At 47.8% G+C, this 144,179-nt stretch overlaps 2 protein-coding genes across 3 annotated transcripts in view; one reads left to right on the forward strand and one right to left on the reverse strand.

The window, feature by feature from the left end:
• Positions 1-52,892: 52,892 nt before the first annotated feature.
• PCYOX1 (prenylcysteine oxidase 1) lies at positions 52,893-109,307 on the reverse strand. 2 transcript variants are annotated; one of them, XM_063932087.1, is made up of 6 exons: positions 109,123-109,307; positions 70,974-71,180; positions 67,927-68,101; positions 65,908-66,119; positions 57,479-57,631; positions 52,893-56,747 (listed from the first exon to the last, which is right to left on the reverse strand). In XM_063932087.1, the coding sequence occupies exons 1-6, from the start codon at positions 109,304-109,306 to the stop codon at positions 56,086-56,088; spliced, it is 1,593 nt and encodes a 530-aa protein (XP_063788157.1). In that variant the 5' UTR covers position 109,307; the 3' UTR covers positions 52,893-56,085. The 2 variants fall into 2 exon arrangements, with proteins under 2 accessions (XP_063788157.1, XP_063788156.1); XM_063932086.1 differs by lacking the exon at positions 109,123-109,307 and adding an exon at positions 96,071-96,373.
• An 8,248-nt stretch (positions 109,308-117,555) lies between these two features.
• TIA1 (TIA1 cytotoxic granule associated RNA binding protein) overlaps positions 117,556-144,179 on the forward strand; it is a 250,165-nt gene continuing 223,541 nt past the window's right edge. The window contains exon 1 of the mRNA XM_063932088.1: positions 117,556-117,776. Within this exon, the coding sequence (XP_063788158.1) occupies positions 117,657-117,776 (120 nt within the window). The 5' untranslated portion in view covers positions 117,556-117,656. The remainder of the gene's footprint in view (positions 117,777-144,179) is intronic.

The raw sequence follows: 144,179 nt of genomic DNA on the forward strand, positions 1-144,179 counted from the left end.
GAAAGACACTGAAGAATTTGTGAGCAATGTTTAAAGACACTATTAAATGAAGAACTTGTGAGCGATGTTTAAAGACACTGTTGAATGAAGAACTTGTGAGCGATGATGAAAGACACTGAAGAATTTGTGAGCGATGTTTAAAGACACTGTTGAATGAAGAACTTGTGAGCGGTGGTGAAAGACACTGAAGAATTTGTGAGCGATGTTTAAAGACACTATTAAATGAAGAACTTGTGTGCGATGTTTAAAGACACTGTTGAATGAAGAACTTGTGAGCGATGGTGAAAGACACTGAAGAATTTGTGAGCAATGTTTAAAGACACTGTTGAATGAAGAACTTGTGAGCGATGGAGAAAGACACTGAAGAATTTGTGAGCGATGTTTGAAGACACTGTTGAATGAAGAACTTGTGAGCGGTGGTGAAAGACACTGAAGAATTTGTGAGCGATGTTTTAAGACACTGTTGAATGAAGAACTGGTGAGCGATGTTTAAAGACACTGTTGTATGAGGAACTGGTGAGCGATGGTAAAGGTCACTGAAGAATTTGAGAGCTGTGTTTAAAGACACGGTTAACTACACTGCAAAGAACCACGCCAGTTGCTGGGTACTCTGGAAACTCGGCTGCCGAAAGACACCCTGAAACGCTGGAAGCACTGGAGTACAGCCGCTGGGAGATACACGGTGAACAAGAGCACTGGCATCCACCTTAGAGGAAAGACGATACTCAGGTACCGAGGCTCTGCCCGGCGTCTGGTTTTGAATTCCCCGCCTTTTCGCGATTGGTGGAGTGGGTAGGTGACGTCAGCCGCTTTCCACCCCCGTGACGTCGGACGTCACAACGGCGTCCACGCTCCAGGGAACCGCCGGGAGCCGCGCCAGCCAGACGCCGGGACCCGGGGACCGCCGGAGCGACCAGCAGACACGTAAGGGTAAGCGCGGCGGCCGCTGCCCCTGGCGTGTGACAGTGGAGATATGTGAAAGAGAAAATTTAAACAAGGGGGAAATGTGTAGAATTGTTACATATATTCTTTAATCAGAGTGTCCTTATCCCAAAAATTCAATATGGAGGATAGAAGTAGGGGAAGAGCTAGATGGATCAGAGAGCAGCGTACCCCAACTCACAATAAAAGATCAATAATTGTGCCCAAAAAGGTTTCTTTACTCTTCACCCCTTGTGTGTCCTCCATCAGAAGGGTAGGTAAAAGGCATATCTGACTCACTTCAATTATATAAAAGTGAGACACATAAAGCTATCTTTCATACAACAATTAGTAAGCGTACCACACTCACGAGTTCAATATTGAACAGACTTCTATCTGGGTATCTTTTCAATCCACAGTGTCCCCAAGATGTTATTATTCAAAAGTTCTGATAAGTATGTGATCACTTTGTTTTCCTATTCTTCCACTCTTTCAATCGAATAATTCTGTCCGGCCTTTACCGCTTCGGATTTGAATGTTCTTTGGATGTGGTTAGGACTCTCTGTATCTATGTGGAGAGGACTGCCTCTATCAGGTCAGATACCCTTTTTGTCCTGTTTGGTTTCCACAAACGTGGCTGGCCTGCGAATAAGCAAACCCTGGACAGATGGATTAGAATGGTGATTGCACAATCTTATGCGCAGGCTGGACTCCCAGCTCCTACTGCTTTTAAAGCCCATTCTACTCGGTCTGTTGAACCTTCTTGGGCAGCCCGCAGTGTCGCGTCTGCAGAACATTGTGCAAGGCGGCTATGTGGTCCTCAGTGAACATGTTTCTTACGTTCTATGCCTTTGATACCTTCGGAGTGAACATGTTTCTTACGTTCTATGCCTTTGATACCTTCGCCTCCCAGGATGCTTCCTTTGGACACCGGATCTTGTATCCGCTATGGCGCGTCCCCTCCCTTGAGGAACTGCTTTAGGACATCCCCGATGTTTCCCTGTGGAAACCAATGTATCCTGCTGCAGAAAAGGAGTGTTATGGTAGACTTACCATGGTTAACGCTCTTTCTGCGAGGTACACTGGGTTCCACAGGGCGCCCACCCTGACGCACCTAGCTTCTATGGGTTTGTATGGCATTAGCCGCTGGTACCTTCTCCTGTCGTGAGAATATGGTTCTATGTGACTAACATCTGCCTTCTCTCTTGCCTGCTCCTGCATTGGACTGGTTAACGCAGGTATGTCCAAACTGCGGCCCTCCAGCTGTTGAGAACCTACATATCCCAGCATTCCCTGACACAGTTTTGCTGTCAGAGAATGCTAAAGCTGTGTCAGGGTATGCTGGGATGTGTAGTTTCTCAACAGCTGGAAGGCCGCAGTTTGGACATGCCCGGGTTAACGAAACTGAGCTCTCAGTGCCTTGAGGTGGGGTTATAGAGGATGCCCCAATGTATCCTGGGACAGCCTAAAGCTTTAGCCTGCCTCTGGATCAAGATCCACTCTACACCCTCAATGTTTCCCTGTGGAACCCAATGTACATTGTAGAAAGAGTGTTAACCATGGTAAGTCTACAATAACACTCCTTTTAATTGTACAAATTGTGCATTATTAAGCATCACTTGGTGAACCTATCATTTTCCACATTTTCTAGAAGAGGTCGGCAACCTCTTCACCAGGTGGCTGAAGATTTGCATATTGATCTGACACGCACCCACACAGTGCCAACAAACCCTACTTTTTTTTCTCTCTGTAGTGAGAGATGCACATGGGGGTTCCTGCACAAGTGCTGGGAAGGGATGGGGGGGGGGGGGGGGGTGAGGTGAGGTGCTGGGAGGCACCAGGCAGGCTGAGCACAGACAATCCTGTGACAGTTCCTGAGGTACACCCTCCATGTTACAGGATTTGCATGCTACCAAGGTAGAAGCCCCTGTTTGCTTGGTCTTAGATTTGTTAGACATGGCTTGGGATGGGGGGGGGGGGGGGGGCATTTTATCTGGCACTGGTGGGAGCATTATTTGTGTATCTGGCACTGCTGGGGGCATTATTTGTGTATCTGGCACTGCTGACGGGCATTGTTTGTGTATCTGGCACTACGTGGGGGGGAAGCATTACTTGTAGTTGTGAGGCCACACCCACTTTTGTGAGGCCACACCCACCTTTGTAGGAACGCACGTGCATTGGGAGGAGGGGGTAGCTCCTTCAGAGGTTTTATTTTTCGAAAGTAGCTCACACCCCAATTAAGGTTGGAGACCACTGATATAGGAGATGACATTGGTTATATTCCTACGCAAACAAGTGTCCACCAGACCATGTGACCTCCTACATGAATAGGGAATACAGACTGAAGTCACCACCTGCCCAGGAAGTTATACTTCATCTAGACGTTTCCCATTGTGGTCCCCAACCACATTATAGGTAAGGCAGATTTTCATGCGACTGGCTTGTACCAGCCAGAGACCCATGGATGGGGGCCCCAAAAATGGATGTACTGTGCCCCATGATTTCTATTGCTGGCCCTGGGAACTAATCACTTTAGGCACCTCAGTGGCATGTTAATAAATATTAGTGTTGTCAACATAATGGCTGCCTCCTCTTTAAATGTAATAGTTTAAGAAAATGTTTTTTTATTCAAGGACATTGTTACACTCCTATCTTTTTTTTTTATTATTATATTTCCCTTTAGCAGCAGGCGTGTGGACAATGCAGTAATTGCAAATTGTTCTATAAAAAGGGAGATCAGTTATACCAGGGCTGGCCAAACCGGTCCTCGAGATCTACCAACAGTTCATGTTTTCCAGGCCTCCTGGAGATCTGTAGAATTGTCAGTTAGGAATGAATGCAGCACATCTTAATTAGTAATGACTACACCTGTGCACCAGCTAGGTGGTCTGGAAAATGTGAACTGTTGGTAGATCTCGAGGACTGGTTTGGCCAACCCTGAGTTATACTATTGGCTTTAAACATTCTCTAGATAGGGTCAGTCCATGTAATTTCTAGAGATGAGCGGGTTCGGTTTCTCTGAATCCGAACCCGCCAGAACTTCATGTTTTTTTTCACGGGTCCGAGCGACTCGGATCTTCCCGCCTTGCTCGGTTAACCCGAGCGCGCCCGAACGTCATCATGACGCTGTCGGATTCTCGCGAGGCTCGGATTCTATCGCGAGACTCGGATTCTATATAAGGAGCCGCGCGTCGCCGCCATTTTCACACGTGCATTGAGATTGATAGGGAGAGGACGTGGCTGGCGTCCTCTCCATTTAGATTATAAGAGACTGAGAGAGATTTACTGGAGCTGACTAGGAGGAGTACTGTTACTGTAGAAGTGTAGAGACTGAGTGGAGAGAGTTTACTAGTGAGGACAGTGCAGTTTACTTTATATTATAATCCGTTCTCTGCCTGAAAAAAGCGATACACAGCACACAGTGACTCAGTCACATACCATATCTGTGTGCACTGCTCAGGCTCAGGCCAGTGTGCTGCATCATCTATTATCTATATATAATATTATATATATCTGTCTGACTGCTCAGCTCACACAGCTTATAATTGTGGGGGAGACTGGGGAGCACTACTGCAGTGCCAGTTATAGGTTATAGCAGGAGCCAGGAGTACATAATATATTATATAGTGAGTGACCACCAGACACACAGTGCAGTTTATTTAATATATCCGTTCTCTGCCTGAAAAAAGCGATACACACAGTGACTCAGTCAGTCACATACCATATCTGTGTGCACTGCTCAGGCTCAGGCCAGTGTGCTGCATCATCTATTATCTATATATAATATTATATTAGAGATGAGCGCCTGAAATTTTTCGGGTTTTGTGTTTTGGTTTTGGGTTCGGTTCCGCGGCCGTGTTTTGGGTTCGAACGCGTTTTGGCAAAACCTCACCGAATTTTTTTTGTCGGATTCGGGTGTGTTTTGGATTCGGGTGTTTTTTTCAAAAAACACTAAAAAACAGCTTAAATCATAGAATTTGGGGGTCATTTTGATCCCAAAGTATTATTAACCTCAAAAACCATAATTTACACTCATTTTCAGTCTATTCTGAATACCTCACACCTCACAATATTATTTTTAGTCCTAAAATTTGCACCGAGGTCGCTGTGTGAGTAAGATAAGCGACCCTAGTGGCCGACACAAACACCGGGCCCATCTAGGAGTGGCACTGCAGTGTCACGCAGGATGTCCCTTCCAAAAAACCCTCCCCAAACAGCACATGACGCAAAGAAAAAAAGAGGCGCAATGAGGTAGCTGTGTGAGTAAGATTAGCGACCCTAGTGGCCGACACAAACACCGGGCCCATCTAGGAGTGGCACTGCAGTGTCACGCAGGATGTCCCTTCCAAAAAACCCTCCCCAAACAGCACATGACGCAAAGAAAAAAAGAGGCGCAATGAGGTAGCTGTGTGAGTAAGATTAGCGACCCTAGTGGCCGACACAAACACCGGGCCCATCTAGGAGTGGCACTGCAGTGTCACGCAGGATGTCCCTTCCAAAAAACCCTCCCCAAACAGCACATGACGCAAAGAAAAAAAGAGGCGTAATGAGGTAGCTGACTGTGTGAGTAAGATTAGCGACCCTAGTGGCCGACACAAACACCGGGCCCATCTAGGAGTGGCACTGCAGTGTCACGCAGGATGTCCCTTCCAAAAAACCCTCCCCAATCAGCACATGATGCAAAGAAAAAGAAAAGAAAAAAGAGGTGCAAGATGGAATTGTCCTTGGGCCCTCCCACCCACCCTTATGTTGTATAAACAAAACAGGACATGCACACTTTAACCAACCCATCATTTCAGTGACAGGGTCTGCCACACGACTGTGACTGATATGACGGGTTGGTTTGGACCCCCCCCAAAAAAGAAGCAATTAATCTCTCCTTGCACAAACTGGCTCTACAGAGGCAAGATGTCCACCTCATCTTCACCCTCCGATATATCACCGTGTACATCCCCCTCCTCACAGATTATCAATTCGTCCCCACTGGAATCCACCATCTCAGCTCCCTGTGTACTTTGTGGAGGCAATTGCTGCTGGTCAATGTCTCCGCGGAGGAATTGATTATAATTCATTTTAATGAACATCATCTTCTCCACATTTTCTGGATGTAACCTCGTACGCCGATTGCTGACAAGGTGAGCGGCGGCACTAAACACTCTTTCGGAGTACACACTTGTGGGAGGGCAACTTAGGTAGAATAAAGCCAGTTTGTGCAAGGGCCTCCAAATTGCCTCTTTTTCCTGCCAGTATAAGTACGGACTGTGTGACGTGCCTACTTGGATGCGGTCACTCATATAATCCTCCACCATTCTATCAATGTTGAGAGAATCATATGCAGTGACAGTAGACGACATGTCCGTAATCGTTGTCAGGTCCTTCAGTCCGGACCAGATGTCAGCATCAGCAGTCGCTCCAGACTGCCCTGCATCACCGCCAGCGGGTGGGCTCGGAATTCTGAGCCTTTTCCTCGCACCCCCAGTTGCGGGAGAATGTGAAGGAGGAGATGTTGACAGGTCGCGTTCCGCTTGACTTGACAATTTTGTCACCAGCAGGTCTTTCAACCCCAGCAGACCTGTGTCTGCCGGAAAGAGAGATCCAAGGTAGGCTTTAAATCTAGGATCGAGCACGGTGGCCAAAATGTAGTGCTCTGATTTCAACAGATTGACCACCCGTGAATCCTTGTTAAGCGAATTAAGGGCTGCATCCACAAGTCCCACATGCCTAGCGGAATCGCTCCCTTTTAGCTCCTTCTTCAATGCCCCCAGCTTCTTCTGCAAAAGCCTGATGAGGGGAATGACCTGACTCAGGCTGGCAGTGTCTGAACTGACTTCACGTGTGGCAAGTTCAAAGGGCATCAGAACCTTGCACAACGTTGAAATCATTCTCCACTGCACTTGAGACAGGTGCATTCCACCTACTATATCGTGCTCAATTGTATAGGCTTGAATGGCCTTTTGCTGCTCCTCCAACCTCTGAAGCATATAGAGGGTTGAATTCCACCTCGTTACCACTTCTTGCTTCAGATGATGGCAGGGCAGGTTCAGTAGTTTTTGGTGGTGCTCCAGTCTTCTGTACGTGGTGCCTGTACGCCGAAAGTGTCCCGCAATTTTTCTGGCCACCGACAGCATCTCTTGCACGCCCCTGTCGTTTTTTAAAAAATTCTGCACCACCAAATTCAAGGTATGTGCAAAACATGGGACGTGCTGGAATTTGCCCATATTTAATGCACACACAATATTGCTGGCGTTGTCCGATGCCACAAATCCACAGGAGAGTCCAATTGGGGTAAGCCATTCCGCGATGATCTTCCTCAGTTGCCGTAAGAGGTTTTCAGCTGTGTGCGTATTCTGGAAAGCGGTGATACAAAGCGTAGCCTGCCTAGGAAAGAGTTGGCGTTTGCGAGATGCTGCTACTGGTGCCGCCGCTGCTGTTCTTGCGGCGGGAGTCCATACATCTACCCAGTGGGCTGTCACAGTCATATAGTCCTGACCCTGCCCTGCTCCACTTGTCCACATGTCCGTGGTTAAGTGGACATTGGGTACAACTGCATTTTTTAGGACACTGGTGAGTCTTTTTCTGACGTCCGTGTACATTCTCGGTATCGCCTGCCTACAGAAGTGGAACCTAGATGGTATTTGGTAACGGGGGCACACTGCCTCAATAAATTGTCTAGTTCCCTGTGAACTAACGGCGGATACCGGACGCACGTCTAACACCAACATAGTTGTCAAGGACTCAGTTATCCGCTTTGCAGTAGGATGACTGCTGTGATATTTCATCTTCCTCGCAAAGGACTGTTGAACAGTCAATTGCTTACTGGAAGTAGTACAAGTGGGCTTACGACTTCCCCTCTGGGATGACCATCGACTCCCAGCGGCAACAACAGCAGCGCCAGCAGCAGTAGGCGTTACACGCAAGGATGCATCGGAGGAATCCCAGGCAGGAGAGGACTCGTCAGAATTGCCAGTGACATGGCCTGCAGGACTATTGGCATTCCTGGGGAAGGAGGAAATTAACACTGAGGGAGTTGGTGGGGTGGTTTGCGTGAGCTTGGTTACAAGAGGAAGGGATTTACTGGTCAGTGGACTGCTTCCGCTGTCACCCAAAGTTTTTGAACTTGTCACTGACTTATTATGAATGCGCTGCAGGTGACGTATAAGGGAGGATGTTCCGAGGTGGTTAACGTCCTTACCCCTACTTATTACAGCTTGACAAAGGGAACACACGGCTTGACACCTGTTGTCCGCATTTCTGGTGAAATACCTCCACACCGAAGAGCTGATTTTTTTGGTATTTTCACCTGGCATGTCAACGGCCATATTCCTCCCACGGACAACAGGTGTCTCCCCGGGTGCCTGACTTAAACAAACCACCTCACCATCAGAATCCTCCTGGTCAATTTCCTCCCCAGCGCCAGCAACACCCATATCCTCCTCATCCTGGTGTACTTCAACACTGACATCTTCAATCTGACTATCAGGAACTGGACTGCGGGTGCTCCTTCCAGCACTTGCAGGGGGCGTGCAAATGGTGGAAGGCGCATGCTCTTCACGTCCAGTGTTGGGAAGGTCAGGCATCGCAACCGACACAATTGGACTCTCCTTGTGGATTTGGGATTTCAAAGAACGCACAGTTCTTTGCGGTGCTTTTGCCAGCTTGAGTCTTTTCAGTTTTCTAGCGAGAGGCTGAGTGCTTCCATCCTCATGTGAAGCTGAACCACTAGCCATGAACATAGGCCAGGGCCTCAGCCGTTCCTTGCCACTCCGTGTGGTAAATGGCATATTGGCAAGTTTACGCTTCTCCTCCGACAATTTTATTTTAGGTTTTGGAGTCCTTTTTTTACTGATATTTGGTGTTTTGGTTTTGACATGCTCTGTACTATGCCATTGGGCATCGGCCTTGGCAGACGACGTTGCTGGCATTTCATCGTCTCGGCCATGACTAGTGGCAGCAGCTTCAGCACGAGGTGGAAGTGGATCTTGATCTTTCCCTAATTTTGGAACCTCAACATTTTTGTTCTCCATATTTTAATAGGCACAACTAAAAGGCACCTCAGGTAAACAATGGAGATGGATGGATTGGATACTAGTATACAATTATGGACGGGCTGCCGAGTGCCGACACAGAGGTAGCCACAGCCGTGAACTACCGCACTGTACTGTGTCTGCTGCTAATATATAGACTGGTTGATAAAGAGATAGTATACTCGTAACTAGTATGTATGTATAAAGAAAGAAAAAAAAACCACGGTTAGGTGGTATATACAATTATGGACGGGCTGCCGAGTGCCGACACAGAGGTAGCCACAGCCGTGAACTACCGCACTGTACTGTGTCTGCTGCTAATATATAGACTGGTTGATAAAGAGATAGTATACTCGTAACTAGTATGTATGTATAAAGAAAGAAAAAAAAACCACGGTTAGGTGGTATATACAATTATGGACGGGCTGCCGAGTGCCGACACAGAGGTAGCCACAGCCGTGAACTACCGCACTGTACTGTGTCTGCTGCTAATATATAGACTGGTTGATAAAGAGATAGTATACTCGTAACTAGTATGTATGTATAAAGAAAGAAAAAAAAACCACGGTTAGGTGGTATATACAATTATGGACGGGCTGCCGAGTGCCGACACAGAGGTAGCCACAGCCGTGAACTACCGCACTGTACTGTGTCTGCTGCTAATATATAGACTGGTTGATAAAGAGATAGTATACTCGTAACTAGTATGTATGTATAAAGAAAGAAAAAAAAACCACGGTTAGGTGGTATATACAATTATGGACGGGCTGCCGAGTGCCGACACAGAGGTAGCCACAGCCGTGAACTACCGCACTGTACTGTGTCTGCTGCTAATATATAGACTGGTTGATAAAGAGATAGTATACTCGTAACTAGTATGTATGTATAAAGAAAGAAAAAAAAACCACGGTTAGGTGGTATATACAATTATGGACGGGCTGCCGAGTGCCGACACAGAGGTAGCCACAGCCGTGAACTACCGCACTGTACTGTGTCTGCTGCTAATATAGACTGGTTGATAAAGAGATAGTATACTCGTAACTAGTATGTATGTATAAAGAAAGAAAAAAAAACCACGGTTAGGTGGTATATACAATTATGGACGGGCTGCCGAGTGCCGACACAGAGGTAGCCACAGCCGTGAACTACCGCACTGTACTGTGTCTGCTGCTAATATAGACTGGTTGATAAAGAGATAGTATACTACTAATATTATATATACTGGTGGTCAGGTCACTGGTCACTAGTCACACTGGCAGTGGCACTCCTGCAGCAAAAGTGTGCACTGTTTTAATATAATATTATGTACTCCTGGCTCCTGCTATAACCTATAACTGGCACTGCAGTAGTGCTCCCCAGTCTCCCCCACAATTATAAGCTGTGTGAGCTGAGCAGTCAGACAGATATATAATATATATAGATGATGCAGCACACTGGCCTGAGCCTGAGCAGTGCACACAGATATGGTATGTGACTGACTGAGTCACTGTGTGTATCGCTTTTTTCAGGCAGAGAACGGATATATTAAATAAACTGCACTGTGTGTCTGGTGGTCACTCACTATATAATATATTATGTACTCCTGGCTCCTGCTATAACCTATAACTGGCACTGCAGTAGTGCTCCCCAGTCTCCCCCACAATTATAAGCTGTGTGAGCTGAGCAGTCAGACAGATAATCAGATATATATAATATTATATATAGATAATAGATGATGCAGCACACTGGCCTGAGCCTGAGCAGTGCACACAGATATGGTATGTGACTGAGTCACTGTGTGCTGTGTATCGCTTTTTTCAGGCAGAGAACGGATTATAAATAAAACTGGTGGTCAGTGTCACTATCAGCAAAACTCTGCACTGTACTGAGTACTCCTAATGCTCCTCAAAATTAGTAAATCAAGTGTCTCTCTAATCTATTCTAAACGGAGAGGACGCCAGCCACGTCCTCTCCCTATCAATCTCAATGCACGTGTGAAAATGGCGGCGACGCGCGGCTCCTTATATAGAATCCGAGTCTCGCGATAGAATCCGAGCCTCGCGAGAATCCGACAGCGTCATGATGACGTTCGGGCGCGCTCGGGTTAACCGAGCAAGGCGGGAAGATCCGAGTCGCTCGGACCCGTGAAAAAAAACATGAAGTTCGTGCGGGTTCGGATTCAGAGAAACCGAACCCGCTCATCTCTATATTATATATATCTGTCTGACTGCTCAGCTCACACAGCTTATAATTGTGGGGGAGACTGGGGAGCACTACTGCAGTGCCAGTTATAGGTTATAGCAGGAGCCAGGAGTACATAATATATTATATAGTGAGTGACCACCAGACACACAGTGCAGTTTATTTAATATATCCGTTCTCTGCCTGAAAAAAGCGATACACACAGTGACTCAGTCAGTCACATACCATATCTGTGTGCACTGCTCAGGCTCAGGCCAGTGTGCTGCATCATCTATTATCTATATATAATATTATATATATCTGTCTGACTGCTCAGCTCACACAGCTTATAATTGTGGGGGAGACTGGGGAGCACTACTGCAGTGCCAGTTATAGGTTATAGCAGGAGCCAGGAGTACATAATATATTATATAGTGAGTGACCACCAGACACACAGTGCAGTTTATTTAATATATCCGTTCTCTGCCTGAAAAAAGCGATACACACAGTGACTCAGTCAGTCACATACCATATCTGTGTGCACTGCTCAGGCTCAGGCCAGTGTGCTGCATCATCTATATATATTATATATCTGTCTGACTGCTCAGCTCACACAGCTTATAATTGTGGGGGAGACTGGGGAGCACTACTGCAGTGCCAGTTATAGGTTATAGCAGGAGCCAGGAGTACATATTATATTAAAATTAAACAGTGCACACTTTTGCTGCAGGAGTGCCACTGCCAGTGTGACTGACCAGTGACCTGACCACACTGACCACCAGTATAGTTAGTAGTATACTTATATTGTGATTGCCTGAAAAAGTTAAACACTCGTCGTGTGACTTCACTTGTGTGTTTTTTTTTTTTTATTCTATAAAAATAAAACTCATTCTGCTGACAGACAGTGTCCAGCAGGTCCGTCATTATATAATATATAATATATACCTGTCCGGCTGCAGTAGTGATATATATATATTTTTTATATCATTTATCATCCAGTCGCAGCAGACACAGTACGGTAGTTCACGGCTGTGGCTACCTCTGTGTCTCTGCACTCGGCAGGCAGTCCGTCCATAATTGTAATACCACCTAACCGTGGATTTTTTTCATTCTTCTTTATACATACATAGTTACATAGACATCTTCTCTTTATCAACCAGTCTATATTAGCTGCAGACACAGTACAGTACGGTAGTTCACGGCTGTGGCTACCTCTGTGTCTGCACTCGGCAGGCAGTCCGTCCATAATTGTATACCACCTAACCGTGGTTTTTTTTCATTCTTCTTTATACATACATAGTTACATAGACATCTTCTCTTTATCAACCAGTCTATATTAGCTGCAGACACAGTACAGTACGGTAGTTCACGGCTGTGGCTACCTCTGTGTCTGCACTCGGCAGGCAGTCCGTCCATAATTGTATACCACCTAACCGTGGATTTTTTTCAGTCTTCTTTATACATACATAGTTACATAGACATCTTCTCTTTATCAACCAGTCTATATTAGCTGCAGACACAGTACAGTACGGTAGTTCACGGCTGTGGCTACCTCTGTGTCTGCAGTCGGCAGGCAGTCCATAATTGTATACTAGTATCCATCTCCATTGTTTACCTGAGGTGCCTTTTAGTTGTGCCTATTAAAATATGGAGAACAAAAATGTTGAGGTTCCAAAATTAGGGAAAGATCAAGATCCACTTCCACCTCGTGCTGAAGCTGCTGCCACTAGTCATGGCCGAGACGATGAAATGCCAGCAACGTCGTCTGCCAAGGCCGATGCCCAATGTCATAGTACAGAGCATGTCAAATCCAAAACACCAAATATCAGGAAAAAAAGGACTCCAAAACCTAAAATAAAATTGTCGGAGGAGAAGCGTAAACTTGCCAATATGCCATTTACCACACGGAGTGGCAAGGAACGGCTGAGGCCCTGGCATATGTTCATGGCTAGTGGTTCAGCTTCACATGAGGATGGAAGCACTCAGCCTCTCGCTAGAAAAATGAAAAGACTCAAGCTGGCAAAAGCAGCACAGCAAAGAACTGTGCATTCTTCGAAATCCCAAATCCACAAGGAGAGTCCAATTGTGTCGGTTGCGATGCCTGACCTTCCCAACACTGGACGTGAAGAGTAGAGATGAGCGGGTTCGGTTTCTCTGAATCCGAACCCGCCAGAACTTCATGTTTTTTTCACGGGTCCGAGCGACTCGGATCTTCCCGCCTTGCTCGGTTAACCCGAGCGCGCCCGAACGTCATCATGACGCTGTCGGATTCTCGCGAGGCTCGGATTCTATCGCGAGACTCGGATTCTATATAAGGAGCCGCGCGTCGCCGCCATTTTCACACGTGCATTGAGATTGATAGGGAGAGGACGTGGCTGGCGTCCTCTCCATTTAGATTATAAGAGACTGAGAGAGATTTACTGGAGCTGACTAGGAGGAGTACTGTTACTGTAGAAGTGTAGAGACTGAGTGGAGAGAGTTTACTAGTGAGGACAGTGCAGTTTACTTTATAATCCGTTCTCTGCCTGAAAAAAGCGATACACAGCACACAGTGACTCAGTCACATACCATATCTGTGTGCACTGCTCAGGCTCAGGCCAGTGTGCTGCATCATCTATTATCTATATATAATATTATATATATCTGTCTGACTGCTCAGCTCACACAGCTTATAATTGTGGGGGAGACTGGGGAGCACTACTGCAGTGCCAGTTATAGGTTATAGCAGGAGCCAGGAGTACATAATATATTATATAGTGAGTGACCACCAGACACACAGTGCAGTTTATTTAATATATCCGTTCTCTGCCTGAAAAAAGCGATACACACAGTGACTCAGTCAGTCACATACCATATCTGTGTGCACTGCTCAGGCTCAGGCCAGTGTGCTGCATCATCTATTATCTATATATATTATATATATCTGTCTGACTGCTCAGCTCACACAGCTTATAATTGTGGGGGAGACTGGGGAGCACTACTGCAGTGCCAGTTATAGGTTATAGCAGGAGCCAGGAGTACATAATATATTATATAGTGAGTGACCACCAGACACACAGTGCAGTTTATTTAATATATCCGTTCTCTGCCTGAAAAAAGCGATACACACAGTGACTCAGTCAGTCACATACCATATCTGTGTGCACTGCTCAGGCTCAGGCCAGTGTGCTGCATCATCTATTATCTATATATAATATTATATATATCTGTCTGACTGCTCAGCTCACACAGCTTATAATTGTGGGGGAGACTGGGGAGCACTACTGCAGTGCCAGTTATAGGTTATAGCAGGAGCCAGGAGTACATAATATATTATATAGTGAGTGACCACCAGACACACAGTGCAGTTTATTTAATATATCCGTTCTCTGCCTGAAAAAAGCGATACACACACAGTGACTCAGTCAGTCACATACCATATCTGTGTGCACTGCTCAGGCTCAGGCCAGTGTGCTGCATCATCTATTATCTATATATAATATTATATATATCTGTCTGACTGCTCAGCTCACACAGCTTATAATTGTGGGGGAGACTGGGGAGCACTACTGCAGTGCCAGTTATAGGTTATAGCAGGAGCCAGGAGTACATATTATATTAAAATTAAACAGTGCACACTTTTGCTGCAGGAGTGCCACTGCCAGTGTGACTGACCAGTGACCTGACCACACTGACCACCAGTATAGTTAGTAGTATACTTATATTGTGATTGCCTGAAAAAGTTAAACACTCGTCGTGTGACTTCACTTGTGTGTTTTTTTTTTTTTATTCTATAAAAATAAAACTCATTCTGCTGACAGACAGTGTCCAGCAGGTCCGTCATTATATAATATATAATATATACCTGTCCGGCTGCAGTAGTGATATATATATATTTTTTATATCATTTATCATCCAGTCGCAGCAGACACAGTACGGTAGTTCACGGCTGTGGCTACCTCTGTGTCTCTGCACTCGGCAGGCAGTCCGTCCATAATTGTAATACCACCTAACCGTGGATTTTTTTCATTCTTCTTTATACATACATAGTTACATAGACATCTTCTCTTTATCAACCAGTCTATATTAGCTGCAGACACAGTACAGTACGGTAGTTCACGGCTGTGGCTACCTCTGTGTCTGCAGTCGGCAGGCAGTCCATAATTGTATACTAGTATCCATCTCCATTGTTTACCTGAGGTGCCTTTTAGTTGTGCCTATTAAAATATGGAGAACAAAAATGTTGAGGTTCCAAAATTAGGGAAAGATCAAGATCCACTTCCACCTCGTGCTGAAGCTGCTGCCACTAGTCATGGCCGAGACGATGAAATGCCAGCAACGTCGTCTGCCAAGGCCGATGCCCAATGTCATAGTACAGAGCATGTCAAATCCAAAACACCAAATATCAGAAAAAAAAGGACTCCAAAACCTAAAATAAAATTGTCGGAGGAGAAGCGTAAACTTGCCAATATGCCATTTACCACACGGAGTGGCAAGGAACGGCTGAGGCCCTGGCCTATGTTCATGGCTAGTGGTTCAGCTTCACATGAGGATGGAAGCACTCAGCCTCTCGCTAGAAAAATGAAAAGACTCAAGCTGGCAAAAGCAGCACAGCAAAGAACTGTGCATTCTTCGAAATCCCAAATCCACAAGGAGAGTCCAATTGTGTCGGTTGCGATGCCTGACCTTCCCAACACTGGACGTGAAGAGCATGCGCCTTCCACCATTTGCACGCCCCCTGCAAGTGCTGGAAGGAGCACCCGCAGTCCAGTTCCTGATAGTCAGATTGAAGATGTCAGTGTTGAAGTACACCAGGATGAGGAGGATATGGGTGTTGCTGGCGCTGGGGAGGAAATTGACCAGGAGGATTCTGATGGTGAGGTGGTTTGTTTAAGTCAGGCACCCGGGGAGACACCTGTTGTCCGTGGGAGGAATATGGCCGTTGACATGCCAGGTGAAAATACCAAAAAAATCAGCTCTTCGGTGTGGAGGTATTTCACCAGAAATGCGGACAACAGGTGTCAAGCCGTGTGTTCCCTTTGTCAAGCTGTAATAAGTAGGGGTAAGGACGTTAACCACCTCGGAACATCCTCCCTTATACGTCACCTGCAGCGCATTCATAATAAGTCAGTGACAAGTTCAAAAACTTTGGGTGACAGCGGAAGCAGTCCACTGACCAGTAAATCCCTTCCTCTTGTAACCAAGCTCACGCAAACCACCCCACCAACTCCCTCAGTGTCAATTTCCTCCTTCCCCAGGAATGCCAATAGTCCTGCAGGCCATGTCACTGGCAATTCTGACGAGTCCTCTCCTGCCTGGGATTCCTCCGATGCATCCTTGCGTGTAACGCCTACTGCTGCTGGCGCTGCTGTTGTTGCCGCTGGGAGTCGATGGTCATCCCAGAGGGGAAGTCGTAAGCCCACTTGTACTACTTCCAGTAAGCAATTGACTGTTCAACAGTCCTTTGCGAGGAAGATGAAATATCACAGCAGTCATCCTACTGCAAAGCGGATAACTGAGGCCTTGGCATCCTGGGTGGTGAGAAACGTGGTTCCGGTATCCATCATTACTGCAGAGCCAACTAGAGACTTGTTGGAGGTACTGTGTCCCCGGTACCAAATACCATCTAGGTTCCATTTCTCTAGGCAGGCGATACCGAAAATGTACACAGACCTCAGAAAAAGAGTCACCAGTGTCCTAAAAAATGCAGCTGTACCCAATGTCCACTTAACCACGGACATGTGGACAAGTGGAGCAGGGCAGGGTCAGGACTATATGACTGTGACAGCCCACTGGGTAGATGTATGGACTCCCGCCGCAAGAACAGCAGCGGCGGCACCAGTAGCAGCATCTCGCAAACGCCAACTCTTTCCTAGGCAGGCTACGCTTTGTATCACCGGTTTCCAGAATACGCACACAGCTGAAAACCTCTTACGGCAACTGAGGAAGATCATCGCGGAATGGCTTACCCCAATTGGACTCTCCTGTGGATTTGTGGCATCGGACAACGCCAGCAATATTGTGTGTGCATTAAATATGGGCAAATTCCAGCACGTCCCATGTTTTGCACATACCTTGAATTTGGTGGTGCAGAATTTTTTAAAAAACGACAGGGGCGTGCAAGAGATGCTGTCGGTGGCCAGAAAAATTGTGGGACACTTTCGGCGTACAGGCACCACGTACAGAAGACTGGAGCACCACCAAAAACTACTGAACCTGCCCTGCCATCATCTGAAGCAAGAAGTGGTAACGAGGTGGAATTCAACCCTCTATATGCTTCAGAGGTTGGAGGAGCAGCAAAAGGCCATTCAAGCCTATACAATTGAGCACGATATAGGAGGTGGAATGCACCTGTCTCAAGTGCAGTGGAGAATGATTTCAACGTTGTGCAAGGTTCTGATGCCCTTTGAACTTGCCACACGTGAAGTCAGTTCAGACACTGCCAGCCTGAGTCAGGTCATTCCCCTCATCAGGCTTTTGCAGAAGAAGCTGGAGGCATTGAAGAAGGAGCTAAAAGGGAGCGATTCCGCTAGGCATGTGGGACTTGTGGATGCAGCCCTTAATTCGCTTAACAAGGATTCACGGGTGGTCAATCTGTTGAAATCAGAGCACTACATTTTGGCCACCGTGCTCGATCCTAGATTTAAAGCCTACCTTGGATCTCTCTTTCCGGCAGACACAAGTCTGCTGGGGTGCAAAGACCTGCTGGTGACAAAATTGTCAAGTCAAGCGGAACGCGACCTGTCAACATCTCCTCCTTCACATTCTCCCGCAACTGGGGGTGCGAGGAAAAGGCTCAGAATTCCGAGCCCACCCGCTGGCGGTGATGCAGGGCAGTCTGGAGCGACTGCTGATGCTGGCATCTGGTCCGGACTGAAGGACCTGACAACGATTACGGACATGTCGTCTACTGTCACTGCATATGATTCTCTCAACATTGATAGAATGGTGGAGGATTATATGAGTGACCGCATCCAAGTAGGCACGTCACACAGTCCGTACTTATACTGGCAGGAAAAAGAGGCAATTTGGAGGCCCTTGCACAAACTGGCTTTATTCTACCTAAGTTGCCCTCCCACAAGTGTGTACTCCGAAAGAGTGTTTAGTGCCGCCGCTCACCTTGTCAGCAATCGGCGTACGAGGTTACATCCAGAAAATGTGGAGAAGATGATGTTCATTAAAATGAATTATAATCAATTCCTCCGCGGAGACATTGACCAGCAGCAATTGCCTCCACAAAGTACACAGGGAGCTGAGATGGTGGATTCCAGTGGGGACGAATTGATAATCTGTGAGGAGGGGGATGTACACGGTGATATATCGGAGGGTGAAGATGAGGTGGACATCTTGCCTCTGTAGAGCCAGTTTGTGCAAGGAGAGATTAATTGCTTCTTTTTTGGGGGGGGGTCCAAACCAACCCGTCATATCAGTCACAGTCGTGTGGCAGACCCTGTCACTGAAATGATGGGTTGGTTAAAGTGTGCATGTCCTGTTTTGTTTATACAACATAAGGGTGGGTGGGAGGGCCCAAGGACAATTCCATCTTGCACCTCTTTTTTCTTTTCTTTTTCTTTGCATCATGTGCTGATTGGGGAGGGTTTTTTGGAAGGGACATCCTGCGTGACACTGCAGTGCCACTCCTGTTTGTGTCGGCCACTAGGGTCGCTAATCTTACTCACACAGTCAGCTACCTCATTGCGCCTCTTTTTTTCTTTGCGTCATGTGCTGTTTGGGGAGGGTTTTTTGGAAGGGACATCCTGCGTGACACTGCAGTGCCACTCCTAGATGGGCCCGGTGTTTGTGTCGGCCACTAGGGTCGCTAATCTTACTCACACAGCTACCTCATTGCGCCTCTTTTTTTCTTTGCGTCATGTGCTGTTTGGGGAGGGTTTTTTGGAAGGGCCATCCTGCGTGACACTGCAGTGCCACTCCTAGATGGGCCCGGTGTTTGTGTCGGCCACTAGGGTCGCTAATCTTACTCACACAGCTACCTCATTGCGCCTCTTTTTTTCTTTGCGTCATGTGCTGTTTGGGGAGGGTTTTTTGGAAGGGACATCCTGCGTGACACTGCAGTGCCACTCCTAGATGGGCCCGGTGTTTGTGTCGGCCACTAGGGTCGCTTATCTTACTCACACAGCGACCTCGGTGCAAATTTTAGGACTAAAAATAATATTGTGAGGTGTGAGGTATTCAGAATAGACTGAAAATGAGTGTAAATTATGGTTTTTGAGGTTAATAATACTTTGGGATCAAAATGACCCCCAAATTCTATGATTTAAGCTGTTTTTTAGTGTTTTTTGAAAAAAACACCCGAATCCAAAACACACCCGAATCCGACAAAAAAAATTCGGTGAGGTTTTGCCAAAACGCGTTCGAACCCAAAACACGGCCGCGGAACCGAACCCAAAACCAAAACACAAAACCCGAAAAATTTCAGGCGCTCATCTCTAGTGAAGAGCATGCGCCTTCCACCATTTGCACGCCCCCTGCAAGTGCTGGAAGGAGCACCCGCAGTCCAGTTCCTGATAGTCAGATTGAAGATGTCAGTGTTGAAGTACACCAGGATGAGGAGGATATGGGTGTTGCTGGCGCTGGGGAGGAAATTGACCAGGAGGATTCTGATGGTGAGGTGGTTTGTTTAAGTCAGGCACCCGGGGAGACACCTGTTGTCCGTGGGAGGAATATGGCCGTTGACATGCCAGGTGAAAATACCAAAAAAATCAGCTCTTCGGTGTGGAGGTATTTCACCAGAAATGCGGACAACAGGTGTCAAGCCGTGTGTTCCCTTTGTCAAGCTGTAATAAGTAGGGGTAAGGACGTTAACCACCTCGGAACATCCTCCCTTATACGTCACCTGCAGCGCATTCATAATAAGTCAGTGACAAGTTCAAAAACTTTGGGTGACAGCGGAAGCAGTCCACTGACCAGTAAATCCCTTCCTCTTGTAACCAAGCTCACGCAAACCACCCCACCAACTCCCTCAGTGTCAATTTCCTCCTTCCCCAGGAATGCCAATAGTCCTGCAGGCCATGTCACTGGCAATTCTGACGAGTCCTCTCCTGCCTGGGATTCCTCCGATGCATCCTTGCGTGTAACGCCTACTGCTGCTGGCGCTGCTGTTGTTGCCGCTGGGAGTCGATGGTCATCCCAGAGGGGAAGTCGTAAGCCCACTTGTACTACTTCCAGTAAGCAATTGACTGTTCAACAGTCCTTTGCGAGGAAGATGAAATATCACAGCAGTCATCCTACTGCAAAGCGGATAACTGAGGCCTTGACAACTATGTTGGTGTTAGACGTGCGTCCGGTATCCGCCGTTAGTTCACAGGGAACTAGACAATTTATTGAGGCAGTGTGCCCCCGTTACCAAATACCATCTAGGTTCCACTTCTCTAGGCAGGCGATACCGAGAATGTACACGGACGTCAGAAAAAGACTCACCAGTGTCCTAAAAAATGCAGTTGTACCCAATGTCCACTTAACCACGGACATGTGGACAAGTGGAGCAGGGCAGGGTCAGGACTATATGACTGTGACAGCCCACTGGGTAGATGTATGGACTCCCGCCGCAAGAACAGCAGCGGCGGCACCAGTAGCAGCATCTCGCAAACGCCAACTCTTTCCTAGGCAGGCTACGCTTTGTATCACCGCTTTCCAGAATACGCACACAGCTGAAAACCTCTTACGGCAACTGAGGAAGATCATCGCGGAATGGCTTACCCCAATTGGACTCTCCTGTGGATTTGTGGCATCGGACAACGCCAGCAATATTGTGTGTGCATTAAATATGGGCAAATTCCAGCACGTCCCATGTTTTGCACATACCTTGAATTTGGTGGTGCAGAATTTTTTAAAAAACGACAGGGGCGTGCAAGAGATGCTGTCGGTGGCCAGAAGAATTGCGGGACACTTTCGGCGTACAGGCACCACGTACAGAAGACTGGAGCACCACCAAAAACTACTGAACCTGCCCTGCCATCATCTGAAGCAAGAAGTGGTAACGAGGTGGAATTCAACCCTCTATATGCTTCAGAGGTTGGAGGAGCAGCAAAAGGCCATTCAAGCCTATACAATTGAGCACGATATAGGAGGTGGAATGCACCTGTCTCAAGTGCAGTGGAGAATGATTTCAACGTTGTGCAAGGTTCTGATGCCCTTTGAACTTGCCACACGTGAAGTCAGTTCAGACACTGCCAGCCTGAGTCAGGTCATTCCCCTCATCAGGCTTTTGCAGAAGAAGCTGGAGGCATTGAAGAAGGAGCTAAAAGGGAGCGATTCCGCTAGGCATGTGGGACTTGTGGATGCAGCCCTTAATTCGCTTAACAAGGATTCACGGGTGGTCAATCTGTTGAAATCAGAGCACTACATTTTGGCCACCGTGCTTGATCCTAGATTTAAAGCCTACCTTGGATCTCTCTTTCCGGCAGACACAAGTCTGCTGGGGTTGAAAGACCTGCTGGTGACAAAATTGTCAAGTCAAGCGGAACGCGACCTGTCAACATCTCCTCCTTCACATTCTCCCGCAACTGGGGGTGCGAGGAAAAGGCTCAGAATTCCGAGCCCACCCGCTGGCGGTGATGCAGGGCAGTCTGGAGCGACTGCTGATGCTGACATCTGGTCCGGACTGAAGGACCTGACAACGATTACGGACATGTCGTCTACTGTCACTGCATATGATTCTCTCAACATTGATAGAATGGTGGAGGATTATATGAGTGACCGCATCCAAGTAGGCACGTCACACAGTCCGTACTTATACTGGCAGGAAAAAGAGGCAATTTGGAGGCCCTTGCACAAACTGGCTTTATTCTACCTAAGTTGCCCTCCCACAAGTGTGTACTCCGAAAGAGTGTTTAGTGCCGCCGCTCACCTTGTCAGCAATCGGCGTACGAGGTTACATCCAGAAAATGTGGAGAAGATGATGTTCATTAAAATGAATTATAATCAATTCCTCCGCGGAGACATTGACCAGCAGCAATTGCCTCCACAAAGTACACAGGGAGCTGAGATGGTGGATTCCAGTGGGGACGAATTGATAATCTGTGAGGAGGGGGATGTACACGGTGATATATCGGAGGGTGAAGATGAGGTGGACATCTTGCCTCTGTAGAGCCAGTTTGTGCAAGGAGAGATTAATTGCTTCTTTTTTGGGGGGGGTCCAAACCAACCCGTCATATCAGTCACAGTCGTGTGGCAGACCCTGTCACTGAAATGATGGGTTGGTTAAAGTGTGCATGTCCTGTTTTGTTTATACAACATAAGGGTGGGTGGGAGGGCCCAAGGACAATTCCATCTTGCACCTCTTTTTTCTTTTCTTTTTCTTTGCATCATGTGCTGATTGGGGAGGGTTTTTTGGAAGGGACATCCTGCGTGACACTGCAGTGCCACTCCTAGATGGGCCCGGTGTTTGTGTCGGCCACTAGGGTCGCTAATCTTACTCACACAGTCAGCTACCTCATTGCGCCTCTTTTTTTCTTTGCGTCATGTGCTGTTTGGGGAGGGTTTTTTGGAAGGGACATCCTGCGTGACACTGCAGTGCCACTCCTAGATGGGCCCGGTGTTTGTGTCGGCCACTAGGGTCGCTAATCTTACTCACACAGCTACCTCATTGCGCCTCTTTTTTTCTTTGCGTCATGTGCTGTTTGGGGAGGGTTTTTTGGAAGGGACATCCTGCGTGACACTGCAGTGCCACTCCTAGATGGGCCCGGTGTTTGTGTCGGCCACTAGGGTCGCTAATCTTACTCACACAGCTACCTCATTGCGCCTCTTTTTTTCTTTGCGTCATGTGCTGTTTGGGGAGGGTTTTTTGGAAGGGCCATCCTGCGTGACACTGCAGTGCCACTCCTAGATGGGCCCGGTGTTTGTGTCGGCCACTAGGGTCGCTAATCTTACTCACACAGCTACCTCATTGCGCCTCTTTTTTTCTTTGCGTCATGTGCTGTTTGGGGAGGGTTTTTTGGAAGGGACATCCTGCGTGACACTGCAGTGCCACTCCTAGATGGGCCCGGTGTTTGTGTCGGCCACTAGGGTCGCTTATCTTACTCACACAGCGACCTCGGTGCAAATTTTAGGACTAAAAATAATATTGTGAGGTGTGAGGTATTCAGAATAGACTGAAAATGAGTGTAAATTATGGTTTTTGAGGTTAATAATACTTTGGGATCAAAATGACCCCCAAATTCTATGATTTAAGCTGTTTTTTAGTGTTTTTTGAAAAAAACACCCGAATCCAAAACACACCCGAATCCGACAAAAAAAATTCGGTGAGGTTTTGCCAAAACGCGTTCGAACCCAAAACACGGCCGCGGAACCGAACCCAAAACCAAAACACAAAACCCGAAAAATTTCAGGCGCTCATCTCTAGTAATTTCATGTTTTATTGATGTATGTTAATCTAGTGCCAGCATGCTCTGCAGCACTTTATAGTCTACAATATTTCTAGGCCATTCATAATTTCAGATCATCATATTTATTACTTAAAGCAAAAGTTTTATCATGTAACTTTTTCAAAGGGCCATTCATGCACTACATGAGAGTCAAATCCAGTATTCGTGTGCACTAACAGCTCATGCTCCAGGATTTCTGGAACACTTCCTACTCCCCTCCCCACCAGCCCAGTTTATAGTCGAAGTTCCACAGGTGGAACTGCCTGGAGAATTATCAGTTAGAAGAATGGGTAGGCAAGGGCCTCTCTATAGCACTGGGTCTCAAGAGTATGGTCTCGTGAAGGAGGGACATAGGTTTAAGCCAGGTACACACTGGGTAATTTCAGCCTAAAAAATAAACGATAACGCCATAAATATCGTTATCATTTATTTTTTAGGCTTATATCATCCAGTGTGTATGGGGTAATACTGGTGAACAATGAATGATGCGCGCGTCGTTCCCCGATCACCAATATTGAGCTGACACACAGCTCAACCCGTCAATGTCACGCTGAGCTGCATATCTGCCGGCAGTGACGTCACTGATCGTTATCGTTGAACAATAACGTTCAGTGTATACGCGCTATATCATACCTCCCAACATGACCCTCTCCAGGAGGGACAGAATGCTCTGCTTCTGGACTTCCCTCTTAACTTATGATTGCCATCACCTGTGGTGAAACACCTTTCTTATCCATTAACCTGTTCAACACAGGTGCCGGCAATTATAAATGAAGAGAAAAGTCCAGAAGCAGAGCACTGTGTCCCTCCTGGAGAGGGTCATGTTGGGAGGTATGCTATATCATGAACGCTATATCGTACAACTATATAGTTGTTCAACACTGGCATTTCATTAACGTCCAGTGTGTACTGTACCCAGCTTTAAAGATAACCATTAGATAAGGGAAGTTAATGTTGCCAACCGCCTGTGGGGCGTATGCAATTAGTTCTGATTACATTTCGGAGCTAATGAACTCGCCCCACTCGTATTCATTTAGGGCCGTTTTCGGCAGTTTTGACGGCATTTTCGCCAATGCCTTTTCACCTTCTTTTATTGGTGAAAAATGCCTCAAAATCGGCAAAAATGGCCCGCATTTTCGATGGAAAACAAGTGGATTCGCTGATCCATGTGTTTTCCGCCCTTGTCACATTTTTCGCCTAGGCGAAAATATTGCATAGGGCGAATCTCCATTTGCCCTAAAAATAGCGAAAAAGCTCAGTTTTTTCACCTAGGCGAAAAAACGGTGCTAATTGCATACGCCCCTATCACTGCAAAACTCTAGGGCCTACACCACCGGGCTGTGATTGTCTCGTGGTTCATTCACTGAAATAACAGGGATGACCAATGATGGTCTCCCATAACATAGTTGGTGATCATCAATGGCCACTCAGTTTCGCCATCGATGGCGAATACACCGATGCCCATCCGTAGTCACTGTACATGCTGCAGCCTGTGCCTGTTGCACCAAACGGACCGCATGCTGCCTCGCCTAACACCCTGTCCCCACATCCTGCTGCCAATAATGGCTATCTGCGCTTCTTCCCACCGCCCTGTCCTGCTACTTAACTGCACCCCTATACTGATACCCGTTATCTCTCCCGCTTCAACTGCCAGTGCTGCCCAGCAGTGGTTATATATCTCATACCCAATGGAGGTAGTAACACCAGGGGGAAATGCTTTTGAAATTACTGGCAATTTAATGCTGTCAAAATGGTCATATTAAGCAAGGACTGACAGGGTATTTTTAGCTTGGGGGATAACAACACGGCACGGGTGGTCTTCAGTTTGCCGGCGGTCGGGTTCCCGACGACCATCATACCGGCGCCGGAATCCCGACCGCGGGCATACCGACAGCTTTTCTCCCTCTTGGGGGTCCATGACCCCCCTGGAGGAAGAATAGATAGTGTGGCGCGCTACCGTGCCCGCAGTGTGGTGAGCGCAGCGAGCCCGCAAGGGGCTCATTTGTGCTCGCCCAGCCGCCGGTATGCCGTGGTCGTGATTACGGCGCCAGTATGCTGGCCGCCGGGAGCCCGAGCGCCGGCATAACATACTACACCCCACAGCACTAGCCCTTGAGCCGGCAGTTTATCCTTATAAGGTTGCACTGAGGAAGCAGGTACTGTGACCTCATGTGGTGATGAGCTGGGGGATGATTAGAGAAAAGGTACAGTATACGCAATGTTTCGTAAAACAGTAGGTTAACTTAGGACCTTACACATACTTGCCTACTCATCCGGATGCTGCGGGATGATCCTGAATTTTGGGGTAGCCCCCCGCCCCTCCCCCAGAAGAGCAGGCAGATCTCCCGCATCCTGCCTGCACTCTAATGAAGCAGGATGGAGAGATACTCCTGTATTTGCCAGTCCGTGGGGTGGTGGAGGAGCTAAAATGATGTGAATTGTATCATTTTAGCCCTGTCCCCTCTCACGGACCTGCATATCGCTGCACTTTACCGGGGAGGGGGTGGGGGTGGGGCTTGATTATGTCACAGCCTACCCCCCCCCCCCCCCCTTCCAAGTTAACTGCCATTTAAAGTTGGTAAGTATGACCTTACATTGGTAGGTTTAACATAATTCATTGGATGGGTTCCAACTATGCCCCCAAAACTGCTGCCTGCCTACCTACCTACCTATGGTTCCCCACTCGGGACCACACTAATAACAATGGGTGCACCTGATGCTAATGACAAGTAGCACAACCAACCACGATTTGGTTAAAGCCAGAACAGTCTGGACCAGTGACGGTCCAAAATCATACCTCCCAACCGTGGGCTGCAGTGTCCGTGGTTGGAGGGGGGAAGGAGGAGGTAGTGGATAGATGAGGAGGGATGGAAGGCATACCAACAGCGTTCCCACAATGCCATTCCCCTTTTGCCAAGACAGCATCCCGTTTCAGGCATATGCATGAGTCCCAAATACAACCTAGAGAATGGTGGGAGGTACGCAAAGTTCAATAGCGGAGCCACACCTACTGCAAGTGGCTCAGTTTGGAATGGCAGTTGGTGTGTCTCTCCTATTTGAATTTTGAACTGCACTGCAGCTCCACCCCTGGTCTGGACTCCGAATTGCCGGACTTGACGGGCTCCCTGCAGCAACCTGTACTGATATGGAGCTCTCTGTGCGTGTCTCTGTGTGCGACACACTGAAAATGGTGCAGGGAGATGTAGCTCCAACCACACATTGCAGGGGGGAGCCGGTCAATACATATAAACATACATGTGATGTTGTATATATGTGCTGACTTACCTTACCCAGGGATCAGCAGCCTCTGTGTGTATCACTGACCTGCCGCCTCTGGAAGGGAGACTTCACTTCTCTCTGCATTTTCCCAAGGGTGATCCAATCGTATCCCTGCCAGCAATAGTTCATATGATGTTACCACACAGTAAATCCGTAAGCAAAATATAATGATTGTGGTCAATATTAAATGTCTCTGACATATCAGAATAGATGTTGCATGATCCACTAGCCAGAGTCGGCCATAGGCATAGGCAAACTAGGCAATTGCCTAGGGCATTTGATATGCCATGGGGCATCGTCAGCTTCTGCTGATTAAAATGATATGCGGCATGCCTATATTCTGTGTGTAGCATTTCATATGCAGATACAGCCACAGTCTCACACAGTATATAGGCATGCTGCATATCATTTTAATCAGCAGAAGCTGTTTGTCATCCTAGCCACATAGCAATGAAAATAAGATGCATTTTCATTAAAAAAAAGGTGCCCGACGTTAGCATTGATGCAAGATTTATGAGGACACATCTGTATCCAAGCAGAGGCAGAGGTCACAGTGTTAGTGGCAGTGTGAGTGCTGTGTGCATGTGAGTGGGTTGGTTGTGCAGTAGTGTTCGGAATATGTGTAAGGAGCATTATGTGTGTCATGTAAAAATACATTAATAATGTGCAACATATGTGTAAAGGGCCCCTATGTGTGTGTCATTATGTGTATAAGGGCATTAATAATGTGCGGCATATGTGTAACAGGGTACTACTGTATGTGTGTCATTATGTGTATAGGTGCACTAATAATGTGCAGCAAATGTGTAGGGGGTACTATGTGTGTCATTATGTGTATAAGGGCATTAATAATGTGCGGCATATGTGTAAGGGACATTATGTGTAAAAGGGCATTAATAAAGGTTGTCATAATGTGTAAGGCGCATTATGTTTATAAGGACATTAATGTGTCTTATGTGTAAGGGGCATTACTGTGTGGAATTGTGTATAAATGCATTACTAATGTGTGGCATTATGTGTATAAGGTGCTCTACTATGTGGCGTTGCATATAGAAAGAGCACTACTGTGTCGTCTAATGCGAATAAAGAGCAATAAGGTGTGGTGTAATGTGAATAAGGAGCAATTCAGTGTGATGTAATGTGAATAAGGGGCTCTACTGTGAGGAGTAACGTTTATAAGGTAAAGTGATACTACTGTGGGATGTAATATGAATTATGGACATTATCGCAAGATAAAATGTGAATAAAGTTGCACCACTGTGTGGCGTAATTGGAATTGGGGTTACTATTGTGTGGCCATGCCCCTTCCCAGCAAGAAGATGCCCCTTTTTGGGCTGTGCGTCGAATGTGCAAACTGTTCCTATTTAAAATATAGGGGGTACAAGGACTGCTATGGGTCAGGGGTGATGGTGCTGGGAAAGAGGTGCAAGGTCAGAGGCAGAACCAGCGGTGGTGCTAGGGGGCACCAGCCAAAATCTTGCCTAGGGCATCATATTGGTTAGGGCCAGCTCTGCCACTAGCGAGTAACAACCCAGGGTAGCCAACCTAGTCCTCCAGAGCTACTAACAGTTCACGTTTTCCAGACCATGTAGCTGGTGCACGGGTGTAGTCATTACTAAAGCTGGGCATGCACTATACAATTATCTGGCAGATCATCTGCCAGATATGGCTGGTTGGAATGAAAATCTGGTAATGGATGAGAGCAAATTGTTCGTTTGCTCCCAAACTCTGGAAAATGGACAAAACCTGTTCAAATTGGTTAAATCACAGATTTTAGACACCTGGGGTCAGCACATGCGCACCAGTCGCTCTGCCTACCACCATGCTTGCTCCAATGCCTTGCTCTGCAGAAAGCAGAGTGAAGGACTCAGAACAGCTCAATCAATATACCATCATTGGCAGCTAATCATTCTACCAGCTTGAATAGAGATAGAGCAGGCCTGGCCAACCTGTGGCTCTCCAGCTGTTGTGAAACTACAAGTCCCATCATGTCCTGCCACACTGTTGCTATTAGGGAATGCTAAAACTGTGGCAGGGCATGCTGGGATGCATAGCCAGATTAAGGGGGGATGCAGGGCATACTGTACCCTGGGCCCCCACCCCTCCCCTGTCAAGGGGCCCCCTAGCCAGAGCATACTGACATTACTAGCTTTCCCTCTTGTGCAGCAGCAGAACCAGGCTGCCAGAATGTGAGCAGGACAGTATGCTTTGCAGTCATAGACACAGTAGTATCAGGTTTCAAGAGATACCGATGGAGCTTCCTGACCAGAGGAGAGATAGCAGAGGGGAGAGAAGTGACCTAGGGATTCCAGCTTCTCCTCCCACCTGTAAGTGACCTAGGGATTCCAGCTTCTCCTCCCACCTGGGTGTCAGGGTCCTGTGTAACCTGTTATCTAATGAGAGCATTTAAGACTAGAGAGAGACACACACAGAGCATCCTCCTGAGTCTTGTCCCAGTGTGTTAGTAGTACAGAGGCTACTGCTATTGCATTATTGCAAGATAAATTATAGATTTTTTTTTCTATGTGTATTTTAAGCTTAAGTTGTCTTTGTTGCACTGCAGTAAAACATTATAAAATAGTAGTCTCCCTATTAGGTGGTGATATAGGGGGTCATTCCGACCCGATCGCACGATGCATTTGTTCGCAGCGGTGCGATTGGGTCAGAACTGCGCAAGCGTTGCCTAGCGATCGCCTCTGCCTGATTGACAGGCAGAGGCGGTCACTGAGCGGGAGGGGGATGGACGGCGGTGTTAAGCCACCATTTAAAGGGCGTGGTCCGGCCAACGCAGGTGTGGCCGGACCGTTGGGGGGGGGACGGGCCGTGGCGGCTGCGTGACGTCACATGCAGCCGCCGCTACCACGGGCACAAGGAGGTTCTTCCGGCCAGCCGCAGGAGCTCCGCTAGCCGGGAGGTGCTCCTGAAATGCAAAAGCATTGCCACTATGCGATGCTTTTGCACTTCTGCGGGAGGGGGGGGGGGGGGCAGCACTGACATGCTGGGCGTCCCCCCGCATGTCTGGCCTTATTAAACTATTAGTTCAAATCTAATGGGCCCTACACACTGGCCGATATTTTGAAAGATATGAACGATCTCGTTCATAAATGAACGAGATCTCGTTCATATCTTTCAGTGTGGAGACTTAAGCGATGAACGATGCGCGTCCCCGCGCTCGTTCATCGCTGGTCTCCTGTCGGCTGTGCATGCAGGCCAATATGGACGATCTCGTCCATATTTGCCTGCACGTCTATGGAGCCGGGTGACGGGGGGAGTGAAGAAGCTTCACTCCCCCCGTCACTGCCCCCCCCGCCGCCGGGTCGCTCGTCGGCCGTATCGGCCGTCGGGCACCTCGGCCAGTGAGTAGGGCCCATAATATATACCAGTGGTTTATATTTAATATACACAATCCGTACATCCCAACATGACTCATTGCAAGAGTGACAAAATGTTCTCTTCCTGAACTACCCTCTTAACTTTTAATTGTAATCATTTTTGTTGAAATACCTTTTTTTTATCAATGAAATAGTTCAACACATGTGATGCCAATCATATATTAAAAGGGAAGTCCAGGTAGAGAGCATTTTATCCATGTTGAGAGGTATGCGCAACCTAATATACTCCCCCTTCCCCCTTCCACCTGGGCCCCCCTGTCATTAGTGCCCCAGACCCCCTCAAGGCTTAATCCGGCCCTGCTGGGATGTGTAGTTTCACAACAGCTGGAGAGCCACAGGTTGGCCTGGCCTGAGATAGAGGATAATGCAGTAGGGGAGAGTAGCATAATTTTCTTCATGATAAGCATCAAAAGCTTGCAGATATCTGTCGTAAGTTTACTCACCCACCCAGCGACCTCCCTACCAGTTGTGCATCAAACACTATAGGACTACTCAGCAGCTTCGTATTATTATTATTATTTTTAATAAATTTCTTTATTAGACAGCCGTAGAGTCACAACATAGGTTATCAGGGTTCAATTCACACAGGTATTCAGCAGTGACAAATAATCAAATTCAATAACGAATAAAATGCAGAAAATTAAAGGCTGTCTGGCTTTTTTGTTTTTTGTAGTAAGAGAGAAAAGAAGAAGAAAAAATCTTACACATAGAGTAACATCAACACAGCTGTCTATCAGCAATAGTAGTGGGTCCGGTACACCAAGGTGCACCACTATCCCCAGCATCAAGCAACGTACATAATATATAAACTAACTATCACAGCTGTTAACGAGAAAGAGAGACAGGAAAGGAAAGAGTAGAGATAGGAAGTAAAGAGAGGAAAGGAGAAAGGAAGAAAAAATAATACAGAGATACTATATATAGACGGTGTATATATTGCCGGGGGGGGAGGGGGGGGAGGGAGGAGCTATTCAGGAGTGAAGTCTGGATGAGAAGGTGGAGTCATGGGTTTGGGGTGAGCCCTGTGGTGTGCAATATCATAACTTTGGAGAGTCGATGGTATAAGTGGGGTCTACTCAGCAACCCCACCCTTTAAAATATAGAAGATCAAATAATAGTTCCCGCTATCCGATTGGTCCAGTACCACTTTGCGTCTCGGAAAACCCTCCAAATACAATCACGTCTATCCCGGGGCAAACTCTCTATATAGATTCCCCATTTTTTATGGAAAAGCATAACTCCATTTTCAATTTGGAAAGTGGCCATTCGTCTCTCACAAAATAGTACGTCTAATAAAGCGGATTCCCATTCTCCTACTGTTGGGGCAGTTTTATATATCCAGTGCCTCAGTATCACCTGTTTTGCTACCGTAACCATCACAGTCAGCAAAGGGACCACCTGAGTGAGATCAAACCGTGACAGCCAGGGCGAGAAGTCAGCGAACAGCAGCGGGCCCATTACTGCAGGAAGTGTTACTTTAAGTAGACGGGATAAGTATTGGAGAATCTTACTCCAGAATCGTTTAATTTTCCCACATAACCAGAGATTGTGTGCAAGGGATGCTCCACTTACTCCACATTTAGGACAAGTGCCTGATTCACCCGGGCGAAAGTGTTGTCTTTGGGAGGGGGATATATACATCCTATTAATTATCCTTAAATGTATTTCTTGCAATGTAGCGGATTTTAGAGCCTTGAGAACTAGGTCAGTGTTTGCAGAAACCCCGCCCATCTCGGGTGCCCATGGGAGTTCCCGCTGCCAGGAATTCGAGAGAGGGGACCAAGAGGGGGCTGACACTTCGATCAGGTCATTGTAAAGATATCGAATTTTGAAGGGATTGTGTCTGCAGAACGTGAGAGTGTCGAGAATTGTCCGAGTAGAGGTCTCTTTAGCTAAGGGATCAGTAAGAGAGTTGACATAATGACGCACCTGGAGAAACATGAAAAAGTTGGAGTGGGGTAAAGAGTATTTGTCACGTAATTGCGTGAAGGAGAGCATGTGTCCACCAGGGTCAAAGACGTCTCTAATGGTGTATATCCCCTTACATTTCCATGTGTAAAAATGACGATTATCTAAAGAGGAGGGGAAATTGGGGTTACCCCATAAGGGTATGTACGGTGACTCATACGGGTCAGTACGAAATAGTTTATGGATGGAGGTCCAGGCCCTATAAGTGTCCCAAAATAAAATATTAGTCTTAACCTCCTGGGTGTTATGAACCACAGGTAGTGGTTCATTCCTATTTTATGTTTATAAAGTTGTCTTGCATGCCAGGATTTCCTGTTGCTCTGTTTTAGAATACTCTTGTCTGCTGCCGCTGGTGAGTCTGTGTAATTGCAGCTTGTTCCCTTGTGTTCAGCCTCACCTGGCTGCTAATTGCATCTGGTCAGTTTGGAATCATGCAACAAGGCAGCTGCATGGGATTATTAATTAGGCCTCTCTGTTATATGCTGGCTGTTTGCAATTCACAGATGCTGGTGATATTCCTGGGTTTTCAGTCTGCTTGAGTTCTGAGCTTGGTTCCTGCTAGTTCCTGAGCTTCCTGTGTCGATTCCTGTGTCAGTCCCTGTGTCGATTCCTATGTCTGATCCCGTGTCCTGCCGTGAGGCGTTCCTGTCCTGAGGTCCAGTACCTTTGCCTGTGCAAGTTTCTGGCTTCTTGGTGTCCACCGGTCTGTCGTTTGGGATTCTGCCTGTCCTCCAGTTCTGAGAGTCTGTGTCAGCAGCATTGGGAGTTCCTGTCCGTTTGCCAGTATTCGTACCGGTTCCGTGAGTAGCGGCACGGCCGCGTCCGTTGGCTTAGGCCGCTGTATTCCCTTATTATTTCTGTCACTGGTGTTTTGCAGAGGGTTCTGCTTATGCTGTCACCTCCGGTACACAAAAGTATTGTGTCGGCGTGTGGTCAGCATTTCCTTTGTTGTTCTTTTCCTTTGGCGGCAAGCCGCACATACTTTGGTTTTACGTTTGTTAGTAGCCCCTGGCCTTGTTGTTTAGTCAGAGGGCCCCTTGTTATCACCCTGTCTCGGTTCACTCTTTGTCTCTCATTAAGACCTGAGGGGGCATCGAAGTTGGGCAGACGTAATCCGCCCTTCAAACGCGGCTGCCATGGGCTCAAGCAACCATAGTCTCGCAAGAGTGTACTGACAGCACGGGTGAGACAACGGAGATAGGGCGCCAGGGGCTATTCCCTTTCCATTCCCCTTTCCCAGCATTACGTCCTGGTGCTCTGGACTCGCTTCATAACATCTCCCTTGTTCTGAGCACCAGGAACCTAACATTATCACCAGCCATACCACAAAAAAGAAATAAAACTTTTTTTTTTCTTTTTTGGCCCAGTCCAGTGTCTAGTCTAGAATCCAGTCCGGTGTTTAGAATCCAGTCCGGTGTTTAGAATCCAGTCCGGTGTTTAAAAAAAAAGTCTTGTTTTGTTTAGCAAAATTTAGTCTTGCCTTGCCTTGCCTTGTCTTGCCTTGTCTTGTCTTGCCTTGTCTTGTCTTGTCTAGTTTTAAATCCTCCTATGTCTACTATGCAAGCCCTGCAGGCATCTCTCGCAGCCCTGAACTCTGTATTCAGTGCTTTGAGACCAGAGCGACTAGAAGTTTTGCAGCAATCCCTAAAGCAACTGCAAAACCTTCTGACTAAAATCTTGCTCATTTTGCCAGAAGTCATTGAGAGTACATCTATCTCTAAAGAGACTCTTGCTCACAGTATGGTGACAAGAAAATCCTCTGGTTTAATTGAAGAGAAAAGGTTTAAAAGTTTTCTGTGGCCCAGGCTCTCAGAAGAGGAGCGTCTGCGTCGCAGAAACTTAAACTTATGCCTATATTGTGGGGGTTTAGGCCATTATCTGCAGACCTGTGAGTTGCGCAAGCCAAAGTGTGGTGACGAGTCTTGCCCTCTGGCCAAGTTGAGTCATGATACAAGACCTACTCCTGTCTCTACTGTGGCAGAGGTACTTGTCACACAACCCACACAAAAAAGCTCTCTGTCCTATAATTGGGGTCCTTGGGCAAGGGAGCCCCATTATAGATTCAGGAATCAAAAGAGAATGTTTCTCTCCTCTCTTGAGGTTCCTGTGGAAGCGGAGTTGCAAGTCCCTGGAGTGGTGCCTGATGCCCAGGTTCCTGGAGTGGTGCCCGATGCCCAGGTTCCTGGAGTGGTGCCCGATGCCCAGGTTCCTGGAGTGGTGCCCAATGCCCAGGTTCCTGGAGTGGTGCCCGTAGCCCAGGGTCCTGGAGTGGTGCCCGTAGCCCAGGGTCCTGGAGTGGTGCCCATAGCCCAGGGTCCTGGAGTGGTGCCCGTAGCCCAGGGTCCTGGAGTGGTGCCCGATGCCCAGAGTGCTGGAGTGGTGCCCGATGCCCAGAGTGCTGGAGCGGTGCCCGATGCCCAGAGTGCTGGAGCGGTGCCCGATGCCCAGAGTGCTGGAGCGGTACCCGATGCCCAGAGTGCTGGAGCGGTACCCGATGCCCAGAGTGCTGGAGCGGTACCCGATGCCCAGAGTGCTGGAGCGGTACCCGATGCCCAGAGTGCTGGAGCGGTACCCGATGCCCAGAGTGCTGGAGCGGTACCCGATGCCCTAGCTTATAGAGGGACATCAAATATTATAGTTCAGGTGTCCATACCGGAAGGGGTCTCAGAAGCTGTTACCCCAGGTAGGGACTTGAAAAGCGCAACCCTAGAAAGGGTCTCTAAAACCATAGTTCTTGAGGGGAACTCGAGAAGCAAAACCCCAGGAGGGATCTTTGAAGTAATATCCCCAAGTGGGGTCTCGAGAGACGCAGCCCCAAAGAAGGGTCTAGAAGTCGCTTCCCCAGGAAAGAACTTAAGAAGCATAGCATTAGTGGAGGATCTGAACGTTATTGCTTCAGCAAAAGTCCCGGAAGTCATAGTCCCGGGAGAACTTTCGATAATTATCGACTCAGAGAGGGAGGCCGATGGCCCGATCCCAGTCAGGGAGGCCAATGGCCCGGTCCCAGTAAAAGAATCCGAGGTGCTGGCCCCAACGGGGTTCTCGGAGGCCACTGCCCCAGCAGGGTTCTCGGAGGCCACTGCCCCAGCGGGGTCCCCGGAGGCCACTGCCCCGGGTGGGGTTCAGAAAGTCACTGCCCCGGGTGGGGTTCAGAAAGTCACTGCCCCGGGTGGGGTTCAGAAAGTCACTGCCCCGGGTGGGGTTCAGAGAGTCTCAGCCTCGAGTAAGGTCAATAGTGACCAGGTCCTAGCAAAGCACTCCAGTCAGTCAGATGAGAAGGAAACAGATCCTGACTCTGATATCTCAACATCCATAACCTTTGATGGGGACTTAGCCCAATTTCTGGCGCTTTTCAAACACTATTACACTATTATGTTGTCTAGACCATTTCTGGGCATCACTTCAGAAAACCTTGGGTTCTATCTGATTTATTCTTTTAGAGGAGAGCCTTTTGAGTGGGCGACCAGCCTAATGAAAGCTGAAGATCCCATTCTTCAGGATCCCCTAGCATTCAGTGATGCAATTATTAAAAGATATGGTTCCAAAGAAATTGGTTCAGGTTCCTCTAGGTCACCCGTCTTATATGCTGAGAGTCCACCAAATACTGTAAACTCAGCACAAGAGTCTTAGCCCGTTGTTTTGACTGCAGGATGTGCTTTTCTGACTTCTTCTTCTAATAATAGTACTTTACCAGAAAGTTCAGTTCCCAAGGGTAAGAGACCTGTCTCTGATTTGAACGCAGCCTTGCTGGGTGGTACCATCAGTTCAGACAATGTGTGGGGAATTACCTTAGTCAGACCTAAAGAGCTTTGTAAAAAGAAGAAGAAAAAGAAATAATTTTTGACTCTTGCCTTGAAAAAAAAAAAAAAAAAAGGATTCTCCCCCCCCCCCCCCTTGTCTTGTGTCCAGTGGCCACCATCAAGGGGAGGGCACTGTTACAAGTTGTTGCTACAGCTTGTTTTTGTTTTCTTGTCTGTTAGACCAGTGTGTCAGGTTTTTTTTTGTATCCCTTGTTCTGGATATTCTGAATTTTGGGGTCTTTTGACCCCTCCTCAAGGGGGGGGTAATGTTATGAGCCACGGCTGTGGCTCATTCCTGTTTTGCAGTTTTGTTCTGTATTTCATGTTATACTTCTGTTTATGTTCCCCGTGGGTGTCATGGGGTGCTCGGAGCTCACCCTTAAGGAGGGGATACTGTTATGAACCACAGGTAGTGGTTCATTCCTATTTTATGTTTATAAAGTTGTCTTGCATGCCAGGATTTCCTGTTGCTCTGTTTTAGAATACTCTTGTCTGCTGCCGCTGGTGAGTCTGTGTAATTGCAGCTTGTTCCCTTGTGTTCAGCCTCACCTGGCTGCTAATTGCATCTGGTCAGTTTGGAATCATGCAACAAGGCAGCTGCATGGGATTATTAATTAGGCCTCTCTGTTATATGCTGGCTGTTTGCAATTCACAGATGCTGGTGATATTCCTGGGTTTTCAGTCTGCTTGAGTTCTGAGCTTGGTTCCTGCTAGTTCCTGAGCTTCCTGTGTCGATTCCTGTGTCAGTCCCTGTGTCGATTCCTATGTCTGATCCCGTGTCCTGCCGTGAGGCGTTCCTGTCCTGAGGTCCAGTACCTTTGCCTGTGCAAGTTTCTGGCTTCTTGGTGTCCACCGGTCTGTCGTTTGGGATTCTGCCTGTCCTCCAGTTCTGAGAGTCTGTGTCAGCAGCATTGGGAGTTCCTGTCCGTTTACCAGTATTCGTACCGGTTCCGTGAGTAGCGGCACGGCCGCGTCCGTTGGCTTAGGCCGCTGTATTCCCTTATTATTTCTGTCACTGGTGTTTTGCAGAGGGTTCTGCTTATGCTGTCACCGCCGGTACACAAAAGTATTGTGTCGGCGTGTGGTCAGCATTTCCTTTGTTGTTCTTTTCCTTTGGCGGCAAGCCGCACATACTTTGGCTTTAGGTTTGTTAGTAGCCCCTGGCCTTGTTGTTTAGTCAGAGGGCCCCTTGTTATCACCCTGTCTCGGTTCACTCTTTGTCTCTCATTAAGACCTGAGGGGGCATCGAAGTTGGGCAGACGTAATCCGCCCTTCAAACGCGGCTGCCATGGGCTCAAGCAACCATAGTCTCGCAAGAGTGTACTGACAGCACGGGTGAGACAACGGAGATAGGGCGCCAGGGGCTATTCCCTTTCCATTCCCCTTTCCCAGCATTACGTCCTGGTGCTCTGGACTCGCTTCATAACATCTCCCTTGTTCTGAGCACCAGGAACCTAACACTGGGGTAGTTTGGGACTCGGTGTGTGGAGTAATGCTGCAGGGGAGTAAGGAGAGAACAATGCCTCCTCTAGCTCCAGGTTCGTGAACATGTCTGACCGTAGAAGCCAATCTGAGGCAAACTTAAATAGTGCTGATCTAGCAAACATCGTTACGTTAGGCATACTCAGTCCGCCCTTTCGTTTGTTAACATAAGTTCGGGCTTTGGGCATGCGTGGTTTTGAATTTTTCCAAATAAATTTTGAGAATATTTGCGAGCAGAGTAGGGCATCTTGTTTAGTGATCGTGACGGTGAGCATTTGAAGTAGATAGGCCAGTTTCGGAAAGATAATAGCCTTTATCACTACTACTCTGCCTAGCAGAGAAAGTTTGAGGTCTTTCCAGGATTGTAATCGTGTTTGAATTTGTCGGATAATGGGTGTATAGTTATATAGATATAACCGGGAGAGCTCCGAGGGAATATAAATACCTAAGTATTTTAGTTTAGTAGGGGTCATCGTGAATTGGGAGGAGAAGTCGGAGTGGAGAAGAGGGTCTGCCGTGTTAGTCAGAGGGAGTAATTCAGATTTATGGGTATTTATACGATAACCAGCAAAGGCACTAAAACAATGTATGGTTTCAAAAATAGCAGGTATCGAGGTGCGGGGTTTAGAGACAAATAAAATCATGTCATCTGCAAATAGCCCAAGCTTAACTTCCCTCTTTCCTACTGATATCCCCGAGAAGGTCGGTAACTGTCTCAATGCTACAGCCAGGGGTTCTAACGCTGCCGCAAAAAGCAGAGGGGATAAGGGGCAGCCCTGCCTGGTCCCCCTATGAATCGTTAGGGGTTGAGACAGATATCGATTTGTGAAGACTTGAGTAGATGCATTATGGTATATGGTGTGTATAATGGCTACAAATCGGTCGGAAAATCCGAAACGTCGAAGTGTCTCAAACAGGTGGTCCCACGTCACCAGATAAAATGCCTTTTCGGCATCCAATGATAATAGGAAAGTAGGACCATCCGTTTCCACCCCCCTCAGGGATTGTAGAACTGTTAGGACTTTACGGATATTGGTCACCAAGTGTCTACCTGAGATAAAACCGGTTTGATCCGTGTGGATTATTTCAGGCAAGATGAATTTTAGTCGATCTGCTAACAGTTTAGTAAATAGTTTGTAGTCCACATTAAGTAAGGAGATAGGGCGGTAAGAAGATGGGAGGAGTGGGTCTTTGCCAGGTTTGGGTATAACTCGGATCAGGGCCGAGTTAAAATAGTGTGGGATAGTTAGATTGGAAATAATAGAGTTAAAAAAGGCTGTTAGAGAGTCCACTATTTTAGGGGAGAGTAATTTGAAGAATTCCCCAGACAAACCATCAGGGCCTGGGGTCTTCAGCGGTTTAAGGGCTTTAATAGCCTCCGTCACTTCAGTAACAGTAACAGGGGCCGTCAGGGAATCTGATTGGTCCGGGGAAATCTGAGGTAACTGTAATGTTTCCCAGAAGGAGTTTTTGTTAGATTGGTCAACATTACTATGAGAGTAGAGATCGCTAAAAAAGGAGTAGAAGATGTCAGTGATCTCCTTCCCTTCAGTCCGCACAGCTGAGGTCGAGTCCCTCAAAGCTGCCACATATTGGGGTCCCTTATCGGATTTAAGTAAGTTGGAAAGCATTCGGCTCGGCTTATCTCCGTATTGAAAAAATGTATATTTACCTGCTATAAGGAATCTATTATCCATATGTGTCAGAGTATGATCAAACTGGGTCTTAGCATCTCTATATTTCTGCTTGTTAGCTAATGTAGGTGAGGATTTGAAAGTTTGAAATGAGGAAGTTAGTGTGGATTGTGCTGCCCTATAAGTGGCGTCTTGGTCCCTTCTATATTTCGTCGTGTATGCTATTATATCACCTCTTAGAACAGCTTTAGCAGTCTGCCAAAATAAGGCAGGGTCAGAAGTATGGTCGGAGTTGTTAAGGACATAGGAGTCCCAGGAATTCATCAACATGGTTTTAAAGTCCGGAGAAGCCGCCATCTTGGCAGGGAATCTCCAATGTGAGATCGTACCTAAAGTGAGTCTGCCTTGAAGCACAAGTGAAATAGGGGCGTGGTCTGAGATAGTTATAGGGTTAATAGCTGTCTCAGTGATCCTGGTGGACAAATCGGTGGAGACAAGGAAATAATCTATACGTGAGAAGGAATTATGGGATGAAGAGTAGTAAGTATATTCCAATTCTATAGGGTTATGGAGACGCCATATATCAATCAGTCCCAGCTGTGCAGACATATAATCCAGGTTGATCTTGGGTAGTCGGGTCCTCTGAGCCGAGGTACTCTTCCTGTCCAAAACCAAAGAGGACACCATATTCATATCTCCTCCAACAATGAGAGAGGTATGCGAATACGGGCGGAGAATATTCATTATCTCCAGGTAGAATGATTTATCATACACAGCCGGGGCATAGATATTACACAAGGTTAATCTAGTGCCTTCCAAGGTGATATCTAAGACAATGTATCGACCCAGAGGATCAATAATCTGATGATGTATGTCAAATACCACCCCCTTACGGATAAGGATAACTACTCCCCTTGCTTTAGAAGAGAATGAAGAAGATGCTACAACTTCTTGCCTAAGCATGGTAAGTTTAGCATGTTCAGGAGGGGTCAGGTGTGTCTCTTGTAACATAGAGACGTCAGCTTTTATTTTATTTAAATAGGTATGGATACGTCTCCGTTTGATAGGAGAGTTGATACCCCTAACATTCCATGATATTATATTAAGCTGTGACATCTATAACATCACAAGGGAATACAGAAGGATAGTAAGAGGTCTTGATATAAGAAGCATCAGTATACAGGTATTCCAGAGTATCATAAAGATAAACACTTCCCGCCCCAGCCGTCTAAGTATCTGCAAGTAAAAGGTATCGGAGAGTAAAGTAGAAGAAGTTGGAAAGAAGAGAGAAAGGTAAAGACAAAGATGAAGATAAACATAACATATAAGAACGTCTACACCAGCATATATCAGCATAAACCTTCAGCGTGATCCCGCTGCAATGTAGAGTAATAGATATAATTAAATAACCAACAGGCAATATGAAGACAATAGACCTAAACAGACGTTCCCATGACCTAAATAGAAAAATAAGTGATTTTCTAAGTGGTCATGATAGGAGTCAAATCTAAACCACCTCACAATAGAATATAATTAGTAACTATATCAACCCTTATAAGAACATGGACAAAGTCCCGGTATCAGGTATCAATCATTATCATCCACATTGCTTGGGGAGGATGGATGCGAGGCCGAGGGCGATCTCGTGGGACCGCCAAGCTCCGTGATAAAGCCTTTAGCCGAGTCCACCGAAGTGAAATCTTTCGGGCCTTGTGGAGTGAAGATGCGCAGCCGCGCAGGGTAAAGAAGAGCAAATCGGATACCGGTTTTCACTAGGTGAGAGCATATTGGAGACATTTCTCTCCTGGCTCTAGAGACTTCCGCGGAGTAATCCTGAAAGAGGAATAGCCGCTGTCCATCCCATTGAAGTGGGCCCTTGCTTCGGGCTGCAGACCATATCAGCTCTTTATGTCTGAAGTTCAAGCATTTGAAGATAACCGGGCGGGGTCTAGATTGATTAGAGTCACGTGGGGGACCCAGTCTATGAGCTCGTTCAATTTCCAAGGAAGAGAGTTCTTCAGGAATACCCAGGAGATCTGGCAGATCGGAGAGGAGGAATTTCAGAAGATCAGGGCCCTTCAGTGATTATTTAAGGCCCACAATTCTCAGGTTGTTATGTCTCGAACGATTTTCCAGGTCGTCTATCTTCATCATCATATGTTGACGTGTAGTTGTTAAAGATACGACCTGCTCTTTAAGATCCTCAATTTCCTTAAAGTTAACTCCAATCCTATTTTCGTTCACCGAGATTTTGCGGGACATAGAGCCGAGTTCTGATTTCAGGTCTGATACTGCAGTCATAAATTTATCTGCCTGAGCTTGTAATAAAGGTTCCACGGTTTCTTTAATTGCTTTAACTATTTCCGAGTAGGAAGGAGGAGCAGGGGGAGCTTTTGGGGCCATGATAGACGGTGATTCAGTGACGGTGTCTATACTGACAGGCTGGGAGGACAATGGTGGGGAGGTGGAGCTTGGTTTACCACGTTTACTGCCACTCCTATATCTTTGGGGTTTTGGTGTGGAAGATTTTAAGAATTTGTCCATAATATTAATTACGAGCTCATGAGGGTCGGGTAGGTGATATGATTTGCCGTTGGTTATATAGATAGGGAGAGGACTACATCACAGTTGCGGGTGGTGCGAATTCACATATCGCTGTGAAACGTGTCCATTGATGGAGAGTTGGGAGCGGGTGTAGTTCACCAAGTTGTCAGTGAAATGCTATTGTGTTTACCAAGTAGGAAATTGCTATCGCCAATATATATGATGGCAGCGAGACTTAGAGAGCGTGGTAAATAATATCTGATATGTAGTATTTCAATTACAACGGCAATCCGGCCTGCGGCATCACCGTGTAAGTACGCCAACTGGAGAGAAATTAGTAGGTATTGAGTAAATCTCGCTCCCCTCCCATATACGTGACGATGGGGAGGGGGGGGGGGTGAAAGTTGTAATTCACTTTGTGGCAACGGACTGGAGAAACAGCATTATTCCTTAGGATCAACAATAGTAGTAAATAAAATCTTTTTCACTATGATGTGACCCAAAATATATCATTGGGCTAATATATAATCAGTAGAGGATGAGGGAAGGCAGGGTATAGCAGATCTGCAGTGTCCCTGTGGTGGGTTGTGTAATAGTGTACTCAGCTCCAATCACACATACAGGTATAACCCTCATATACCTCCTCACCTCCACAATCCCCTTCCACCTCACTTCACTATGGGAGATGGTATTTCCAGGGGGAGAGAGGTGCAGGAGAGAAGACGCTACCTCAGCTGGAGGGTGCTGCGGTCTGACGGAGATCCGTGTCAGGGCAGCACCGGAAGTGCGTTCCCGCGGCTCTCTCTGTCCCCGAGCGCCGGGTCCCGATACCCGCTTCACGGGGCTTCAGGCGCGATACAGGGGCGGTCACACAGTCTCTCCAGTCGGGTGCAGAGTCGACCACGGGGCCTCCGTGATCTCGAGTAGTTCCGGCGTCAGCGCGTCCCCTGGAGCTTCCCGGCGGGCAGGAGTAAAAATCAATGCCGCGGCTCCGGCACCCGGTGTAGGCCACAACCCGCAGGGACCATAAAAACGATCCCCCGGCTCCGCGACCAGACACACAGGTACCCTGAGTTATTAGTCGGGTTATGAGGGTGATATGGGGGATATATTTCAGCTGGATGTGGTGTTTTTTTGGAGATTGGGCAGGAGGTCTGATTTCCTGCTTCCAGCTGCCTCTCCAGTCAGGCCACGCCCCCAGCTTCGTATTATTTAAACACCAATAAAACCAAAGCTCTACCGTTGAATGTTACACCTGGTTTACTGCTTACCTTGAAATTGCAATTAAAGTATAATTGCCAAACTTCTTCTCTTCGCTATTTAGGCTGTTATTTCCTAATCTGGAACTCTACCAGATAGCATACGGAGGGTGCAATAGATAGCATTACTGCCTCACAGCACTGAGGTCATGGGTTCGTTTCCCACCATGGCCCTAACTGTGTGGAGTTTGTATATTCTCCCCGTACTTGCGTGAGTTTCCTCCGGGTATTACGGTTTCCTCCCACAATCCAAAAATATACTGAGAGAGAGAGAGAGAGAGAAAAAATGTGGTAGGGAATATAGATTGAAAACTCCACTGGGGCAGGGACTGATGTGAATGGCCAAATAATCTCTGTAAAGCACTGAGGAATTTATGTGCGCTATATAAATAACTGGTAATAAATAAATTAGATATTATAAACCAAATCAGCGATTGGTCAGAATCCTCTAGCCCTAAATCTTGGGTTGCATTAGAAATTGGTATGCTAGGTACGTTCCCCCCTAACGGACCTGTTATGGATCCCCAGTGCCGTTTTTAGGGCCAGCCGTGCAATCGCACGGGGCATGGGGCACTGGCCCGCGGCCATTGTGAGCACAGTGTGGCAGTATTCTGTCCGCCCTTGTCAGCCGCATAGAATTCTGTGGAAATGTCCCTCCCAAAATGGCTGCCGCTTGATAGAGGACAGTTTTTAAGGATGCTAGAGGAGCCATTGTGGGAGAGATATCCCATAGACAGAGACCGGAGGGAGCAGGAGACTGAAAATGGCACAGTAGGCCAGCAGCATGAAACAACTCCTTGACACTAAGCAGGTACAGTGCAATTTTAAGTGAGGTATGGTGCTAGAGGGCATTACTGTGTGTGTGTTTTAATATGGTGCAAGGGACATTACTGTGTGGGGCATAATTAGGTGCAAGGGGCATTACTGTGTGGAGCATAATTAGGTGCAAGGGGCATTACTGTGTGGAGCATAATATGGTGCTAGGGGCTTTATATGGTGTAAGGTAGTATTTTCCTGCAAGAATACGCCCATTTTAGCAAGGACACATCCGTTTTCTAATAGACCATGCCCTGGGACACATGCTTTTTCCCCACCATCCCAGAACGACGGCGGCGGCGGTGGTGGTGAGGGGCGCATTTCTTGGGGCTTGCACTGGGAGTCAAATTGGCTAAAATTAGCCCAGTGGATCCCATCTAAAGCCAGAATTCTCTCTAATCACCCATCCAGGGCAACACTAGAAACTCTTGGGTGTTGGATACATTTTCTGCCCTCAATGGGTTTCATTTACCTTTGCACACTCTCTCTCTGCTGGGCCTCTCTTATCGGATTACTAATATTAACTTGTCCTCTTGGTGTGTTAAGGTTATCAAGTCCAACCGTGACCTGTTTATATGTGATGTAGTCATGTCCTTTGCTCAATTGCAATCCTTGTTCTCCATACGTTTCACCGACTTTTACAAATATCTACAAATCAGACACTGGCTACAAACCTCTTCTACTCTGAAAGATCCCACCTGTAAAGTCCCTCCCTATGTTTTCTCCCAGCGCTCTTCGGTTTATCACAGAGGCGGGATTTCTTTCTGGTACTCTCTATCGCATCCTCTGGCCAACCTGACAAAACTCTGGCGATGCGGAATTGAGAATGATATTTAGATACTGTATCTGTTCAGATCCTCCAACATGGTTTCACTTATGGCCCATACACACGGTGAGATTCAGGCTATGCCCGATTCTCACTATGCGACAGGGGCTAGGTCGGCACATAATCCGTATCACAAGCACACTCAGTATATGCTTGCGATACTGACTATGTGCAATTTTGGCTAAGTGTCAATTTTGACTATCTCTTCTATAGAGATAGTGGTCAGTGGTCAGATTGGTAACATCCTTCATGGGATTTTTTTGGAACTGTCCTACTACATGTCCTTTATGGGGAAAGGTTGCGGACCATATTATGAAGGTGACGGGCCTTTATATCACCCTGACCCCACCTATTGCACTGTTACATATATTTCCACAGTGTAATTCATTTCAGCTTATATACTTTTAAGACCAGTTTATAATCGTCATCAAAGTTGCCATTGCTCAGTTCTGTAAACAATCTATCCCGCCCACATTGGATTGCATTAAATCTAAACTAAACTGTAGCTTCCTTATGGTTATGTTATATTGCCAGTATTCGCCCTCGGCTAATTCACCATTAGTGAAGTGGTTCAGCTGGCACGAGTACATCACTGACAGTCCTCAATATTTACCTTCTATGTAACGTTTCCACGTTTATCATCATGTTTTCCACCTTGGATTATGATATAACCATGTGTGTTTATTTTTTATATGTACATTATGTAACATATACTTGTACTTACCCTGCGTGATTTTTTCCTTTTTTTTTTTTTCTGTATGACACTCCCCCCTCCCTTCTTTTTCTCTAAACACTTAAAAATCAGGATTTTGGTACTTACCGATAAATCCCTTTCTCCGATTCCACAGGGGACACTAGAGCGCAGTTACAATGGGGAAATAGTAGACTGGAAGCTGGCACTTTAAAACTCAAAGACTATGTTCCCCCCCTCCAAGCCAGTCTACGTAAAACTGTGCCTGAGAAGGGCTGGAATAAACCAACGTTAAAGTAGAGGAGGTTAACGCCGTCATGTAATCCAGCATAACACGAAACAAACCTGGAACCTAACCTAACAAAAGGTTAACCTGAACCAAACAAGCAGTCACATAGTGATCTGCAAACCGTTAAGCGAAAAAGGAGGAAACAGCGCTGGGTTGGCGTCCAGTGTCCCCTGTGGAATCGGAGAAAGGGATTTATCGGTAAGTACCAAAATCCTGATTTCTCCTTCATCCACTAGGGGACACTGGAGCGCAGTTACAATGGGGACGTCCCAGAGCTCCCAAGACGGGCGGGAGAGCGCTGAGAGTCCTGTAAAACCGCCAAACTGTGATGCAGAGGCCGCAAAAGTGTCAAACCTGTAAAATTTGACAAACGTATGTCGGCCCGACCAAGTAGCCACCCGACATAAAGTAGTCATGGAGACCCCACAGGCAGCCGCCCACGAAGGCCCCACAGAGCGCACTGAAATTGAAGACGAAGGTTCCCGAGAAGCTGCCATATAAGCTTGTCTGATGGTCAGCAGAATCCATCGTGACAAAGTCTGCTTAGAAGCCGGCCAACCACAGCGCGCAGCATCGTGTAGAACAAATAAAGAGTCGGACTTCCGCATAGCCGAAGTCCCATCCACATAGATCTTGAGCTCCATGACAACGTCAAATGATCTCGAATCCGGAGAGTCCACAGAGAGGGTCAGAACCACAAGTGGCTGATTGATGTGAAAATCGGACACCACGTCAGGTAGAAAAAAAATGCGAGTACGGAGCTCGGCCCTATCAGCATGAAACACCAGGTAAGGAGGTCGACAAGAGAGAGCCCCAAGTTCAGACTCCCGTCTGGCCGAAACGAGAGCCAGGAGAAGAACCACCTTCCAGGTGAGATATTTCATCTCCACTGACTCCAGAGGCTCAAACAACAAAGATTGCAGAAAAGAGAGGATCAGATTGAAGGGGATCCGGTTGATAGATAGTGTCTAGTTAGAGACAGTCAATAGATAGACACCATATGTTAGACAGACATTAGGTCGACAGGTTCAAAAGGTCGACATGAAAATGGTCGACATAAAAGATAGACAATTTTTTATTTAACATGTATTTGGACTATTTCATACCTTCTCTATCCATGTCGGCATAGAGTTGGTTATAAACCGTGTGGCGAGAGCTGCGAGCCACCGTGCCCGAAGCGTGGCGAGGGTATGCCTTTCTACAATTGGGGGTCCCAGATGACAAAACTATCCACACAAACCACAAAAATGCAAAAAACATGGTGTGTACCTTTTTCATGTCGACCTTTTGACCCTGTCGACCTAATGTCTGTCTAACATATGGTGTCTATCTATTGACTGTCTAACTAGACACTATCTATCTTTTATATCGGAACCAGATTGAGGTCCCATGGTGCTGTCGGAGGGCGAAAGGGAGGCTGTATTCGTAGAACCCCCTGAAAGAAAGTCTGAACTACCGGCAGCAAGGCTAACTTTTTCTGGAAGAAAACTGAAAGAGCAGAGACCTGCACCTTTAGTGAACCCAGTCTTAAGCCTGCCGAGAAACCTGCCTGTAAAAAACGGAGAAGGCGGGCTAAACGGAAAACTGAAGGAGAAAACTCTCGCCGTTCACACCAGGCCACATAGGCCTTCCAAATGCGGTAGTAGTGAGACGATGTGACTGACTTTCTAGCCCGAAGCATAGTAGGTATAACCGTACAAGGAATCCCCTTCCTTTTCAAGATGGCCTTTTCAACAGCCACGCCGTCAAACGTAGGCTGCGTAAGTCTGGATAAAGAAAAGGACCCTGTTGTAGTAGATCGTCCCATAGTGGCAGGGGCCAAGGCTCGGCTACTGACAACAGGTGTAGGGTGGAGTACCAAGCCCCACGTGGCCAATGTGGAGCCACCAGAGGGACCAGAGCATTCTCTCTCTTGATGCGTTGCAGAACCCGAGGCAACAGTGGGAAATGAGGAAAGAGGTAAACGAACCGAAAATTCCAAGGAGACGTGAGGGCATCCACGCCCGCCTCCGCTGGGTCCCTCGTCCCTGAGTAATAAAGAGGCAGCTGATGGTTCAGCCAGGATGCCATGAGGTCGATCTGTGGTCTTCCCCACCGGCGGACAAGCTGACAAAACACCTGGGGATGGAGTGACCACTCTCCCGGGTGCATGTCCTGTCGGCTGAGGTAATCGGCTTCCCAATTTTCCACTCCTAGAATGAATATCGCCGAGAAGGACAGCGCACACTCCTCCGCCCAGAGAAGTATGTTGGTGACCTCCCTCATCGCCGCACGGCTGCGAGTACCGCCCTGTTGGTTGATGTACGCTACCGTTGTGGCGTTGTCAGATTGAACCCTGACCGCTTGACCGCGCAGCAGGTGATGTGCCTGAAGTAGGGCGTTGTATACCGCCCGTAGTTCGAGAAGGTTTATCGGGAGAGCGGATTCGTGGATCGACCAGCGTCCCTAGAACCGATGTTCGAGGGTCACTGCCCCCCAGCCTCGCAGACTTGCGTCCGTGGTGAGAAGAGTCCAATCCCACACTCCGAACCTCCTTCCTTCCAACAGATGTGCCGACTGGAGCCACCAGAGAAGCGACGACCGTGCCTTTGGAGATAGCGACACCTGCTGATGAAGGAACAGATGAGATCCTGACCACTGATGTAGAAGACACAGCTGAAACGGTCGAGAGTGAAAGCGACCGTACAGAAGAGCTTCGAACGCCGCTACCATCTTTCCCAGAAGGCGAATGCACAGATACACCGACACCCGACGGTGTCGAAGGACCAATCTTACCAGCGTCTGTAAAGACAGGATCTTGTCCTGAGGAAGGAAAATCTTCTGACGAACCGTGTCGAGAATCATTCCCAAAAACAGCAACCGTTGTGAGGGGCATAAGTGAGACTTCTGGAAGTTCAGGATCCACCCGTGCCGAACCAGAAGGCACTGCGTTATCCGGATATTCTGAAGTAAAAGCTCCACCGAGCGCACCTTTATGAGCAGATCGTCCAGATAGGGAACAATCGTCACAGCCTGCTCCCGAAGTAGGGCCATCATGACTGCCATGACTTTGTGAACACTCTGGGAGCAGAAGAGAGACCTAACGGAAGGGCCTGGAACTGGAAATGAGCATCCTGTATCGCGAACCGGAGAAAAGCCTGATGAGGAGGCCAAATGGGAACATGTAAGTATGCATCCTTGATGTCTAAGGATGCCAGAAACTCGTTTTGCTCCAAACCCGCAATAACAGACTGGAGGGACTCCATCTTGAACTTGAATACCCTCAAATACTGATTGAGATCCTTTAAGTTCAGGATTGGCCTGACCGAGCCGTCCGGCTTCGGTACGAGAAACAGGCTTGAGTAATATCCCTGTTTCCGATGCTGAGAGGGAACAGGGATCAGTACTCTTGCGGCTAGAAGCTTCTGGACCGCTGCCTGCAAGGCAACTCCTCTGTCGGAAACTGGTAAACCCGTGGTGAAAAACCGCTGGGGCGGGCGGGTCTGAAAATCGAGCTTGTAACCGCAAGTGATGAGATCCCTGACCCAAGCACCTGGGCAGGACTGTATCCAGACTTCCTTGAAGTCCCACAGACGAGCTTCCACCCTGTGGTCCCCCAGGTGGGAGGGGAGCTCGTCATGCGGTGGTAGTGGCGGCGGATTTAACCTCTGACTGGGTTGAGCCTGTGGAACCTCTGCCTCTACCCCTATAGCCACGGGAGGCGGAAGCTCCCCCCCTGGCCTCGAAACCTGGAAGGGGCCCGAAAGGAGGGGCCCCTATAGGGCCTGCGAGAGGCTGGAGCAGCAGAAGGAAGATAAGTCGACTTACCTCCGGTGGCCTGAGAAATCCAGGCATCCAGACCCTTACCGAACAGGACCTTTCCCGTAAAGGGCAACGCTTCTGCTGCCCGCTTGGACTCCGTATCCGCTTGCCACTGCCGCAGCCAGAGAGCTCTGCGAGCCGAAATTGCTAAAGCAGAAATCCTAGCACAGATGATGCAGATGTCCTTGGAAGCCTCACAAAGATAAAGGGCTGACTCACGGATGTGTTCCGCCAACTGTATCAGTTGATCCGCCGGCAAATCGTCCCGAATTCCAGAGGACAATTGCTCCGCCCAAGCCTCCATCGCCTTGTTGACCCAACAACCTACCTGCGCTGGGCGATGTAATACCCCCGCCGCCAAGTAAATAGTCTTCAAGGTGGATTCCAATTTCCTATCTGACGCCTCTTTAAGCAAAGTTGCTTCCAGAACCGGCAGAACCGTCTTCTTGGACAGATAAGACACCGAAGGATACACAATCGGGGAGGTCTCATAACGTGTCCTGCTATCTGCGGGAAAAGGATAGGAAGACAACATTTTTCTTGATACCTGAAACTTCGCGTCTGGATGTTTCCAGGCTGCCGTGATGAGTGCATCCAGCTCCTCCGAAACTGGAAAAGTCAGCGGCAAGCATTGGTTGGTGCCAAACCTGGAAGGGCATAAGGCGTCCTGCTCCGTCTCCTCCACCTGTAATACTGAGCGAATAGCAGTAATAAGAGCCTCTATACCCTGAGCTACTGGTTCAGAGTCCTCGTACACCTGATCGTCATCAGTATCCTGTACATCTACCACCGCCTCATCTAACTGAGGAATATCATCGTCAGATTCCTGCAACACAGAGGCTAGCAATCTTTTTTTAGAAGCCTGTGTGTGAGGACTAAAGGACGGGGCTTGAGAAGGGATTACTGCCCTAGAGAGCCCTTCAACTGATTTCGCAAGGGAAATAGCCCATGCTGGTTCTGGCTCCGGGACCGGGCCGCCTGTCTTCCCTAGATGCCTTCAGTTCCCTAATCAGCAGGGACATAACCTCCGTGAGCTGTGATGTCCATGCAGGGGTGCTCTGGGGTTCTGATGAGGGCTGGGTAGATTCTGACCCCCCCCCCACCTCCTCACATAAATGAAGACTCTGTTTTTGAGGTGCCTTGGAACCCTTGCCTGCCATGGCAGCACCAAGCTGTCACCCTCCCCCACACCCACACAGCAATAGGCAGAAGGGGAGGGAGGGGGGGAGAGCTGGGAGAAGCACAGCCACAGCAGCCCAAAGTATCCTGCACTGTACTGTGCAGTGTAAGCAGCCCTAACAAAAAAATACAGGTGCCCCCTTTTTGTCCCCACTGTAACCAGCTCACTGCGTGTCCCGTTGGTTCCCGCGCTGCAGCCTCGGGAAATGGCCGTCAGCGCGCGCTGAGTCCAGCGGAGTAGAGCGGGGCTAAGCTCCGCCCCCTCCACAAAGGCGCCAAATTTAAACTTGCTGCGCGCCTCCAGCGCGATCCCCGTGCCGGCTCTGTGAGCCGCCCTTAGCGGGGATCTGGCTGAAGGAGCGAGCCGGGACCTGCGTACAGCGGGGAGAGTGAGCCGCAGCCGGGACCAGCCCTAAGAGTGGCGGGCGGGGGGGGGAGGGGGGGGGGGAAGCGGGTAGGAGCTGCGGCGCCGGGACCAGCCCTAGGTGCGGAAGGAGACCGGAGCACTAAAATAAATAAATGAATAAATTATACAGTATAAATAAAAGTCTGCATGCTTTTACTCACCCCTTGGTGAAGCAGCCCCGACACGCGCCGTACGCGGTGTCCGGCCGCAAATTACCGCTGCCGGAATCTTCTGCCGACGGAGCGGCCCCGACACGCGCCGCACGCACCGGAGAGCTCAGTGTCTCCTTCAGCCGGGGCCCATCCCAAGCCGCACGCAGCTGCGATGGGACCCCGCCGGAAGCTCCCGCGGTGCAGACTGGCAGTGGCAGAGCTGCCAGTCTGAAGAAAAAAAAAAATTCTTAAAAGAGAAAACCCAAGAGTGACCAGCTCCCTTGGACACAAACCCAAGACTTGCTTGGAGGGGAAACATAGTAGGGAAGGAGCTAGCCACAGTGTTTGAGTTTTAAAGTGCCAGCTCCCAGTTACTGCCTACTATTCCCCCATTGTAACTGCGCTCCAGTGTCCCCTAGTGGATGAAGGAGAAATTGTACAAAAAAAAAAAAAAAGCAGATCTCTTATGCCGCTTTCAGATCGCAAATGCCGGATCCTACCCGGTAAGAGAAACGTGTACTTACCGGGTGGGATCCGGCATTTGCGCTCCGTTGCTGGCTTTCCGACCCGGCAATATACCGGGTCGGTTGCCATAGCATTGGAGGGCGCAGCAGCAGGGGCGGGGGTGGAGGCGGCGCCGGGAGATGAGCTCATCTCCTGCGCCGCCTCTGCCTATGCTGTGAATGGGAGCCGATTCGCATCGGAACGGCTCCCATTCACACTGCGCCTGACCCGGTAATCAACCCGGTAAGAACCCTTCTTTTTTACCAGGTTGAATTACCGGGTCAGGCGACCCGCTAATTCAACAAAGGACCTTTCACATCGCACACGGACCCGTTTCGACACGGCAATATGCAGTGTCGATACCGGGTTTTCAGTGCGATGTGAAAGGGGTATTAGTAAGTGAAGGCACAACCGAGGTGTCCCATGGTTGGGCTTCTTGCAGCTTTCCTGTACTTCTGCTGTGGCTTGAGAACACTAATATGGAGGCCAGACAGCTGCAAAGATATGGCTAATTTTAAAGCGCAACAGAATATGCTGCACTATATAAGAAACTGTTAATAAAAAAAATAAAAAAAGTTTATCCTCCTCCCTCTAATTCATGGGAGAAGTTAGGGTGATTTGGAGGGAAAAAGGAGGAGAATGGAGGTGGTGGTGATTAGTGCAGTAACCAGGGGATTGTGCATCCCTGGCAAACATAATGACTTTCCGGACCCCTGTTTTAAAACTACTGTCCCTACCACGGTAAATCACTTCAGTTATGGCTTATAATATAATACACAGAATGAAGCTTGTCAAGTGAATTTTATAGGGAGAAGTCCCAGAGGACTGGAGTTGGGAAACATTGCTGTACAGTACAGTGTCTTGGAACAGCCTAAAAACCTGTAACTATTTACAGAGTGCAATGATCTGCATTTACTTAGCATATGTGCCCCATATGCATACAGGGTGGTCTTCTGGTTGCTGAATGTCGGGATCCCGGCGCACAGTATACCGGCGCCGGAATCCCGACACCCAGCATACCGACACATTCTCCCTCGTGGGGGTCCACGACCCCCCTGGAGGGATAATAAATAGTGGCGAGCGTAGCGCGCCACCGTGCCCGCAGCGTGGCGAGCGCAGCGAGCCTGCAAGGGGCTCATTTGCGCTCGCCACGCTGTCGGTATGCCGGCGGTCGGGCTCCCGGCGCCGGTATGCTGGTCGCTGGGAGCTCGGCCGCCGGCATACCATACTACACCCTGCATACACACTGGTCTAATCCACTGCTCTTCTTCCTAGGAAACAAAATGTGGTTAAACAAACAGGTGCCTCCATTGAGCAAACAAAAAAAGTTGTGTGGAGCCGACACAAGCATCGTAGCGCAGTCAAATTACAGTTGACTAAATTAAAAGGCAGCAGGCAGTCACTCTGGTGAAATAAGGAATCGATTTTATTACATCTCATTTCTCTTGCAAATTTCTTGGTTATAGAAATCAAAGTATAAAAATCCAGAGACCATTTTATTCATCACGCATCACTCACAGTTGTCACTCAGGTACAATCATACAAGGGAGCATTGCAGAATGAACAATATATATGCACAATTTATATTCCTGTCTTGCTGTATACATTTTAAACTTCAGGTGTAATATGTTTGGTTCAAAAGGAGCTGGTTACAGCCGGGGTGAGTGGATAAATAATGGCCGGTCCCCCATTCCATGTCATCCAGTTCTGACTCTCCGGACATACACCCATTAAACTTGCTGATGAGGCTTTTTAGTTATTGCACAATAAAATTGGATGTGGGTCAGTTCACAAAAATTGCTTTATAGTGTCTCTATTACTGCCCACTTTTCTGCCTTGGGCCACACTCGGCTCCAAGAGATGTTTCTCTTCCCATTCTGGGAAATACGTATATTGTTTCCCACTATTGGTGACTTTTAATGTGGAGGAAACATAATGCGCAGCATGTTTTAGAATATTTTATCGGCAACTAAAGTAAACCATATCAGCCAATCAGATTCTGCCATGCCTTTAATGATTTATAAAATAAATGCAGTCATCAGACAGATGTCTACAGTCACTTATAGAATAAATACCCCCTGGTGTTTTGCTGTACTGACTGTTATACATTCTATTATAGAACTTTTTTTTTTTTATTGAGTCAGTGACTTGCAGTCAATAATAAACATGAAAAGAAAAAACAAAAGCACCAAATAAATTACTAAAACACTAAACACTTACTAATAAAAGATATTAGACGTTATACGGTGGGATGTAATGGAGGCTGAGATCGCAAGGGGTGCGGGATGCCGGCCGGTCTCAGGCTTTTTTTTTAAAGGAACAATCACTTACAAGGCAAAACCATGCCTTGTAAATGGTTGCCCCTAAAAAAAACATCCGAGATCATCCGGCATCCCACACCCCGGCGATTTCGGACTCCACTACATCCCACCGATAGATGAGTTTATAACCAATCAAAAGCAAAAGGCTGAAGGCAGACTTTTATACTGGTTACAGAAATCCAAAGTGACTAATATCCATAATAACTTTGAATAGTGCGTTATTTCTTATAATACTTAAGATTTACTGCGGAATCCAAACTCCTCTTTATACAGATATCACAGGAGTTGATTTATACATATACAATACACCTGTAATGCTACAGCCACCATAAGTTTTATTATTACAAAATTAGTGCAAAACATTTTCTTTCAGTTTATAGATCTTCACAAATAGAGCCAACACCACTACGGGAGTCCGCATAACATAAAGGACGTAATCCTGTAAACCACTAGGACACATCTGGCATGAGAAGTCCCAAAATTAAACGCTGCAAGGAATGTGGCTTATCTGTGATTAATAGTGATGGTTACTATTATTATACTAGAAACGTTAGAATATTGATAAAGTACCAGACTTCAGACTCATCCACCTAATTTACACGGGTAAAATAAATACATTTCAAATACTGTTGTAATGTACTTATATTGGAAAGATCATAATCCAATCTTCTCTCTCCGGAGGCTTGAAACTATAAAGGATAATTGGTTGTGGTTCGGAAACAAATTATTTTTGTGAGGTTCTCAAAAACAGCCTTATTAATTTGGTTAATTCTTTTGCAGCATTAAGTTTGGACACTAGACAGAATATATTGGTAAATGGGTACATGGACACGAATGAGACAGAGAACCTTATACGTCTGTGACTACAGGACTAGGTGGAGACAATGATGGAGGAGTGGTGGGTGATCAAACATAATTCAACAAGATCTAAACAAAAATAGTGTTGGGATCTAGGCTACTGTATACTTGTGGACCAAGGAACTCACAAACCATTATGTAAGGCTGCTATTAATGATCTTGCTTTGATTACAGCGCAAAGTCTCATACAATGTTCAGTAGTTACTTCGTGATTAAAACCAGGAACCAAGTGGTATGGTTCTTCAGATTCTTTCTAACTTTTATTATGGTTTGAGGACAGTACTATCAGCAGGGGAACCAAATAACCAGAATAACAATTTCAAGTAGAATTCAACTTAATTAGAACCATCATAATAGTAGTGGCAGTGTTAAGACTAAGTGTAACTCAGGTACTCCCCCTACTGGAATGTTTAGCAAACAATTTAGGAATGTCACAATAATTTTCTATTTATACCCCTTTCACACCGCACAAATAACCCGGTATCGACCCAGCATATTGCCGGGTCGACACGGGTCAGCGTGCGGTGTGAAAGCGCCATGTCGGACATCCCGGGTCGCCTGACCCAGCAATTCAACCCAGGAATAAAGCAGTGTTATACCCAGGTTGAAAACCGAGTCAATGGCAGCGTAAACGAGCTCCCGGGTCGAAGGGACCCGTTTACTACAACAGGGAGAGGCGACGTGAAGATGATCTCATCTCCCAGCGCCGCCTCCACCCCCGCTGCTATGGCAAACAGCCCGGCATATTGCCGGGTCGGGGAAGCCAGCAGCAGCGTCCAATGCTGGATCCCACCTGGGAAGGACCTGTTTCCAATTCCCGGGTGGGATCAGACATTGGCGGTGTGAAAGGTGTATCAGAGACACATCAGTTCTCTACAGCGTGAAAATAATGGATCAGATGCTGTAGCAGCCGTCAACTTAAGTATACACTCTTCTGTCTCCTCAAAACAGAGATTCCAAATGAATGGCAGGTTGTTAGGCACCGGATCTGTGCTCTACACCCATAATACAATTACACCTAAAATATGTAAATTATTGGTCCCGGCAAAAATCACTCCTGGTGTGTAAGTGTGTGTACATGTGTTTAAGGCAGACTAAATGGGCCAAGTGGTTCTTATCTGCCGTCAAATTCTGTTTCTATGAGTTCTTCTATAAGGACTGCACAGCACAAAAATCATTGCACTTTTACACTTCATGGTCCTATAATGCACATTTTCATTAACACCTTTTTAGCAAAAGGAGGTAGATGCTCCATTGATGGCTACCCCAAGAGAAAGTGCCAAAGCAAAATTATGGAAAGAGTTACAGCAGCCAGCCCCACACTGCTTAAAAAAACGAGGACTGGGTTTCGCTGTACTGGAAGATTGCTTGGTATGAGCTACAATTGTTCTTCGCAGTCTAAACTTAAAACGTCAACCTATAACTCAGACTTGAGCCGCTCTGCTAAATCCTCCTGGTCAATGTATCCTTCCTTTCCATACCACCGATGATGAGCTAGAAGTACGGCATTCTTGGCAGAGATGGCGCTCATCTCCATAGCACTGGCTGCCCATTCTATGCTGTTCAGATAATAAATCCCAGGATGCAAGATTATTGGGGGCAGTTTCTCGGGGGGGCTATACTTCGGATAAGCCAGCCATTTTCTTTCACTTACCGCATGATAAGACTCAAACAGCAGGCGCAACTGATAATCCATCAGTGAATCAGGAGAAAACACTTTATAGACCTTAAGGTCGGAGGTTTTTGCAACATCAGGTTTGGGCACTGGTTTTACCGGAGACACGGAACTGACACTACTGATGAAAGTTTTTGGATTATCTGTGGTTAATATCTCGGACAGGTCAAACTGACAAGGCTTTGAGCAGCCAAAGAAAGAAGCATTGATCCGTCCATGGACAAAGGTGGCCACCGTCTGCTGGTATGGTTTTGAAAATGTCTCTATGGGTGGACTGAAGCCCAGGAAATTAATGTTGGCAATACCCTTATTAAGAGGTGTTGCTAAGAATATAATATCATACATGCCCTGTCCGGACCCCGTGCTGGTCTCATAGATAACTTCATACAGTCTCACTGTACCTCCTAAAAAAAAGATGCAAGCGATAATGGATTAATGTGTGTGTTTCTCTGAAAAGTGTTTTTGAATTTTCCATTTTATATTACTATTCAGATTTATTAAATTATAATAAGTAATAAGTAGGACTAATGCTCAACATTAACTTGTTCTTATTTTCAATTTCATCCATCTCTGAGTGTACTTTGTATGTATTAATGTTTAGGCTACCTACATATATTCAGATGTAATAGGAATAATAGGCTATAAAAAATTGGTTTTATTGAAAGATGTAAAATAAAACAAAAATATAATGTTAGAAAGCAGTAAAACATGGTTAATCACAGTTTCAAATACAGGAATAATTTTCTTTTCATTAAAAATGGTTTAAACCAAAAAGGATGTGTTTTTTGTTTTTTTTTTAACAAAAAAAAAAGTTTTTCTTCCAACCCTGAATAGTCTAATTTTAAAGAAACAACAAAATAAAGATTAAGGGGGTTGGTTATTAAAATAGATGTGAGGGGAGGGGGGCGAATCAGGCATTGCTGCGACTTTTCAATGCCGGCAACGGTGCTCCGATTCGCCAGGCCAAATGCTGGATTCGTCTAAAAGTGCTCGCTGCTAAAGGGATACTTTTGAGCGAGATCCCCACCACTGTAAAGTAATTAAACCCTCACCCATGATTGTAATATTATAAATACAAAGTGCATGGTCACAAAAACATTTTTCTTTTTGTGTACTGAAGAGTAGAGGCACTCACCAGACTTGGTAGGACGAACCTTCTCTTGCACAGAGGTGACAGTGCCCTGAATTAGCTGGGCCTTTGAAGCATAGATTAAGCCAGTGCACACAAGCTTGTTCCCTCCTTCCACTGACCACAGTCCTGAGTCAGTACCTGCCAGAGACACCGCCCCTAGAAGAGCAAACAGTAAGGAATGATATACGCAGATAAAGGACATTTTATACTGCTTATGTTAAAAGTCAACAGTGCAGTTATAACGGTGGAAGAAATAACAGCAGAGGTGTAAATCTGACCAAGCAACATGCAAAGTGGTTGAATGCTCTATTGGATCAACCATAAGCGGAAATGTACTAAGCCTTGGAGAGTGATAAAGTGGACGGAGATAAAATACCAGCCAATCATCTCCTAACTGCCATGTTACAGGCTGTGTTTGAAAAATGACAGGAGCTGATTGGCTGGTACTTTCTCCCTCTCCACTTTATCACTTTCCAAGGCTTTGTACATTTGCCCCATAATCTGAATGCAAATTTGTTGCACACATGGGTGGCCAAACGGAATACATCTGTCTGTACAGGTGCAAGTCCAAGTATCTCAGGGGAAAATGTATCAAAGCTTGGAGAGAGATAAAGAACCAACCAATCAGCGCCCAACTGTCATGTTACAGGCTGTATTTGAATAATAGGTACTTTGGGGTAGGTTTACGGAGGCTGGGTACACAGTGGGACGATGTGTCCCCAGCTGATATGTCGGCCCGTAGGGTCATCGGATCCTGGGTGCAAATTGAACGGTGTAATGAAGGTCAGAGCAACATAATCGCTCCTTTCATTACACATGCCACGATCGCTAGCGTTATTGCCTGGTTGGCTGTGCAGCAGGGCCAGCCGGGCAACACTGCTAGTTACCGAAGGTACCCGCATATTGGGCACACACACTAAGCGGTATGCCAAATATGATTGCCAAAACAATATATTGGCCCAGTGTGTACCCGTTTTAAGCCTTGGAGAGAGATTTAGGGGTCTATTTACTAAGCCTTAGATGGAGATAAACTGCACGGAGATAAAGTGCCAGCCAACCAGCTCCTAACTAATTTTTCAAACCCGGCCTATAAAGGTGGGCACACACTGGCCGATATATTGGGCGTTCTCTTGAACGGCCGATATATCACGGGTCCGTCAACCAGTGTGTACGGCCGATACGTCGGTGAACTCCGTCGTTCACAGACGTATTGCGTCGGCCCCGCAGCACAGCCGACGGCCAATATATCTACCGATATATTGGCGCGTTGCTGTGTGTGTACGGCCGGTCGGCCAACCGCCCGTACACATGCTGTGGCGGCCGGCGGCGATTGACAGCATGACGTCAGTACCCGACGGATCGGCCAGCGTGTATGCTCAACACACTGCCCGATCCGTCCATAGATATATTTGCCAATCAATTGATCGGAAGATATATCTACCAGTGTGTACCCACCTTAACATGTTAGTTACTTTATCTCTGTCCATTTTATCTCCATTCAAGACTTAGTAAATTGACCCCAAAGTGCCAAACAATCAGCTCCTGTCATTTTTCAAACACAACCTGTAACATGGCAGCTAGGAGCCGATTGGCTGGTACTCTCTCTCTCCCCACTTTATCGCTCTTCAGGCTTTAATAAATCTCTCGCTCAGTCACATTGTGCTTTATGATGCATTTACATCCAGCTTCAACATTGATATCACACAGAGCAATTGTATCAGTGTTGTACAAATAAATACATTGGGGGGGAATTTAATTGTGCCTCGCGCCCCCTACTGGTAGTCTATAGCAATGGGTGTCTATCAGAGCTATTCAATTTTTGCTCCAAATAGACGCCGATTAGCTGCTATGCACACTTTTTTCTCACAGCCTTTGGAGGTGCCAGAAAAAATAAGATTTTAAACCTACCGGTAAATCTTTTTCTCCTAGTCCGTAGAGGATGCTGGGGACTCCGTAAGGACCATGGGGTATAGACGGGCTCCGCAGAAGACATGGGCACCTAAAAGAATTTTCTATTATGGTGTGCACTTGCTCCTCCAGACCTCGGAGAACTGTGCCCAGAGGAGATGGACAATACGAGGAAAGGATTTTGTTAATCTAAGGGCAAGATTCATACCAGCCCACACCAATCATACCATATAACCTGGAATACACATAACCAGTTAACAGTATGAACAAAACAACAGTATCGGTCCAAGACCGATTCTAACTGTAACATAACCCTTATGTAAGCAATAACTATATACAAGTCTTGCAGATTTTCCGCACTGGGACGGGCGCCCAGCATCCTCTACGGACTAGGAGAAAAAGATTTACCGGTAGGTTTAAAATCTTATTTTCTCTTACGTCCTAGAGGATGCTGGGGACTCCGTAAGGACCATGGGGTTTATACCAAAGCTCCCAATCGGGCGGGAGAGTGCGGATGACTCTGCAGCACCGACTGAGCAAACGCTAGGTCCTCATCAGCCAGGGTATCAAACTTGTAGAATTTAGCAAAAGTGTTGGACCCCGACCAAGTTGCTGCTCGGCAAAGCTGTAATGCCGACACGCCCCGGGCAGCCGCCCAAGAAGAGCCCAACTTTCTAGTGGAATGGGCCTTTACTGAATGCGGTAACGGCAATCCAGCCGTAACATAAGCCTGCTGAATCGTTTTACAGATCCAGCGAGCAATAGTCTGCTTCGAAGCAGGCGCGCCAATCTTGTTGGCAGCATACAGGACAAACAATGTATCTGTTTTCCTAATTCTAGCCGTCCTGGCTACATAAATTTTTAAGGCCCTGACTACATCCAGGGACATGGAATCCTCCAAGTCACTCGTAGCCACAGGCACCACTATAGGTTGGTTCATATGAAACAAAGACACCACCTTAGGTAAAAATTGAGGACGAGTCCTCAATTCCGCTCTATCCACATGAAAAATCAAGTAAGGGCTCTTGTAAGACAAGGCCGCCAATTCTGACACACACCTCGCAGATGCCAAGGCTAACAACATGACCACCTTCCAGGTGAGAAATTTAAACTCCACCGTTTTAAGGGGTTCAAACCAGTGTGATTTAAGGAACTGCAACACCACGTTCAGGTCCCATGGTGCCACAAAAGGAGGCTGGATGTGCAGTACTCCTTTTACAAACGTCTGGACTTCTGGGAGAGAAGCCAATTCCTTCTGAAAGAATATTGACAAGGCCGAAATCTGTACTTTAACAGAGCCTAACTTTAGGCCCATATCCACTCCTGTCTGTAGGAAGTGGAGAAAACGACCCAGATGGAAATTTTCCGTAGGAGCATTCTTGGTTTCACACCAAGAGACATATTTCCGCCAGATACGGTGATAATGTTTTGCCGTCACCTCCTTCCTAGCCTTTATTAGAGTAGGTATAACCTCCTCCGGAATACCCTTCTACGCTAGGATCCGGCGGTCAACCGCCATGCCGTCAAACGTAACCGCGGTAAGTCTTGGAACATGCAGGGCCCCTGCTGTAACAGGTCTTCCCTTAGAGGAAGAGGCCAGGGATCTTCCGTGAGCATCTCCTGAAGATCTGAGTACCAGGCCCTTCGAGACCAGTCTGGAACAATGAGTATTGTCTGTACTCTTTTTCGTCTTATGATCCTCAACACTTTTGTGATGAGAGGAAGAGGAGGAAACACATAGACCGACTGCAACACCCATGGCGTTACCAGAGCGTCTACTGCTATTGCCTGAGGGTCCCGGGACCTGGCACAATACCTCCGAAGCTTCTTGTTGAGGCGTGACGCCATCATGTCTATTTGAGGAACTCCCCAAAGACCCGTTATCTCTGCAAAGACTTCTTGATGAAGTCCCCACTCTCCTGGATGGAGATAGTGTCTGCTGAGGAAATCTGCTTCCCAGTTGTCCACTCCAGGAATGAAGACAGCTGACAGAGCGCTTACGTGATTTTCCGCCCAGCGAAGAATCCTGGTGGCTTCCGCCATCGCGACTCTGCTTCTTGTCCCGCCTTGGCGGTTCACATGAGCTATTGCGGTGACATTGTCCGATTGAATCAGAACCGGTAGGTTGCGAAGAAGATTCTCCGCTTGTCGAAGGCCGTTGTATATGGCCCTTAGCTCCAACATGTTGATGTGTAGACAGGACTCCTGGTCTGACCACAGTCCCTGAAAATTTCTTCCTTGGGTGACTGCTACCCATCCTCGGAGGCTTGCGTCCGTGGTTACCAGGATCCAGTCCTGAATGCCGAACATGCGACCCTCTAGAAGGTGAGCACTCTGCAGCCACCATAGAAGAGACACCCTGGCCCTGGGGAACAGTGTTATTTTTTGATGTAATTGTAGATGGGACCCGGACCATTTGTCCAGAAGATCCCATTGAAACGTCCTTGCATGGAACCTGCCGAAGGGAATGGCCTCGTAAGTTGCCACCATTTTCCCCAGAACCCGAGTGCATTGATCAGCTGACACTCTTTTTGGCTTTAGTAGTTCTTGGACCATGTTCTGGAGGTCCTGGACTTTTTCCAACAGGAGGAAAACTTTCTTTTGTTCCGTGTCCAGTATCATGCCTAGGAACGCTAGTCGAGTTGTCGGAACCAACTGTGACTTTGGTAGATTGAGAATCCACCCATGTTGCTGAAGCACTCTCTGAGAGAGTGAAACGTTCTCCAGTAATTGCTCTCTTGATCTCGCTTTTATCAGGAGATCGTCCAAGTATGGGATAATTGTGACTCCTTGCTTGCGCAGGATCACCATCATTTCCGCCATTAACTTGGTGAAAATCCTCGAAGCCGTGGACAGCCCAAACGGCAACGTCTGAAACTGATAATGACAATCCTGTACCGCAAATCTCAGGAACTCCTGATGAGAGGGATATATGGGGACATGAAGGTAAGCATCCTTTATGTCCAGTGACACCATAAAATCCCCCCTTCCAGGCAGGCTATCACCGCTCGGAGAGATTCCATCTTGAATTTGAATCTTTTCAGGTACAGGTTCAGGGATTTTAGGTTTAAAATGAGCCTGACCGAACCATCCGGCTTCGGAATCACAAATAGGGTTGAATAATACCCTTTTCCCTGTTGGCTCAGGGGAACCCTGATAATCACTCGCTGTTGACACAGCATTTGAATTGCAGCTAGCACTACATCCCGCTCTGGGGTAGATGCTGGTCAGGCCGACTTGAAAAATCGGCGAGGGGGCACATCTTCGAATTCCAGCTTGTAACCCTGGGAGACTATTTCTATCACCCAAGGGTCCACGTCTGACTGAACCCAGACTTGGCTGAATAGTCGAAGGCGTGCCCCCACCTGTGCGGACTCCCGCAGGGGAGCCCCAGCGTCATGCGGTAGACTTAGCGGAAGCCGGGGAGGACTTCTGCTCTTGGGAACCAGCCGCAGCAGGTGTCCTCTTGCCTCTACCCTTACCTCTGGCGAGGAAAGAGGAGCCTTGACCTCTTCTGGATCTATGCGACCGAAAGGACGGCATCTGATATTGTGGGGGTTTCTTTTGCTGTTGGGGAACAAAAGGTAAAAAGGTCGACTTACCCACGGTAGCTGTAGAAACCAGGTCCGCGAGGCCGTCCCCAAACCATACATCACCTTTGTAAGGTAAAACCTCCATATGCCTTTTTGAGTCTGCATCCCCCGTCCATTGGCGGATCCATAAGGCTCTTCTTGCCGAAATAGCCATAGCATTGGCTCTTGAACCCAGTAATCCAATGTCTCTTTGAGCATCCCTCATATATAAGACTGCGTCCTTAATATGAGCTAATGTTAACAAAATTGTATCCCTATCTAGGGTATCAAGGTCAGCTGACAGTGTATCTGTCCAAGCTGCTACTGCACTACAAACCCATAACGACGCAATTGCCGGTCTAAGCAAAGTACCAGTATGAGTGTACATAGACTTTAATGTAGTCTCTTGCCTGCGGTCCACAGGATCCTTGAGGGTCGCTGTGTCAGGGGACGGTAGCGCCACCTTCTTGAAAAGGCGTGTCAAGGCTTTGTCCACTGTGGGAAAGAATTCCCAACGTACCCTGTCCTGTGTAGGGAAAGGGTACGCCATAAGAACCCTTTTGGGAATCTGCAGCTTCTTATCTGGAGTTTCCCATGCTTTTTCACATAACTCATTAATTTCATGTGAAAGAGGAAAGTTTATAACCTGTTTCTTTCCCTTAAACATGTGTATCCTCGTGTCGGACACCGAGGGCTCAACAGTGATATGTAAGACATCTTTTATTGCAATAATCATGCACTGAATACTTTTTGTCACCCTGGGGTGCAATTTTGCTTCATCATAGTCGACACTGGAATCAGAGTCCGTGTCGGTATCTGTGTCCCTTATTTGTGAGAAGGGACGTTTCTGAGACCCCGACGGGTCCTGTGAGTCGGTACAATCCGTAGATTGATTACCTGCCGACGCGCTGGACTCTGCTTTGTCCAGCCTTTTATGCAGTGAAGCTACACTAGCATTTAACATATGCCACATATCCATCCAATCCTGAGTCGGCACCGCCGATTGAGACACACCACTCATCTGTTCCACCTCTTCTTTGGATAAGCCTTCCGTTTCAGACATGCCGACACACGTACCGACACCCCACACCCACAGGGATATAGCTATGAGGGGACAATTCCCTAAAGCAGGCCCTTTGGAGAGACAGAGAGAGAGTATGCCAGGACACACCAGCGCCAAACTGACCCAGGGGAAAAAAAACAGATAGCGCATATATATATATTTATTTCCCCCACTCACTGCGCCAAATATGTGCCCCCCTCTCTTTTTTTTTTCCAGCCCTCTTTCAGCAGGGGAGAGTCCGGGGAGCCAGCGTTCTCTGCAGCCTCTGTGGAGAAAATGGCGCTGGTTAGTGCTGAGTGATCAAGCTCCGCCCCCTCGCGCGGCAGGCTTCGGACACGCTCGTAAATTTGAAAAAAATGGCGGTGATCTGTAGTTTACTGCCTCCGCAGCCTAACTACATGCTTTAATGCCCAAAATGAGGTTTATTGCTGCCTAGGGCGCCCCCCCCCCCCTGCACCCATCAGTGCCCAGTGTGTGTGTAAGTGTGGGAGCAATGGCGCGCAGCTTCCTGCTGCGCGCTTACCTCATGAAGATCTGAAGTCTTCTGCCGCCTGACGTCTTCATATGTCTTTCATACTCACCCGGCTTCTTTTTTCCGGCATCTGTGAGGATGGCGGCGCGGCTCCGGGACGAACCCCAGGGTGAGACCTGTGTTCCGACTCCCTCTGGAGCTAATGGTGTCCAGTAGCCTAAGAAGCAGAGCCCTTAAACTCTTAAGAAGTGGGTCTGCTTCTCTCCCCTCAGTCCCACGATGCAGGGAGTCTGTTGCCAGCAGAGCTCCCTGAAAATAAAAAACCTAACAAAATTATTTTTACAGAAAACTCAGGAGAGCTCCCTGTAATGCACCCTATCTCCTCTGGGCACAAGATCTAACTGAGATCTGGAGGAGGGGCATAGAGGGAGGAGCTAGTGCACACCATACTAGAAAGTTCTTTTAGGTGCCCATGTCTCCTGCGGAGCCCGTCTATACCCCATGGTCCTGACGGAGTCCCCAGCATCCTCTAGGACGTAAGAGAAAAAAAGAAAAAAAAGGAGTTGGGCAGACTTCCAATAAAGATTTATAGACTGGTTTAGACGCTTTGTGCGGCTAAACCCGATGCTTTCAGCCGCCTTCAATGCTAATGGATGTCTGATCAGACACAAGTGAACTGCTCTGATAGACATCCATTACTACAGCCAGCAGGGGGCATGTGGTGCAACTGAATTCCCCCCCATTGAGAAGAATGCATTCTATTTGATCTCATTTTTAATTACAGCAGTTTGAAATTTTGGAATACAGTAGACTATACACAAGTTGTGAGATATAAATTAAATTAATATGTCACGGGCTTGATACTGTACAAGAGAAAGCTTTTTTCAATAAACGTAGCACTAGGACAAGAAGTTATGTACTAAAGCTGGAGGTTAACCAACTGAGGAGAAATCTGAGTAAGAATAAGGCCCCCAAAACGTAGTAGACAGGATAATATGGAAGGAGTCTGTAAACATGCTTGAGTGAAATTAGAACAATTCTAACAAAAACAAAAGAAAAAAAACAAAAAAAGTTAGGGTCTTCGGTTAAGAATAAAAATTCGTATTCAAGAGGGACATTTGCTATCAGTCATCAAAGGCAATAATGGGAATCTAAGTGGAAGCAGCTAATGTGGGGGTGTGCGAGTTGCCGTTACGTAGGAGTGTAAATGCCAGCATTGGCACCAGAAATCGCTCCCTTCCCCTTCACAGCATCTTCTACTGCTGGATTTGCACATTTTTGCTTGCCGCAGAACCAAAGTAAAGTAAAATAAATTGATATATCAATACCGAAGACAACCAATCAAAAGCACTTATTATAAAATCATTTATTCTCAGTACACAAGACAAAACACTACACATTTAACATGGACTCTCACCAACAAAGCCGTTGACTGTAACTCCTTGTCCGTAGTTGACTCTCATCGCTGGAACCACTATCTCATTGATGAACCTCTGGGAGAAGCCAGATTTCTGCATGGCTTCATCTATGGTCATATTTAGCTTTGTAGTGAAATCACTGCCCCCTGCGGCATGCAGTAAGGACTCCGTGGTGGAAAACGAATAGTCAAAAGTCTGGTACCGGTAAATCCTGCCAGCAATAAATACTGAAATTAGTGACACTGCAGCACTGAACTATATATATTCTGGACACAAAAATGGTCTGATTCAGAGTCACGCTGAAGTCCAAATGCAGCCACATCTTTATTAAGCAAACTGAGCATGCGTTACGGGATATATATGCATCTTTGAGAACTAATGAGCAAGTCAGAGTAAAGGCCCATACACACTAGAAAATATTGTGACCTATATCGCTCATTTTGGGCTTTGTGAGCGATATCGTTCACAATATCACCTAGTGTGTACACTCAATATCATTAACGATGCATGCTCTCGCACGTGTTAAAACACCCTCTCCCTCGTCTGAACATGTACAGACAAGGGAGCTCCTTGTTAACGACAGCCATGCTGCAGCATGTGCGTAGTTGTCCCCCCCCCTCAGCCACCGCCGCTCCCTTTCCCGCTGGCATCTGCAAGTGTGTATACACTTACCGATGCCGGCACCCTGCCGCTCCCAACATCGGCATCAGCGGGGGCTCGTTTAGTGTGTATGGGCCTCAACACCGAATATTTCAGGCCAGAAGGAAAACAGCTGAAGCAAAACAACTGGTTTATAGCAGTCTGCTATTTTTCAACAGCCTAAAAAGTTCCCAAGAAACTGTTCAGATATGATGTAGAATTAGAGTTGTGGTTCTCAAACCTGGTCCTCAGAAAGCCACACAGTTCACATTTTCCAGATCGTCCAGCAGCTGTACAGGTGTATTCATTACTCACCGATACATTTTAAAAGAGCTACAGGTAGAGCTAATTATTTCACTTGCATTTCTGTGAGGAGATCTGGAAAACGTGACCTGTTGGGAGTCCTGAGGACCGAATTTGAAAACCTGTGAATTAGAGTATATTCATGAAGTAGTGAAAAGAGTGGAGATGTGAACCAGTGGAGAAGTTGCCCACGGCAACCAATCAGCTGCTCTGTACAATTTTAAAGTATGCAAGTTATAAATGTTACGTCAATGCTGATTGGTTGCCATGGGCAACTTCTCCACACTTTTCACTGCTTCATGAATAGACCCCTATGGGAGCGATGTATCAAAGAGCACTAAAACAGATAGAGATAAAGTACCAACCAACCAACAACCAGCTCCTATAATTTTGCAAATAAAGCCTGTAACACGCCATTTAGGATCCGATTGGTTGATACTGTATCTCTCTCTAAGGGGTCTATTCATGAAACAGTGAAAAGAGTGGAGAAGTGAGCCTGTGGAGAAGTTGTCCATGGCAACCAATCAGCTGCTCTGTATAATTGTATAGTGTGCAAATTATAAATGTTACTTTAATGCTGATTGGTTCTTCTCCACTGGCTCACTTCTCCACAGTTTTCACTGCTTCATGAATAGACCCCTAAGCTTTGATAACTCTCCTCCTCCTATATTACAAACTCATCTGTACAGTGAAACATGTTAACAGCAAACAATAAAACTACTACATCACAAAAAAAATAAAAAAAATAGCAAACATTGGGGTCTATTCATGAAGCAGTAAAAAGTGTGGAAAAGTGAGCCAGTGGAGAAATTGGACATGGCAACCAATCAGCACTGGAGTAACATTTGTAATTTGCATACTATACAATTGTACAGGGCAGCAGATTGGTTGCCATGGGCAACTTCTCCACAGGCTCACTTCTCCACTCTTTTCACTGCATCATGAATAGACCATATTGTTAGTTCTACATAAAAATGTTACTATGTGCTGATAAGTTATGTCTAAACATACATGTAAAAGGATTTAATTCCGATTTCTGAACTCTTTTACAAAAAAACATAAATACCATTACGTACCTCATGAATTTATCCAAAACGCCTTCTACCCACATGTACATACGTAGGAAGTTGAGTCCATAAGACCACAGCATTTTTATTACATTTATCAGGTACCATTCACTCTCTTGAAAAACAAACTCATCCCCATTGTAAATTCCAATCAGACTGCTAGAGGGTGTCCGAGTATTGAGTCCTATAGAACAGACACATTTAATATATTTCTTACATAAGTAATCTGTAGCCTGTGTCTAAGTGGTCGATTAAGAACATTAAGCAAATATATACAAAAAATAAAAATGAAATAATGTACAAATCTCTCAGACTAGGAGAAATACACCATTGTGGAATAACATAGATATAAACACTTAAGGGGGTATTCAATTGAAGTCGGAAACTTTCTGACTATTTTAGGTCGGAAGGGGTTCAGACCTATTCAATAGGGCTTCATTTTTCCCTGACAAGTTGGGAATTCCCGACTTGTCAGAAAACACGTGGATCAGCGGATTAGCTGTGGATCCATGTGCTTTTGTCGGAAACGCGGCCAAATCAGACAGGTTTTGGCCCCCGTTTCTGACAATGTCAATCTGACTTTAAAAAAAGTCGGATTGAGGAGAGGAGACAGGGAATGGGGACATGTTTTGAGGGGTATGGGGGAGGATTAGGAGGAAGAGACAGGAGAGGAGATGGAGCGGGGACAGGTGAGGATGAGCTGAGGAGGAGGAGACAGGTTGCGACCTACATTCAGTGCCGGAGCCTCGCTTGCTGCAGTCGGGTGGACACCAAGTGCCGTGAGGTCTGGCGGCGGTGCCCCATCCTCCTGCTACGCTGCTGCCGCGGTGTTCCCCGCAGCGATGACCTGCTAGCGGAACGGAGGCGCGTCTTTACCGGGAGGGTGCCTGTTCGTGTCTGTGTCCTTTCTGACAATGTCAACCCGACTTTAAAAAAAAAAAAAGTCTGTTTGGCATTGTCGGGAACAATACTGCTTTGTCGGATACTTTCTGACAATGCTTGTCGGAAAGGATCCGACAAGTATTGAATATACCCCTAAATGTGTTGAAGTGAGAAAAAAAAGTGTCCCGTTCCAATAAAGATTCCATCACATGTAGATTTCTTGTCAATAAATCCCAGATGTCACCTCCAATGCACACGTGTGCAGAAGGGATGGTATCGGGATCATGCCACTTGGAATGCCGGCGCTCAGAATGCAGACAGTGGCATCCTGATGCGCAGAATCCCAACACCTTATTGGTAAGTGGGGGGTTTTTCCCTGCAGCAAATGTAATGTGTAAATATACCAGCAAAGAGAGAGACATTTTGGGATACAGATCAAGATCATGTGCTATTAAATGCTTTATCAATTGTCAGACTACATACATTAATTGATATGCTCTAGTGAAAATGTGGCAAACGTTACACAGGAAAAACCAGATGCCCCCTGAAAATTAGGATTCTCGAGCACACAATAAATATCTAGGCACTTCTCGAAATGCTGTGGGTCTTAATTGGATACACACTTTCTCCAGCAGGGATGAACGAAAGTTATGACATCACACCTTTTTTTTGCACTAGAGTGGGAATGGCTTGCTTGCCCACTTGTGGATTACTGTTGTTGGGCTATAAACGCTGGTGCTTTGCTAAGAGGGTGCTTGCAGTATTGTCACATTTATACAATATCGTGGTGGGGACTCAAAAACTGTATATAAATAGGTGCATTATTGAATTTATTATTGTAAACTGCAGGCTTGTTTGTTTATATTTCAAATGAATGCATCAGTTAAATGAGCAGTATAAGATATAGAGCTAATAATTATTAATGTTTTAAGAAATATAGGTGTATATTTACGTATTTTAATAGTTGATAAGCCAATCTCCCCTATCTTATCATATGATTTTGATCAACCGTATTTGTAATAGGTAGAGTTCTCATTCAGAGACTTGGTATTGAATATTAGTCCGTTGTGACAGGACTACAACAAAATGAAATCGGTCTGCTATGTGATCCAAGCCAGTGTTACTTTATACTGTAATATTTTGCTGTATTTATTCTGCATTGAATGAGCTATGTTGGTTTAATGTATCGTACCTTTTGTGGATAAGCACATTGTAAATATTGATTTTTGTACGAATGGGGACCCAGCCAGAATTTAACCCCCCTGACGAAGTCCAAGAAAGGTATCGGATGTGGCTTATTTGACGGTGACGTGTTGACGTCACATGTCCTTCCTAGTGCCTGGAGACGAGACCAGGAAGTGATACTGCGGTAATAGAATGGCGCTGTGCCGGATGACAGGGAGGCTCAGCAGTTTGGTGATGCTGGCAATCCTGCACCTTGGCTGGGTGGTCTAATCGTGCTACTGTCATTTTAGATGTATGTGAGCATTATTACCCAGTCAAGACTTGTTACACCGTTGCTCATTGTGCACCTTTCATGTTCTGATTTATTGGAGTCCATGGTTTGGACTGACTGAAGGAGCTGCACAACACGGAGTAAATTTACTAAGGTGGGAGGTTTTTTTTTTAGAACTGGTGATGTTGGCCATAGCAACCAGATTATATCTATTACCTTCTAGAAGCAGCTAGATAAATGTTAAGTAGAATCTGGTTGGTTGCTATGAGCAACATCACCAGTTCTAAAAAAAACTCCCACCTTTGCAAATTTACCCCCAACATCTTAGTGATACTGGGGAAGTCACACATATTCTGGATCTAATGGACTTTTAGTGCATGATCTTACGGTGTATATATAACAAATGTAAACATACATACATACATACAAAATTTTAAATACAACATGAATATGGTATTCAACACGTGGGAGGATTCCTAAGCAGCATTTAGCAATTTAATTTTAAAAATAGATTATCATTAGAATTATTATTCCTCTTTTGTGTGTCTGGATATTATTATACATCTGTTATTATTATTATTATTATTATTATTATTAAAAATAATCTTATAATAATAATAATAATAATAATAATAATAATAATAATAATAATAACAACAACAACAATAATAATAGTGTAATAATGTCTGATGGTGACACCCTACCAGAGCAAACTTACCTAAATCCTTGACAAATGTTTTCATGTGGAGGTTGAGAGGGTGTATTACCGACCCCCCAGCTTCATAGAGGTTTCCTTCCATCTCCAAGGTAGATAGACGACCTCCCACATCTCCTTTCTCAAATATGTCAACCTGAACGTCTTTTCCAAACTTCTGGCGTAGAAAGTATGCTGCAGATGTGCCCCCGATTCCAGCTCCCACAACCGCTAGAGAAGGCACAGTGGTATTAGAGAACACATTTTTGCAACTGCACCAAAAAGCGAGATTTTACTAAACACTGACACAGTGTGAAGGCTGCTTTTTCTTTATCAGCCTAAGAGATTCAGCCCATTAATTCACCAGGAACTAGTCACTTAGGTTCTGTGGCATCTTAATAAATATTGGTTGACTCCACTTTGACGGGTCATTCCAATTAGCGGAGATTTATTAGTGGTTGAGAGCATGAGTGGCTATATGCCACACTCACGGTTCTGCCAGATTCACGGATGTGTGTGTGCAGTTTCACAGGGAAGTGAACAAAAATCCATGACTCCGGGGGCAAGATAGGGCCACAAGGAGTGTGTGGGGGAAGAATTCCAATGCCGTAGCCAGATATCACACACCGCCGCAATGGCAACTCACGCCCCTCACGTCTGGTGGCTAGTTAATTGGACTGAGCCCTAGGTGTGTAATAACCTGAGAAAATGGTTCTTTATTGAAGTACTGTACATGGTTACAGTCACATCTTTTTTATTTTCCCTAAACAGCAGGCTGTGTGGTCAACTCGGTAGTTGCAAATTGGTCTGTATAAAAGGGAAACCAGTTATGCAATTGGCAATCCACATTCTCCAGATCAGGTCAGTCCACTTGATTTCCCATTCTTTATCATCATTAATGTATGTGTATCTAGCTGCAGTATTTTAAAGTATGTAACATTTCTAGGCCGCCATTCATAATTTCAGATCATATTTATGACAATGCAAAAGTTTTAAAATGTAACTTTTTCAATGGGCCATTCATGCACTACATGAACATTTCTAAAATCCAGTACTCACGTGTCCCAACAGCAAATGTTTCCCAGATTCCTGACTGTAGAAACAGCCGGGGTAATTACTGACCCAGCCAAGTAGGCTTAGTTGCTTGTGCAAATCTATACCTTTTTTTTTTACCTATAGGATTAAACTGAAAATTTAATATTTAATATCCACTTTCCTTTAAGGATACAGAAAAGCTCTGTGGAGGAAAAGAGATGCCAATTGTGTGACCCACAATTGGGTTAGAATACAGTTAGGATTTTCACAAAGTCCAGCTCTGACTTCTTCAGAGGAGGACACTCTCATACTGCCGAGACCTCCCCAAATATAAAGTTCACTTCTGACCCGACAGACCAGATTGCAAAGAAACAAAAGAGCCAGGCTTGTTAAGGCTATGTCAAGCACTTTCTAGGGGAAGTGGTTAAAATACTGTTAGTCAGGATCCAGGCAATCACAAAGCCGACGCCGGAATCCTGACTAGCTGTGAAATCCCACCGCCGGTATACCGGCGCCACAGGCTACTCTCCCTCTGTGGGTGTCCACGACACCCATAGAGGGAGAATGTAACCTGTGGCAAGCGCAGGGAGCCCGCAAGGAGCTTTCTATCGACCGCCCGCTGCCAGCATACTGGTGGCTGGAACGGGATCGAATCTGTATCGCAAGCTGCCTAACACCTTGAGATATGCACTAACTTTTCATAAGATTTTGACTATATCATACCCTCCAACTGTACCTTTTTAGCAGGTACAGTACCTTTTTTTTTTTTTTATGGTCTGTACCTGTTTTTGGCTCTCCAAACTTTCATTGAAAGTATAGGAAAAGGGGTGCGGCCACGCCCCTTTTCCTAATTTGTACCAATTTTTGTGTGTAAAATGTTGGAGGGTATGCTATATAGTCAAAATCTTACAGATTTATCCCACAGTGTGTACACACCTATGGGTTGCTGTTCAAAGTAATAGTTTTATACTCCAGGATAGAGGTTGGTCTAGAGACTTACTACAAGGGTGAGCGTATATGTAACTCAAAACAAAAACTAATTCAAGATGCTAAAAGTTTGCAGACATGTACTGAGGCCCCTCAATAAGGCAATTAAGGGGCCTCACCGCGGGGGTTTTACCGCATTTTCATATTTACTAACACCCTACCGCCGCATTTTCGGCGTCCAGGGTATCGCCATCTCTGGATGGCGATACCCTATAGAAGCCTATGGGCTTCTTTTCGCCGACCGCCACAACCCGCCGACACCGCCGCAGACGCCGACCCCCTCCCCCCCGGCTTACCTTCCTCCAGGCTTCCCTGGACCCGGAAGGTAGTCTCCTCCTCCCCCAAGCAACGCAGTCAGAAGTCCTTTCCGGCTGCAGGGGGAAGGAGGCGGCGCCGGGGGCAGCCTGCTGCTGCTTCCCGGCGTCTAGCCAGTGTGGGTACCCCTGGGAGGTGACGGAGACCCCCCGCAGACCACCTCACAGGTATCGCTGTTAGTACATATGCGATCAACATCGCTGCGGTAACCGGCGAGGGGCGGCGATGTATGTTAATACATCCCGCCCACTATGAGAGCAGCAAGAACATTGTTGCAATGAGGAGAACTGAAAACATTGCCAGAGCAAAATTTCTCAGTCACCATGCACTGCAACCAAGACAATGGGGTTTGTCTCAAATGATTTTCAAGATGATAACAAACAATTGGGGGAATCAACAAAAGACTTTATGGCAACAGCAGAGAACTTCAAGATAGGCATATGTGGAAAACTGGTCAGAAGCAGCAGATGCTGTCTCTACAATAAGGGAGTACAATCCACAGCATGCGTCTCTCCAACACCTTTTCAGAGCCCTAAGAAATAAAAGGACCTCATGACAGTAACTGCAATCCTACACTTTTGCCAAAAAAGGCAAGAAACCCAACAGGCAGCATCACCGCCATGGTACTTCCTTGTAATTCCAAGTCTTCTGCAACAAAGATGGGAAAGCATCAGCATCTAAAATCCTTGAAATGGACTACTAAGCAAAACTGCTGAAACAAGGTGTCTGGTCAAAGGTGACATCAGATGTTGGCTTCCATTAGCACAGAAAATAAATAAATGCATCTGGCTTCTGAAGTAGGACCTCTAAGTCTCAAATGACTGGGGAAATACAAAAACCTGACATATAGAGCTTATAATGGTCTTCCAAAATCTTTCCTTCCATTGGACTCATCAACACTAAAGTGCTCTGGTGCAGAAGTGCACTTCTGAGTAATATCAACAAGGCAACTATTGAGAGTTGTCATGTCACACACTGTCCAGCATGGAGGGATGGTCTGTATGGCTAATTATCAGTAATGCACAACTAGAAGGACAGTGCCGTTTATTTTTTTTATATTTCATTGCTTTTAGCTTCCAGTGACGATACATATTTAGAAATACAGCTCAGCAAGAGATTATGTATATATATATAATAAGAATTTACTTACCGATAATTCTATTTCTCGGAGTCCGTAGTGGATGCTGGGGTTCCTGAAAGGACCATGGGGAATAGCGGCTCCGCAGGAGACAGGGCACAAAAAAGTAAAGCTTTTACCAGATCAGGTGGTGTGCACTGGCTCCTCCCCCTATGACCCTCCTCCAGACTCCAGTTAGGTACTGTGCCCGGACGAGCGTACACAATAAGGGAGGCAATTTGAATCCCGGGTAAGACTCATACCAGCCACACCAATCACACCGTACAACTTGTGATCTAAACCCAGTTAACAGTATGATAACAGAAAGAGCCTCTTAAAGATGGCTCCTTAACAATATAACCCGAATTTGTTAACAATAACTATGTACAGTATTGCAGATAATCCGCACTTGGGATGGGCGCCCAGCATCCACTACGGACTCCGAGAAATAGAATTATCGGTAAGTAAATTCTTATTTTCTCTATCGTCCTAAGTGGATGCTGGGGTTCCTGAAAGGACCATGGGGATTATACCAAAGCTCCCAAACGGGCGGGAGAGTGCGGATGACTCTGCAGCACCGAATGAGAGAATTCCAAGTCCTCTTTTGCCAGGGTATCAAATTTGTAGAATTTTACAAACGTGTTTTCCCCCGACCACGTAGCTGCTCGGCAGAATTGTAATGCCGAGACCCCTCGGGCAGCCGCCCAAGATGAGCCCACCTTCCTTGTGGAATGGGCCTTAACAGATTTAGGCTGTGGCAGGCCTGCCACAGAATGAGCAAGTTGAATTGTGTTACAAATCCAACGAGCAATCGTCTGCTTAGAAGCAGGGGCACCCAACTTGTTGGGTGCATATAGTATCAACAGCGAGTCAGATTTTCTGACTTCAGCCGTCCTTGAAATGTATATTTTTAAGGCTCTGACAACGTCCAACAACTTGGAGTCCTCCAAGTCGCCAGTGGCCGTTGGCACCACAATAGGTTGGTTCAGGTGAAACGCTGATACCACCTTAGGGAGAAAATGCGGACGAGTCCTCAGTTCTGCCCTATCCGAATGGAAGATTAGATAAGGGCTTTTATAAGATAAAGCCGCCAATTCAGATACTCTCCTGGCGGAAGCCAGGGCCAGTAACATAGTCACTTTCCATGTGAGATATTTAAAATCCACCTTTTTCAATGGTTCAAACCAATGGGATTTGAGGAAATCTAAAACTACTTTTAGATCCCACGGTGCCACCGGAGGCACCACAGGAGGCTGTATATGCAGTACTCCTTTAACAAAAGTCTGTACCTCAGGAACTGAGGCCAATTCTTTTTGGAAGAATATTGACAGGGCCGAAATTTGAACCTTAATAGATCTCAATTTGAGACCCATAGACAATCCTGATTGTAGGAAATGTAGGAAACGACCCAGTTGAAATTCCTCCGTCGGAACACTCCGATCCTCGCACCACGCGACATATTTTCGCCAAATGCGGTGATAATGTTTCGCGGTGACTTCCTTCCTTGCCTTAATCAAGGTAGGAATGACTTCTTCTGGAATGCCTTTCCCTTTTAGGATCTGGCGTTCAACCGCCATGCCGTCAAACGCAGCCGCGGTAAGTCTTGAAAGAGACAGGGACCCTGTTGTAGCAGGTCCCTTCTCCGAAGTAGAGGGCACGGGTCGTCCGTGACCAACTCTTGAAGTTCCGGGTACCAAGTCCTTCTTGGCCAATCCGGAGCCACTAGTATTGTTCTTACTCCTCCTCACCGTATAATCTTCAATACCTTTGGTATGAGAGGCAGAGGAGGAAACACATATACTGATTTGTACACCCAAGGTGTTACCAGTGCGTCCACAGCTATTGCCTGTGGATCTCTTGACCTGGCGCAATACTTGTCCAGTTTCTTGTTGAGGCGAGACGCCATCATGTCTACCATTGGTCTTTCCCAACAGTTTATTAGCATGTGGAAGACTTCTGGATGAAGACCCCCCTCTCCCGGGTGAATATCGTGTCTGCTGAGGAAGTCTGCTTCCCAGTTGTCCACGCCCGGGAAGAACACTGCTGACAGTGCTATTACGTGATTCTCCGCCCAGCGAAGAATCTTGGCAGCTTCTGCCATTGCACTCCTGCTTCTTGTGCCGCCCTGTCTGTTTACATGGGCGACCGCCGTGATGTTGTCCGACTGAATCAACACCGGTTTTCCTTGCAGGAGTGGTTCCGCCTGGCTTAGAGCATTTTAGATTGCTCTTAGTACCAGAATGTTTATGTGAAGAGACTTTTCCAGGTTCGTCCATACCCCCTGGAAGTTTCTTCCTTGTGTGACTGCTCCCCAACCTCTCAGGCTGGCGTCCGTGGTCACCAGGATCAAATCCTGTATGCCGAATCTGCGGCCCTCCAATAGATGAGCCTTTTGCAACCACCACAGAAGATATACCCTTGTCCTTGGCGACAGGGTTATTCGCAGGTGCATCTGAGGATGCGACCCTGACCATTTGTCCAACAGATCCCTTTGGAAAATTCTTGCATGGAATCTGCCGAATGGAATTGCTTCGTAAAAAGCCACCATTTTTCCCAGGACTCTTGTGCATTGATGTACAGACACCTTTCCTGGTTTTAGGAGGTTCCTGACAGGTCGGATAACTCCTTGGCTTTTTCCTCGGGAAGAAAAACCTTTTTCTGAACCGTGTCCAGAGTCATCCCTAGGAACAGCAGACGTATCGTCGGAAAACAGCTGCGATTCTTGGAATATTTAGAATCCAGTCGTGCCGTCGAAGAACTACTTTAGATAGTGCTCTTCCGACCTCCAACTGTTCTCTGGAACTTGCCCTTTTTAGGTCGTGCAAGTAAGGGATAATTTAGATGCCTTTTTTCTTTGAAGAAACATCTATTTCGGCCATTACCTTGGTAAAAAGGCCCGGGGTGCCGTGGATAATTCAAACGGCATCGTCTGAAACTGATATTGACAGTTCTGTACCACGAACCAGAGGTACCCTTGATGAGAAGGACAAAATTTGGACATGGAGGTAATCCTTGATGTCCAGGGACACCATATAGTCCCCTTTTTTTTCGGTTCGCTATCACTGCTCTGAGTGACTTTATCTCGATTTGAACCTTTTATGTAAGTGTTCAAAACATTTTAGATTTAGACTATGTGTCACCAAGCCGTCTGGCTTCAGTACCACAATATAGTGTGGAAAAATAATACCCTTTTCCTTGTCGTAGGAGGGGTACTTTGATTATCACCTGCTGGATATACAGCTTGTGAATTGTTTCCAATGCTGCCTCCCTGTCGGAGGGAGCCGTTGGTAAAGCAGACTTCAGGAACCTGCGAGGAGAAGATGTCTCGACTCTCCAATCTTTACCCCTGGGATAATACTCGTACGATCTAGGGGTCAACTTGCGAGTGATCCCACTGCGCCCTGAGACTCTTGAGACTACCCCCCCACCTTGAGTCCGCTTGCACGGCCCCAGCGTCATGCTGAGGACTTGGCAGACGCGGTGGAGGGCTTCTTTTCCTGGGAAAGGGCTGCCTGCTGCAGTCTACTTCCCTTACCTCTATGTCTGGGCAGATATGACTGGCCTTTTGCCTGCATGCCCTCATGGGAAAGGAAAGATTGAGGCTGAAAAGACGGTGTCTTTTTTAGCTGAGATGTAACTTGGGGTAAAAAAGGTTGGATTTCCCAGTTGTTGCTGTGGTCCCCAGGTCCGATGGACCGACCCCCAAATAACTCCTTCCCTTTATACAGCAATACTTCCATCTGCCGTATGGGATCTGTATCACCTGACCACTGTCGTGTCCCTGACATCTTCTGGGAGATATGGACAACGCACTTATCTTGATGCCAGAGAGCAAATATCCCTCTGTGCATCTCACATACATATATATAGAATGCATCCTATTAAATGCTCTACATGAATAAAATATTTTCAGTCAGGGAATCCGACCAAGCCAACCCAGCACTGCATCTCCAGGCTGATGGCGATCGCTGGTCGCAGTATAACCACCGTATGTGTGTATATACTTTTTAGGATATTTTTCCAGCTTCCTATCAGCTGGCTCCTTGAGGGCGGCCGTATCTGGAGACGGTAACGCCACTTGATAAGCGTGTGAGCGCCTTATCACCCTAAGGGGTGTTTCCCAACGTACTCTAATTTCTGGCAGGAAAGGGTATAACGCCAATATTTGCTATCGGGGTAACCCTACGCATCATCACACACTTCATTTTATTTTATCTGATTCAGGAAAAACTACAGGTAGTTTTTTCACTCCCACATAATACCCTTTCTTGTGGTACTTGTAGTATCAGAAACACGTAACACCTCCTTCATTGCCCTTAACGTGTGGCCCTAATGAGAAATACGTTTGTTTATTCACCGTCGACACTGTATTCAGTGTCCGTGTCTGTGTCTGTGTCGACCGACTGAGGTAAATGGGCGTTTTTAAAACCCCTGACGGTGTTTCTGAGACGCCTGGACCGGTCCTAATAGATTGTCGGCCGTCTCATGTCGTCAACCGACCTTGCAGCGTGTTGACATTCTCACGTAATTCTCTAAATAAGCCATCCATTCCGGTGTCGACTCCCTAGAGAGTGACATCACCATTACAGGCAATTTCTCCGCCTCCTCACCAACATCGTCCTCATACATGTCGACACACACGTACCGACACACAGCACACACACCGGGAATGCTCTGACAGAGGACAGGACCCACTAGCCCTTTGGGGAGACAGAGGGAGAGTCTGCCAGCACACACCAAAAACGCTATAATTATATAGGGACAACCTTATATAAGTGTTTCTCCCTTATAGCATCTTTTATATATATACAATATCGCCAAAATCAGTGCCCCCCCTCTCTGTTTTAACCCTGTTTCTGTAGTGCAGTGCAGGGGAGAGCCTGGGAGCCTTCTCTCCAGCTTTTCTGTGAGAGAAAATGGCGCTGTGTGCTGAGGAGATAGGCCCCGCCCCTTTTTCGGCGGGCTCGTCTCCCGCTATTTTTGAAGTTAGGCAGGGGTTAAATATCTCCATATAGCCTCTGTGGGCTATATGTGAGGTATTTTTTGCCTCTAATAAGGTTTTTATTTGCCTCTCAGAGCGCCCCCCCCAGCGCTCTGCACCCTCAGTGACTGTTGTGTGAAGTGTGCTGAGAGGAAAATGGCGCACAGCTGCAGTGCTGTGCGCTACCTTTATGAAGACTCAGGAGTCTTCAGCCGCCGATTTTGGACCTCTTCTCTCTTCAGCGTCTGCAAGGGGGCCGGCGGCGCGGCTCCGGTGACCATCCAGGCTGTACCTGTGATCGTCCCTCTGGAGCTAGTGTCCAGTAGCCAAGCAGCAAATCCACTCTGCACGCAGGTGAGTTCACTACTTCTCCCCTAAGTCCCTCGTTGCAGTGATCCTGTTGCCAGCAGGACTCACTGTAAAGTAAAAAACCTAAGCTAAACTTTCTCTAAGCAGCTCTTTAGGAGAGCCACCTAGATTGCACCCTTCTCGTTCGGGCACAAAATCTAACTGGAGTCTGGAGGAGGGTCATAGGGGGAGGAGCCAGTGCACACCACCTGATCTGGTAAAAGCTTTACTTTTTTGTGCCCTGTCTCCTGCGGAGCCGCTATTCCCCATGGTCCTTTCAGGAACCCCAGCATCCACTTAGGACGATAGAGAAATATATATATATATATATATATATATATATATAATTTGGCTGTTCAACTGGCTGTTTGTGCCTATTTTACCCGAGTGCCGCCTTACACATTTCATTGTACACCTGAGGGACCTGCTTCAGTTCAGCAAGATGGAGGGCAACGGGGAGAGTTATTGCAGCGAGTGCATATGTGCATTACAAAAATGTGGCTCTTTGGACTTTTTTACAATTATTTATTTTGAAGAATGTAAAATAATAAGATTTTACTTACCGATAAATCTATTTCTCGTAGTCCGTAGTGGATGCTGGGACTCCGTAAGGACCATGGGGAATAGCGGCTCCGCAGGAGACAGGGCACAAAATAAAAGCTTAAGGATCAGGTGGTGTGCACTGGCTCCTCCCCCTATGACCCTCCTCCAAGCCTCAGTTAGGATACTGTGCCCGGACGAGCGTACATAATAAGGAAGGATATTGAATCCCGGGTAAGACTCATACCAGCCACACCAATCACACCGTACAACTTGTGATCTGAACCCAGTTAACAGTATGATAAACGCAAAGGAGCCTCTGAAAAGATGGCTCACAACAATAATAACCCGAATCTTTGTAACAATAACTATATACAAGTATTGCAGACAATCCGCACTAGGGATGGGCGCCCAGCATCCACTACGGACTACGAGAAATAGATTTATCGGTAAGTAAAATCTTATTTTCTCTGACGTCCTAGTGGATGCTGGGACTCCGTAAGGACCATGGGGATTATACCAAAGCTCCCAAACGGGCGGGAGAGTGCGGATGACTCTGCAGCACCGAATGAGAGAACTCCAGGTCCTCCTCAGCCAGGGTATCAAATTTGTAGAATTTAGCAAACGTGTTTGCCCCTGACCAAGTAGCTGCTCGGCAAAGTTGTAAAGCCGAGACCCCTCGGGCAGCCGCCCAAGATGAGCCCACTTTCCTTGTGGAATGGGCTTTTACTGATTTTGGCTGTGGCAATCCTGCCACAGAATGTGCAAGCTGAATTGTACTACAAATCCAACGAGCAATCGTCTGCTTAGAAGCAGGAGCACCCAGCTTGTTGGGTGCATACAGGATAAACAGCGAGTCAGATTTTCTGACTCCAGCCGTCCTGGAAACATATATTTTCAAGGCCCTGACCACGTCAAGCAACTTAGAGTCCTCTAAGTCCCTGGTAGCCGCAGGTACCACAATAGGTTGGTTCATGTGAAATGCAGAAACCACCTTAGGTAGAAATTGAGGACGAGTCCTCAATTCCGCCCTGTCAGAATGAAAAATTAAGTAAGGGCTTTTATATGATAAAGCCGCCAATTCTGACACACGCCTAGCTGAAGCCAAGGCTAACAGCATCGACACCTTCCATGTGAGATATTTTAAGTCCACAGTGGAAAGTGGTTCAAACCAATGTGACTTTAGAAAACTCAACACCACATTGAGATCCCAAGGTGCCACTGGAGGCACAAAAGGAGGCTGTATGTGCAGCACCCCTTTTACAAATGTCTGAACTTCAGGTACTGAAGCCAGTTCTTTCTGGAAGAAAATCGACAGGGCCGAAATTTGAACCTTAATGGACCCTAATTTTAGGCCCATAGACAGTCCTGTTTGCAGGAAATGAAGGAAACGACCCAGTTGAAATTCCTCTGTAGGGACCTTCTTGGCCTCACACCACGCAACATATTTACGCCAAATGCGGTGATAATGTTTTGCGGTTACGTCCTTCCTGGCTTTGACCAGAGTAGGGATGACTTCTTCTGGAATGCCTTTTTCCCTCAGGATCCGGCGTTAAACCGCCATGCCGTCAAACGCAGCCGCGGTAAGTCCTGGAACAGACAAGGCCCTTGCAGTAGCAGGTCCTTTCTTAGAGGTAGAGGCCACGGTTCGTCCGTGAGCATCTCTTGAAGTTCCGGGTACCAAGTCCGTCTTGGCCAATCCGGAACCACGAGTATAGTTCTTACTCCTCTCCTTCTTATGATTCTCAGTACTTTTGGTATGAGAGGCAGAGGAGGGAACACATACACTGACTGGTACACCCACGGCGTTACCAGAGCGTCCACTGCTATTGCCTGAGGGTCCCTTGACCTGGCGCAATATCTGTCCAGTTTTTTGTTTAGACGTGACGCCATCATGTCCACCTTTGGTTTTTCCCAACGGTTTACAATCAGGTGGAAGACTTCTGGGTGAAGTCCCCACTCTCCCGGGTGAAGGTCGTGTCTGCTGAGGAAGTCTGCTTCCCAGTTGTCCACTCCCGGAATGAATACTGCTGACAGTGCTATCACATGATTTTCCGCCCAGCGAAGAATCCTTGCAGCTTCTGCCATTGCCCTCCTGCTTCTCGTGCCGCCCTGTCTGTTTACGTGGGCGACTGACGTGATGTTGTCCGATTGGATCAACACCGCCTGACCCTGAAGCAGAGGTTTTGCTTGACTTAGGGCATTGTAAATGGCCCTTAGTTCCAGAATGTTTATATGAAGAGACGTTTCCAAGCTTGACCACAGGCCCTGGAAATTCCTTCCCTGTGTGACTGCTCCCCAGCCTCTCAGGCTGGCATCCGTGGTTACCAGGATCCAATCCTGAATGCCAAATCTGCGGCCCTCTAGTAGATGAGCACTCTGCAGCCACCACAGGAGAGACACCCTTGTCCTTGGCGACAGGGTTATCCGCTGATGCATCTGCAGATGCGATCCGGACCATTTGTCCAGTAGATCCCACTGAAATGTTCTTGCATGGAATCTTCCGAATGGAATCGCTTCGTAAGAAGCCACCATTTTCCCCAGGACCCTCGTGCACTGATGCACTGAGACCTGTCCTGGTTTTAGGAGGTTCCTGACTAGCTCGGATAACTCCCTGGCCTTCTCCTCCGGGAGAAACACCTTCTTCTGGACTGTGTCCAGAATCATTCCTAGGAACAGTAGACGTGTCGTTGGAATCAGCTGCGATTTTGGAATATTTAGAATCCACCCGTGCTGACGTAACACTACCTGAGATAGTGCTACTCCGACTTCTAACTGTTCCCTGGATCTTGCCCTTATCAGGAGATCGTCCAAGTAAGGGATAATTAAAATGCCTTTTCTTCGTAGAAGAATCATCATTTCGGCCATTACCTTGGTAAAGACCCGAGGTGCCGTGGACAATCCAAACGGCAGCGTCTGAAACTGATAATGACAGTTTTGTACTACAAACCTGAGGTACCCTTGGTGAGAAGGGTATATCGGGACGTGGAGATAAGCATCTTTGATGTCCAGAGACACCATATAGTCCCCTTCTTCCAGGTTTGCTATCACTGCTCTGAGTGACTCCATCTTGAATTTGAACCTTTTTATGTAAGTGTTCAAGGATTTCAGATTTAAAATTGGTCTCACCGAGCCGTCCGGCTTCGGTACCACAAACAGCGTGGAATAATACCCCTTTCCTTGTTGCAGGAGGGGTACCTTGATTATCACCTGCTGGGAATACAGCTTGTGAATGGCTTCCAAAACTGCCTCCCTGTCGGAGGGAGACTTTGGTAAAGCAGACTTCAGGAAACGACGAGGGGGAAACGCCTCGAATTCCAGTTTGTACCCCTGCGATACTACCTGTAGAATCCAGGGATCCACTTGCGAGTGAGCCCACTGCGCGTTGAAATTCTTGACGGGCCCCCACCATATCTGAGTCTGCTTGTAAAGCCCCAGCGTCATGCTGAAGACTTGGCAGAAGCAGGGGAGGGCTTCTGCTCCTGTGAAGCGGCTGCATGGTGCAGTCTTTTTCCTCTTCCTCTGCCCCGGGGCAGAAAGGAATGGCCTTTTGCTCGCTTGTACTTATGGGAACGAAAGGACTGAGTTTGAAAAGACGGTGTCTTTTTCTGCTGATGTGGAGTGACCTGGGGTAAAAAGGTGGATTTTCCAGCCGTTGCCGTGGCCACCAGGTCCGATAGACCAGCCCCAAATAACTCCTCCCCTTTATACGGCAATACTTCCATGTGCCGTTTGGAATCCGCATCCCCTGACCACTGTCGCGTCCATAACGCTCTTCTGGCAGAGATGGACATAGCACTTACTCTTGATGCCAGGGTGCAAATATCCCTCTGTGCATCACGCATATATAGTAATGCATCCTTTAAATGTTCTATAGTTAACAAAATATTGTCCCTATCCAGGGTATCAATATTCTCGGTCAGGGAATATTTTCCAGCCTTCTATCAGCTGGTTCTTTGAGGGTAGCCGTATCAGGAGACGGTAACGCTACTTGTTTTGATAAACGTGTGAGCGCCTTATCTACCCTAGGGGGTGTTTCCCAACGCGCCCTAACCTCTGGCGGGAAAGGATATAATGCTAATAATTTTTTTGAAATTAGCTGTTTTTTTATCGGGGGAAACCCACGCTTTTTCACACACCTCATTTATTTCCTCTGACTCAGGAAAAAATATTGGTAGTTTTTTCTCACCCCACATAATACCCTTCTTTGTGGTACTTGTAGTGTCAGAAAGGTTCAATGCCTCTTTCATTGCCGTGATCATGTAACGTGTGGCCCTACTGGACTTTACGTTTGTCTCGTCACCGTCGACACTAGACTCAGTATCTGTGTCAGGGTCTGTGTCGACCCACTGAGGTAACGGGCGTTTTAGCGCCCCTGACGGTGTTTGAGACGCCTGGACAGGCACTAATTGATTTGCCGGCTGTCTCATGTCGTCAACAGTTTTTTGCAAATTGCTGACATTATCACTTAATTGTTTAAATACAATCATCCAGTCAGGTGTCGACTCCCTAGGGGGTGACATCACCAACACAGGCAACTGCTCCGCCTCCACATCATTTTCCTCCTCATACATGTCGACACACGCGTACCGACACACAGCACACACACCGGGAATGCTCTGATAGAGGACAGGACCCCACTTAGCCCTTTGGAGAGACAGAGGGAGAGTCTGCCAGCACACACCCAGCGCTATATATATATATATATATATATATATATATATATATATATATATATATACACACACACAGGGATAACCTTATATAAGTGTTACTCCCTTATAGCTGCTGTTAATATATTTATTTGCTGCCAAACGTGCCCCCCCTTCTCTTTTTTACCCTGATTCTGAAGCAGGACTGCAGGGGAGAGTCAGGGAGCCGTCCTTCCAGCGGAGCTGTGAGGGAAAATGGCGCTTGTGTGCTGAGGAGATAGGCTCCGCCCCTTCACGACGTCCTTATCTCCCGCTTTTTTGTGTAAAATGGCAGGGGATTAAAATACATCCATATAGCCCAGGAGCTATATGTGATGTATTCTGTTTTGCCACCTAAGGTATTCTGTTATATTGCGTCTCAGGGCGCTCCCCCCCCAGCGCCCTGCACCCTCAGTGACCGGAGTGTGAAGTGTGCTGAGAGCAATGGCGCACAGCTGCAGTGCTGTGCGCTACCTTAGTCTGAAGACAGGATGTCTTCTGCCGCCGATTTCACCGGACCTCTTCGTCTCTTCTGGCTCTGTAAGGGGGACGGCGGCGCGGCTCCGGTGACCCATCCAGGCTGAACCTGTGATCGTCCCTCTGGAGCTAGTGTCCAGTAGCCTAAGAAACCCGATCCACTCTGCACTCAGGTGAGTCCGTTTCTTCTCCCCTTAGTCCCACGATGCAGTGAGCCTGTTGCCAGCAGGACTCACTGAAAATAAAAAAACCTAACTAAACTTTTATTCTAAGCAGCTCAGGAGAGCCACCTAGATTGCACCCTTCTCGGCCGGGCACAAAAATCTAACTGAGGCTTGGAGGAGGGTCATAGGGGGAGGAGCCAGTGCACACCACCTGATCCTTAAGCTTTTATTTTGTGCCCTGTCTCCTGCGGAGCCGCTATTCCCCATGGTCCTTACGGAGTCCCAGCATCCACTAGGACGTCAGAGAAAAGATTTTACTCACCGGTAAATCTATTTCTCGTAGTCCGTAGTGGATGCTGGGGACTCCGTAAGGACCATGGGGAATAGACGGCTCCGCAGGAGACTGGGCACATCTAAAGAAAGATTTAGGACTATCTGGTGTGCACTGGCTCCTCCCCCTATGACCCTCCTCCAAGCCTCAGTTAGGAACTGTGCCCGGAAGAGCTGACACAATAAGGAAGGATTTTGAATCCCGGGTAAGACTCATACCAGCCACACCAATCACACCATATAACACGTGATAGGAACCCCGGTTAACAGTATGATAACAAATTGGAGCCTCTGAAGAGATGGCTCACAACAAAACCCGATTTTTGTAACAATAACTATGTACAAGTATTGCAGACAATCCGCACTTGGGATGGGCGCCCAGCATCCACTACGGACTACGAGAAATAGATTTACCGGTGAGTAAAATCTTATTTTCTCTGACGTCCTAGTGGATGCTGGGGACTCCGTAAGGACCATGGGGATTATACCAAAGCTCCCAAACGGGCGGGAGAGTGCGGATGACTCTGCAGCACCGAATGAGAGAATTCCAGGTTCTCCTCAGCCAGGGTATCAAATTTGTAGAATTTAGCAAACGTGTTTGCCCCTGACCAAGTAGCTGCTCGGCAAAGTTGTAAAGCCGAGACCCCTCGGGCAGCCGCCCAAGATGAGCCTACCTTCCTTGTGGAATGGGCTTTTATTGATTTAGGCTGCGGTAATCCTACCGCAGAATGCGCCAGCTGAATAGTGCTACAAATCCAGCGCGCAATAGACTGCTTAGAAGCAGGAGCACCCAGCTTGGTGGGTGCATACAGGATAAACAGCGAGTCAGTCTTTCTGACTCCAGCCGTCCTGGAAACATAAATTTTCAGGGCCCTGACTACGTCCAGCAACTTGGAATCCTCCAAGTCCCTAGTAGCCGCAGGCACCACAATAGGTTGGTTCAAGTGAAAAGCTGAGACCACCTTCGGGAGAAACTGAGGACGAGTCCTCAATTCTGCCCTATCCATCTGGAAAATCAGATAAGGGCTTTTTCAAGACAAAGCCGCCAAATCTGAAACCCGCCTGGCCGAAGCCAGGGCCAACAGTATGACCACTTTCCACGTGAGATATTTTAATTCCACAGTCTTAAGTGGTTCGAACCAATGTGATTTCAGGAATGCCAAAACCACATTGAGATCCCAAGGTGCCACTGGGGGCACAAAAGGAGGCTGAATATGCAGAACTCCTTTGACAAAAGTCTGAACTTCAGGCAGTGAAGCCAGTTCTTTCTGGAAGAAAATCGACAAAGCCGAAATCTGGACCTTGATGGACCCCAATTTGAGGCCCAACGTCACCCCTGCTTGCAGGAAGTGTAAGAATCGACCCAGTTGAAATTCCTCCTTCGGGGGCCTTCATGGCCTCACACCAAGCAACATATTTCCGCCAAATGTGGTAATAATGTCTTGCGGTGACATCCTTCCTGGCTTTGATCAGGGTAGGGATGACTTCCTCCGGAATACCCTTTTTCTTTAGGATCCGGTGTTCAACCGCCATGCCGTCAAACGCAGTCGCGGTAAGTCTTGGAACAGACAGGGTCCCTGCTGCAGCAGGTCTTGTCTGAGCAGCAGAGGCCAAGGGTCCTCTGCCAGCATCTCTTGAAGTTCCGGGTACCAAGCTCTTCTTGGCCAATCCGGAACCACGAGTATGGTTTTCACTCCTCGCATTCTTATTATTCTCAGCACCCTGGGTATGAGAGGTAGAGGAGGAAACACATAAACCGACTGGTACACCCACGGTGTCACTAGAGCGTCCACCGCTATCGCCTGAGGGTCTCTTGACCGGGCGCAATATCTTTTCAACTTTTTGTTGAGGCGGGACGCCATCATGTCCACCCGTGGTCATTCCCAACGGTTTACCCGCATTTGGAAAACTTCTGGAAGAAGTCCCCATTCTCCCGGGTGGAGGTCAAGCCTGCTGAGGAAGTCTGCTTCCCAGTTGTCCACTCCCGGAATGAACACTGCCGTCAGTGCTAACACATGATTCTCTGCCCATCTGAGAATCCTTGTGGCTTCTGCCATCGCCATCCTGCTTCTCGTGCCGCCCTGTCTGTTTACATGGGCGACCGCCGTGATGTTGTCTGACTGGATCAGTACCGGCTGGTTTTGAAGCAGGGGTCTTGCCTGGCTTAGGGCATTGTAAATGGCCCTTAATTCCAGGATATTTATGTGAAGAGAAATCTCCTGATTTGACCACAGTCCCTGGAAATTTCTTCCCTTTGTGACTGCCCCCCAGCCCCGAAGGCTGGCATCCGTGGTCACCAGGACCCAGTCCTGTATTCCGAATCTGCGGCCCTCTAGTAGATGAGCCCTCTGCAGCCACCACAGCAGCGACACCCTGGTTCTGGCCGATAGGGTTATCCGCTGTTGCATCTGGAGATGGGACCCGGACCATTTGTCCAACAGGTCCCACTGGAACGTCCTTGCGTGGAACCTTCCGAATGGAATTGCTTCGTACGAAGCTACCATTTTTCCCAGGACTCGTGTGCATTGATGTACCGACACTTTTCCTGGTTTTAGGATGTCTCTGACCAGAGATGACAATTCCTCGGCTTTTTCCAGTGGAAGAAACACTCTTTTCTGGTCTGTGTCCAGAATCATTCCCAGGAACAGAAGACGTGTCGTCGGGACCAGCTGTGACTTTGGAATGTTTAGAATCCAGCTGTGCTGTTGTAGCAATTCCTGAGAAAGTGCCACCCCCCCTATCAACTGTTCTTTGGACCTCGCCTTTATCAGGAGATCGTCCAAGTACGGGATAATTAAAACTCCCTTCTTGCGAAGGAGTATCATCATTTCGGCCATTACCTTGGTAAAGACCCTCGGTGCCGTGGATAACCCAAACGGCAGCGTCTGGAACTGATAGTGACAGTCCTGTACCACAAATCTGAGGTACTCCTGGTGCGGAGGGTAAATGGGGACATGCAGGTACGCATCCTTGATGTCCAGGGATACCATGTAATCCCCCTCCTCCAGGCTCGCAATAACCGCCCTGAGCGATTCCATCTTGAACTTGAACCTTTTGATATAAGTGTTCAAGGCTTTTAAATTTAAGATGGGTCTCACCGAACCGTCCGGTTTCGGTACCACAAACATTGTGGAGTAGTAACCCTTTCCTTGTTGAAGGAGGGGTACCTTGACGATCACTTTCTGTGAATACAGTTTTTGAATAGCCACCAACACTGCCTCCCTGGCAGAGGGAGTTGCCGGCAAGGCAGATTTTAGGAAACGGCGGGGGGGAAGACGTCTCGAATTCCAGCCTGTACCCCTGAGATACTACTTGAAGGACCCAGGGATCCACTTGTGAGAGAGCCCACTGTGTGCTGAAAAACCTGAGACGCGCCCCCACCGTTCCCGATTCCGCCTGAGCAGCCCCAGCGTCATGCTGTGGACTTACCGGACGCAGGGGAGGACTTCTGCTCCTGGGAACTAGCTGTGCGCTGCAGCTTTTTCCCCCTTCCTCTGCCCCTCGGCAGAAAGGATGAGCCTCTAGCCCGCTTATTTTACTGGGGCCGAAAGGACTGTACCTGATAATACGGTGCTTTCTTTTGCTGTGGGGTAGCCTGTGGCAAAAAAGCTGATTTCCCAGCAGTAGCTGTGGAAACGAGGTCTGAAAGACCTTCCCCAAAAAGTTCCACCCCTTTATAGGGTAAAACTTCCATGTGCCGCTTGGAGTCGGCATCACCTGACCATTGCCTAGTCCATAACCCCCGTCTGGCGGCAATGGACATAGCGCTTTTTTTTAATGCCAGCCGGCAAATATCCCTCTGTGCATCACGCATGTAGAAGACCGCGTCTTTAATATGGTCAATCGTTAGCAAAATATTGTCCCTATCCATGGTATCAATGTTTTCCGACAGGGAGTCTGACCACGCAGCAGCAGCACTGCACATCCAAGCTGATGCAATAGCGGGTCTCAATATAATGCCCGTGTGTGTGTATATAGCTTTTAGGGTACTTTCCTGCTTTCTATCAGCAGGTTCTTTTAGGGCGGCCGTATCCGGAGACGGTAGTGCCACCTTCTTTGATAAGCGTGTCAGCGCTTTATCTACCCTAGGGGGAGTTTCCCAGCGTGACCTATCCTCTGGCGGGAAAGGGTACGCAGCCATTAACCGTTTAGAAATGATCAATTTCTTATCTGGGGAAGACCACGCTTCCTCACACACCTCATTTAATTCGTCAGATGCATGAAAAACTACTGGTAGTTTTTTCTCACCAAACATAATACCCTTTTTTGTGGTACCTGGGGTATCATCAGAAATGTGTAATACATTTTTCATAGCCTCAATCATATAACGGGTGGATCTATTGGAGGGTACACTCGTCTCATCATCGTCGACACTGGAGTTGGTATCCGTGTCGACATCTGTATCTGTCATCTGAGGTAGCGGGCGTTTTATAGCCCCTGATGACATTTGAGACGCTTGGACAGGCACAAGCTGAGTAGCCGGCTGTCCTATGTCGTCAAACCTTTTATGTAAGGAGCTGACACTGTCACGTAATTCCTTCCATAAGTCCATCCACACTGGTGTCGACCCCGCAGGGGGTGACATCACATTCACAGGCATTTGCTCCGCCTCCACATCATTATCCTCATCATACATGTCGACACAGCAGTACCGACACACAGCAGACACACAGGGAATGCTCTTACAGAGGACAGGACCCCACAAAGCCTTTTGGGGAGACAGAGGGAGAGTATGCCAGCACACACCAGGGCGCTATATAACACAGGGATATCACTATACAGAGTGTTTTCCCCTATAGCTGCATATATATACATATATATACATATATATATATATATATATATATATATATATATATACACATACATATATATATATATATATATATATATACACACACACACACATCCAAACGACGTGGCACTCCTGGTGACTTGAATAACAAAACTCGCAGACAGGCAATATAAATGACAACATTTCAATGCCACATTTATTAAGGCATTTTCCTCAGGTATAAAAAACATACAATATGTGCTTCCCTTTAAAGGTTGTAAATCACCCTGTGCTCGAGCCACACGTGTGTGTCAGAACGCCGTCTGTTCCGTCCGGCGCAGCGGGAGTGACGTCATGATACGTCACCTCCCCCAAGTGCTCCCCATCACCATGGAAACATCTAACATGCTTGCGGGTAGCTGTGGATGTGGAACAAGAGGTTGTACAGGATACACATACGGACTGCGACTAGCTCACTAGAAACTTAGCTGTGTGTGTCCGTAATGGACACTAACCTAATTGACCCGCCTGGCATCTCATGCATGTCACTATATATGCTAAAATTAATCTTAGGGCATATCTTGCCTAAACAGGGCATATATCAACCAATACCCCAAATTTTGACATACTGCTCATAATTTATATGTATAAATACCAGGATCCAGGCGAGATAAATTGTCAATATCCAATTAGTAATCATATAGTAGAACCGCTGTGTACAATGACAACCTCCTACACATCCCAAAACAATACAAAAATGTACAAACCAGATAGATAATAACAACTGCATTATAACCACTATCTACATCCTACAACCGCAAGCTAAATAGGGTCTGACAATCTGATCATGTCTAGAGCTAAAATTGTCCTAAAAGCCTGTATTAACATACCAGCCATCCAAAAGTATCGCTATTAAACAACGTGTAAAGGAATTCATAAAAAACTATTGAACCCCTGGGACTCATTAAGACCTCGCGGGTGTACAGTACCCAATCGGAAGATCCACCGTGCTTCCAACCTCAGGAGTTTACCACCACGATCACCACCCCTAATGGATGCCGGAACATGATCAATCATGCGGTATTTCAAAGTTGTTAATGGGTGGCGATTAAGGGCGAAGTGCCTCGCTACAGGCTGCTCCCCCGTTCCCTTCGTGATGGCCTGTTTAATTGCAGACCTGTGGGCTGCCATGCGCTCCTTGAACATACGTTCAGTTTTACCAATATATGACAGCCCACAGGGACACATGAGCTGGTAAACCACAAATTTTGAGGAACATGTGAGTGTATGATAGATAAACATAGTTTTACCCGATTGGGGATGTTGAAATGTGTCCCCAGGGATCATAAACTGACATGTAGTACATGTACAGCGAATGCAACCCTTTTTATTCTGTAGTAACGGAGGGGTATATTGGGTGACATCAGTTTTAACTAAGATGTCTCTACGGTTTTTATTCCTTTTGTAACAAGACATCAATTTGGTATTTTGCAATCCTAATTCTGGGTCACCCTGAATTATTGGCCACAATTTCTTGGAAATTTGATTAATACCTGGGCTGGCAGCATGATATTGAACTACCCAGGGAATCATAGGGTTACCTGCAGTACGGGTTTTTGAAGGGCTAATAAGTGTGTCTCGGTCTATGCTCAACACCTTATCTTTGGCAGCATGTAACAGCTGCATGGGATAACCCCTTTTGGCAAACTGATCTATCATCACGTCCATTTGGACATTAGCAGTCACTGGATCAGAGGTAATGCGTCTGACCCTCAAGAGCTGAGAAAATGGCAAACCCCTTTTGAGTGGTTGCGGGTGGAAACTCTTGTAGTGTAATACATTATTCCTGTCAGTTTCCTTAGAATATAAAGAAGTTATTAGTTGACCCTGCTGGAGAGAAATCTGTAAGGAGTTTCAGGGTACAGATTTGCAATTATGTTTACAATTATTGCAAATGACATTGCAAAAAAAAATTTTCTTATATGATGGCCAGATTTTCCTGCAACTGAAGGTGTGTGCCATGGGGTCCCCTGTGGCCCCGGCATACTCTAATATATTCATGTTTTTGGTGGAGCAACAGATATTTTTTGCAGACCCCGAGGTAGCGACTAATATACTTTTTTACTGTCGCTACATCGATGACCTGCTATTAATCTGGCAGGGACCTAAGGAATCACTTGAAGAGGTAATACAGGCCCACAATATGCTTCTGCACCCCATTAAATTAACCTATACGATTAGTGATAAGGTCATTAATTATTTAGATGTGCAAATTTCTCTCCAGCAGGGTCAACTAATAACTTCTTTATAGATAAGGTGTTGAGCATAGACCGAGACACACTTATTAGCCCTTCAAAAAGGGTTGCATTCGCTGTACATGTACTACATGTCCGTTTATGATCCCTGGGGACACATTTCAACATCCCCAATCGGGTAAAACTATGTTTATCTATCATACACTCACATGTTCCTCAAGATTTGTGGTTTACCAGCTCATGTGTCCCTGTGGGCTGTCATATATTGGTAAAACTGAACATATGTTCAAGGAGCGCATGGCAGCCCACAGGTCTGCAATTAAACAGGCCATCACGAAGGGAACGGGGGAGCAGCCTGTAGCGAGGCACTTCGCCCTTAATCGCCACCCATTAACCACTTTGAAATACCGCATGATTGATCATGTTCCGGCATCCATTAGGGGTGGTGATCGTGGTGGTAAACTCCTGAGGTTGGAAGCACGGTGGATCTTCCGATTGGGTACTGTACACCCGCGAGGTCTTAATGAGTCCCAGGGGTTCAGTAGTGTTTTATGAATTCCTTTACACGTTGTTTAATAGCGATACTTTTGGATGGCTGGTATGTTAATACAGGCTTTTAGGACAATTTTAGCTCTAGACATGATCAGATTGTCAGACCCTATTTAGCTTGCGGTTGTAGGATGTAGACAGTGGTTATAATGCAGTTGTTATTATCTATCTGGTTTGTACATTTTTGTATTGTTTTGGGATGTGTAGGAGGCTGTCATTGTACACAGCGGTTCTACTATATGATTACTAATTGGATATTGACAATTTATCTCGCCTGGATCCTGGTATTTATACATATAAATTATGAGCAGTATGTCAAAATTTGGGGTATTGGTTGATATATGCCCTGTTTAGGCAAGATATGCCCTAAGATTAATTTTAGCATATATAGTGACATGCATGAGATGCCAGGCGGGTCAATTAGGTTAGTGTCCATTACGGACACACACAGCTAAGTTTCTAGTGAGCTAGTCGCAGTCCGTATGTGTATCCTGTACAACCTCTTGTTCCACATCCACAGCTACCCGCAAGCATGTTAGATGTTTCCATGGTGATGGGGAGCACTTGGGGGAGGTGACGTATCATGACGTCACTCCCGCTGCGCCGGACGGAACAGACGGCGTTCTGACACACACGTGTGGCTCGAGCACAGGGTGATTTACAACCTTTAAAGGGAAGCACATATTGTATGTTTTTTATACCTGAAGAAAATGCCTTAATAAATGTGGCATTGAAACGTTGTCATTTATATTGCCTGTCTGCGAGTTTTGTTATTCAAGTCACCAGGAGTGCCACGTCGTTTGGATGTGTATGTGAGTTTTTACAGAGGCACCCGGTGCAGTAAATCTTTCAATGGAGAGCCGGATTCTATGGAATATATACACTGCGCCTAAATTGTGCCCCCCCTCTCTTTTTTACCCTTTCTGTAGTGCAGGACTGCAGGGGAGAGCCAGGGAGCTTCCTTCCAGCGAAGCCGTGAGGGAATAATGGCGCCAGTGTGCTGAGGGAGCTGGCTCCGCCCCTTTTTCGGCAGGCTTTCTCCCGCTATTTAATCGTTTCTGGCAGGGGTTAATATACACCTATATAGCCTCTGGGGCTATATATGGTGTTAGTTTTGCCAGCCAAGGTGTTATTATTGCTGCTCAGGGCGCCCCCCCCCCAGCGCCCTGCACCCATCAGTGACCGCAGTGTGTGGTGTGCATGAGGAGCAATGGCGCACAGCTGCAGTGCTGTGCGCTACCTTGGAGAAGACAGAAGTCTTCAGCCGCCGATTTTCCGGACCACCTTCTTGTTTCTGGCTCTGTAAGGGGGACGGCGGCGCGGCTCCGGGAACGGACGACGAGGTCGGGTCCTGTGTACGATCCCTCTGGAGCTAATGGTGTCCAGTAGCCTAAGAAGCCCAAGCTACCACCACTTAGGTAGGTTCGCTTCTTCTCCCCTTAGTCCCTCGTTGCAGTGAGCCTGTTGCCAGCAGGTCTCACTGAAAATAAAAAACCTAAACTATACTTTCTTCTAGGAGCTCAGGAGAGCCCCTAGTGTGCATCCAGCTCAGCCGGGCACAGAAATCTAACTGGGGCTTGGAGGAGGGTCATAGGGGGAGGAGCCAGTGCACACCAGATAGTCCTAAATCTTTCTTTAGATGTGCCCAGTCTCCTGCGGAGCCGTCTATTCCCCATGGTCCTTACGGAGTCCCCAGCATCCACTAGGACGTCAGAGAAATTATATTGTGCAATACACTGTAGCTGCCAACATTGGCCTGCATGTGTTCTGCCAGTAACCAGCCACAAGATGTCACTTTCTATTGGCTGGACCACTTACCCACTAAATAACTTGTACTGCCTTTTAATTAATCAGATACCAGAGTTCCAGATCAGGCCAAGGATCAGAGTACAGCCAGATGCGTTACAAATGGGACAAAAGTTAACAAATTACACATAAAAGACTCTGAAAATGATGAGTGGCACACAGATACTAGTTCATATGCCAAGTCACCTGGGCATCAGGGGAGCACACAAACGTGCAGCAATGCACTCACGCCTTAGAAGAGCACCCACTAAAATAAATACAGGCCAAAGTTTAAATGGACCCATATAGGTTAGTTTGGGATGCCGTTAAAATGCCAGGTGTCGGGACCCAGCGTTCAGGAGACCGACACCGGAATTCTGACAGCTGGTATTATACCAACGGACGGAAGCCCGACACCCATCCGGTATTCCCACTTGTTTAGTGGGATCACGCCACCAACAGAGTGGGAACAGAACCTGTGGTGAGCAAAGCGAGCCTAAAGAGTCCCCTCGCCTCGATTCCAGCAGACGGGATGCCGCTGTCAGTATACTGTGATTCTATTGATGCACTCTTGCTGTAGATCATTCCCTCCTGAACAATAAACTCTCTCTGAAGAGCATTGGTTCTTTGTGAACGATTGCACCTATTCATGCTACACTGTACCCGGCAGCTGTCAGAGTTGGCTAGGATTCCTGCAGATCCCACCTGCTCATAGCCCCGGGCAGCTGCCGCTGTTACTGGACGCTGGGATCCCGCCCCCCGTGTGCACTCACCTATCTTGCTGGGTGGGTGCCGCAGCTCGGACGCGGCTGCACACCGCAGGCTACACAGGAAAAGGGGGAAGGCGGCTGCGAGCTTCATGTCGTCTCCGGTCACTGTACAAGCTGCAGCCTGCCACTAGTGCACCATTCGCCCCACATGCGCTACAGCGTCTCCCACTTCTGCTTCCTGGTGCGTCTCCCGCTTTTGCTTCCTGCCGCCTCTCCACGGCCCTAACACCCTCCCCACGTACTGCTGCGCTTCCTCCCACAAGCCTGTCCTGTTACTGCACCCCTGGCCTGCACTAACACACGTTTAGGGATGGCCATCGGTGTGCTGGGGGCGGAGCTATGCTCAGTGTCCCAGCATCTTAAAAAAAAAAAACTTATTCTTTTAGGCCAAGCCATCAGTGGAGAGAAACCATCTGGTTCTCTCCCATCAATGCAAACATAGAAATCATTGATGGTCAATGGCCATCCATACACACGTAACGTTTCCTGGGCTGCGGGGTTAGCTGTGCTTGTGTTCCGACCCACACCTCCATTGGAGGCAATACACCGTGCGGTGGCGGGGTAACACATGTGATATGTTCCATGAGCAATATCTTTGAACGTTTCCCCTTGAACTTCCCAGAGACTCCAGACAGACGATATTGAGCGTCCGCCTAGTGTGGGTACACACTAGGCGACGTGCTCTGTACACGATGTCGCCTAGTGTTTCCCGGGCCGGGGCGGTCGGCGGCCAGGCGTACACACTGAGCAATATGACGTTCATATCACTCAGTGACGTCACGCCGCAGCCGGGCTGTTCAGGTAGCTCTTGGACAACAGTCCAAATTGAGCTGCCTGCACGGCCGACAGAGAGAATTGTTAAAGACCCGCGGGGCCGCGCATCGCTGGTCGGCGGCGGTATACACACTTGTCGAGAAAGTGAGCGACGTCGCTCAGGAAGGGTGAAAATGAGCAACGTCGCTCACAGGGCCGGTGCTAGAGCATAGTTGCCTACCCTCCCTCATTCTGCAGGACACTCCCTGAAATAGTAGCAATCTCCCTCACTCCCTGAATGGTACCTCAATCTCCCTGAAAAAAAAGAAATCATAGATACATACATTTAAATGGTATCATCAGTGCCATTTCCCTGTATTGGTTATAAGGCACAATGATCCCTATGGCTACATGCATTTTAAAGAAGGTTTCTTGTGGCCATTTACAGTATATGGAACCTCTTGTAAAACACAATACACAAACAAATCCTGCAAAATGTAAGAGTCTTTTCTTCAACAAGTAGATCTTACTAACTTTGGGGCTCATTCACATTTGTATGTAAGTCATTTTCATGACACGCCACTCAGATGTAGCAGTACTGATAGGTGTTACTTTCACAATCTCCCTGAAATGCTTTTTCAAAAGTAGGCAAGTATGTGCTAGAGCAGGGGTGGGCAATTATTTCAGCTGGGGGGCCGCTTAACACTTCCAGTGAATAGTCGAGGGCCACACACAAAATATCTTGTAAATCGGGTCTGAACTGCGCATGCACCGCAATGTGTAGGTGCGCCGGTCCGCAGCGTCGGGCAGCGATGGGATGGTACGAACAAAGTGATCGCACGGGCGATCGCAAGGTGATTGAGAGGAAGAGGACGTTTGTGAGTGGCAATTGAGCGTTTTAGAGGAGTGTCCGGAAAAACGCAGGAGGGACCAGGCGTTTGGAGGGAGAGTTTCTGACGTCAGCACTCAGCTCTGGCCCCGATCATCGCACTAGAAGAGTAAGTCCTGGGCTGCGCAGAGACTGCACAAACTTCTGTTTGTGCAGCTCTCTGCAGATGCGATCTCACCCCTGCACAGCGATTTCCCCCTCCCCTGTAGGCAGCGACTACCTGATCGCAGCAGTGCAAAAATCGCCTGCTAGCGATCAGGTCTGAATTAGGCCCATAGTTACGTATATAACTATAAAAACATAGTGTGGATAGATATAGATATATATATACAGATATAAAACTACACAAACATACACCACAATATACATTACATACATAGTTTTTTTACAGGCAAAATCCAAGATGTCTAAAAAAACACAGTAATCCAGTAATACATTTATACATTTTTTTTCTTTAAACAGTGCTGAAAACACCCCCCCCCCCCCCTCGACCCATATAGCAGTCTCTACCCCCCCTTCCCTGCTGGACCCATATAGCAGTCCCTACCCCTCTTCCCCCCCTCCCCTAAACCCATATAGTAGTCCCCCCCCCCCCTCCTAACCCCCCTTCCCTGAACCTATATAGCAGCTTTTAAAGTTAAGCACAGATCCATTTACCTGATCCCCGCTGCCTGATGCCAGATCCCCGCTGCCTGATGCCTGATCCGCTGCCTGCTGCCCGCGGTGCCGCACAGAGTCGCTGCTGCTGCCCGCTCCTGCTGTGGCCCCGCCCCCGTGCCGCCCAGCGCCTGACGTCACAGTGGAAATCCCGGTCAGCAGTGACGTGACCGGGATTTCCTCTGCGGCGCCGCGTCTGGGAGGTACGTAGCGCAATGACGAGCGGCTCAGCCAGTCGGGCCGCTTGTCATTGCACACTGTGTGGGACAGCGGGGCCAGGCAGGATCGGTTCGCGGGCCGCATCCGGCCCGCGGCCGCTTGTTGCCCACCCCTATGCTAGAGTGTTTGGCACCCCCCTGCAAATGATAAATTTGCGCCCTCCCATCCATAAAAAAGGAACAGTGCGCACCACAAAAAGGGGTGTGATCACACAAGGGAGGGGCATGGCCACAATGGTACCCACAATTCAAATAACGCCACATAGTAGTACAATCTTATTCACATTACCCCAAACGTAGTGCTCTTGATTCATATTACACCACATAGTATTCACTTTACACCACACAGTGCTATCCCTTATACACAATGTCCACAGTAGTGCCTCTTATCAGAGGTGTAGCTAGGTGCCATGGTGCCCGGAGCAAGGGTATGTTTCAGAGCCACCTCCTCTGTACTGAATTGGGGGCATGTTACATTTGAAAAGAAAAAGATATTTTAAAATTGGTGACAGGGGCAGTTCTAGACCTTGATGAGCTCAGGGCAAAAATGTCATTTGCTGCCCGCCACTTTCAATATAGGGACAGTGCACGCCGCAGGTGCGCGCAAAAATATAGGGGCCACAGAATAGTACAAATTCACATTACACCGCACAGTTGTGTCCATTAGTCTTATTACACCACACAGTAGTGTCCGTTATTCACATTACACCTCACAGCACCGTCCGTTATTCACATTACACCAGTGCCGTAACTAGGCATTTTAGCGCTATGTGCAAGAAATGACATTGGCGCCCCCCATGTAAGACAGGGGCAGTGCGCGCCGTAGGCGCGTGAAAAATATATAGGGGCGTGGCTTTATGGGGAAGGGGCGTGGCCACAAAATAATAGCAATTCATACTATGGTGCACAGTAGTCTCCATTATTCAAATTACGCTGCACAGTAGCGCCACTACACCAGGTAGAGCCCCTTTTATACATTACAGCAGACAGCGTCCCCCTTTTTACACATTACAGCAGACAGTCCCCCTTTTTACACATTACGGCAGACAGCGTCCCCCTTTTTACACATTACAGCAGACAGTCCCCCTTTTTACACATTACGGCAGACAGCGTCCCCCTTTTTACACATTGCGGCACCCAGTCCCCCTTTTTACACACTGCGGCAGCCAGTCCCCTTTTCACACATTGCGGCAGCCAGTCCCCCTTTTTACACATTGCGGCAGCCCCAGTCCCTCTTTTTACACATTGCGGCAGCCCCAGTCCCCTTTTCACACATTGCGGCAGCCAGTCCCCCTTTTTACACGTTGTGGCAGCCACAGTCCCCTTTTTTACACATTGCGGCAGCCCCAGTCCCCCTTTTTACACATTGCGGCAGCCAGTCCCCTTTTTACACATTGCGGCAGCCCCAGTCCCCCTTTTTACACATTGCGGCAGGCAGTCCCCCTTTTTACACATTGCGGCAGCCGGTCCCTCTTTTTACACATTATGCCCCCTGAGAGAGAGCGAGAGAGAGAGAGAGAGAGAGAGAGAGAGAGAGATATACTTACCATCTCCCCGCTGGCAGTCAGGCTCCTCGTGCAGCTCCCTCTGTGCAGGCATCGGACAAGGAGGAGGAGGGAGGGGGACTGGAGCCGCAGCAGCGCTATTTCATTGGTAGTAAGCGCCGCTGCAGCATCCCCCTCTCCTTCCGTATTGGCTGCCCGGCGCTGCTGTGGATGCTGGGATGGAGGAACCGCATCCCAGCATCCACAGCAGCGCCGGGCAGCCTATACGGAAGGAGAGGGGGATGCTGCAGCGGCGCTTACTACCAATGAAATAGCGCTGCTGCGGCTCCCTGCTCCCCCTCCCTCCTCCTCCTTGTCCGCTGCCCGGCGCTGCTCTGTGCTCTCTTCTCCTTCCACAGCGCGGCGGCGCACGGCGCACACAGCAGAGGCGGCATATAATGAGTCAATTTGACTCATTACATGCCGCTGGCCGTGCGCCCTCAGGGCAACTGCGCTGTGTGCCAAGCCCACTTGGCACACACGTAGTTACGGCCCTGCATTACACTACACAGTAGTCCATCTTCCTTGTTGCCTGCTCCTCCTCGGAACTATGGGAGAGCCGTCATGACGTCTCTCCCATAGCGCACACTGCAAAAGCCGGAAGCCGGAGCTCAGGAGTGAGCTCCGGCTGCCGCTGTGAAGAGGAAGCCGGGCGCCCGCTGGAAATAAAGTCTCAGCAGGCGCCCAGCATCTCCCTGCACCGCCGGCTGACAGAGTGGGTTAGGTGAGCCGGAGGAGACAGAACTAAATGGAACTGACGGAACGCAGTTCCGCCCCGTTCCGGCTCACTTTAACCTCTGCACCCACCCCAATCCCAACACCCAACACCACCCCCGACACCAAGCAATGTTCATGTAAATAAAATGATGTGCCATATTTATAATCATAAATATGTATTTATGTATCTGGTTGGGGACCAAGTTGATAAGCAATAATTTGAAAAACATGTTATCATCAGACGGGAATGAAATAACTCATATGTTCTGAGGTAAAGATGATAAGCTTAGGGACAGCAGCCATGCCTTTGGTTTTCACGTCAGGGAAGTATTTGAATCGAGCAGCCAGCCATGATACTGTACATGTTGGATATTGCACCTCCTAATAATACAGGATAAAAACATTACCATCCTGGATGTCAGTCAAGTCACCTGCAATTAATGAGGGGGGTGAAGTGATTTCTCAGTAAAGGTTTAAATTACACACAAAGCTTAAGATGACTTTGTGCATGAGACAATCCTACTTTCCAGCATGACGTATCATATACCTAAAACATGTTTCTCAATACATCCCACTATGATGAGCCGGGCCGGCGTTACTTCACGTCCGCAGCCTTGGGAAACGCTGAGGACGAGCTGCTGATGGCTCTCCTCACACCTTACCGCACACTGCACCCCACCCCCCTCACACTGCTCTCCTCACACGGTCACAGTACTCATCTCATAACTCATCTCACTGTGCTCACCTCGTGTCTCACATTTCTCCCCCCCCCCCCCCCCCATTTGCTCTGTTTCTACGGTACCACAGCATTCACACACCATCTGACATGCAAGTTCCACACACACCTGGGATTCCTACCTAGGCTACGCCAGCACCAACAGAGACATGCGGCCTGCTGCTGCTCCCAGTCACCATCTGCTGCCAGACTGCCCTGCTGCCTGCTACTCGTCTCGATATCTCCCTTGGCGCTCCCCTGCTTCCTTTCACTCACGTGACACCGACACGTCATGGCCGCCCGCATCCCCTATGTGCGCGCTGCATGCACCGCCGCACGCACCGCTGCCGCCCCCAGCAGTCCGACTGGTTTGTGGGTTGGTGGAGGCGGAATCCCCTTATTCCGGGAGAATCCCGGAATCCGGGAGAGGAGAAAAGCCTCCTGGAGGCTTGCCACCAAATCCTGGAGAATCCAGGAAATCCGGGAGAGGTGGCAACCCTACATGTTACATGGTTATGTGCACGACCATGGTGTGTATAGGGCTTTGAGACAGCTGACTGGATATGAGCTGGGATAGTGGTGAGTCAGCACAAGAGGCTCTGGGCAGGCAGCAGCAATTCTACAGAGGGAGGAGTGGAAGTGAGCTCCTGCAGCAGCACACTCACATTAACAACACTGGGAGCCGCAGCCAGAGCCGGATTAAGGCTTTGGGGGGACAGGGGCACTTAAGACGGGGGGGGGGGCCTAAAGTTTTAACTTGCTTGCTAATATATCTGGTCGCACATACATGTCCACAGTGACGTGCAATTCTAAAATACCTATATACCTATCTATATACATGCATGCATACGTATATAATAATTGAGTCCGCAGTGCGTCATGTCTCTGAGAATGAGGCGGAATGAGGTCAGCCAACGAATGGAGGTTGGACAGAGGATGGGATGGTGGAGGCAGGTATGGGATAGGACCTGACGGGCTAGCCTTTGCTCCCTATGCGTATCAATGAGGCTTGGTCACCCATGAACCTGTTGCTGGTTCACTATTTGTACTTTCTTGGACCACTTTTGGTAGTCGCTGGCCCATTTTCCTACTTCCCTCACAAACCGGCAGGATGTAGTGACAACCGAGTTCGGCGGCTGTGTATGATGCCGGACAAACTTGTGCGTGTTTTTTTTTTTTAATGGGCAATCACTTACAAGGCAAACCATGAACCCCTACAAACATATTATCTGTAATCCAGTGCCCTCCATGGAAGCTCCCTAGTCTAGATCCCGATATACAGCTTACAGATTCGGCGGCACTCGGATAAAATGATGGACCCACACAAGTTTCGCTGATTTATTTCAGCATTTTCAGGAAAAAATGAAATAAATCAGTGAAACGTTGAATCTGTAAGCTGTATTTCGGGCTCCAGAATAGGGAGATTCCACGGAGGGCACTGGAGTACAGGTAATATGTTTGTAGGAGTTCATGGTTTGCCTTGTAAGTGATTGGCCATTTAAAAAAAACTGCACAAGTTCGGCCGGCATCCTACACAGCCGCCGAACTTGGTTGTCACTATATCCTGCCCGATGTGCTGGAAGTAGGAAATACGTTGCATCCAGAGACAGCTGTGCCAGCGTTTTTGATATGATCATTGTATGTTATTATTTATTTATTTATTAACAGTTTTCTTATATAGCGCAGCAAATTCCGTTGCGCTTTACAATTGGAAATAACAATGATATAACAAAACTGGGTAATAACAAACAGTCATAGAGGTAGGAAGGCCCTGCTCGCAAGCTTACAATGGGGGTCATTCTGAGTTGATCGTAGCTGTGCAAAATTTTGCACAGCTACGATCATCTTTCCTGACATGCGGGGGGGACGCCCAGCAGGGGGCTAGTCCGCCCCTCCTCGCAGAAGTGCAAAGGCATTGCACAGCGGCGATGCCTTTGCACTTCAGGAGTAACTCCCGGCCAGCGCAGCTTTAGCGTGCTGGCCAGGAGCTACTCCTCGCTCCCTGGCCCACAGCGGCTGCGTATGATGTCACGCAGCCACTGCGGCCCGCCCTCCGTTTGGTCCGGCCACGTCTGCGTTAGCCATACCGTGCCTACGAAACGGCGGCTAAACGCTGCCGTTTCGCCCCCTCCCGCCCATCGATCGCCTCTGCCTGTCAATCAGGCAGAGGCGATCGCTATCCTGCTACGGCCTTCCGCCGTCCTGCATGCGCAGGCGCACTACGGCGCCGGCGCATGCGCAGCAGGGACCCATGCGCTCTGCTGCGTTAAAACGCAGCGTGCGAACGGGTCGGAATGACCCCCAATGTGTGTTAACCATTATGTTGTATTGATTTTAACTGGTTATATCTTTAAGGTGTAACTAATAAATTATCTTATATATCAATTACGTAAGCGCTCCCTTGATATATTTTCAATATCTCATATTTCAAGTAGGAAAATGGGTCAGCGACTTAGTGACTTTGATAAGGCCCAAATTGGGATGGCTAGATGACTGTGTCAGAGCATCTCCTAAACGGCAGGTCTTCCATGTTCCCAGTATGCAGTGTTTAGTACCTACCAAAAGTGGTCCAAGAAAGGACAAATGGTGAACCGGCAACAGGTTCAACAACTAAGCCACACCCCCTGACGAAGTCCAAACTGTTAAAATGCGTTGGGCGTGGCCTGTAAACGCTGGACGTGGTGACGTCTTTTCTCTTGCTCTGGAGTGCGGGAGATACGAACGGTGTACCTGCTACATACAAGCCGCGCTGATCCGGGACTGACGGCTGTCCGGAGTCTAGATGTCTGGAGCTTGAGGCTTTTATTCCTAAACTGAGATGTATGTGAGATATTACTTTTTATAAAGGTGTTTTTCTGAAATCTACTCACAGCTATGCGGCGCAGCAGATTGGTGAATAAGATCCAATCTGCGGCGGGGGCCGCAGAGAGTCGGAGAGGGGGGCCCGGGTTACTTACCCCCAGTGTCCCCCCCTTAATCCGGCTCTGTCCGCAGCTCCCGCAGTGGATTGAGAGACACGCTGGGGGCTGCAGAAGCGATTCCGTACAGTGCAGTGTAAAAAAAAAAACTTAAAATGCCCGCCGTTGGGGAGACAGGCGCTAGAGGTCAAATGTGACCACTGGGGTCTGTCTCCTCCTTGGCGGCGGCCATTTTTGGTGGGAGTTTTTTTACACTGCACTGTACGGAAGCGCTTCCGCAGCCCCCAGCGCAAGCAGTAACTGGGGTAGCGGCTGGTTCCATGTGTGCTCCTGATTGTCCATGGGTGCTCGGGCTTGGGAGCACCCACAGAATCGGCGCCTATGGCCGAATGTAATGTTGTCTAATTTGCCCAACGTGCGGGTTGCCGGCATGTTTTTCAAAGGGGCAGTCATAACAAGGCATAACTATGCTTTGTAAATGACTGTTCCTTTAAAAAAACGTCCGAACAGGGGCGAACTCAGATGGTATTACATTCGACCCCCAGTGTGCACTCCATATCCCCCTGTGCCTGAAAAGGGAGTGTGGCCTAACATAAATAAAATAAAGAAGCCCAAACATAAATAAACCCAATTGCATCACGCCGGGGGCATGCCCAGCATCCCTGGAGACTACTGCTTGCACTTTCAGCTTCTCCTCTGTGACAGGAGCCAAGTGCTGAAGGAATGTCACATTGCAGCACCTGACTCCAGTCACTGCAGAGGAGACAGTATTTTGGTGTCACCCCCAGGGGTGTATCTAGGGGTCCGAGCACCCCTGGCAAAGTAGGGACAGGCGCCCCCCTCCTCCCCCCGTTATTGACTATGCCAGTCGCTAGTGTCTTGCGTCTTTGTGAAGCCAGGAGTGCCGCACCTGTAGAGTGATATGAAAACAGTATTGTGAGGGCACCGGCTGCATGCATGCATTTTTTAAGGGAGTGCAGTCCTTTTGCAGTATATATATATATATATATATATATATATATACTTAATATCTCTCTCTCTATCTATCTATCTATATATATATACTTATATATACACACACTGTATAGGCAAGCTTACAATCTATCTATATATCTATATATCTATACATCTCTCTCTCTATATATATATATATAAAAAGGTAATCCTTTGTCCGGCACTCTTCATGTGATTTTACAACAGCATGCTCCGGTGCCTTGCCATCCACAATAATGTAGCAAACCCAATAAGGCTGGCACTCATGGAGACTCAATCAAAACTGACACAGTAGCTTGTGCCCATGGGCCCATGCGTGCCAGCCTTATTGGGTTTGCTATATATATATATATATATATATATATCTATATACACACACATTTCTCTTTGAAGAGGAGGCACCTGTGTTCCCGACGATGTCTCCCCTCCCATGGCAGTTCTTCACACACAGGGATGCCCGGCAATGACCACAGAAGGCAGCAGCAACTATCAGGGGCGTAACTAGACCTTGGTGGGCCCCATAGCAAAATTTTGAAAGAGTCCCCCAGCATTCCGCAAGAACGAGGGGGATTTTGGGGTCAGAAAAGTAGAGGGGGAGGGATCTGACAGAATAGATAGGGGTAGAGAGCAGGTGATAGGCACATGGGGGAGGGCTAGGTAAAGAGCAGGTGAGAGGCACACAGGGGAGGGCTAGGGAGAGAACAGGTGAGAAGCACACATAGGGAAAGAGGAGGTGAGAGGCACATGGGGGGAGAGCTAGGAGAGCAGGTAAGAGGCACATGGGGAAGAGCTAGGGAGAGAGCAGGTGAGAGCTAGGGAGAGAACAGGTGAGACGCACACAGTGGGAGACAGCAGGTGAGAGGCACATGGGGGAGGGCTAGGGAGAAAGCAGGTGAGAGGCACATGGGGGAGGGCTAGGGAGAGAACAGGTGAGAAGCACACATAGGGAGAGAGGAGGTGAGAGGCACATGGGGGGAGAGCTAGGAGAGCAGGTAAGAGGCACATGGGGGAGGGCTAGGGAGTGAGAAGGTGAGAGGCACATGGGGGAGGGCTAGGGAGAAAGCAGGTGAGAGGCACATGGGGGAGGGCTAGGGAGAGAACAGGTGAGAAGCACACGGGGGGAGAGAGCAGGTGAGAAGCACACAGGGGGAGAGAGCAGGTGAGAGGCACATGGGGAGGGCTAGGGAGAGAGCAGGTGAGAGGCACATGGGGAGGGCTAGGGAGAAAGCAGGTGAGAGGCACATAGGGGAGGGCTAGGGAGAGAACAGTTGAGAAGCACACATAGGGAGAGAGGAGGTGAGAGGCACATGGGGGGAGAGCTAGGAGAGCAGGTAAGAGGCACATGGGGGAGGGCTAGGGAGTGAGCAGGTGAGAGGCACATGGGGGAGGGCTAGTGAGAAAGCAGGTGAGAGGCACATGGGGGAGGGCTAGGGAGAGAACAGGTGAGAAGCACACAGGGGGAGAGAGCAGGTGAGAAGCACACATGGGGAGAGAGCAGATGAGAGGCACATGGGGAGGGCTAGGGGGAGAGCAGGTGAGAGGCACATGGGGAGGGCTAGGGAGAAAGCAGGTGAGAGGCACATAGGGGAGGGCTAGGGAGAGAACAGGTGAGAAGCACACAGGGGGAGAGAGCAGGTGAGAGGCACATGGGGAGGGCTAGGGAGAGAGCAGGTGAGAGGCACATAGGGGAGGGCTAGGGAGAGAACAGGTGAGAAGCACACAGGGGGAGAGAGCAGGTGAGAGGCACATGGGGAGGGCTAGGGAGTGAGCAGGTGAGAGGCACATGGGGAGGGCTAGGGAGAGAGCAGGTGAGAAGCACACAGGGGGAGAGAGCAGGTGAGAGGCACACGGGGGAGGGCTAGGGAGAGAACAGGTGAGAAGCACACAGGGGGAGAGAGCAGGTGAGAGGCACATGGGGAGGGCTAGGGAGAGAGCAGGTGAGAGGCACATGGGGAGGGCTAGGGAGAGAGCAGGTGAGAGGCACATGAGGGAGGGCTAGGGAGTGAACAGGTGAGAAGCACACAGGGGGAGAGAGCAGGTGAGAGGCACATGGGGGAGGGCTAGGGAGAGAGCAGGTGAGAGGCACATGGGGAGGGCTAGGGAGAGAGCAGGTGAGAGGCACATAGGGGAGGGCTAGGGAGAGAACAGGTGAGAAGCACACAGGGGGAGAAAGCAGGTGAGAGGCACATGGGGAGGGCTAGGGAGTGAGCAGGTGAGAGGCACATGGGGAGGGCTAGGGAGAGAGCAGGTGAGAAGCACACAGGGGGAGAGAGCAGGTGAGAGGCACACGGGGGAGGGCTAGGGAGAGAACAGGTGAGCAGCACACAGGGGGAGAGAGCAGGTGAGAGGCACATGGGGGAGGGCTAGGGAGAGAGCAGGTGAGAGGCACATGGGGGAGGGCTAGGGAGAGAGCAGGTGAGAGGTACATGAGGGAGGGCTAGGGAGTGAACAGGTGAGAAGCACACAGGGGGAGAGAGCAGGTGAGAGGCACATGGGGAGGGCTAGGGAGGGAGCAGGTGAGAGGCACATGGGGAGGGCTAGGGAGAGAGCAGGTGAGAAGCACACAGGGGGAGAGAGCAGGTGAGAGGCACATGGGGGAGGGCTAGGGAGAGAACAGGTGAGAAGCACACAGGGGGAGAGAGCAGGTGAGAGGCACATGGGGGAGGGCTAGGGAGAGAGCAGGTGAGAGGCACATGGGGAGGGCTAGGGAGAGAGCAGGTGAGAGGCACATGAAGGAGGGCTAGGGAGTGAACAGGTGAGAAGCACACAGGGGAGAGAGGAGGTGAGGCACACAGGGGGAGAGCTAGAGAGAGAGCAGGTGATAGGCACATGGGAGAGGCCTAGGGAGAGAACAGGTGAGAAGCACACGGGCAGAGAGGAGGTGAGAGGCACTCGGGGGGAGAGGCACATGGGGAGGGCTAGGGAGAGAGCAGGTGATAGGCACACAGGCGGAGAGAGGAGGTGAGAGGCACACGGGGGGAGAGCTAGGGACAGAGCAGGTGAGAGGCACATGGGGGAGAGATAGGTAGAGAGCAGGTGAGAGACCTACACAGGGGTTGTAATAAGTCCCTATCTCTACTCTGCGGTGGTGGTGTGTGCTGATGCATGGGTTCCCGTCCCTGCTCAAACATGTCTCATCCATGCGGTGGTGGTTTCCAGCCTGAGAACAGTTTGCACTTGTTGCAATGTGCGTCATGACGTCATAACGCCGTTTCGCACTTTACATGCGAATACACTGGGAGGAGCCACATCCGCCTAGCAGCAGTAATGATTGAGCAGTCTGGCAGTATTTACAGAGTAACACAAGCTGCCGGCTCTGCTGACTTGCATGTCGCAGCTAGAAAGCCCTCTATGTGCGGTGCTCTACTTTGCTATGTAACTTGCGTACTTATAGGGCTGCCCCTGGGTAGGGGGTGCTGTGGGACCCTTCCCTACATAGGTAGAACCCCCAGGTGACAGCCAGGATCCAGGCTGTGATGTTAGTTTTCATTATGTACTGCTGTGGAACTACAAGTCTCAGCATGTTCCATATATACTGCTGGGACTTGCAGTCCCACAACATAGAGGAATAGGCTGTAACATGAGGGAGATGGATCATGGATTTCTGGCTGGGATGAGGCCAGGTATGTGGGGTGGTCCCTGGTGACTGACCTTTTATAGGGCAGCGATGGTTCGGATAGTGACTGCCGTAGAGTGCCTTTCCCGGCCGGCTCTCCCGCAGCTGCAGCTCCCCATGGCCGTTTTGTTGAACACTTTGAAGATGTCCCCTGGAAGGGTATGATGACGTAACGCGCTGCACTGAGGAGCGCACTTGCAGCGGAGGAGAGAAGGGCATTCTGCTTGCTGAAGAGCAGGCACAGCCTCCTCCTCCGTGAGGACCGTGACAAGCTTCTACTGCTGCCGGGTGATGCCTCCACACGCCCATAGTGATGTCACTGAGCGGCGCATCCCGGACGGCCTGGCAGGTAGAGAGGGGGGGCGCGGGGATCTACAGCACGGCACCTGACCACCAAGGCTGCCTGTACAGCAGCTGCAGTATCGCGACTAACTTGGTGTAGGGGGAGGGGGAGCGGCGGGTCCCGGGGCACTGTGACACCCTGGGGCACAGTTAATCTACCCTGGCCGCGGGTGGCACAGCCGGGTGGCGCCCCTCCTCAGCTGGCGCCCCTGGCGAGTGCCATCCTTGCCAATGGGTAGATACGCCCCTGGTCACCCCCTCCAAGGGTGATACCCGGGTGCAGCCCCTCCACCCCCATAGTGATGCCACTTTTCGGATTATATATCTTTTCTCCAGACTTTTGGTCACAGTCTTCAGTTTACTTATCTAGAAGTAATATGCTTAGCTTAAGCATTAAATGCACGGCACAGATATATAGGAAAAAAATTTCAATTTGAATCCGTACTCGATAAAGTCAAAGAAATAAATTGGAGGAAAAAAAGAACTTAAAGGTGTGACTTTTTAAGGAAATGATGGGAACATGGGTGGTCATTCCAAGTTGTTCGCTCGCTAGCAGTTTTTAGCAGCCGTGCAAACGCTATGCCGCTTCCCACTGGTAGTGTATTTTAGCTTAGCAGAAGTGCGAACGAAAGGATCGCAGAGCGGCTACAAAATAATTTTGTGCAGTTTCAGAGTAGCTTCAGACCTACTCAGCACTTGCGATCACTTCAGACTGTTCAGTTCCTGTTTTGACGTCACAAACACGCCCTGCGTTCGCACAGCCACACCTGCATTTTTCCTGGCACGCCTGCATTTTTACGAACACTCCCTGAAAACGGTCAGTTGACACCCAGAAATGCCCTCTTCCTGTCAATCACTCTGCGGCCAGCAGTGCGACTGAAAAGCTTTGCTAGACCTTGTATGAAACTACAACGTTTGTTGTAATAGTATGACGCACGTGCGCATTGCGCCACATACGCATGTGCAGAAGTGCCATTTTTTTTGCCTGATCGCTGCACAGCGAACGAAAGCAGCTAGCGATCAACTCGAAATGAACCCCATAAGGCAGTTTCTCTATCCTGTTTGTCCAAAAATGGTTGTTACATGGATGCTATTTTTTCATTTCATAACATCACCTAGGAGTTGTATGCTCGTGTATGCCCATGGCTAGGAATTATTAGCATATACTGTAAATCACATCTCCACTTGTGGCTGAGTGGGTATAACTGGGCTGCAACTGTGCATTTGCACGTAAGAGAAGAAGAGCGTGATTAAGGGTTCCAGCCGACCTACACTAATACAGAAGTGCCCCCACTCCCCCCAAATAGTTAAAAAGTAAAAAAAAACAATAACGTGCAGGTCCCCCCCGCCCCCAAAGCATAACCAGCCCGGGCTCTTTGAGCCTGTCCTGGTTGCTATAATACAGGGGAAAATCGCTAGGGGTTCCCCGTATTTTAACAACCAGCACCAGGCTCTTGGACCAGTCCTGGTTCCAAAAATACAGGGGGGTGGGGGACTTAGGGGTCCCCTCTATTTTTTAAACCAGCACTGGGCTCCACTAATCCAAGAGATAATGCCACAGCCGGGAGACACGTTTATATTGGTCCCTGCAGCCGTGGCATTACTCCCCCAACTAGTCACCCCTGGCTAGGGTTTCCCGGTGGAGTGGGGACCCCCCAATAAAGGGTTCCCCCCTACAGGCACCCAAGGGCCAGGGATGAAGCCCAAAGCTGTCCCTGCCATCCGTGGGCTGTGGATTGTGGGCTGACAGTCGTGAAAATGTATGTAATTTGCTGTAGAACCACAAGTACCAGTATGCGGGGCATTAAAGGGCACGTAGGTACCTGCAGTTCTACAACAAAAGAGATATTACAATAAACACAACACACACACGCACACCGTGATAGTATAGCTTTAATAAAACACATACACACACACATACTTACCTAGAGGCCCACGGAGCCCCTCAGCCCCCTTGTCAATGTAGAATCCACGGGGTACCTGTAAAAAAATAATTTATACTCACCTGCTCCCAGGGACGGATTGGGAAATAAAAGTGGCACTGGAATTTTTTTTAGAAGTGGCCTTATGTGGGCGGCACCAAATCAACTGTAGGCGGAGCCAATCCCAAAGTAGGCGGGGTTACTACTTCAAAATGTAACGTAGGCGAAATTACACCAACAAAAGGCAGAGCATGTCATAGTAGCTGAACCTATTTCTGGAGGTGATTAATGTAAACCACTAGTGGGTACTATATTAAAAAAGAAGCTTAGTGTGTGGCGCACTCTTTTGTAATGTTTATTAGTTAATAAAATTTAACTTTTATTTCATCATTTAAAATAAATCTCTATGTCCAGGCATATAGGTGTATTTGATAGCCTGAGAGTAGAACCAATGTAAAATAATTGCCCCTAATTTCAGATATTCAAATACTGGCTAAATTGCAGGAATAATAGGGGCAGAGAAAATTATTATTGTGTTATCAAACTTAGTTACAATTTTGGGCCTTTTTCATAAAATTAAGGCCAAGCGATTCTTTTCACTGGTTGGTTTCCTTACAATCTATTGATAATTGTTGAGTGCCTGTGCAGTGACATTTGGACTTTGTTGTCTCTCCCTAGAGCATAGTAGCTGAACCTAACACATTAAAAAGTTTAGACAGTATTGTGTTGTAGCAGAAGCAGTTAAGAAATTATAACTGGGGTGACATTTCATCCTCTGCACTCTCACTAAATACATTTTAAAGCAAACATAGCTACTTCATGCTATAGTCTATTACAGTCTTTCTCAACCTCAGTCCTCAGGACCCCAAACAGCGCACGTTATCTAGGGCACCCGGCATGCACATTTCAAAAGATGCACAAGTGGAGCTAATTATTTCACTTGTGACTGTGAGGAGAACTGGAAAACATGTACAGTTTGTGGTCCTGTGGACCGAGTTTGAGAACCTGTGCCCTAGGGTGCCATGATACAAAGAAAGTTTGGGAACCACTGTGTTAAGTCATGTAAAGCCTGCCATAGGCATTCATACTGTATATAGAAATAGATTAGATAGATAGATAGATAGATAGATAGATAGATAGATAGATAGATAGATAGATAGATAGATAGATAGATAGATAGATAGAATGTGATTGGGAGAGAAGTGACAGTCCTGATGTATAGATGGCTATACCAGCCGGGATGATTAATAGGTAACCTTTGCTGGTGTCTTCTCTGCGATGTTAGGCTCCCCTCTCCCACATTTCTGGTACGGTGTGCAGTAGTGATGGTACAGCTCCTGCTGCATTTGCTCTGCCCGACTCCGCTGCATGCTTCCTGGTTGCTGGAACGCACTGTGGAGCACACAGCGGCTACTTCCAGTGTTCGGGGTTTACAAAGTCTTTATTTGCTTTTAATAAATTCATGTACTTAATTTGAGGACCATTATTTGACACTGCATTATTAAAATAATTAGGCGCTGCAGTCCTGGTTTTTGTGCTCTTTGTTCCCTGGGCCCTTGTGAACTTCGGGGGCCCAGTATAGGTGTCCCTTTCACCCCCCATGTTGCCGGGCCTGAAAATAGATCATCCTCTCCCTTTAGAACTAAATAACTCCCCTCAAACAGATCATCTCCCTTAGCATAGAATATTCCCCTTAGACAGATCATCTCTCACCAGCACAGAATAACCCCCCACCCCGCAGAACCCCATGTCCCCCTATCAGCCAGTGCAGTTCTACATGCAGCCTGTCAGTCTTTACAAAAAAAATTTCATGCAAGCTGCAAGACATTTTTTTTTTAAAGGAATGACTGCAGCAGGTATCGACGACAGTGAAATCAGATTCACTCAGTGTCTGCTTCTCCCGTCCTGCCCCGATATCCCCTACTCTGTCACCACTCCCAGTGCCAGATTAAGGTCCATAAGGGCCTGAAGCTGAGATTTAGGAAGGACCTATTATGTGCCGTCGCAGGTTGTGTTATCAGTGCCTCAGAGAAGTTATTCCGGGTGGGAAGAGTGGGTGTGGTGACATACTATATCACTGCACTACCTCCCACACTACATCACTGAGCTACCTCCCAAACTGCATCACTGCGCTACCTTCCCACACCACCGTACTGTGCTACCTTCCCGCAACGTGTTACTGTGCTACCTTCCCGCACCATGTTACTGTGCTACCTTCCCGCACCACATCACATTACTGCTCTAACCTCCCGCACCACGTTACTGTGCTACCTTCCAGCACATCATTACTGCACTTCCATCACACACCACTGTTCTACGCCACCTTGCCATACCACATCACTGCGCTACCTTCCCGCACCACTGTACTGCACTACCTTCTAACACCACCGAACTGCATTAACATCCCACACCACCGTACTACGCTACCTTCCAGCACCACCAAACTGTGCTACCTTCCAATACCACCATACTGCATTACCATCCCACACCACCGCTCTACACCACCTTCCCATACCACATTACTACCTTCCCGCACCACCGTACTGCATTACCATTCCACACCACTGTGCTACGCTACCTTCCCATACCACAATACTGCACTACCTTCCCACACTACATCACTGCGCTACCCTCCGCACCACCGAACTGCGCTACCTTCCCGTACCACCGGACTGCTCTACCTTCCCGCACCACGTTACTGCGTTACTTTCCCACACCACATTACTGCGCTGCCTTCCGCCACCACCGTACTGCAATACCATCCCACACCACCGCTCAACGCCACCTTCCTATACCACATTACCGCGCTACCTTCTTATACAACGATACTGCGCTACCTTCCCACACTACCGTATTGTACTACAGATGTGTCCTCGCACATCTATGCTGGAAAAGGTAGCATGGTGTGGTGTTGCGCATCGCAGGAACGCACACCACTACCTTCCCTTGCTACTACGCATACACACGCACCCGTGAATGCTGCTACAGGAAACTACATGCAACTACGGGTATCATAAACTTACCTTCCCACTACCCATACTATGCCATCGACTCCCCCTACCTATGCAGGGCACGCTTACACACACATTAAAAGCCCAGCCCTCAACCACTATTACATTAGATGACTGCCCCACTACCACAGCAATAAATGAATAGCCCATCCATTCACCCCATTACACTAAATAATTAACCCTCACAATCCCAATAAATCAGTAACACTTCTCTCACCTGCATTATATTAAATAATTAACCCTCAACATATCAATACATTAGTAGCCCAGTCCCCTACCCCCAGTACATTAAAGTATGAAAGTACAGAGACATCCACCCCTATTAAACTAAATAATTAACCCCACCATACTAATATGTTACACATTCAGTGATCGCGCTGAGCCCAAAAAAAAGTGGGTCCCAGGGACCCCTCACTTTTGAAAATTGGGATCCTACCGGTCTTTTTCTGGGTCCCATCGGAATGAAGGTTCTTTTTAAACTTAATCTTGTTTGGACACTACAAAAGTGTTGCAAGGTGGGGGGATGGGGTGACAATGCTGCTGGGCTGTGTAGCATGCAGGACACCCTGCACCAGACGTGTAACTAGACATTTTGGTGCCCTTAGGCAGAAAGTGAATTGGTGTCCCACCTCCCAGACCGCAAAGTATAGGCAATGCGCGCCGAAGCTGCTCCACAAAATTTTAGGGGCGTGGCTTCATGGGGAAGGGGCGTGACCACATAATAGTGCCAATTCACATTACACCACACAGTAGTGCCGCTTATACACATTGCACCAGGTAGAACCTCCTATGCACACTGCGCCAGGTAGAGCACTTTATACATATTGCTCCAAGTACAGCACGTTATACACTTTGCACCAGGTACAGCACGTTATACACTTTGCACCAGGTGCAGCACGTTATACAATTTGCACCAGGTACAGCACGTTATACACTTTGCACCAGGTTGAGGACTTATACAAATTTCGCCAGTTAGAGCACGTTATACACATTTCGCCAGTTAGAGCGCGTTATACACATTTTGCCAGTTAGAGCGCGTTATACACACTGCGCCAGTTAGAGCGCGTTATACACACTGCGCCAGTTAGAGCACGTTATACACACTGCGCCAGTTAGAGTGAGTTATACAAACTGCGCCCGGTAGAGCAAGTTATGCACAATGCGCTCGGTAGAGCAAGTTATACACAATGCGCCCGGTAGAGCAAGTTATACACAATGCGCCCGGTAGAGTACGTTATACACAATGCGCTCGGTAGAGCACTGAGGCACATTGCACCAGGTAAGAGCACTGAGGCACATTGCACCAGGTAAGAGCACTGAGGCACACTGCACCTGGTAAGAGCACTGAGGCACACTGCACCAGGTACGAGCACTGAGGCACACTGCACCAGGTACGAGCACTGAGGCACCACTGCACCAGGTACGAGCACTGAGGCACCACTGCACCAGGTACGAGCACTGAGGCACCACTGCACCAGGTAAGAGCACTGAGGCACACTACACCAGGTACGAGCACTGAGGCACACTACACCAGGTTAGAGCACTGAGGCACACTACACCAGGTTAGAGCACTGAGGCACACTACACCAGGTAAGAGCACTGAGGCACACTGCAGTAATCACCTTGTCCGTCGTCCTCCAGGTGTTAATAGCGCGTTTTTGCGATCACTGCACATACATATTTCATTATTAAAGCTTCTGGCTGGCTATCAGGGGGAGATCAGTTGTGGTGTGAATGGATGGGTCCCAAGTGGCTGCTTGAAGCTAAAAAAAAAAAAAAAAAAAATTTTTTTTCCCTGTCTCTATTTTAAAGGGAGGGGGGGCATGGAGCTGCAGCTCCATCAGCCCCATTGTTAATCCGGCCCTGCCCACTCCGTGTCCCCTCCTCTTACCACTGGCTTGCAGACTCCAGCTGACGGCGGCCCAGGGAGCGGAGAGCAGGCTGCTAGACAAGTCACCCCTCTTCCTTCGAGGTGCGTGACATCACTGATGTGGCGCGCGCACCTATCTCAGCTAGGCAGCGCGGGCCTCTTCTTGCGATAGTGGCCGCGCTAGTACTAGCTGTAAAAGGGAGGGGGAGGGGCTACCGATGACAGGCGGCCCCACACACTAGTCGGCCCCCCGGGGAACTCCCCTGTAACTGTAATGGCCAATCCGGCCCTGCCTGCTCCCCTCTAGCACACATGGATGCCATCTCCTCTCCTGCAGACATCCAGGCAGACAACAGGTTTTCAACCACACATGGCCTCCGCAGTCAGTGATAGTCGGTCCGCACCAGGGCCCTCATTCCGAGTTGATCGCTCGCTGCCGATTTTCGCAGCGCAGCGATCAGGTGAATAAACGGCATTTCTGTGCATGCGCATGGTACACAGTGCGCATGTGCTAAGTACTTTCACACAAAACTTTGTAGTTTTACACAAGCTCGAGCGACGCTTTTCAGTCGCTTGAGTGTTCGTTGTTTGATTGACAGGAAGTGGGTGTTTCTGGGCGGCAACTCAGCGTTTTCAGGAGTGTGCTAAAAAACGCAGGCGTGCCAGGTAAAAACTCAGGAGTGGCTGGAGACTGCAGTCATCGCAAGCTACGAGTAAGTCTTGAGCCACTCTGAAACTGCATGACATTTTTTAGTTGCAGAACTGTTAACTTTTCGATCGCACTTCTGCTAAGCTAAGATACACTCCCTGAGGGCGGCGGCCTAGCGTTTGCATTGCTGCTAAAAGCAGCTAGCGAGCGATCAACTCGGAATGAGGACCCTGGTTAGAGAGTTGAACCGTGGTCCGCCTATCCTCTCCTGGGCAGGGCCGCTGCAATCTTTAATGGCTGCGACCGCTCTGGGAGCATGGGCGGGTACGGCGCATTATGTCATGACGAAAGAGACATCCGCCGCACCCACTGCGCCCCCCAAGGACCCAGCGCTACAGGCTGCAGCCTGATCAGCCTATTGGTTGATCAGGCCCTGATGTTCTGTGGATGTATAGGCAAAATTACAGGTAGTACAGATATAATACCCCGCTATGCAAGGCATTTTACTTCCAACACCGAGTATCAAGCTAAAATGTACACAAGTGCTATTACACAGGCAGACCATGGACTACTATTCCCAGCACGCTCTGTGACTGCTCAAGATGTCAGGAGGACGCCACATGAGCAGTGTCAGGTGGTAGGGGAAGGGGCAGTTGGAAGCAGGTGGCAGTTGGTGGTGGAGAAGTGTGAGGGCGGAGGTGAGGCAGCAAGTGCTGGTGTCAGGCAAGAGAGACTGGGAGAGGAAGCATTAGATGCAGCAAGCGACAGAAGCGTGATGTTCTCACCAGAGGCCAATCAGCAGGAATCAAAACTTACCCACAGACTTGGAGGTCTTTTTTGCCCAAGGGACTGTCCACAGCATAACAAATACAATATGTGCACAACCCCAAGTCCGGTACTGAACTTTTTACACTTACAAATGAACTTATGTATTGTTTAACTAACTGATTTTACTGAGAGAACCACATCTTATTTATGATTTAGATATTTTCTTAGAAGGGTTATAGTTATTTATGGTAAATAGGGGCAGATGTATCAAATCTTGGAAGGAGATAAAGGCCCTCATTTCGAGTTGATCGCTCGTTGCCGTTTTTCGCAGAGTAGCGATCAGGCTGAAAATCGGCTGTTCTGCGCATGCGTATGCAGAGCCGGCCCTAAGCATAGGCAAAATAGGCAATTGCCTATGGCATCTGGTATGCCTAGGGGCACAATCAACTTCTGCTGATTAAAATTATATGCAGCATGCCTATATTCTGTGTGTAGCATTTCGTATGCATATACAGCCATAGTCGCACACAGTATATAGGCATGCTGCATATCATTTTAATCAGCAGATGCTGCTTGTGCATCCTAGCCACATAGCAATACAAATAAGATGTATTTTCATCAAAAATAGGCACCCGAGTCAGTTGACTCATGCCAGGCATCTCCTGCTGCATGGCACATGGAGGCAAGATTTATGAGATCACATCTGTATCCAAGCAGAGGCAGAGGTCACGGTGTTAGCGGCCGTGTGAGTGTTGTGTGTGTGTGAGTGGGTTGGTTGTGCAATAGTGTTCGGCATATGTGTAAGGGGCATTGGTGGTCATTCCGAGTTGATTGCTCATTATTATTTTTTCGCAATGGAGCGATTAGTCGCTAATGCGCATGCGCAATGTCCGCAGTGCGACTGCGCCAAGTAAATTTGCTATTAAGTTAGGTATTTTACTCAAGGCATTACGAGGTTTTTTCTTCGTTCTGGTGATCGTAGTGTGATTGACAGGAAGTGGGTGTTTCTGGGCGGAAACTGGCCGTTTTATGGGTGTGTGCGGAAAAAACGCTGCCGTTTCTGGGAAAAACGCGGGAGTGTTTGAAGAAACGGGGGAGTGTCTGGGTGAACGCTGGGTGTGTTTGTGACGTCAAACCAGGAACGAAACTGACTGAACTGATCGCAGTGGCAGAGTAAGTCTCGAGCTACTCAGAAACTGCTAAGAACTGTCTTCGCAAATCTGCTAATCTTTCGTTCGCAAATCTACTATGCTAAGATTCACTCCCAGTAGGCGGCAGCTTAGCGTGTGCAAAGCTGCTAAAAGCAGCTTGCGAGCGAACAACTCGGAATGAGGGCCATTATGCGTTCCATGTGTATAAATGCATTAATAATGTGCAGCAAATGTGGAAAGGGCCCTATTTGTGTCATTATGTGTATAAGGGCATTAATAATGTGTAACATATGTGTAAGGGGCACTGTGTGTGTCATTATGTGTATTAGGGCATTAATAATGTGCAGCATATGTGTAAGGGACATTATGTGTATAAGGGCATTAATAAGGTTGGCATAATGTGTAAGGCGCATTATGTTTATAAGGACATTAATAATGTGTGTCATATGTGTAAGGGGCATTACTGTGTGGTATTATGTGTATAACTATAAATGCATTACCAATGTGTGGCATTATGTGTATAAGGTAGAGATGAGCGGGTTCGGTTTCTCTGAATCCGAACCCGCCAGAACTTCATGTTTTTTTTCACGAGTCCGAGCGACTCGGATCTTCCCGCCTTGCTCGGTTAACCCGAGCGCGCCCGAACGTCATCATGACGCTGTCGGATTCTCGCGAGGCTCGGATTCTATCGCGAGACTCGGATTCTATATAAGGAGCCGCGCGTCGCCGCCATTTTCACACGTGCATTGAGATTGATAGGGAGAGGACGTGGCTGGCGTCCTCTCCGTTTAGACACTTGATTTACTAATTTTGGGGAGCATTAGGAGTACTCAGTAGTGTACAGTGCAGAGTTTTGCTGATAGTGACCAGTGACCACCACTTTTATTTATAATCCGTTCTCTGCCTGAAAAAAGCGATACACAGCACACAGTGACTCAGTCACATACATACCATATCTGTGTGCACTGCTCAGGCTCAGGCCAGTGTGCTGCATCATCTATATATATTATATATCTGTCTGACTGCTCAGCTCACACAGCTTATAATTGTGGGGGAGACTGGGGAGCACTACTGCAGTGCCAGTTATAGGTTATAGCAGGAGCCAGGAGTACATAATATTATATTAAAATTAAACAGTGCACACTTTTGCTGCAGGAGTGCCACTGCCAGTGTGACTAGTGACCAGTGACCTGACCACCAGTATATAATATTAGTAGTATACTATCTCTTTATCAACCAGTCTATATTAGCAGCAGACACAGTACAGTGCGGTAGTTCACGGCTGTGGCTACCTCTGTGTCGGCACTCGGCAGCCCGTCCATAATTGTATATACCAGTGACCTAACCGTGGTTTTTTTTTCTTTCTTTATACATACATACTAGTTACGAGTATACTATCTCTTTATCAACCAGTCTATATATTAGCAGCAGACACAGTACAGTGCGGTAGTTCACGGCTGTGGCTACCTCTGTGTCGGCACTCGGCAGCCCGTCCATAATTGTATATACCAGTGACCTAACCGTGGTTTTTTTTTCTTTCTTTATACATACATACTAGTTACGAGTATACTATCTCTTTATCAACCAGTCTATATATTAGCAGCAGACACAGTACAGTGCGGTAGTTCACGGCTGTGGCTACCTCTGTGTCGGCACTCGGCAGCCCGTCCATAATTGTATATACCACCTAACCGTGGTTTTTTTTTCTTTCTTTATACATACATACTAGTTACGAGTATACTATCTCTTTATCAACCAGTCTATATATTAGCAGCAGACACAGTACAGTGCGGTAGTTCACGGCTGTGGCTACCTCTGTGTCGGCACTCGGCAGCCCGTCCATAATTGTATATACCAGTGACCTAACCGTGGTTTTTTTTTCTTTCTTTATACATACATACTAGTTACGAGTATACTATCTCTTTATCAACCAGTCTATATATTAGCAGCAGACACAGTACAGTGCGGTAGTTCACGGCTGTGGCTACCTCTGTGTCGGCACTCGGCAGCCCGTCCATAATTGTATATACCACCTAACCGTGGTTTTTTTTTCTTTCTTTATACATACATACTAGTTACGAGTATACTATCTCTTTATCAACCAGTCTATATATTAGCAGCAGACACAGTACAGTGCGGTAGTTCACGGCTGTGGCTACCTCTGTGTCGGCACTCGGCAGCCCGTCCATAATTGTATATACCAGTGACCTAACCGTGGTTTTTTTTTCTTTCTTTATACATACATACTAGTTACGAGTATACTATCTCTTTATCAACCAGTCTATATATTAGCAGCAGACACAGTACAGTGCGGTAGTTCACGGCTGTGGCTACCTCTGTGTCGGCACTCGGCAGCCCGTCCATAATTGTATATACCAGTGACCTAACCGTGGTTTTTTTTTCTTTCTTTATACATACATACTAGTTACGAGTATACTATCTCTTTATCAACCAGTCTATATATTAGCAGCAGACACAGTACAGTGCGGTAGTTCACGGCTGTGGCTACCTCTGTGTCGGCACTCGGCAGCCCGTCCATAATTGTATATACCAGTGACCTAACCGTGGTTTTTTTTTCTTTCTTTATACATACATACTAGTTACGAGTATACTATCTCTTTATCAACCAGTCTATATATTAGCAGCAGACACAGTACAGTGCGGTAGTTCACGGCTGTGGCTACCTCTGTGTCGGCACTCGGCAGCCCGTCCATAATTGTATATACCAGTGACCTAACCGTGGTTTTTTTTTCTTTCTTTATACATACATACTAGTTACGAGTATACTATCTCTTTATCAACCAGTCTATATATTAGCAGCAGACACAGTACAGTGCGGTAGTTCACGGCTGTGGCTACCTCTGTGTCGGCACTCGGCAGCCCGTCCATAATTGTATATACCACCTAACCGTGGTTTTTTTTTCTTTCTTTATACATACATACTAGTTACGAGTATACTATCTCTTTATCAACCAGTCTATATATTAGCAGCAGACACAGTACAGTGCGGTAGTTCACGGCTGTGGCTACCTCTGTGTCGGCACTCGGCAGCCCGTCCATAATTGTATATACCACCTAACCGTGGTTTTTTTTTCTTTCTTTATACATACATACTAGTTACGAGTATACTATCTCTTTATCAACCAGTCTATATATTAGCAGCAGACACAGTACAGTGCGGTAGTTCACGGCTGTGGCTACCTCTGTGTCGGCACTCGGCAGCCCGTCCATAATTGTATACTAGTATCCAATCCATCCATCTCCATTGTTTACCTGAGGTGCCTTTTAGTTGTGCCTATTAAAATATGGAGAACAAAAATGTTGAGGTTCCAAAATTAGGGAAAGATCAAGATCCACTTCCACCTCGTGCTGAAGCTGCTGCCACTAGTCATGGCCGAGACGATGAAATGCCAGCAACGTCGTCTGCCAAGGCCGATGCCCAATGGCATAGTACAGAGCATGTCAAAACCAAAACACCAAATATCAGTAAAAAAAGGACTCCAAAACCTAAAATAAAATTGTCGGAGGAGAAGCGTAAACTTGCCAATATGCCATTTACCACACGGAGTGGCAAGGAACGGCTGAGGCCCTGGCCTATGTTCATGGCTAGTGGTTCAGCTTCACATGAGGATGGAAGCACTCAGCCTCTCGCTAGAAAACTGAAAAGACTCAAGCTGGCAAAAGCACCGCAAAGAACTGTGCGTTCTTTGAAATCCCAAATCCACAAGGAGAGTCCAATTGTGTCGGTTGCGATGCCTGACCTTCCCAACACTGGACGTGAAGAGCATGCGCCTTCCACCATTTGCACGCCCCCTGCAAGTGCTGGAAGGAGCACCCGCAGTCCAGTTCCTGATAGTCAGATTGAAGATGTCAGTGTTGAAGTACACCAGGATGAGGAGGATATGGGTGTTGCTGGCGCTGGGGAGGAAATTGACCAGGAGGATTCTGATGGTGAGGTGGTTTGTTTAAGTCAGGCACCCGGGGAGACACCTGTTGTCCGTGGGAGGAATATGGCCGTTGACATGCCAGGTGAAAATACCAAAAAAATCAGCTCTTCGGTGTGGAGGTATTTCACCAGAAATGCTGACAACAGGTGTCAAGCCGTGTGTTCCCTTTGTCAAGCTGTAATAAGTAGGGGTAAGGACGTTAACCACCTCGGAACATCCTCCCTTATACGTCACCTGCAGCGCATTCATAATAAGTCAGTGACAAGTTCAAAAACTTTGGGTGACAGCGGAAGCAGTCCACTGACCAGTAAATCCCTTCCTCTTGTAACCAAGCTCACGCAAACCACCCCACCAACTCCCTCAGTGTCAATTTCCTCCTTCCCCAGGAATGCCAATAGTCCTGCAGGCCATGTCACTGGCAAGTCTGACGAGTCCTCTCCTGCCTGGGATTCCTCCGATGCATCCTTGCGTGTAACGCCTACTGCTGCTGGCGCTGCTGTTGTTGCCGCTGGGAGTCGATGGTCATCCCAGAGGGGAAGTCGTAAGCCCACTTGTACTACTTCCAGTAAGCAATTGACTGTTCAACAGTCCTTTGCGAGGAAGATGAAATATCACAGCAGTCATCCTACTGCAAAGCGGATAACTGAGTCCTTGACAACTATGTTGGTGTTAGACGTGCGTCCGGTATCCGCCGTTAGTTCACAGGGAACTAGACAATTTATTGAGGCAGTGTGCCCCCGTTACCAAATACCATCTAGGTTCCACTTCTCTAGGCAGGCGATACCGAGAATGTACACGGACGTCAGAAAAAGACTCACCAGTCTCCTAAAAAATGCAGTTGTACCCAATGTCCACTTAACCACGGACATGTGGACAAGTGGAGCAGGGCAGGGTCAGGACTATATGACTGTGACAGCCCACTGGGTAGATGTATGGACTCCCGCCGCAAGAACAGCAGCGGCGGCACCAGTAGCAGCATCTCGCAAACGCCAACTCTTTCCTAGGCAGGCTACGCTTTGTATCACCGCTTTCCAGAATACGCACACAGCTGAAAACCTCTTACGGCAACTGAGGAAGATCATCGCGGAATGGCTTACCCCAATTGGACTCTCCTGTGGATTTGTGGCATCGGACAACGCCAGCAATATTGTGTGTGCATTAAATATGGGCAAATTCCAGCACGTCCCATGTTTTGCACATACCTTGAATTTGGTGGTGCAGAATTTTTTTAAAAACGACAGGGGCGTGCAAGAGATGCTGTCGGTGGCCAGAAAAATTGCGGGACACTTTCGGCGTACAGGCACCACGTACAGAAGACTGGAGCACCACCAAAAACTACTGAACCTGCCCTGCCATCATCTGAAGCAAGAAGTGGTAACGAGGTGGAATTCAACCCTCTATATGCTTCAGAGGTTGGAGGAGCAGCAAAAGGCCATTCAAGCCTATACAATTGAGCACGATATAGGAGATGGAATGCACCTGTCTCAAGTGCAGTGGAGAATGATTTCAACGTTGTGCAAGGTTCTGATGCCCTTTGAACTTGCCACACGTGAAGTCAGTTCAGACACTGCCAGCCTGAGTCAGGTCATTCCCCTCATCAGGCTTTTGCAGAAGAAGCTGGAGGCATTGAAGAAGGAGCTAAAAGGGAGCGATTCCGCTAGGCATGTGGGACTTGTGGATGCAGCCCTTAATTCGCTTAACAAGGATTCACGGGTGGTCAATCTGTTGAAATCAGAGCACTACATTTTGGCCACCGTGCTCGATCCTAGATTTAAAGCCTACCTTGGATCTCTCTTTCCGGCAGACACAGGTCTGCTGGGGTTGAAAGACCTGCTGGTGACAAAATTGTCAAGTCAAGCGGAACGCGACCTGTCAACATCTCCTCCTTCACATTCTCCCGCAACTGGGGGTGCGAGGAAAAGGCTCAGAATTCCGAGCCCACCCGCTGGCGGTGATGCAGGGCAGTCTGGAGCGACTGCTGATGCTGACATCTGGTCCGGACTGAAGGACCTGACAACGATTACGGACATGTCGTCTACTGTCACTGCATATGATTCTCTCAACATTGATAGAATGGTGGAGGATTATATGAGTGACCGCATCCAAGTAGGCACGTCACACAGTCCGTACTTATACTGGCAGGAAAAAGAGGCAATTTGGAGGCCCTTGCACAAACTGGCTTTATTCTACCTAAGTTGCCCTCCCACAAGTGTGTACTCCGAAAGAGTGTTTAGTGCCGCCGCTCACCTTGTCAGCAATCGGCGTACGAGGTTACATCCAGAAAATGTGGAGAAGATGATGTTCATTAAAATGAATTATAATCAATTCCTCCGCGGAGACATTGACCAGCAGCAATTGCCTCCACAAAGTACACAGGGAGCTGAGATGGTGGATTCCAGTGGGGACGAATTGATAATCTGTGAGGAGGGGGATGTACACGGTGATATATCGGAGGGTGAAGATGAGGTGGACATCTTGCCTCTGTAGAGCCAGTTTGTGCAAGGAGAGATTAATTGCTTCTTTTTCGGGGGGGGGGTCCAAACCAACCCGTCATATCAGTCACAGTCGTGTGGCAGACCCTGTCACTGAAATGATGGGTTGGTTAAAGTGTGCATGTCCTGTTTTGTTTATACAACATAAGGGTGGGTGGGAGGGCCCAAGGATAATTCCATCTTGCACCTCTTTTTTCTTTTCTTTTTCTTTGCATCATGTGCTGATTGGGGAGGGTTTTTTGGAAGGGACATCCTGCGTGACACTGCAGTGCCACTCCTAGATGGGCCCGGTGTTTGTGTCGGCCACTAGGGTCGCTAATCTTACTCACACAGCTACCTCATTGCGCCTCTTTTTTTCTTTGCGTCATGTGCTGTTTGGGGAGGGTTTTTTGGAAGGGACATCCTGCGTGACACTGCAGTGCCACTCCTAGATGTGCCCGGTGTTTGTGTCGGCCACTAGGGTCGCTAATCTTACTCACACAGCTACCTCATTGCGCCTCTTTTTTTCTTTGCGTCATGTGCTGTTTGGGGAGGGTTTTTTGGAAGGGACATCCTGCGTGACACTGCAGTGCCACTCCTAGATGGGCCCGGTGTTTGTGTCGGCCACTAGGGTCGCTAATCTTACTCACACAGTCAGCTACCTCATTGCGCCTCTTTTTTTCTTTGCGTCATGTGCTGTTTGGGGAGGGTTTTTTGGAAGGGCCATCCTGCGTGACACTGCAGTGCCACTCCTAGATGGGCCCGGTGTTTGTGTCGGCCACTAGGGTCGCTAATCTTACTCACACAGCTACCTCATTGCGCCTCTTTTTTTCTTTGCGTCATGTGCTGTTTGGGGAGGGTTTTTTGGAAGGGACATCCTGCGTGACACTGCAGTGCCACTCCTAGATGGGCCCGGTGTTTGTGTCGGCCACTAGGGTCGCTAATCTTACTCACACAGCTACCTCATTGCGCCTCTTTTTTTCTTTGCGTCATGTGCTGTTTGGGGAGGGTTTTTTGGAAGGGACATCCTGCGTGACACTGCAGTGCCACTCCTAGATGGGCCCGGTGTTTGTGTCGGCCACTAGGGTCGCTTATCTTACTCACACAGCGACCTCGGTGCAAATTTTAGGACTAAAAATAATATTGTGAGGTGTGAGGTATTCAGAATAGACTGAAAATGAGTGTAAATTATGGTTTTTGAGGTTAATAATACTTTGGGATCAAAATGACCCCCAAATTCTATGATTTAAGCTGTTTTTTAGTGTTTTTGGAAAAAAACACCCGAATCCAAAACACACCCGAATCCGACAAAAATAATTCGGTGAGGTTTTGCCAAAACGCGTTCGAACCCAAAACACGGCCGCGGAACCGAACCCAAAACCAAAACACAAAACCCGAAAAATTTCAGGCGCTCATCTCTAGTATAAGGTGCTCTACTGTGTGGCATAACATATAAAAAGGGCACTACTGTGTGGTCTAATGTGAATAAAGAGCAATATGATTTACTGTAATGTGAATAAGGAGCAATTCGGTATGATGTTATGTGAATGAGGCGCACTACTGCAAGGGGTAACGTATATAAGGTAAAGTGGTACTACTGTGTGATGTTATGTGAATAAGGGACACTATTGTATGATAAATTGTGTATAAAGTTACACTACTATGAGGCATAATTTGAATTGGGGGTACTATTGTGTGGACATGCTCCTTGCCAGCAAAAACGCATACCTTTTTGGGCTGTGCGCCGAATGTGCGCACTGTTCTTATTTAAATTACAGGGAGTAGGAAAAAAAAAAAAAAAAAAGAACTGCTATGGGTGATGGTGCTGTGAAAGGGGTGCAGGGTCAGAGGTGGAACTAGCGGTGGTGCTAGGGGGCACCAGCCAAAATCTTGCCTAGGGCATCATAATGGTTAGGGCCGGCTCTGTGCGTATGGGCCGCAGTGCGCACGCGCTAAGTACTTTCAGACAAAACTTTGCAGTTTTACACAAGGCCGAAAAACTGTTTTCAATCGCTCGAGTGATCGGTGAGTGATTGACAGGAAAGGGGCGTTTCTGGGTGGTAACTGACCGTTTTCTGGGAGTGTGCTAAAAAACGCAGGCGTGTCAGCAGAAAACGCAGACGTGCCTGAAGAAACGGGTGAGTGGCTGTCCGAACGCAGGGCGTGTTTGTGACGTCAAAAAACAGGAACTGAACTGTCTGCAGTGATCGCAAGGTAGGAGTAAGTTTCGAGCTACTCAGAAACTGCATGAAGATACACTCCCTGAGGGCGGCGGCCTAGCGATTGCACTGCTGTTAAAAGCAGCTAGCGAGCGAACAACTCGGAATGAGGGCCAAAGTACCAACCAAGCAGCTCCTAATGCTGGGTACACACTGGCTGATATATCAGCCGTTCAGTTGAATGGGCAATATGTCTATGAATGACGTAGTTCACAAACATATCACGTCGGCCCTGTAGCACAGCCAATGGCTGATATATCGGTACATCATGCTGTGTGCACTTGCTGCAGAGGCCACTGGTGATTGACAGCAAACTGGACTGACGTAAGGCATAACACATTGGGCCGACGATCGGTAAGTGTGTATGCAAGTAGGTCGGCCTAGTGTGTACCCAGCATAACTGTAACATTGCAGTTATGCTGGGCATATACAGTAAGATAAAAATTCCTCTCAGACCAACAGAAATGTTATCTGACAGCCTCACACCTATGAGATATCATGGACATACACTCAGGGACGGTTCTAGACCTTGTGGCACCCAGGGCGAAAGTGTGTCCCCCCCCCCCCCCCCCCACTTGACAGGCAAAATAGGGTTGGTGCACGTCGAAGGAGTGTGGCAAAAAAATAGGGGTGTGGCTTCATAGGGAAGGGGCATGGCCACAGAATAGTACTGATTCACATTACACCGCACAGCAGTGTCCGTCAGTCACATTACACCACACAGTAGTGTCCGTTAGTCACATTACACCAACAGTAGTGTCTGTCAGTCCACATTACACCACACAGTAGTATTCGTTATATCATGTTGATGCCCCTTACACACATTACACCATAGTAGACCAGAGTCCCCTCTACACGTTACGCCAGGTAGCCCCATACACACATTGCACCAGGTAGACCCTTATACACATTGCAAAAGGTAGATCCTCATACACACTGCGACAGGTAGCCCCTTATAAACACTGTGACAGGTAGCCCCTTATACACATTGCACTTATTAAGTGCCCCCTATGCAATGCCCTTATTAGTAGTGCCCCCAGAAGAAATGCCCCCTGTAGATATGCCCCCAGTAGTTATGCCCCCTGCAGATATGTCCCCAGTAGATGTGCCCCCTGTAGATGTGCCCCCAGTAATTATACCCCCAGTAGATATGCCCCCAGTAGTTATGCCCCCAGTAGATGTTCCTCCAGTAGAGTTGCCCCCAGTAGATGTGCCCCCAGTAGTTGTGCCCCCTGTAGATGTGCCCCTTGTAGTGACGTGCGGTGGGGTGAGGCAGAGCCTTTCCTGTTATACTAACATTTGTGCCAGAGATTGGACTATATAAAGTACAGGTTGGGAATCCCTTATCCAAAATGCTTGGGACCAGAGGTATTTTGGATATCGGATTTTTCCGTATTTTGGAATAATTGCTTACCATAATGAGATATCATGGCGATGGAACCCTAGTATAAGCACAGAATGCATTTATGTTTCATATACACCTTATACACACAGCCTGAAGTAAATTTTAGCCAATATTTTTTATAACTTTGTGCATTAAACAAAGTGTGTCTACATTCACACAATTAATTTATGTTTCATATACACCTTATACACACAGCCTGAAGGTCATTTAATACAATATTTTTAATAACTTTGTGTATTAAACAAAGTTTGTGTACATTGAGCCATCAAAAAACAAAGGTTTCACTATCTCACTCTCACTCAAAAAAGTCCGTATTTCGGAATATTCCGTATTTCGGAATATTTGGATATGGGATACTCAACCTGTATATGAAAAATACAAAGAATATGTTAAAAACATCTTTTTTGTATTATTCTACTCATTTTTATAGTCAAATCTCTGGAGCAAAAAGTCTATGGCAGATGCTTATCTTTTCCGCCCATCTCTAATCAAAACTCACCAAATTTCCAGGAGTTTATACTGCTGCACCTGTGTATAATGCCCACGTGAACCATTTGGCTCATATATTGTGTGTAAATCTGGCTGGTACTAACCAGTGCCTCCTGAGAAATTTACCTCACCGTATGTCCCTGGCCCCTTGTAGATGTGCCCCAGTAGATGTGCCCCCAGTAGATGTGCCCCCAGTAGATATGCCCCCAGTAGATATGCCCCCAGTAGATATGCCCCCAGTAGTTGAGCCCCCAGTAGTTGAGCCTCCTGTAGATATGCAGTGTTCACGCTAGGCTGTTTTAGCAGGACGCCGCGCCCTGCCCGATTTTTTAAGGGCAAAATCCGCCCTGTGCTTTCTGCGGCGTCCTGCTAAAACAGCCGCCCGCTTCCTGCCCTCCCAGCATGTAAAGATGCCGTGCGCATGCGCACGGCATCCATTCACGCTGTGGGAGAGAGCTTGGAGGAAGCCCAGCACCTCCGTAGGTGCTAGGCACGCCCCCAACAGTGATGCCGCCGGCCGCCCACGCCCCCTGTATTAACATCTGTGGGCCGCACCACCCACTTAATTGAAATTTTATGGCCACGCCCCCTCCATTTTCTAGAGGGAACACTAGATATGCCCCCAGTAAACATGCCCTCTGTAGATGTACCCCTTGTAGTTATGCCCCCTAGTAGCGCTGCTTACACACACACACACACAAAAAAAACACAATACTCACCAGCCCCGCTCCTGCATTCCGACCGCTGCAGCCCTCTGTCTCTAGCCGCCCGCTCCTTGGATCTATGGTAGAGACGTCATGACGTCTCTCCCATAGCACCGCACAGACACTAGAGGTCAGTTAGGACCTCTAGTGCCTGACAATGGTGTTGGCTGCAGCGGACGCTCACACAGCCTACAGCGCCTGCTGCAGTCGGGGTGCGGTTGGGAGGTGGGCACCTGCGGGGTGACTGCGGCCGCGCCCGGGCACCCGCCCAGCTTGCCTGCGCCTACAACTGCTCCTGCATACACTATAAGATATCTCATAGTATATGGCACCCGGTATCTGTGCTCCTCCACTGGAGAAAAGTTATTTCCCCGTTCCTTTCCTGTGAAAGAGCAGGGGAAATTTCCATCTGTTGGCCGCTACAGTCAGGGCCGGTGCAAGGTTTCTCAGCACCCTAGGCAAAATCGTCGGTGCACCCCCCCCCCCCCACCCCCACCCCCCCCCTGTTTAAAAAGCTTTAATAGAACAATCACTTAAATTATATAAATAGGCAACTCATTATCTTTAGAACATACAGTGGCCATACTATTCATGCCGCTCAATCCACAGCAGTCCTACAGTTCTGGATGCCTCTGGCTCTCACAATCACCGGCAACTGTGTGGAACGCATAAACACATGACCAGAGGCTCAACCAATGCAGTGTGACGGCTGCTCTGGGCTGCTTTCTACTAGAGATGAGCGGGTTCGGTTTCTCTGAATCCGAACCCGCCCGAACTTCATGTTTTTTTTCACGGGTCCGAGCGACTCGGATCTTCCCGCCTTGCTCGGTTAACCCGAGCGCGCCCGAACGTCATCATGACGCTGTCGGATTCTCGCGAGGCTCGGATTCTATCGCGAGACTCGGATTCTATATAAGGAGCCGCGCGTCGCCGCCATTTTCACACGTGCATTGAGATTGATAGGGAGAGGACGTGGCTGACGTCCTCTCCATTTAGATTAGGGTTGAGAGAGAGAGAGAGAGATTGACCTGAGGCTGTGATACTGTAGAAGAGAGTGCAGAGTTTAGTGAATGACGACCACAGTGACCACCAGACAGTGCAGTTGTTTGTTTTATTTAATATATCCGTTCTCTGCCTGAAAAAAACGATACACACAGTGACTCAGTCACATACCATATCTGTGTGCACTGCTCAGCCCAGTGTGCTGCATCAATGTATATATATATCTGACTGTGCTCAGCTCACACAGCTTATAATTGTGGGGGAGACTGGGGAGCACTGCAGTGCCAGTTATAGGTTATAGCAGGAGCCAGGAGTACATAATATTATATTAAAATTAAACAGTGCACACTTTTGCTGCAGGAGTGCCACTGCCAGTGTGACTAGTGACCAGTGACCTGACCACCAGTATATATAATATTAGTAGTATACTATCTCTTTATCAACCAGTCTATATTAGCAGCAGACACAGTACAGTGCGGTAGTTCACGGCTGTGGCTACCTCTGTGTCGGCACTCGGCAGCCCGTCCATAATTGTATATACCACCTAACCGTGGTTTTTTTTTCTTTCTTTATAGTCATACTAGTTACGAGTATACTATCTCTTTATCAACCAGTCTATATTAGCAGCAGACACAGTACAGTGCGGTAGTTCACGGCTGTGGCTACCTCTGTGTCGGCACTCGGCAGCCCGTCCATAATTGTATATACCACCTAACCGTGGTTTTTTTTTCTTTCTTTATACATACATACTAGTTACGAGTATACTATCTCTTTATCAACCAGTCTATATTAGCAGCAGACACAGTACAGTGCGGTAGTTCACGGCTGTGGCTACCTCTGTGTCGGCACTCGGCAGCCCGTCCATAATTGTATATACCACCTAACCGTGGTTTTTTTTTCTTTCTTTATACATACATACTAGTTACGAGTATACTATCTCTTTATCAACCAGTCTATATATTAGCAGCAGACACAGTACAGTGCGGTAGTTCACGGCTGTGGCTACCTCTGTGTCGGCACTCGGCAGCCCGTCCATAATTGTATATACCACCTAACCGTGGTTTTTTTTTCTTTCTTTATACATACATACTAGTTACGAGTATACTATCTCTTTATCAACCAGTCTATATATTAGCAGCAGACACAGTACAGTGCGGTAGTTCACGGCTGTGGCTACCTCTGTGTCGGCACTCGGCAGCCCGTCCATAATTGTATATACCACCTAACCGTGGTTTTTTTTTCTTTCTTTATACATACATACTAGTTACGAGTATACTATCTCTTTATCAACCAGTCTATATTAGCAGCAGACACAGTACAGTGCGGTAGTTCACGGCTGTGGCTACCTCTGTGTCGGCACTCGGCAGCCCGTCCATAATTGTATATACCACCTAACCGTGGTTTTTTTTTCTTTCTTTATAGTCATACTAGTTACGAGTATACTATCTCTTTATCAACCAGTCTATATTAGCAGCAGACACAGTACAGTGCGGTAGTTCACGGCTGTGGCTACCTCTGTGTCGGCACTCGGCAGCCCGTCCATAATTGTATATACCACCTAACCGTGTTTTTTTTTTCTTTCTTTATAGTCATACTAGTTACGAGTATACTATCTCTTTATCAACCAGTTTATATTAGCAGCAGACACAGTACAGTGCGGTAGTTCACGGCTGTGGCTACCTCTGTGTCGGCACTCGGCAGCCCGTCCATAATTGTATATACCACCTAACCGTGGTTTTTTTTTCTTTCTTTATACATACATACTAGTTACGAGTATACTATCTCTTTATCAACCAGTCTATATTAGCAGCAGACACAGTACAGTGCGGTAGTTCACGGCTGTGGCTACCTCTGTGTCGGCACTCGGCAGCCCGTCCATAATTGTATATACCACCTAACCGTGGGTTTTTTTTCATTCTTTATACATACATACTAGTTACGAGTATACTATCTCTTTATCAACCAGTCTATATATTAGCAGCAGACACAGTACAGTGCGGTAGTTCACGGCTGTGGCTACCTCTGTGTCGGCACTCGGCAGCCCGTCCATAATTGTATATACCACCTAACCGTGGTTTTTTTTTCTTTCTTTATACATACATACTAGTTACGAGTATACTATCTCTTTATCAACCAGTCTATATATTAGCAGCAGACACAGTACAGTGCGGTAGTTCACGGCTGTGGCTACCTCTGTGTCGGCACTCGGCAGCCCGTCCATAATTGTATATACCACCTAACCGTGGTTTTTTTTTCTTTCTTTATACATACATACTAGTTACGAGTATACTATCTCTTTATCAACCAGTCTATATTAGCAGCAGACACAGTACAGTGCGGTAGTTCACGGCTGTGGCTACCTCTGTGTCGGCACTCGGCAGCCCGTCCATAATTGTATATACCACCTAACCGTGGTTTTTTTTTCTTTCTTTATACATACATACTAGTTACGAGTATACTATCTCTTTATCAACCAGTCTATATTAGCAGCAGACACAGTACAGTGCGGTAGTTCACGGCTGTGGCTACCTCTGTGTCGGCACTCGGCAGCCCGTCCATAATTGTATATACCACCTAACCGTGGTTTTTTTTTCTTTCTTTATACATACATACTAGTTACGAGTATACTATCTCTTTATCAACCAGTCTATATATTAGCAGCAGACACAGTACAGTGCGGTAGTTCACGGCTGTGGCTACCTCTGTGTCGGCACTCGGCAGCCCGTCCATAATTGTATACTAGTATCCAATCCATCCATCTCCATTGTTTACCTGAGGTGCCTTTTAGTTGTGCCTATTAAAATATGGAGAACAAAAATGTTGAGGTTCCAAAATTAGGGAAAGATCAAGATCCACTTCCACCTCGTGCTGAAGCTGCTGCCACTAGTCATGGCCGAGACGATGAAATGCCAGCAACGTCGTCTGCCAAGGCCGATGCCCAATGTCATAGTACAGAGCATGTCAAATCCAAAACACCAAATATCAGTAAAAAAAGGACTCCAAAACCTAAAATAAAATTGTCGGAGGAGAAGCGTAAACTTGCCAATATGCCATTTAACACACGGAGTGGCAAGGAACGGCTGAGGCCCTGGCCTATGTTCATGGCTAGTGGTTCAGCTTCACATGAGGATGGAAGCACTCAGCCTCTCGCTAGAAAAATGAAAAGACTAAAGCTGGCAAAAGCAGTAGCACCGCAAAGAACTGTGCGTTCTTCGAAATCCCAAATCCACAAGGAGAGTCCGACTCCAATTGTGTCGGTTGCGATGCCTGACCTTCCCAACACTGGACGTGAAGAGCATGCGCCTTCCACCATTTGCACGCCCCCTGCAAGTGATGGAAGGAGCACCCGCAGTCCAGTTCCTGATAGTCAGATTGAAGATGTCAGTGTTGAAGTACACCAGGATGAGGAGGATATGGGTGTTGCTGGCGCTGGGGAGGAAATTGACCAGGAGGATTCTGATGGTGAGGTGGTTTGTTTAAGTCAGGCACCCGGGGAGACACCTGTTGTCCGTGGTAGGAATATGGCCGTTGACATGCCTGGTGAAAATACCAAAAAAATCAGCTCTTCGGTGTGGAAGTATTTCACCAGAAATGCGGACAACAGGTGTCAAGCCGTGTGTTCCCTTTGTCAAGCTGTAATAAGTAGGGGTAAGGACGTTAACCACCTCGGAACATCCTCCCTTATACGTCACCTGCAGCGCATTCATAATAAGTCAGTGACAAGTTCAAAAACTTGGGCCGACAGCGGAAGCAGTCCACTGACCAGTAAATCCCTTCCTCTTGTAACCAAGCTCACGCAAACCACCCCACCAACTCCCTCAGTGTCAATTTCCTCCTTCCCCAGGAATGCCAATAGTCCTGCAGGCCATGTCACTGGCAATTCTGACGAGTCCTCTCCTGCCTGGGATTCCTCCGATGCATCCTTGCGTGTAACGCCTACTGCTGCTGGCGCTGCTGTTGTTGCTGCTGGGAGTCGATGGTCATCCCAGAGGGGAAGTCGTAAGACCACTTTTACTACTTCCACCAAGCAATTGACTGTCCAACAGTCCTTTGCGAGGAAGATGAAATATCACAGCAGTCATCCTACTGCAAAGCGGATAACTGAGGCCTTGACATCCTGGGTGGTGAGAAACGTGGTTCCGGTATCCATCATTACTGCAGAGCCAACTAGAGACTTGTTGGAGGTACTGTGTCCCCGGTACCAAATACCATCTAGGTTCCATTTCTCTAGGCAGGCGATACCGAAAATGTACACAGACCTCAGAAAAAGAGTCACCAGTGTCCTAAAAAATGCAGCTGTACCCAATGTCCACTTAACCACGGACATGTGGACAAGTGGAGCAGGGCAGGGTCAGGACTATATGACTGTGACAGCCCACTGGGTAGATGTATGGACTCCCGCCGCAAGAACAGCAGCGGCGGCACCAGTAGCAGCATCTCGCAAACGCCAACTCTTTCCTAGGCAGGCTACGCTTTGTATCACCGGTTTCCAGAATACGCACACAGCTGAAAACCTCTTACGGCAACTGAGGAAGATCATCGCGGAATGGCTTACCCCAATTGGACTCTCCTGTGGATTTGTGGCATCGGACAACGCCAGCAATATTGTGTGTGCATTAAATATGGGCAAATTCCAGCACGTCCCATGTTTTGCACATACCTTGAATTTGGTGGTGCAGAATTTTTTAAAAAACGACAGGGGCGTGCAAGAGATGCTGTCGGTGGCCAGAAGAATTGCGGGACACTTTCGGCGTACAGGCACCACGTACAGAAGACTGGAGCACCACCAAAAACTACTGAACCTGCCCTGCCATCATCTGAAGCAAGAAGTGGTAACGAGGTGGAATTCAACCCTCTATATGCTTCAGAGGTTGGAGGAGCAGCAAAAGGCCATTCAAGCCTATACAATTGAGCACGATATAGTAGGTGGAATGCACCTGTCTCAGGCGCAGTGGAGAATGATTTCAACGTTGTGCAAGGTTCTGATGCCCTTTGAACTTGCCACACGTGAAGTCAGTTCAGACACTGCCAGCCTGAGTCAGGTCATTCCCCTCATCAGGCTTTTGCAGAAGAAGCTGGAGACATTGAAGGAGGAGCTAACACGGAGCGATTCCGCTAGGCATGTGGGACTTGTGGATGGAGCCCTTAATTCGCTTAACAAGGATTCACGGGTGGTCAATCTGTTGAAATCAGAGCACTACATTTTGGCCACCGTGCTCGATCCTAGATTTAAAGCCTACCTTGGATCTCTCTTTCCGGCAGACACAAGTCTGCTGGGGTTGAAAGACCTGCTGGTGACAAAATTGTCAAGTCAAGCGGAACGCGACCTGTCAACATCTCCTCCTTCACATTCTCCCGCAACTGGGGGTGCGAGGAAAAGGCTCAGAATTCCGAGCCCACCCGCTGGCGGTGATGCAGGGCAGTCTGGAGCGACTGCTGATGCTGACATCTGGTCCGGACTGAAGGACCTGACAACGATTACGGACATGTCGTCTACTGTCACTGCATATGATTCTCTCAACATTGATAGAATGGTGGAGGATTATATGAGTGACCGCATCCAAGTAGGCACGTCACACAGTCCGTACTTATACTGGCAGGAAAAAGAGGCAATTTGGAGGCCCTTGCACAAACTGGCTTTATTCTACCTAAGTTGCCCTCCCACAAGTGTGTACTCCGAAAGAGTGTTTAGTGCCGCCGCTCACCTTGTCAGCAATCGGCGTACGAGGTTACATCCAGAAAATGTGGAGAAGATGATGTTCATTAAAATGAATTATAATCAATTCCTCCGCGGAGACATTGACCAGCAGCAATTGCCTCCACAAAGTACACAGGGAGCTGAGATGGTGGATTCCAGTGGGGACGAATTGATAATCTGTGAGGAGGGGGATGTACACGGTGATATATCGGAGGGTGATGATGAGGTGGACATCTTGCCTCTGTAGAGCCAGTTTGTGCAAGGAGAGATTAATTGCTTCTTTTTTGGGGGGGGTCCAAACCAACCCGTCATATCAGTCACAGTCGTGTGGCAGACCCTGTCACTGAAATGATGGGTTGGTTAAAGTGTGCATGTCCTGTTTTGTTTATACAACATAAGGGTGGGTGGGAGGGCCCAAGGACAATTCCATCTTGCACCTCTTTTTTCTTTTCTTTTTCTTTGCATCATGTGCTGATTGGGGAGGGTTTTTTGGAAGGGACATCCTGCGTGACACTGCAGTGCCACTCCTAAATGGGCCAGGTGTTTGTGTCGGCCACTAGGGTCGCTAATCTTACTCACACAGTCAGCTACCTCATTGCGCCTCTTTTTTTCTTTGCGTCATGTGCTGTTTGGGGAGGGTTTTTTGGAAGGGACATCCTGCGTGACACTGCAGTGCCACTCCTAGATGGGCCCGGTGTTTGTGTCGGCCACTAGGGTCGCTAATCTTACTCACACAGCTACCTCATTGCGCCTCTTTTTTTCTTTGCGTCATGTGCTGTTTGGGGAGGGTTTTTTGGAAGGGACATCCTGCGTGACACTGCAGTGCCACTCCTAGATGGGCCCGGTGTTTGTGTCGGCCACTAGGGTCGCTAATCTTACTCACACAGCTACCTCATTGCGCCTCTTTTTTTCTTTGCGTCATGTGCTGTTTGGGGAGGGTTTTTTGGAAGGGCCATCCTGCGTGACACTGCAGTGCCACTCCTAGATGGGCCCGGTGTTTGTGTCGGCCACTAGGGTCGCTAATCTTACTCACACAGCTACCTCATTGCGCCTCTTTTTTTCTTTGCGTCATGTGCTGTTTGGGGAGGGTTTTTTGGAAGGGACATCCTGCGTGACACTGCAGTGCCACTCCTAGATGGGCCCGGTGTTTGTGTCGGCCACTAGGGTCGCTTATCTTACTCACACAGCGACCTCGGTGCAAATTTTAGGACTAAAAATAATATTGTGAGGTGTGAGGTATTCAGAATAGACTGAAAATGAGTGTAAATTATGGTTTTTGAGGTTAATAATACTTTGGGATCAAAATGACCCCCAAATTCTATGATTTAAGCTGTTTTTTAGTGTTTTTTGAAAAAAACACCCGAATCCAAAACACACCCGAATCCGACAAAAAAAATTCGGTGAGGTTTTGCCAAAACGCGTTCGAACCCAAAACACGGCCGCGGAACCGAACCCAAAACCAAAACACAAAACCCGAAAAATTTCAGGCGCTCATCTCTACTTTCTACCCACGTCTGCAGTGGAATGCAATCACATATATACAAGCTGCCAATGAACAGACCCTACTGGCCAAATAGTCAAATCTACTCTAAGTAGCCTATCTCTTAATTCACTACATTTTTCTACACATTTAAAAAAAATACCACCAACCAAATGCCACCAACATTTACATATGGGCTTTTCCACAAAATACATACAGGAAAAAGTATCTTGTGACAGGTTTATGCCAATCCTAACAATATATCTCTGAAAATGTAAATGCAGAAAACCTAAAGCCATATAGTAACATATAATGGGTGGGATGTACTAATGCAGAAATGCGGTAAAAACCCCAAATGTACTAAGCCCTGACATCAGGGCTCCGATGCAGAGGTTAATGCCTGCTACCCTATGGGCTTCTTAACGGATTGTGCTATGTGCCGATTGGATCCCTCCCAGCATGCCCCACATCCTGTGCAGGTGCAGACGGACTCCTGGGTCATAAACCCTGGAAGTCCAGGGACCAGAGTGCATCGCAATGGGCAGCTTTTATCAGAAGAGCTGTCATTTGCAATACTAATCGCATATGTTAATACATATGCGATTAGTATGGATGCGATGTGTGGCGGGATATACACCACAAAGGTGGTCATTCCGAGTAGTTCGCTCGGTATTTTTCTTCGCATCGCAGCGATTTTCCGCTTACTGCGCATGCGCAATGTCCGCACTGCGACTGCGCCAAGTAAATTTGCTATGCAGTTAGGTATTTTACTCACAGCTTTTTCTTCGTTCAGGCGATCGTAATGTGATTGACAGGAAGTGGGTGTTTCTGGGCGGAAACTGGTTGTTTTATGGGTGTGTGTGAAAAAACGCTACCGTTTCTGGGAAAAACGCGGGAGTGGCTGGAGAAACGGAGGAGTGTCTGGGCGAATGCTGGGTGTGTTTGTGACGTCAAACCAGGAATGACAAGCACTGAACTGATCGCAGATGCCGAGTAAGCAGGGCCGGCGCTACCACTAGGCAGCTTTAGGCAGCTGCCTATGGGCGGCGACCACTGGAGGGCGGCACCGCTTAGTGAACGAAAGTGAAAGAACACTTTTTCATCCTTTGCCTCAGCCAGCCCAGCCAAACTCCTCCTATTCTTTAAGAGGAGCAGCTCGTTGGCGCCCGGTCCACCACGTCTGACTGTCTGCCTTCAAACGTGAGTTGACTGCGTGCCTACTTCTTCTTCAACCCTGCCGCCCCCCCACCTCTGCGATCATAGCCCACAGCCACAGACATAGTGGAATGTGTTATAATGTGCAGCCTGCTGCCGCCTGCGCTCCTGAGTCCGGGGTCCCGGGTCCCACATTATGAGCTATCAGCCTATCACTGACTACCCGCCGCTCCCCCACCGCGATGGTCTCCCGCGTCCCCCCCCCCCATCACCCCTGCATTTGGGCACAGGGCACATGAAGGAGTCACCCGCTGGCCTGGTCCGCTCTGCTGCCGCATCGGGCGCCGCCTCTCCCTACAATCGAGTGCAAATTGATATCCGCGCTCCCCCCCGCAATCCCGCGACTGGCTCCCGCGGGCGGCGGGCCGCATCTCATAAGTACCTGCTGCTGCCTCCACAGCTATCACGCTTATGCATTACTTTGACATCCTATACATTGTTATCCCTTATATGCCTTGCTTGGTCACAGTGCAATGCTCTGGTCTGCTTAGTGTATTATTGCATTTATCTAACAATGCCCCCTGTGTGGTTGCACGGTTGCACCTACGCTTACATGCCGTTGCATTCTGAATATTATAAGAATTTATTTTATGCCTTTCTGGGGTATCTACCCTGCATGGATGCTGATTTGTATAATGCATTATGTTTGTGACATTCTTATACATTTATACTGTCTCTCTGTAGTTGTTCTTTGTCACCATGGTGATGGTATACACTTCCTGCATCACGCCCCCGTGACAGGTCCTGGGCGCCAGCAACTGCCTATGACGTCACCGGGATCCCGCAGCGTTCAGTGATGACGGAAGATTGGTGTACATGTAGTGAATATACAGATTTATATAGTATGCCTTTTGTAAATTGTGTGAGGTCTTGATAAAAGAGCTAACGCTCTGAAACATTGACTATAACTTTTGGGCTTTGCCTACGTTATTTGATTGGGATTGCAGTCCTGGAGTGCCATCCAATGCACCTTGGATATATGCTTTCTTTGGAGTGGCACTTGGACAAGCTGTTGCAGTAGGGGTGAGTGCCGGACATGGAATCAGTACAAGATCCCACCGGACAGGACCCCAGCGGTCGGAATACCAACACCGGGATCCCGACCAGCACGACAGTTGGGCGAGCGCAACACAGCCCCTTGCGGGCTCACTGCGCTCGCCATGCTGCGGTCACGGTGCCTCGCTACGCTCGGCACACTAATTTATTCTCCCTCTATGGGTGTCCTGGACACCCACAGAGGGAGAATATGTTGGGATTGTGCCGAACGGGATTCCGGTGTTTGTATTCCAACCGCCGGGATTCCGTCTGGGGGGATCTTGACCACATCCCCTGGACATACCTTGATAAATATAGAAATATATATATTTTTTTCAATTTAAGATAGATTCTTTTCATATGCATTATTTTAATATAGTGATCTAAGATTGTGTTGGATCTCTGGTTTTTTATTTATTGGGCGGGATGTAAAAACTTTGGCCCTCATTCCGAGTTGTTCGCTCGCAAGCTGCTTTTAGCAGCTTTGCACACACTAAGCCGCCGCCTACTGGGAGTGAATCTTAGCTTCTTAAAATTGCGACCGACGGATTCGCAATATTGCGATTAGACCTCTCTTAGCAGTTTCTGAGTAGCTCCAGACTTACTCGGCATCTGCGATCAGTTCAGTGCTTGTCATTCCTGGTTTGACGTCACAAACACACCCAGCATTCGCCCAGACACTCCTCCGTTTCTCCAGCCACTCCCGCGTTTTTCCCAGAAACGGTAGCGTTTTTTCACACACACCCATAAAACAACCAGTTTCCGCCCAGAAACACCCACTTCCTGTCAATCACATTACGATCGCCTGAACGAAGAAAAAGCTGTGAGTAAAATACCTAACTGCATAGCAAATTTACTTGGCGCAGTCGCAGTGCGGACATTGCGCATGCGCAGTAAGCGGAAAATCGCTGCGATGCGAAGAAAAATACCGAGCGAACTACTCGGAATGACCACCTTTGTGGTGTATATCCCGCCACACATCGCATCCATACTAATCGCATATGTATTAACATATGCGATTAGTATTGCAAATGACAGCTCTTCTGATAAAAGCTGCCCATTGCGATGCACTCTGGTCCCTGGACTTCCAGGGTTTATGACCCAGGAGTCCGTCTGCACCTGCACAGGATGTGGGGCATGCTGGGAGGGATCCAATCGGCACATAGCACAATCCGTTAAGAAGCCCATAGGGTAGCAGGCATTAACCTCTGCATCGGAGCCCTGATGTCGGGGCTTAGTACATTTGGGGTTTTTACCGCATTTCTGCATTAGTACATCCCACCCATTATATGTTACTATATGGCTTTAGGTTTTCTGCATTTACATTTTCAGAGATATATTGTTAGGATTGGCATAAACCTGTCACAAGATACTTTTTCCTGTATGTATTTTGTGGAAAAGCCCATATGTAAATGTTGGTGGCATTTGGTTGGTGGTATTTTTTTTAAATGTGTAGAAAAATGTAGTGAATTTAGAGATAGGCTACTTAGAGTAGATTTGACTATTTGGCCAGTAGGGTCTGTTCATTGGCAGCTTGTATATATGTGATTGCATTCCACTGCAGACGTGGGTAGAAAGCAGCCCAGAGCAGCCGTCACACTGCATTGGTTGAGCCTCTGGTCATGTGTTTATGCGTTCCACACAGTTGCCGGTGATTGTGAGAGCCAGAGGCATCCAGAACTGTAGGACTGCTGTGGATTGAGCGGCATGAATAGTATGGCCACTGTATGTTCTAAAGATAATGAGTTGCCTATTTATATAATTTAAGTGATTGTTCTATTAAAGCTTTTTAAACAGGGGGGGGTGGGGGGGGGTGCACCGACGATTTTGCCTAGGGTGCTGAGAAACCTTGCACCGGCCCTGCGAGTAAGTCTGGAGCTACTCAGAAACTGCTAAGAGAGGTCTAATCGCAATATTGCGAATCCGTTGGTCGCAATTTTAAGAAGCTAAGATTCACTCCCAGTAGGCGGCGGCTTAGTGTGTGCAAAGCTGCTAAAAGCAGCTTGCGAGCGAACAACTCGGAATGAGGGACAAAGTTTTTACATCCCGCCCAATAAATAAAAAACCAGAGATCCAACACAATCTTAGATCACTATATTAAAAGAATGCATATGAAAAGAATCTATCTTAAATTTAAAAAAATATATATATTTCTATATTTATCAAGGTATGTCCAGGGGATGTGGTCAAGATCCCCCCAGACGGAATCCCGGCGGTCGGAATACAAACACCGGAATCCCGTTCGGCACAATCCCAACATATTCTCCCTCTGTGGGTGTCCAGGACACCCATAGAGGGAGAATAAATTAGTGTGCCGAGCGTAGCGAGGCACCGTGACCGCAGCATGGCGAGCGCAGTGAGCCCGCAAGGGGCTGTGTTGCGCTCGCCCAACTGTCGTGCTGGTCGGGATCCCGGTGTTGGTATTCCGACCGCTGGGGTCCTGTCCGGTGGGATCTTGTACTGATTCCATGTCCGGCACTCACCCCTACTGCAACAGCTTGTCCAAGTGCCACTCCAAAGAAAGCATATATCCAAGGTGCATTGGATGGCACTCCAGGACTGCAATCCCAATCAAATAACGTAGGCAAAGCCCAAAAGTTATAGTCAATGTTTCAGAGCGTTAGCTCTTTTATCAAGACCTCACACAATTTACAAAAGGCATACTATATAAATCTGTATATTCACTACATGTACACCAATCTTCCGTCATCACTGAACGCTGCGGGATCCCGGTGACGTCATAGGCAGTTGCTGGCGCCCAGGACCTGTCACGGGGGCGTGATGCAGGAAGTGTATACCATCACCATGGTGACAAAGAACAACTACAGAGAGACAGTATAAATGTATAAGAATGTCACAAACATAATGCATTATACAAATCAGCATCCATGCAGGGTAGATACCCCAGAAAGGCATAAAATAAATTCTTATAATATTCAGAATGCAACGGCATGTAAGCGTAGGTGCAACCGTGCAACCACACAGGGGGCATTGTTAGATAAATGCAATAATACACTAAGCAGACCAGAGCATTGCACTGTGACCAAGCAAGGCATATAAGGGATAACAATGTATAGGATGTCAAAGTAATGCATAAGCGTGATAGCTGTGGAGGCAGCAGCAGGTACTTATGAGATGCGGCCCGCCGCCCGCGGGAGCCAGTCGCGGGATTGCGGGGGGGAGCGCGGATATCAATTTGCACTCGATTGTAGGGAGAGGCAGCGCCCGATGCGGCAGCAGAGCGGACCAGGCCAGCGGGTGACTCCTTCATGTGCCCTGTGCCCAAATGCAGGGGTGATGGGGGGGGGACGCGGGAGACCATCGCGGTGGGGGAGCGGCGGGTAGTCAGTGATAGGCTGATAGCTCATAATGTGGGACCCGGGACCCCGGACTCAGGAGCGCAGGCGGCAGCAGGCTGCACATTATAACACATTCCACTATGTCTGTGGCTGTGGGCTATGATCGCAGAGGTGGGGGGGCGGCAGGGTTGAAGAAGAAGTAGGCACGCAGTCAACTCACGTTTGAAGGCAGACAGTCAGACGTGGTGGACCGGGCGCCAACGAGCTGCTCCTCTTAAAGAATAGGAGGAGTTTGGCTGGGCTGGCTGAGGCAGAGGATGAAAAAGTGTTCTTTCACTTTCGTTCACTAAGCGGTGCCGCCCTCCAGTGGTCGCCGCCCATAGGCAGCTGCCTAAAGCTGCCTAGTGGTAGCGCC

This window comes from Pseudophryne corroboree, chromosome 6, assembly GCF_028390025.1.
Source record: "Pseudophryne corroboree isolate aPseCor3 chromosome 6, aPseCor3.hap2, whole genome shotgun sequence".
Taxonomy (NCBI): Eukaryota; Metazoa; Chordata; class Amphibia; order Anura; family Myobatrachidae; genus Pseudophryne; species Pseudophryne corroboree.

Bases quoted from the DNA above. Each gene is read 5' to 3' on its own strand.
- PCYOX1 (XM_063932087.1), bottom strand. From the start codon at position 109,306: ATGCCCTTCTCTCCTCCGCTGCAAGTGCGCTCCTCAGTGCAGCGCGTT. The intron at 66,120-67,926 runs GTACGTAATGGT...TATTGCTGGCAG, and splicing joins GTTTTGGATAAATTCATGAG to GATTTACCGGTACCAGACTT. The intron at 57,632-65,907 runs GTGAGAGTCCAT...TTGCTCTTCTAG, and splicing joins TACAGTCAACGGCTTTGTTG to GGGCGGTGTCTCTGGCAGGT.